The sequence below is a fragment of the Papaver somniferum genome, chromosome 1 (genome assembly GCF_003573695.1).
Source record: "Papaver somniferum cultivar HN1 chromosome 1, ASM357369v1, whole genome shotgun sequence".
Lineage (NCBI taxonomy): Eukaryota > Viridiplantae > Streptophyta > Magnoliopsida > Ranunculales > Papaveraceae > Papaver > Papaver somniferum.
Genome location: NC_039358.1, coordinates 137,954,417 through 138,098,595, shown reverse-complemented (window position 1 = coordinate 138,098,595; position 144,179 = coordinate 137,954,417).

Sequence of the window (144,179 nt, the reverse complement as noted above, 5' to 3'; positions counted from 1 at the left end):
CTACAACATCATCAAAAACATTATCATTTTGGCGCCGCCGACGCGGATTTGTGCTTAGGTAGAATTTTTAGGTTTTTATTACTTTTTATTATTCCATTTGTTCTTTTTACGTCTCTTTGGTTGTGTCTTTGTATTATAGGTTTGAAATTGGATACTAAAGACCTTGGAATCAAAGCTTAAAGCTAAAAGAGAAGGAAAAAAGACAAAGCAAAAAAATTAAGAAAAAAGAGAGAAAAAGAAAGAGAGAATTATTTTTTTATTTTTGTTTAAGAGACTTTCCATTTTTATTTTTATTTTGTAATTATTATTATTTTTATATTTCTTTTCATTGGACTGGACTTTTGACAATTTATTTTAATTTTAAACCCTACGGAAGGGTTATATAAAAAAAAAGTTAAATATAAACTGTTTGCAGGGAAGGACGACGATTACAATATCGTCTCGGCCCCTCGGGTTCGCACACTGACACCGGAGTCAGTGGCCCGAGTCGACTACATCGATTCTTCGCCCGTCTGATACGGGAGGTAAACTTCTAAACACCCGCGAATCTCCTGTCAGCGGGTTTACTGTCTGCCTTAAGGTGATTATATGTTGAGGACTGAACCGGCTGCTTTAATTTCCTAGTAAAGGGCAAGAACTGGCCATATAAGATAAGGGTTCGGATTTCATCACCGTTCCCTTCTTGCCCGCCTTAGGTAAACGAAACCTAACGCGAACCCAAGCTTAAAATTTGATTAGAACGAGACCGATAAGGTAACGAGCTTGGTAGGAAAATCTTTCGAAAAATATTGGTTACTCTTTTAAGCATACTTCAAAGTTCTTGATGGTTTCTGTAAGTTGAATGCGTGACTGCGCCGCCTTGTAATACCGGTGAGGCTTTGGGTATCAAAGCTCCACTGAGCTTCCCTCGCCTCGATTTAACTTACGTTAGCTCGGATTGATTCCAGAGGGGTGTGCTCAAATTGTAACGAATTCCTTTTCGAAGGAATAGAAGCTGGTCCAGAAAACAATCTAAGTGGAGCCATCATGCTTTTTGTTTGCTAGATTCTATAGGTTTGATTTGGTCGAGTCAGCCTTGTTTGTGATTGTGTAGAATTCCATTGCAATTAAGAATGTCGAACTGGTATGATAGAAGCCAATACGATGAGTATCGACCTGAATTTGAATATGGACATCATCCTTTTTATGACCATGTTGGGAATAGTGGTTGGGAACGCCATCCTTTGGAAGGATATGGGTCATACCCTGGTGATCCCAATTACTATCCACACATGCATCAGTCTTACGAGCAAGAAGATTATAGTACTAGTTCTTCGTCTCTACGGGATACAATCAAACTATTGAAAAGTAGTCCTTTTTATGATCCCTCTGTTCCTATTCCTCCTTTAGAAGAGTCCCTCAGGGAGTTAGCTGAGTCGACGCGTAAGTTAGCTGAGATGAATAGTGTAATTATAGACGAAAGAACTACAATAATGAGTGAACTTTCTATAGAGGAATCCCTCGAGCGGATAGCTGAGACGAACGAAAGAATTGCTCGAAATTACTTGAATTGCCAATATAGTGTATCCAATAATACCCTTGAGAATGAAGATAGTTATTTACATAATCAAGATAACAAGGTTAGAATTGGTAGCACTACTTGTTTTGATGAGGTTCAATCATCTTCGTACTATTATGATGAGGATAGTAGTAATGAAGAATCTGAAATGTGTAGGCATAGTGATCAGGAATCTATTAATCCAATTGAGCTTTATAATGATTCTATTATTTCTAGTTCAAATCCAAATAATTTTTATGATTATTCACTTATTCAAAGGGACGAGGATTTGATTAGGGATACCACCATTTTAGACGATGTAGTTTTTTCTTTTGATTACGAAGCCGATAATGCTTTAGAGGAACGGGTTTATTCCGAAAATGTTGTTTTAGAGTCTAGTGACTTAGAAACAATAGTCTTAGACGAAGAAAATGAACTCGTAGAGCTATTAAATATGAGTGAGGATGCGTTACTTGAGTATAACCTCGAAGAAGCAATTGACTATTTTCAGGATTCCAATGATCTATAAATTAAGGAAATTGTAGCTAGTCTATCTAGAGATACCCAAAAATCTAAGTTTGGGGGTGATTATCATTCTCCTTGTGCCATACCTTTAGCTCTTACAGAGATCCCTCATTTTAGACTTGATATCTCTGCCTCGACCATTTTACAAGATTACCTTCGTACTCGTTTTCCCGAACCTAATGATGTCCTCGAAGAAGTTCAGTCGTTAGAAACCCATCCTCTGGTTGATGTGGTTTTCCCAGGCTATGATACCCAGATTGACTTTGTTTTCCCACCAAATAGTTTTCTTCCAAATGTGGGAACGTTTATATTTCAAATGTGTCGAATATTAAGTTGTGAGACTAAACCTAAATGCTTTAGGAAATTAGAATCAACACATTTGCTTAAGAGTGACCAATACTCTCATTGTGGTCAATTTTGTAAGTCAAATCTTATTGACTTAGAGGATCCTCAGTTATTTAGGTTATTATTGTGCGTTTCTAAGATCATATTTTAGTTTTTCCAGACTCTAGTACCTAATGATTCGGATCCCACCTATGAAGAAACACAACCAATGAACATATTTTATTTAGACCCTTTCTTAGAACCTGAACCACAATTAGATATAAATATCTTAATCAGGAAACTAGATAAGGGCATGCTATCCTTGTTCATTTTCTTGGGTTATTGTAGTTTCCTTTGGTCAGCTCTTTTTGGTTTTGAAGACCCACAGTTATTTCGGCTGTTACTTTTTGATTCTATGAGGTGACTAATTCCTTCCGATGTCTGGCTGAAGACTTTAAACTTAGCACTTCTTGGGAGGTAACCCAATCTCACGCGACACGGTAATATCTTTCCTTAACTCTTTTGCTTCAAATGGTAACAATTTCTCCTTGTTCATATGCTTTTAATTTTATCTTTAGAACATTGAGGACAATGTTAGATTTAAGTTTGGGGGTATGGGAGAAACTTTTTAGTTGCACTTTTGAAACTTCTAGCGTCACATGGTATCCGGTTAGCTAAGTTTACATATTGTTTCTCACCGAAAAGATAGAAATTGGAATGCTAGAGATAACAACTTATTGAGACATTAGAGAAAAAGACATTGAGATCCTTGAAATTCAGGAGAGAAATTGTTCCTTTTAGAGGGTAACCGTGATGGACCTAACCATACATGATGGAAAGGCAAGTAGGTCAGGGAAATGCCAGAAAGACAAAGCAACCTCACAATGTAGTCTTAGTTACTGGATTGCGACTCTCTCTCAGTAGAAACTTATCATCATCAACAAGCGGAGCGACATCAAAATCTATGAAGAAAGTTGAAGACGTTTTAGGTTTAGAAGCAACAATAGAAGAGAATAATTCAAAAATCAAAGTTGAATTTATAAGAGCAAATGATATAAGTTGTTAGAATCCATGATACCAAGACATCACAAGTTGCGAAGATCCAAGTTTTGAAAGTCCTTCTCTCATGGCCATGTAAATTTTTGTCTTGTAATTTTTTGTTTTCAAAAAAAAAAAAATGAAAAATGAAAAAAAAAATGAAAAATGAAAAATGAAAAAAAAAGAAACATCATTACGTTCTTTTTGTTCAATAAGGCCATAGGGAAGAAGAAATTTATAAGTCAAGCAAGAAATCGAAGAGAAGAGTTAATTGTCAAGGTTCTATGAGGTTCGAGAGTTTATCATCAACAGTTGAAGACCGAAGAAGGCGTTGTTTCTACTGAGCACTGTGAGAGAGTCGAAGAAAGATGCATTTTGGTTGGTTTGTTAGTCTGCTTTCAATCTGGCACAAAATCTTTCTAGCACTGGTTTAACTCATCACACGTAATTAGTCCAGCTGTTTAGCAGATGTCCCTCTCATTTTTATCTCTCTCCTAATCTTATCCAGCTGTAAAGCAGCGGACGCATCTTACAATGTTTATCTAGCTGTGTGGCGGATATCTCTTTATCTAGTAGTGGTGTGGATGTGTCTCCCCTTTTCTTCAGCCAGCTTTAGAGCTGACACCTTTAATTTCTCTGGCATTATACTTACTTGGAGATAGGTTGAGAATATGTATGTCCTCATAGCTCTTTGGATACTTGTGACCAATTAGGAGTAAAGGTTTTGTGAGTACACCTCTGGTAAACCCTCCGGAGACAACACTCCGCCGCTAGGGCCACCTAGCGGTTTAACGGCCTGCTGCACGTGCTAAGTGTAGTCTTTTTATCTTTTCAAAAATAAATTTTGCTCGAGGACTAGCAAATAATAAGTTTGGGGGTATTTCATAGACACAATTTTGTGTTTAATTTGATCTCAATACTATATATTGTTGTCACTCGAGTTTGTACTAATTTTGGTGTTTTATGTGTTTGTAGGCACCTTTGGAAAATAAACATTTTTTGGAAAATTCGGCTCGAAAAGTCGGTAAAAGCCTTGGAAGACACGTGTTATTCGGACTCTCACCTTTGGATAAGGGGCACATTAATTACTAAGGGGCACCCCAGGTCACCCAAAAAGGCATCTTCTATTCGCACCCTAGTACAGGATTAGGGGGAGGTCATCTTCTCCATTTGAATTTTGTTTTTGGCGGGAAAATGGAGAACACTTCTGCAGATTTTTGATCGAATTGTTGAACGTGTTCTAGGGAGATTCAATAGCTGATTTTTGGTAGATAGTTGTGATATGGCCTATTAAACACACCGTGGGCGTTTGGTTCGACCAGAATTGGATAGAATCAACTAAACAATTCACGGGTTGAAAACAGGGCAGTTCGTGTATATCATGGGTTTCACGTGATTTGGAGAAGATTCAACGTGTTTTGTGCGTGCATGGAAGACCCTCACAGCCTGTTGGAGCGTGAAGGAGTTAAATATAGTAATTTGGAGGCTTGAAAACGCGTGAGAAGATGAAACAGGAAAGAAAATATTCCCAGAAATATTTTCTTTACTGCCGAGTTAAAGAGAATTATATGGAGTGAATGAGCGAGATTCGATGGGTCTGTTGGATATAAATAGGTTGCTGGGGTTGAGTAGAAAGGGTGTCGAGAGTTAGGGGTCGATAGGAGAGCTCAGGAGCGAGAAATCAAGAGTTGATGAAACTCTGTTTCTGCTGCTGCTGATGATGAAGAACACCAAGAACAGACTCGCAGGGACAGTCGTTTATCAATAGTGAAACAGACTCACAGGCGTGGGTCGTAGGTGGGGGTCTTAGAGCTACAGTAACAATAGCACTTCTTCTGTGTCGTTTATTATGGACGCTTTCTGTGGGTCGCACATTCACTGTTTTATTATTTCATCTCCATTTTCTTCCTTGTAAACACCCTTTGAGCAATAAAAATGAATTTTGAGCGTGTTTTCAATATGCGGAGCTAGAACCCATCACTGGGACGACAGGGGAAGCTGTTTTTCACCCATGTGGTAATTCTATTTAATTTCTTTATGACTATTTGCACTATTATAATTGATTTATGATTTTTCTTGATTATTTGTGATGTCGTTTGATGTCGCATGCTTAGTCTTAGGTACTTTGATGTGTCATGCTTGTGATTTACATATAATTCTTTATAAAATCTACCTTGGCAAAGATTTAGAGTCGATGTTTGTTATTTTATGAGCTTTAATTGTCCGGAATTAAATATTGAACTGCATGAATGGTGGAATCCCGAGTGCCAGTAACTCTCTTCATCTTGTTAATATTTTTCTATATATAATTTTATTAAATCTTTAAATTTAATCTTCACAAGTCCGAGAGTTTGAACCTCATTACTACAACATCATCAAAAACATTATCATTTTGGCGCCGCCGACGCGGATTTGTGCTTAGGTAGAATTTTTAGGTTTTTATTATTTTTATTATTCCATTTGTTCTTTTTACGTCTCTTTGGTTGTGTCTTTGTATTACAGGTTTGAAGTTGGATGCTAAAGACCTTGGAATCAAAGCTTAAAGCTAAAAGAGAAGGAAAAAAGACAAAACAAAAAAATAAAGAAAAAAGAGAGAAAAAAAGAGAGAAAATTATTTTTTATTTTTTTTTAAGAGACTTTCCATTTTTTTTTTGTAATTATTATTATTATTATTATTATTTTTGTATTTCTTTTCATTGCACTGGATTTTGGACAATTTATTTTAATTTTAAACCCTACGGAAGGGTTATATAAAAAAAAAAATATAAACTGTTTGCAGGGAAGGACGACGATTACAATATCGTCTCGGCCCCTCGGGTTCGCACACTGACACCGGAGTCAGTGGACCGAGTCGACTACAGCGGTTCTTTGCCCGTCTGGTACGGGAGGTAAACTTATAAACACCCGCGAATCTCCTGTTAGCGGGTTTACTGTCTGCCTTAAGGTGATTATATGTTGAGGACTGAACCGACTGCTTTAATTTCCTAGTAAAGGGCAAGAACTGGCCATATAAGATAAGGGTCCGGATTTCATCACCGTTCCCTTCTTGCCCGCCTTAGGTAAACGAAACCTAACGCGAACCCAAGCTTAAAATTTGATTAGAACGAGACCGATAGGGTAACGAGCTTGGTAGGAAAATCTTTCGAAAAATATTGGTTACTCTTTTAAGCATACTTCAAAGTTCTTGATGGTTTCTGTAAGTTGAATGCGTGACTGTGTCGCCTTGTAATACCGGTGAGGCTTTGGGTATCAAAGCTCCACTGAGCTTCCCTCGCCTCGATTTAACTTACGTTAGCTCGGATTGATTCCAGAGGGGTGTGCTCAAATTGTAACGAATTCCTTTTCGAAGGAATAGAAGCTGGTCCAGAAAACAATCTAAGTGGAGCCATCATGCTTTTTGTTTGCTAGATTCTATAGGTTTGATTTGGTCGAGTCAGCCTTGTTTGTGATTGTGTAGAATTCCATTGCAATTAAGAATGTCGAACTGGTATGATAGAAGCCAATACGATGAGTATCGACCTGAATTTGAATATGGACATCATCCTTTTTATGACCATGTTGGGAATAGTGGTTGGGAACGCCATCCTTTGGAAGGATATGGGTCATACCCTGGTGATCCCAATTACTATCCACACATGCATCAGTCTTACGAGCAAGAAGATTATAGTACTAGTTCTTCGTCTCTACGGGATACAATCAAACTATTGAAAAGTAGTCCTTTTTATGATCCCTATGTTCCTATTCCTCCTTTAGAAGAGTCCCTCGGGGAGTTAGCTGAGTCGACGCGTAAGTTAGCTGAGATGAATAGTGTAATTATAGACGAAAGAACTACAATAATGAGTGAACTTTATATAGAGGAATCCCTCGAGCGGATAGCTGAGACGAACGAAAGAATTGCTCGAAATTACTTGAATTGCCAATATAGTGTATCCAATAATACCCTTGAGAATGAAGATAGTTATTTACATAATCAAGATAACAAGGTTAGAATTGGTAGCACTACTTGTTTTGATGAGGTTCAATCATCTTCGTACTATTATGATGAGGATAGTAGTAATGAAGAATCTGAAATGTGTAGGCATAGTGATCAGGAATCTATTAATCCAATTGAGCTTTATAATGATTCTATTATTTCTAGTTCAAATCCAAATAATTTTTATGATTATTCACTTATTCAAAGGGACGAGGATTTGATTAGGGATACCACCATTTTAGACGATGTAGTTTTTTCTTTTGATTACGAAGCCGATAATGCTTTAGAGGAACGGGTTTATTCCGAAAATGTTGTTTTAGAGTCTAGCGACTTAGAAAAAATAGTCTTAGACGAAGAAAATGAACTCGTAGAGATATTAAATATGAGTGAGGATGCGTCACTTGAGTATAACCTCGAAGAAGCAATTGACTATTTTCAGGATTCCAATGATCTAGAAATTAAGGAAATTGTAGCTAGTCTATCTAGAGATACCCAAAAATCTAAGTTTGGTGGTGATTATCATTCTCCTTGTGCCATACCTTTAGCTCTTACAGAGATCCCTCATTTTAGACTTGATATCTCTGCCTCGACCATTTTACAAGATTACCTTCATACTCGTTTTCCCGAACCTAATGATGTCCAGGAAGAAGTTAAGTCGTTAGAAACCCATCCTCTGGTTGATGTGGTTTGCCCAGGCTATGATACCCAGATTGACTTTGTTTTCCAAACAAATAGTTTTCTTCCAAATGTGGGAACGTTTATATTTCAAATGTGTCGAATATTAAGTTGTGAGACTAAACCTAAATGCTTTAGGAAATTAGAATCGACACATTTGCTTAAGAGTGACCACTACTCTCATTATGGTCAATTTTGTAAGTTAAATCTTATTGACTTAGAGGATCCTCCGTTATTTAGGTTATTATTGTGCGCTTCTAAGATCATATTTGAGTTTTTCCAGACTCTAGGACCTAATGATTCGCATCCCACCTATGAAGAAACGCAACCAATGAAAATATTTTATTTAGACCCTTTCTTAGAAAATTTCTATTATTAGTCTAGCACATTAACAAATAATATTTTCCAGAGGATATGATTTAATTGTTGGTAATTAAAACATATATTATGAAAATCATAATTAAATTATTTTCAATTTTTCGGTGTGGGATCATCTTGATGATAAGCACGAAAGTGCGACGCATTTTCACCCATAACTACATTTGTTGGGACTCATTTTTACACTAATAAACTTGTTTTAAGTTTTCTCAAGGAATTAAGCTCTAGTGGAGAATATTGCTCGAAGAGTTGGTTTTGCACCCTAGAAATGTGTTATTTAAAAGCACCCCCCGAAGGACACCTGCGATTCGCACCCCTATTTTGGATAAGGGGCACCCTCTTTGCTATTTACCAACCGCTAAAGCACCCCAATTGATTGGATAAGGGCTGACCTTCTTCTTCCTCTTTTGAATTTCATTGTTGGCGGGAAAAATGGTTTGAAGCTGCAGATTTTATGGATTTGGTTTGGATATTTGTTGAGACTCAATCACAGGTTTAGCTTGGTTTGGGCATGTTACAATCAAACAGGACTGATAAGTTCTTCAGATTCGAAAAATGGGTTGAATACGTGGATTTTCTAGACAACAGAGCACGGGTTTAAAAAGGAAATATTCACGGGTTTCTGTGAGTAATGTTGGGAGATTTGGTTGGAGATTTTCAAGGGATTCAGACAAGTATTCTTTTACTTACCATGTACACACGTTGTTTACGTGTTTTGGAGAAGAAAAACTCTGTTATTTTGATGTTTGTTTTAGAACGGGGAAGAAAACAAATCTCAGGATTTATCTACTGTATTTTTGGAAGGTTGGAGTGTGGGAAGACCGAGTATTTCTCTAACTAAACGTGTACACAACATGTTTCGATAGAGTTCAGCTACAACCGACGCGTGAGAATGGAGAGAAGAAAAATAAAAGGTAATAATATCTAGGAAAATTGCAGAGAGTGAATGAGGAAGATTTTGGAGTCATTGTCGATATTTGGAGGCCCTGTTAAGTATATAAGGAGTGTTGGGGACTCATAGAAGCAGGATGGAGAGTTAGGGGAGGATACAGAGCGAGAAAATAGAGTTGCAGAGCAATTCTGCTATTGCTGCATGAAGTTGAACACGAAGAACAATAGACTATAAGAAACTGTTGTTTTATAACTGTCGTAAATTTCAAAAGTTCTGTAACATTCATTTAGCGACGCATATCTTTGGTTCACCACACTGCTTTGTAACAGCGAGTTTGTAACGTCCCTACATCGTTGCAAACTCGCTGCTTTTGTTATTTCTCTTCATTTTCACCATTATAAACATTTTACGAGCAATAAAATAATCTTTTGAGAGTGTCTACAACGTGAAGAGCTAGACCCCTACACTGGGTCGACGGACGAATCCGAATTTCATACATGGGTAAAATTGTTTTATTTTGTATTTGACTTTTTCACTATTAAAATAGAATTACGATATTGATTAATTAGTTGTCATTTCATTTGATGGGTCATGCTTGCTTAGATGTCTTGATGTCTCATACTTAGGATTTACAACTAATATCTTGAGAATCTACCTTGGAAAAAATAAGAGTCCATGTTTTTATTTATTGAGCTATAATTGCTGAAGAATAAATAATTGAACCTTATGATATGAATTCGGTGAAATCCTAGTCTTAGTAACTCTCGCTTTTATTTATTGTTTTCGTTAAATCTTTAAATTTAATCTTCACAAGTCTAAGAGTTCGAATCTTATTTACTACAACAATCAAAAATCATATCAAATTTTTAACGCCGTCGACGCGGATTTGTTTTTAGATTAATTTTTAGGTTTATTTTTATTTTGTACAGTAATTTCATTTTAGATTTTCTTTTTCCTTTTTATGCGTTTTTTGTTTTTGTTTTAGTATTTCTTTGCAGGGACTTTTTGAGGATGATGACTTCTTCTGAGACGACGTCACCTGAGATGACGCTTGGAGAATATATGCGTAGAAGTAAACATTCTCAGAAGTCGTCACCTGAAATGACACTTGGAGAGTATATGACTGCGTCACGGCATAGGGATGCTCCTGCTCCACATGTGGTAAGTGAAGAATCGCCTCTAATGATATATGAGAATGAAAAGATGAGGGTACCCAAATATACCTCAATCTAAAACTTTTCCACCTATAAGTCCTTTCTCCGAAAGTGATAGTCTATGGACTGAGTCGAGAAAATACAATAAATCGGTTCACGCTTCGTGTGATCGTCTATGGATATGAGATCAAGACAATACGACAACAAGATAACTTGCGTGATTGACTATGGATACAAGATCGAGACAATAAAACAACGAAGTATGATTACTTGATAATAGGTTCGGACTTAACCAAACACTATAGGATTGCTATCAGGTAATTAGGAATTAAAGTTTGTGTATTTTACTTCTAATTATAATAAATCAATTATAATTACGGAGATAAAAAGGTAAAAGACACATCAAGATTTTGTTAACGAGGAAACCGCAAATGCAGAAAAACCACGGGACCTTGTCCAGAATTGAATACTCTCGGAATTAAGCCGATATAAAAAATCTAAACCAACTTCGTATAGTTGAGACCAAGCAACTAAACCTATAGTTCACCTAGTTTCGTATGTATCCCTGCGCCTCCAACTTGCAGTAAGTCACGCACTTGGAACAATTCCTTTGGTTCGTATTCCAAACAGTAAAGGAACGACAAATCTGTTCGGTAACAACTCATTTCAACCAAGTGATATGAGTTCTACAAAAGGCTCTTCCGTTTATCCCAATAAACTCCTTTGTCAGGTCCTTAGATATATCCAATAACAACTACCAAAGTAATTGTCAAGATTTTGCAATAAATACTTTTAGTCACAAAGAAATGTATTGATGCCGATCTACTCAACTAATCAATCCAATCTATCACAAAGATAACCCGATTATAGTTGGATCCTCTTTACCCGAAACAAGTATTGTGCACACCAAAGATTATGAACCCAAATCAGAAATCTTCGTCGTCTTCAAATCTTCTTAGATCTTCAATAAACACCTGCACACAATCAACTTGAATCTCTTGTGATCAATCACACACATAACGGAGTTTGTTAACAATGGATTATCACAAGACGTCTTTAGAACTCCAAACAGTCTAAAGATCCCCGTTGAAACTTCGATCTAGTTTGAGTGAATCTTATATCAGAAGAGAAGATTCTCAAGCATAAACAAACTAGGTTCAATCAAAGTTCAACAACCGTTAGTCAATCAAAACAATCGAAAACAAAATATAAACTGCAATTATCTAGTTTCCCACCAACGGTACTAATAGAGCTTCTCAATCCCAAAGAAGTCTTTAAATCGAACGGCCATAAGAGATTTCGCCTAATTAGGTTACTTTCCTCTCCGAATATGCGGCTCCACCTGTAACAACACACTAGGTAGTTTTGCTGGCTCTGAGGATTAGTTTGCTCGAAATGCAAACTTCAATATTTATAGACCAAAGAAGTTTGGACACCAAGGAATTTCCAAAACCGAAAATATTCTCAAGATATGTAATATATTACCAAATTCAGTTTCCATAATTCCTGGAAATGCACTGTCCAAATATTGAACGAAATCTCTTAGAAAATCTCCAACTAGTAAATGCACATTACTAATTTTTATTTTCCAAATATAAAATTAAAAACCTTAATTAAAAGATTCTCAATTTATTTTCGATTCTGGATTCTCCTTTAGATATTAAGGAATATCTTTGAACAATAAAAGATAAGCGTTACTGCACATGTTCAAAGTATGTCGACATATTTACTTTGTAAGTCCTTTTTCATACTTACAATCTTGGAATCGAATACTCTCGGAATTAAGCCGATATACAAAATCTAAACCAACTTCGTATAGTTGAGACCAAGCATCTAAACATACAGTTCACCTAATTCTCTCAGTATCCCTGCGCCTCCAACTTATAATAAGCCACGCACTTGGAACAATTCCTTTGGTTCGTATTACAAACAGTAAAGGAACAAAAAATATGTTCGGTAACAACTCTTTTCAAACAACGTGATATGAGTTTGACAAAAGGCTCTTCCGTTCAACCAATAAACTCCTTTGTCGGGTTCTTAGATCAATCTATTCAACAACTACCAAAGTAATTGTTTAGACTATGCAATCAGTTCTATGAATCACAAAGAAATGCATTGATGCCGATCTACGCAACTAATCAGTCCAATCTATCAAAAGATAAACCGATTATAGTTGGATCCCCAGCCGATCAAGTTTTGTGCACACCAAAGATTATGAATTCAAATAAGAAATCTTTTTTGTCTCCAAATCTTCTTAGATCTTCAATAAACATGTGCACACAAACAACTTGAATATCTTATGATCAATCACACACATAACGGAGTCTGTTAATGGTGGATTATCATAAGACGTCTTTAGATCTACAAACAATATAAAGATCCCCGTCGATACTTCGATCTAGTTTGAGTGAATCTTATATCAGAAGAGAAGATTCTCAAGCATAAAAAAACTAGGTGCAATCAAAGTTTGAAAACCGTTAGTCAATCAAATAAATCGAAAACTAATAATAAACAACAATTATCTAGTTCCCACCAACGGTACTCGTAGAGCTTCTCAATCCCAAAGAAGTCTTTAAAACGAGCGGTCGTAAGAGATTTCAGATAATTAGGGTACATTCCTCCCCGAATAGGCGGCTCCACTAGTAACAACACAACTAGGTAGTTTCGGTGACTCTGAGGATTAGTTTGCTTGAAATACAAACTTCGATATTTGTAGACCAAGGAAGTTTGGACACCAAGGAAGTTTGGACACCAAGGAATTTCCAAAACCGAATATTTTCAAAGATATGCAATAAAGCCAAAATCGGTTTTCATAATTCCTAGAAATGCTCTGTCCAAATATTGACCGAAGTCTCAGTAGAAAATCTCCAATTAGTAAATGCACATTACCAATTTTTATTTTCTAAAGATATGCATTTAATTGCTGGAAATTAAAAGCATATAAAATTAAAAACCTTAATTAAAAGATTCTCAATTTATTTCGATCTGGGATTCTCCTTTAGTTATTAAGGAATATCTTGAAAAATAATAGATAAGAATTACTGCACATGTTAAAAGTATGTGGACATCTTTACTTTGTAAATCCTTTTTCATATTTACAATCTTGGAACCGATTTGCTACACTTCCGAACGAGTTTAGAATTGGTTCATCTGATTTCCAAGTACTATATGATTGATCAAAAACATTCAATCACCATTCATGGGTTTAACGGTTCTACCAAGCACAAAGTTCGGTTCTACTTCCAAGTGGCTACTAGAATTGGTTATACTAGTTTCCATAAAATGGCTAACTAAATACCAGGATCGGTTACAACTATTTATGGTACTTACTTGTGATCGGTTGCACAAGTTATAGGATCGGTTACACCAATTACTAAAATTTGTTACCTACTACAAGGATCGATTACACATCATGTGATTAGTCCCACCAAGTTCTAGGATCGGTTACCCAATGACTAGGAATGGTCACACCAATTACAAATAACGATCATACCATCTCAGGTGATTACTTAAGATTGGTTTCACTAATAGAAGTCATATTGATACATAAGTCAGGCATTGTGAATAGTTTTACCAATATACATAAACAAGTTATGAGCGGTTATACTAAACACACATATTGGTAATCCAACGATTTGCAATGAATAACAATACCAATAAGCCTAGTGATTTCCCTTTCGATTCAGAAAACAAGTTTATGAATTGTACTTCCTTTAAACGAATGTAAAACATTGTTTCCTATGACGAAATCTTCACCCATACCCTTACATAATCACAATAGCATTCATACAATTATGTCGATGTCTTATATACGAAGTTCAAAAACTTAGTATTATAATTCCTTAATGCTACGTCTAACTAGAGTATAATCATTTACAGCTTGGCAGTTATGTTTTCAATATAACACGACTTGAAAGATACGTTAGGAATGAAACAGTTCAAGTAAAAATATTACTAACCTCAAGAGGAAGGATGAAATCGTTGATGTAGCTCTTTATTTCTTCAAGTCTTCGAGTAATATTTGTAAGTCTCATATCCTAATAACTTTCTAGCTAACCTATACGAAGTTGACTCTAGTAAATAATCAAGCGACTCTTTAAATGAGTTTTGGTTCAATAAAATATGACAACCAAACTTGACATACCAACGCTTGGTAGGTTCAACCGAGCAATGCTCTAACAGAAAAGTATTACAAACACACACCACTTAGCTTGGAACAAAGATTGAGAATTTTGGAATGCCAAAATTTATATGATGATGATGATGATGATCAGTCTTGTAGTGACTCTCTGTTCCAGCGAGAATTTGTAGATGACCCTGTGGATGATTGTGTAGATGATTTGTCTAATTTCTTAGAAGAATCTATCTCGCAAGATCTTTCACCCGACTTAGAGGTTGTTTCTAGACCCCTAGACTTCCGAAAGTTACCTAATTTGAGGTTAGAGTTCTGTGCTTCTAAAATTTTGTTGGACTACTTTGCATCCAAATACCCAGAGGACGTCCCTGTTTCTGATACCGTGCATGAGCCAATTGACAATTTTCCAGTCCCAATAGTATCCCCATATTATGTTCTTTATGCACTTCTTTGTGAAGTAAAAATCAGGTTTTGGGGTAACTTTTTCTTTTTGATAATTTCACCTTCTTCAAGGTATCATAACATAAGTGCGAAGCTGTCATTTGTAAAGCTGCATTTTGGGTCGATCCCCAAATTTTCAGGTTATTATTGTGTGTGGATCATTTTTGTACATTCCGGTAGGTATATATATTTATTATTATTATTTTATTTTATTCGTTTACTTTATTCATATTATGAATTTCCCATCTTAATGTTTACGTTGGATGACTCAATTACATTGAGGACAATATAATGTTTAAGTGTGGGGGAGCGGTTAACTTTTTACTTTATTTTTTCAGGAATTTCCTTCAAATCATGATCAGCTGTTGAGCGGGTTTATTGTAGGTTTGTAGGTATATTATGACCAGCTGTTGAGCGGGACTGAAAAAATATATTATGATTGTTAGGGTTATGACTAGCTGTGTAGCAGGTCTTTTTCTTTTTTCTTGCATGTTATCACCAGCTGTTTAGCGGGTCTAAAAAAATATTATTATGTTTGTTAGGGTTATGACCAGCTGTGTAGCGGATCTTTTTAATTCTTTTTCGAATTTTCATTTTATGACCAGTTGTTGAGCGGGTCGGACAAAAATAATAATAATATTTTTTTATATGATCAGCTATGTAGCGGGTCTCTCTCTCTCTCTTATTATATGACCAGCTGTGTAGCGGGTCTTCTTTTGTGTTGCTCGAGGACTAGCAAAATGTAAGTGTGGGAAAATTAGATAAGCACGATAGTGGGACGTATTTTCACCCATAACTACATTTGTTGGGACTCATTTTTACACTAATAAACTTGTTTTAAGTCTTTTCAAGGAATTAAGCTCTAGTGAATGTTGCTCGATGAGTTGGTTTTGCACCCCAGAAATTTGTTAATTAAAAGCACCCCCGTAGGACACATGCTATTCGCACCCCTATTTTGGATAAAGGGGGACCCTCTTTACTATTTACAACCAACTGCTAAAGGCACCCCAACTGATTGGATAAGGGATGACCTTCTTCTTTCTCTTTTGAATTTCATTGTTGGGTTTGAAGTTGCAGATTTTCTGGATTTGGTTTAGAGAGTTTTTGTTGAGACTCAATCACAGATTTAGCTTGGTTTGGGAATCTGTATGGACTAACTCCAATATACTTCAAGAGAATCAATTAGACAGTCAGACTCAATTTTAAGAAAAGTATATCAAAGAGTTATATCTCAATTTCTCAATTCAATATCCACTCAAAAAAATAGGAATTTGCTAGCCCGATTGAGTATAAGAAATAACTTCCACAGTATCAAAAACTAATATCCAAGTGTCAATCAATTTAATCAACAACCAAAGGTTAGATTCACAACTGATTGAACTTACGCACAACCTGTGATATTTCAATTATATAAACAAATATAATGCATAAAAGAAATAACACAGACACCAGAAGTTTTGTTAACGAGGAAACCGCAAATGCAGAAAAATCCCGTGTCCTAGTCCAGATTTGAACACCGCGCTGTATTAAGCCGCTACAGACACTAGCCTACTCCAAGTTAACTTCAGACTGGATGTAGTTGAGTCATAACCAATCTCACATTGATCAAGGTACAGTTGCGCTCCTTACGTCTATGAATCCCAGTAGGACTCTACGCACTTAATTCCTTTAGCTGATCTCACCCACAACTAAGATTTGCTACGACCCAAAGTCGAAGACTTGATAAACCAATCTGTCTCACACAAAAACTTCAATTGAATAGATAAATCTGTCTCCCACAGATATACCTATGAGTTTTGTTCCGTCTTTTGATAATTCAAGGTGAATAGGAACTAATTGATATACCGGACTTATATTCCCGAAGAACAACCGAGAAATATCAATCACTTCACCATAATCTTAATCGTATGGAAACGAAACAAGATATTGTGGAATCACAAACGATGAGACGAAAATGTTTGTGACTACTTTTTATCTTGCCTATCGGAGATTATATATCGAGAAAATCTTAGAAAACAACAAGACCAGAACACGCAAATACAGAGAAAATAGTTGGGTCTAGCTTCACAATCCCAATGAAGTCTTCAAGAAGTTAACCTACAGGGTTTTGGAAAAACCTAAGGTTAAAGGAGAATCGACTCTAGTCGCAACTAGTATCACACAAGAGGGGTGGGGATTAGTTTTCCCAGTTGCTAGAGTTCTCCTTTATATAGTCTTCAAATCAGGGTTTGCAATCAATGTTACCTTGGTAAAAAAGCATTCAATATTCACCTTTAGATGAAAACCTAATTAGACTCAAGATAATATCTTTCAACCGTTAGATCGAACTTAGCTTGTTACGCACAAATGAAAAGTGACTTCATTTAGATATGAGTAACTGTACCTAAACGTGTACACCTTTGTTGGCTCAACAATAGTTAACCGAAGTTAGCCATATGAACATTTTCATATCAACCTTATTCATCTTAACCATAACTAGTTCAAATGACTCAAATAAAACTAGTTTTAGAGTTGTTCAATTGTTTATATTCTTATAGAAGTATACAAGACACAATTGAAGAAAAATCGATTTTGATTCACTCGAATCAAGTCATAAACATTATAGTCACGGTTTACAAAAGATTGCATTCCTTATTATATAAATGTATTAGTTTATGAACAACCCGATTTTAGAACATAACCCACTCAAGTATGCAAATGGGTACGCATACCTTAGTGGTCGGACTAAGTTTGGATTTGTCAGTATGCAAACGGGTACGCATATCACCAAACTCAGTAAAGTCCCGGAACTTGAATCTCACACCAGTACGCGTACCGGTATGCGTCCTTAGTTCCCGGACCTCTACTAAACCAACCAGTCAGCATACGGGCATGCATACCATGGTTCCCGGACTTAGATCACACATATGAAGGTACGTATACTAGGCTTATATCCAATTGTTCTAAACTCTCATTTCAACCATTAAAACATTCTTCGAAGACGACAATAGCTGTCTCACAAACTATTAGCTTCAAAGCAATTTTCAAGTGATCGAATGATCAATACGAAACATTCCGAGTCTACATCAAATGACTGTCTCATACAAGTCATGTAATATTTTACCAGGCGATTTTCACATGCTCATCTTTTGACTTTTGTCAAGAATATAAGATGAACTTGGTTAAAGCGAAAGATTACCAACACATATTTCGAGAAATATGTAAGCGAGTTAAACTCAGCTCGAAATATCAAATGTGCATAATTGAAGTCTATATAGCTATACGACTTTTGTCTCAAATAGGAGATAGAGTAAATAGACTTTTGAGTGATAGATGAGTTCAAGTCTCTACATACCTTTTGTTGATGAAGTTCCACAAGCTCCCGTTAGTAGTTCTTCATCTTTAATCGATGAACGCCGTGAAGTCTAATGCTCAACTACAGTTTCTATCCTAATCTAAGACTTAGCAATAAGTAGAGTAGAAATCAAGACTTATAGTTTTGGAAACTAAACTTGACAAAAAAGCTTTAGATAGTATTTTGGGGTAAAAACTGATTCTGCTAGAAACGGTAAATTTGGGTGTGCCGCCGAGAAACGAATCTAAACCCTAAACAAATGCACTGCATGGGAGTACTTCAGATTCTAGAGATCAATATGTACAATTCTGGCTAAACCAAGAAATTATCGTTCCAGCTTGCTTCGGTCACAAAGTGAAGGAGAAGGGTTGATCTTAGGGAGGGAAGCAAAGAAGGTGTTGAGATCAAAATATTGGATTTTGAAGGTGTGGTTGTTTTATAACTTGTATCAGAATTTGGATCTGGATTGCGGAATGTAAGCCATCAGTTCTTTTGTGTTTTTATGAATACTTATATTGATAACACTTGTGTCCCCCTTGTCGAAATAGGTCGAAAACCTATTTATACAAGTCATGATTGAGCACATCTGATCTTGTAGGAAGGGGAAACAGTTAAGTAGTGGAGTCGTGTAAAAAGTGGTGACCATCATGTTTCCATCACGAGGAAAGACTGGTCAGCCTTACACCCACTACTCACCTACTTCTCATTAACCGTCCGCCTTATCCTGACACTTTCTCGTAATGGGCGCGTTGCACGCCGCACGCTGTAAACCGCCAGGCCAATACCCCAGTTTGTGACATGTTTGATGTCTCGAGTATTTTCGTGGAAAATATGCAGCAGATTGTTGAGTGGGTCTCGTGTGCAAGACCTAGTTATTCTGACCAATCGCGCGCAAACTAGGCGGCGGGTGATCATGTGTGGCGAGCTAAGTCATGAGACTTACTACAAGAAATAACATGTGACGCTATTAAGTTAGTCTTGATTGGTCGCCTGAGATTTAATCTAGGTCCGTCAATTCGGCTGGCGAAGTTGGACGGCAGAGATTGTAATTTATGGAAGAGGGTGGCCGTTGATTATGGCCATATCTCGTTAGCGCCTGCCAGTAGCATAATGGAAAAATGGGGCGGCCACTATATAATTGGCATGTTGGTGTTAGATCCAAATATGACCCAACAATATTGCCTCTAGTTATCGTATCAGACTTAATGTCTTAGGTGGCACTATTTGGCATGGGACGACATAGCGGTCTTAACCAAATTAGGGTTTGGCATGTAAAAGGCCTAATTAATGTGTGCGGCTATGTTGACGCGACGATCACTAGGTGTTGGCACGGTTTGGCTTTATTTAATGTGTGTGGTGGGTTTAGAGTGACCTGATTGGTCGACGGAAAGGGGGTCTGCAAGCGGCATGGGGCCGGCCTCATTCTAAGTGCGTGTCACACATTTTGAGCGACCTGATTGGTCGATGGAAAGGGGGCCCGGCAAGCATCATGGGGACGGCCTCGTTCTAAGTGTGTGTGGCACATTTAGAGCGACCTGATTGGTCTATGGAAAGGGGGACGGAAAGCGGCATGGGGTCGGCCTCATTCTAAGTGCGTGTGGCGCATTTAAAGCGACCTAATTGGTCGATGGAAAGAGGGCCGGAAAGCAGCATGGGGCCGACCTCATTCTAAGTGCGTGTGCCACATTTAGAGTGACCTGATTGGTCGATATAAAAGGGGGCCGACAAGCAGCATAGGGCCGGCTTCATTCTAAATGCATGTGGCGCATTTAGAGCGACCTGATTGGTCGATGGAAAGGGGGCCAGCAAGAAGCATGGGGCCGGCCTCATTCTAAATGCATGTGGCGTATTTTGAGCGACATGATTGGTCGATGGGAAATGTGGGACGGAAAGGGAAACATGGAGCGTGGCCATCCGGCTACAGGTGGTGCTTGCTAGGGAGAACTGGCCAGCCATGTGGCGCGGCCACGCCTCCTCTTGTTGTTGCTCCTATTTGCTGCAGCTCCTCTTTTATTTCTTGCTTTCTGATTTTTGGTAGGATTTTGCTCTTACTAGTCCATGGAGGATTAATTTCCTAGCTTACCTAGGTTTGGTCTCGACCAATAGGGTTCGAGATATTGCGCAGGGCGCAAAAACCTAATTTTTTGCAAATTGATAAATTAGGTTAAAGAACTGAATTTTGCGGGTTGCCGGAAAATCAATAAATTTTGGGTGAATTTTGCATACTGATACAAAAAATCACTAATTTAATATCAAGGGGCAGCATAACTTTGCGTGCCTCCTATTGAGTACTTCCACACGCATCTTAATCCTAACACTTCGGGAGATTCATGCTACTCGTCTGGGAGCGAGCATTAGTCGTCATGTCATGTCAGTATTAAGAGTTCAACTGGGGAACATGGCATAGAATAAATACTCAGAAATTTATAGAATATTTGGGTTTGTTGCTACACGCACCATTATGAATAAATTTCATATAAATATGTTGAATTGCTCAATACATATGTAAGTAAAGAGGCTTGGGCACTCATCACTTTTAAATGGCTCAATCTTCTTTGCAGAATGACGGCGCATTACATACAGGGTTTTACAATTTTAGCCATGAACTAAAAAACACCATCAACAGATAGCAACACTTGCGAGTTCAACCGAGCAGTGCTCTAACAATCTCCCCCTTTGTCAATTTTAGTGACAAAACTATCAATACATATGGAATACAAAATAAATAAACTTTGTAGCTCTCAATCCAAATGCTTGATTTCCTTGGTTCTTCAACATTACTCAAAATCTTCGTCACTTCCAAGTACTCCAGTGATTCTGAATGTGTTCAAGTCAGCATCATAGTTGTTGAATATCCGTATCTATAACAATGAGAAAACAGTAGCTCTCAATCATTGTTATACAGTGTCATACTATTATTACACAACATCAAAGTCCAATTGTATCACAACTTTGACAACACTACTATGGTGATATGTATCACTCCCCTTAGTCAATACTTCATCTCATATGAAAACCACTCCCCCTTGCATAATGATCTGTAAACCATATGTATTTGTAGTGTGAACTATATATTAACTCTCCCCCTTTCTGTCAATATAAATTGGCAAAGGTACGAAAACTAGTGGGATCCTAATGAAATTTCCATAGAGATACTTCATGACCAAAAAAGAACATATCAACTTTATTTCGATGATTTCACATAGCCGAAACTAGTGTATTCATCTAGGAGTTTATAAAGATGCAAGAAAACTCCTACAATATTCCACAGCCGCACTCCCCACAAAGATTTGGCAATTAAGCACAGATTCAATTAAGAACTCTCCCCCAAAAAATGTCATTCCCGAAAGAACAACAAGAGACCTTACTTTCACAAGAAAAGAAGGATTTCTTTGCACATTGACAAATCACATGAAACATGAATTTCTATCCAAAATACTCAATTAAATTAACCACAAGAGAACCCATGATTAATTTAATCGGAAATGCTCAACATAGGAGAACTTATGGAGCCGCACAGTACTTGCACAAAGTTGTGGATCAGGGAAAGAACAATACTGCGGAATATTCAAAGATTGATTCTATTTTCCATCATTATTTGCATAGAGACATATAATAAACTTAATCTTTGTAAACAAAAGTTCATCCTATCTTCCATCAATATTTTCATAATGACATAATAGGTTAACTTTTGTTGTCAAAAGTTCATTCTATCTTTTATCAATATTTGCATAAAGACATATGATAGACTTAACTTTTGAGCATATATGGGACAGTCATAGTTGACGGACGCAAACACACATATCCCATAACAAGTTGCAATATATAAAACCATAAAGATTAATACTGCAAAATCGTCTTCCACATAAACTTCAGAATTTAAATAAATAAATCTAAAAACATTGCAAGATGGAAAACGTTGGAAATAGCTCTGTGTACTCACAATAATTGCTATTCCAAACCCTAGTTATCCTTCTTAAACACAAGAATAAATTCTCATAAGAAGTTTCCTAGACAAAAATAAGCATCAAGTTTCTTTGATAACATCATACCTTTGAAAGGGTCCATCATAAAAGGTATCACTGATATCCTTAATTCTTTTGACCGTAGAGACTCCATGTTCATGAGTTAGAACATTAACTTTATGATCATCAATGCGGGCAAGATGCCTAGCTTTGACACAGTCCATGATGAGTTTCTTATGATTTTGGTTTAACCATCAATAAGTTGATTTATTTGCATTTGAAGATTTGCAAATTCGACCTTAGAGTCATTCTGAAAAAGAATTAAATCCTTGACAGATTCTCCAACCCATGAGTTATACTCTTTCCTTTCAATCATCTTTTTCAAGACAGGTTCTTGAACAAAATCTCATCCTTTAATGTCTTTTTCCATCTCAAGATTCACCACTTCTTAAGGTCTTGAGGAGTTCTCCATTACCTTTTTTTTTATATTAATAGGGAAGGCAAAAAAAATATATAAATATGTTTACAAACAAGAGAAGGACACCCTTGTTGTGGAAACCCTAAAACTCCCAAGAAAGACACGGACGTTCGTGGACTAGATGAGAAAGGTAAGTGGATCAGAAAAGATCCAAGAAAAAGGAAATACTCTCTGTTTTTAAATATCTATCACCATCATGGTTCAATAAATAAAATATTTAATTAGAGCATAAGGAAGAGATATACTAGTTACAATAAGTCAAGAAATGACTCAACCTTCACATAACAGAAAAACAACAAAATCAAACACAAGAGAAATGGTAATCAACAGTAGACTTGAGCATCTCGCAAATGTCATCCTTGCAACTCTCAAGTTAGATACAAGGATGAAATTACCTAGAGCTAGGTAGCAAAGTGAGATGTAATCCCACCAAGAGTATTGAGAGATGAATTGTGAATACCATATGAGAGTTTGAACCTAGTATTTCTTACCTTCCTTCGGTTATTTCTTATTCCATAAGAATTTAACATAACCTTTTTAGAAAATCCATCGGAGGGATTTTTCTGAGTATTAAGTCTAGGACTTCTAGAAATTGGTTCCATAGGATTAGAAGAGAGAGGTTTCCACCTTCTGGACTTAGATCTACCATACTTGTTCTCATAAACACTAGGAATGTGTATTTTAGTGGTGTAAGAATTTGCACCATGAGGAGAAACACGATCCCTGTAGAGATTTCGAGATGAGTGACTGTTAAAGTCCCTTTTATGAGATTTCTGATTTTCTACAGGAATAAAATCCATTGTAGACGTCGTCAGAGAATTTACTCCGTAGACTGTAAAAAGAAGTAGAGTTTGAAGATCATAAATATGTTTCTTTCTAGCAAAACAATTTTGAACACAATGATTCTTTTTCCCACAGAAAGAACAGGTTCGTGGAAGAGAAACATTGGAATGAACCTGTTTTAAATTCATAGCCCTATTAGAAGACTGGAAGTTATGTAAACACTTCCTAGCAGGAACTTCCTTTGGAGAACTTTTCTTCATGTACTGTAATTTTGTTTGAGAACTAGTGATAGACACAAAAGATTTTATCATTAAAACAGAGTTTTCCTCTTTCAAGGATTTGCACTGTTTTTGGGCTAGAAGAAGGGAAGTATCCAATTTCTCTTTTTCAACACGAAGGTTGTCCAGATCTGATGAATGAGTCTCGATCAAACGTTTTTCTCTAATTGAATCTTCTTTAACAATATCCTCAAGAGTACTAATCTTTTCACGTTGTAGAGTAGTTTCTTGAACAAGTTTTTCGATATTGTTAGAGAAGGACTCAATGAAGCTATAGATTTCCCGTTCTCGACCAAGAGACTTCTCAAGTTCATCAATAAGCTGATCATGTTTTTCTTCAAGAGATTTTATCTTAGCATCTTGAAAAACAATAAACTCAGCTGTAATTTTTTTATTTCTAGTGAGTTCCATTTCAGTTTTATACATGGAGCTAAATGTCTTATCAAAGGAATTCTTATCAGAATCTGATAACAAAACATTCCTACCTCGGGATTCAGAGAGTTATTCTTGAAGGTAAGCCCAAGAAATATGGCATAATTAAAACTTTTATGACTTATTTCTATGCATGCGAGTTTGAGATACACAACTATACAAATCATATAGCCACAAACACAAACTTATAAGATCTTAAACGTGTTTGCCTGCTCTGATACCAATTGAAAAAGCGGGGGTCTAACAACCACACCCAATATTTCGCTTAGCAATCTGTATGGACTAACTCTAAAATACTTTAAGGAGAATCAACTAGACAGTCAGAATCAATATTAAGAAAAGTATATCAAAGAGTTATATCTCAATTTCTCAATTCAATCTGCAATCAAACAAATAGGAATTTGCGAGCCCCGTTGAATATAAGAAATAACTTGGACGGTATCAAAAACCAATATACAAGTGTCAATCAATTTAATCAACAACCAAAGGTTGGATTTACAATTGATTGAACTTACGCACAACCTGTGATAGTTCAATTATATAAACAAATATAATGCGAAAAAGAAATAACACAGACACCAGAAGTTTTGTTAACGAGAAAAGCGCAAATGCAGAAAACCCCCGGGACCTAGTCCATATTTGAACTCCACACTGTATTAAGCCTCTACAGACACTAGCCTACTCCAAGTTAACTTCGTACTGGAATGTAGTTGAGCCATAACCAATCTCACACAGATCAAGGTACAGTTGCGCTCCTTATGTCTCTGAATCCCAGCAAGACTCTACGCACTTGATTCCCTTAGCTGATCTCACCCACAACTAAGAGTTGCTACGACCCAAAGTCGAAGACTTGATAAACCAATCTGTCTCACACAGAAAAGTCTACTGAATAGATAAATTTGTCTCCCACATACATACCTATGAGTTTTGTTTCGTCTTTTGATAAATCAAGGTGAACAGGAACCAATTCATATACCGGACTTATATTCCCGAAGAACAACCTAGAAATATCAACCACCTCACAATAGTCTTAATCGTATGGAAACGAAAAAACATATTATGGAATCACAAACGATGAGACGAAGATGTTTGTGACTACTTTTTATCTTGCCTATCGGAGATTAAATCTCGAGCAAATCTTAGAGAAGATAGTACTCAATCACAATAGAAAACAACAAGATCAGAACACGTAATTACTGAGAAAATAGTTGGGTCTGGATTCACAATCCCAATGAAGTCTTCAAGTCGTTAACCTACAGGGTTTTGGAAAAACCTAAGGTTAAAAAGGAGAATCAACTCTAGTCGCAACTAGTATCACACAGGAGGTGTGGGGATTAGGTTTCCCAGTTGTTAGAGTTCTCCTTTATATAGCCTTCAAATCAGGGTTTGCAATCAATGTTACCTTGGTAACAAAGCATTCAATATTCATCGTTAGATGAAAACCTGATTAGACTCAAGATAATATCTTTCAACCGTTAGATCAAACTTAGCTCGTTACACACAAATGAAAAGTGACTTCATTTAGATATGAGTAACCGTACCTAAACGTGTACACTTTGTTGGCTCAACAATAGGTAACTGAAGTTAGCCATATGAACACTTTCATATCAACCTTATTCATCTTAACCATAACTAGTTCAAATGACTCAAATGAAACTAGTTCTAGAGTGGTTCAATTGTTTATATTCTTATAGAAGTATACAATACATAATTGAAGCAAAATCGATTTTGATTCACTCGAATCAAGTCATGAACATTATAGCCACGGTTCACAAAAGATTGCATTCCTTGTTATATAAATGTATTAGTTCATGAACAAACCAATTTTAGAACATAACCCACTCAAGTATGCAAACGGGTACGCATACCTTAGTGGTCGGACTAAGTTTGGGCTTGCCAGTATGCGAACGGGTACGCAAACCACCAAACTCAGTAAAGTCCCGGAACTTGAACCTCACGCCAGTACGCGTACCGGTATGCGTACTTAGTTCTCGGACCTCTACTAAACCAATCAGTACGCATACGTGTATGCATACCATGGTTCCCGGACTTGGATCACACATATGCAAGTACGCATACTATGCTTATATCCAATTGTTCTAAACTCTCATTTCAACCATTGAAACATTCTCGGAAGACGACAATAGCTGTCTCACACAAACTATTAGCTTCAAAGCAATTTTCAAGTGATTAAATGAACAATACGAAACATTCTGAATCTACACCAAATGACTGTCTCACACAGATCATGTAAGATGTTACCAAGCGATTTTCACATGATCATCTTTTGACTTTCGTCAAGAATATAAGATAAACTTGGTTAAAGCGAAAGCTTACCAACACATATTTCGAGAAATATGTAAGCGAGGTAAACTCAGCTCGAAATATTAAATGTGCATAATTGAAGTCTATATAGCTATACGACTTTTGTCTCAAATAGGAGATATAGTAGATAGACTTTTGAGTGATAGATGAGTTCAAGTCTCCACATACCTTTTGTTGAAGAAGTTCCACAAGCTCCCTTTAGTAGTTCTTCGTCTTCAATCGATGAACGCCGTGAAGTCTAATTCTCAACTACACTTTCTATCCTAATCCGAGACTTAGCTATAAGTAGACTAGAAATCAAGACTTATAGTTTTGGCAACTAAACTTGACAAACAAGCTTGAGATAACAACGCTTGAGAGTTTGACCGAGCAGTTCTCTAACAGATTTGGTTGGAGATTTTCAAGGGATTTGGATAAGTATTCTTTTACTTACCATGTACATACGATGTTTATGTGTTTTGGAGAAGAAAAACTATGTTATTTTGGTGTTTGTTTTAAAACAGGGAAGAAAACAAATCTCGGGATTTATCTACTGTATTTTTAGAAGGTTGGAGTGTGGGAAGACCGAGTATTTATCTAACTAAACGTGTACACAACGTGTTTCGATAGAGTTCAGCTACATCTGACGCGTGAGAATGGAGAGAAGAAAAATAAAAGGGAATAATATCTCGGAAAAATTGCAGAAAGTGAATGAGGAAGATTCTGGAGTTATTGTCGATATTTGGAGGACATGTAGAGTATATAAGGAGTGTTGGGGACTCATACAAGGAGGATGGAGAGTTAGAGGAGGATACAAAGCGAGAAAATAGAGTTACAGAGCAATTCTGCTGCTACTGCATGAAGATAAACACGAAGAACAATAGACTGTAAGAAAATGTCGTTTTATAACTGTCGTAAATTTCAAAAGTTCTGTAACAGTCCTTTAGTAACGCATATCTTTGGTTCACCACACTGCTTTGTAATAGTGAGTTTGCAACGTCCCTATATCGTTGCAAACTCGTTGCGTTTGTTATTTCTCTTCATTTTAACCATTGTAAACACTTTCCGAGCAATAAAATAACATTTTGGGAGTGTCTACAACATGAGGATTTACCCCTCCACTGGGTCGACGGAGGAATTTGAATTTCATACATGGGTAAAATTATTTTATTCTATATTTGACTTTTGCACTAATTGAAATAGAATTAATTGATTAATTAGTTGTCATTTCATTTGATGGGTCATGCTTGCTTAGATGTTTTGATGTCTCATACTTGGGATTTACAAATAATATTTTGAGAATCTACCTTGGAAAAAATAAGAGTCCATGTTTTTATTTATTGAGCTATAATTGTTGAAGAATAAATAATTGAACCTTATGATATGAATTCGGTGAAATCCTAGTCCCAGTAACTCTCGCTTTTATTTATTTTTTTCGTTAAATCTTTAAATTTAATCATCACAAGTCTTAGAGTTCGAATCTTATTTACTACAACAATCAAAAATCATATCAAATTTTTAGAACAACCGTGAAGGCGAGACGGAAAAACAAAGATCGAAGGTATGAAGAAAGAAAGACAATTCAGTGACAAGGATTTTAATCTTTTCTTCTCCTTTCATGTAATCATTTTATTTGGGTTTTTAAGAAATCCATAACCATGTTTTGCTAGATTCATATAACTAGGGTTTGATAGTTGAAATCACTTTTGAGCATTAGGCCACTTTGATTTGAAACATATATGGTTTTGAGGCTATTTTGATTTGAATAAATTAATTCCATGATTATATATATTGATTTAATAATGAAATTAGTTGTTGCTTCACCGGTTATGTACAATGCAGTAACCTATGTGCTTAATTTATAGGATTGCAAATTTATTTGTATACTTATCTGATATTTCATGTTTGGGTTTAATCCTTTGATGGGGTATGCTTAGAATAGCCAAGTATTATTTGTGAACCTATTTTTAGTTTCATATGACTTTCTCGCTAACGCAATTTGATGATGCATGTTTTGGTTTAATCTTTTGATGTGCCATGCTTAGGGTGTCCCAGTGATATTTGCGACTCTAATACATATAATAGGTGATGTCAATAGAACGGACAACAAATAATTCATGAATTACGTTTCATTTCAGTAATTAAGTAGAAATAGTGGTGGATACTATAAACTCTGGTTAGCGACTCTGCCATTGGATTCATTTTTATTATTTCATTTTCAATTCTAAAAATCCAAAAATATTGTTTTGTGTTAGTTTTATTAGAGATATTAATTACCGATATTTCCACCGCTCCATGTGGGTTCGACCCGTACTTGCCTCTATCTACTAGTTAGACACCATGCGATTGAGGATTTTATAAATAGGCATTCCCAAAATCCTATCACTTGAGTATTAAGGAATATCTTTGAAAAAATAATGATAAGAGTTATATACATGTTCAAATAATGTCGATATCTAGAAGTTTCTCAGAAAACCCTAATTCCAAGTTTCACACAAAACATAAAGAAATATGTGAATATTGGAAACTCCGTTTTGCTCCTTGTGATTGGTTCTACCATGACTCACAATGTAAGTTGTGATCGGTTATACCATGCTTCCCAAACTAGGTTGTGACTAGTTACACCTTGTTTCCCATAGGTGGCTTGTGATCGGTTACACCTTACTTCCCGATTTAGCTTGTGCATGGTTACACCTTGGTTCCCAAAGTAACTTGTGACCGATTACAACTAACTTCCCAAATTATCTTGTGATCGGTCACACCTTGCTTCCAAAAGGTAGCTTGTGACCGATTACAACTAACTTCCCAATGTAGCTTGTGACCGTTTTCATCATGCTTCACAAAGTATCTTGTGACCGATTACAACATGCTACACAGTATAGGCTATAGCCAGTTATACCTCAAATCTCAACAAGTTAAGATATGTTGTACCTTGTCATATTGTATTGGTCATTCAATATATGTTCAATAAAGAACCTGACCAATCATGATTTCTTTTCGTTTAGGAAACAAGTTCATACATGTACTTCCTTTAAACAAATGTTATAAAACATTGTTTCTTAGGGTGAAATTATACCTAATCAAGTAACTAAATACAAATATTATGTTGATGTCGTATTTACGAAGTTCCAAAAGATAAGCGTTTATACTTCGTAATTAGGTAAGTTCTTTGACACTTTGATCATAATGATATGATCAAGTCTAACCACTAGAGTATTATATATACAGCTTCGCATGTTATGTTTTCAATATAATCCGACTTGAAAGATACGTTAGGAATGAAAATAAGATCAAGTCAATATGACTAACCTCAAGTGGAAGGATGATGTCCTCGCCATTGTTTGCGGGTAAAAACGACCTGCGGGAGTTTTCGCTAAAAAGTGGTGGAGGAGGCAAGTGCTCGAAGTTGCAAATCGCCTGAACCTTTAAACAAATGTACTGCACGGGAGTACTTTTGAGTTCGGGAGACTAATCTGTTGGACCCTGGCCTAAACCAAGACAATGGCCGTTCCAGGTTCAATTCGGTCACAAGAGGAGGATAACGGTCTGTCTGTAGGGACGGAAGCTGAGATTGCATGGAGATCAATGGAGATTGATCTGTTGGTGATGTGATTGATGTGTTGAACTGTTTTGAAGGTGATTCTCTATGCAGACGTGAGAAACTTTCTAAAAGTGTTTGATAACTGACAATGATGAGTTTGCTCGTGTGTCATAATTAAGCGCGGTTAATCATTCTTTTCAAATCATAGGTTTTAGAAACCTATTTATAGTAGCACAACGATCTCCTGTAAGTGGTGACAATTGAAGGTAGTGGAAGAATGGGGAAGTAGATTAGTGGAAGATCGTGCAGGAACCACTTCCACGTTGCAGACACCAGAAATTTTGTTAACGAGAAAACTGCAAATGCAGAAAACCCCCGGTACCTAGTCCAAATTTGAACACCATATTGTATTAAGCCGCTACAGAATCTAGCCTACTACAAGCTAACTTCGAACTGGAAAGTTGTTGAGCCCTAACCAAGTCTCACACCGATTAAGGTACCGCCGCCTTCCTTACGCCTCTTGAATCCCAGCAGGACTCTGCGCACTTGATTCCCTTAGCTGATCTCACCCACAACTAAGAGTTGCTACGACCCAAAGTCGAAGACTTATAGACAAATCTGTCTCCCACAAATATATCTATTCTGGTTTTGTTTCCGTCTTTAGATAAATCAAGGTGAATAGGAAACTCAACTAATAATCCGATCTTATACTCCCGAAGAGCAGCCTAGAAATATTAGTCACCTCACAATAACCTAACTGATTAACAAAAGAAGTTATTGCGGAATCACAAGAGTCTGAGACGAAGAACTGTTGTGATCACTTTTTATATCTTACCTATCGGAGATGAATCTCGAGTAAATCTTAGAGAAGATAAAACTCAATACCGTAGGACAAGTAAGATCAAAATACGCAACTACATAGAAAATAGTTGGATATGGTTTCACGAATCCCAAATGAAGTCTTCAAGTCGTTAACCTAATAATGGTTTTGGAAAACCTAGGTTAAAGGAGAATCGACTCTAGTTTGCAACTAGAACACACGAGCGAGTCGGGATTAGATTTCCCATATGCTAGAGTTCTCCCTTATATAGTCTTTCAAATCAGGGTTACTTACAATCAAAGCTAAGAAATCTTAGTAACAAAGCAATTGATATTCACCATTAGATAAACTCCTGATTTAATATTCAAGCTAAGTCTGCTTAGAAATTAAGTAATGAATCTCCACCATTAGATGGTATTAGCTTGATACACACGAATGAAATATACCTATATTCAGATATGGATGAACCGTACCCAAACGTGTATATCTTGTTGGCTCAATAAGAATTAACCGAAGTTAGCCGCATGAACACTTATAGTTTAGCCACATTCATCTAACACTTCTAGATCAAATATGATGATCAATCAATCATGATAGATAATCAAATGATCTAAATGTGTTTCAAGAGAGTTGTTCAAATGTTCACTATCTCGTAGAAATGTATATGAACCATTTGAAACAAAATCTGTTTGGTTTGTAATTGTACAAAGTACTTATACAAGAACCAATTCATGAACATAATACCACGCTTTTCAAAACAAGTTCGCTTACCTTATTTCATTAAAGTTCCATGGACTTTAGTTCGCAAACAAACCTGAGTTCATGAGTATGAATTTGATACTTACCGATTTTAGAACCTACCACTGTGTTCGCAAACAGAATACGCGAACCACAGTTTCAGACTTTGGCCTTGACGTGACGTTCGCAAACAGAGTACGCGAACAACAGTTCCAGACTCAGCCTTGTCTAGCCGTTCGCAAACAGAGTACGCGAGTAACAGCTCCGGACCTTTTTACAGGTAAACCCGTTGGCAAACAGAGTTCGCAAACAAGAGTTACATACCTGAACTAGAACTTCACAGTGCACATATAATGTATACATACTGTGTTATATCCAGTTATTAATAGTCATTCTAAACTCTCATTTATTCATTGTGTTAGAGCATAGCTCGGTTGAACCCACCAAGCGTTGGTATGTCAAGTTTCGTTGTCATATTTTAGTGAATCAAAACTCATTTAAAGAGTCGCTTGATTATATACTAGAGTCAACTTTGTATAGGTTAGCTTGAAAGTATTAGGATGTGGGACATTACAAGTATTACGAGAAGACTTGAAGAATGTGAAGAAGTAGGGAGATACAACGAAGACATCATCCTTCCACTTGAGGTTAGTAATGTTTGACTTGAACTGTTTCATTCCCAAACGTATCTTTCAAGTCGTTCATATTGAAACATAACTGCGAAGATGTGAATGATTATACTCTAGTTAGACATAGTATTAAGGAATACAATACGAAGTATAACACTTATCTTTTGAACTTCGTATATAAGACATCGACATAATCGTGTGAATTCTATTGTGATTATGTATGGGTATGGGTGAAGATTTTGTCCTAGGAAACACTGTTTTACATTCATTTAAAGGAAGTACAATTCATAAACTTGTTTTATGAATCGAAAGGGAAATCGCTAGGCTTATTGGTATTGTTATTCATTGCAAATCTTTTGAATTACCCATATGTGTGCTTAGTATAACCGCCCATGACTTGCTTATGTTCTTGGTAAAATTATTCACAAGGCCTGACTTTTGTATTGGTATGACTTTTATTATTGAAACTGATCTTAAGTAATCACCTGAGATGGTATGATCGATTTGTTATAATTGGTATGACCAACTCTAGGCAAAGGGGAACAGTTCCTTGTAAGAGGTGCAACCGATCACAAAAGGGGAATCGATCCTTGTAAGAGGTGCAACAAGTTTCTAGTTATTGGGAACCGATCCTATGAACATGTGCAACACATTTTTAGACACTGGGAACCGATCCTATGGACATGTGCACCAAATACAAGTTAGATACCAGATATATGTGGGAACCGAACCTAGTACCTAGTCAACCAAGTTTTGGTAACTAGTGTGACTAATTCTAGTACCCACATGGAGGTAGAACCGAAACTTGTTTTGGTAGAACCGTGAAACCCATGTTTGGTGATTTGATAGGATACACAACACGTAGTTCTTGGAAGTCAGATGAACCAACTCTAAACTTGTTTGGAAGTGTGGCAAATCGATTCCAAGATTGTAAGTATGAAAAAGGACTTACAAAGTAAATATGTCGACATACTTTGAACATGTGCAGTAACGCTTATCTTTTATTGTTCAAAGATATTCCTTAATATCTAAAGGAGAATCCAGAATCGAAAATAAATTGAGAATCTTTTAATTAAGGTTTTTAATTTTATATTTGGAAAAATAAAAATTTGTAATGTGCATTTACTAGTTGGAGATTTTCTAAGAGATTTCGGTCAATATTTGGACAGTGCATTTCCAGGAATTATGGAAACTGAATTTGGTAATATATTACATATCTTGAGAATATTTTCGGTTTTGGAAATTCCTTGGTGTCCAAACTTCTTTGGTCTATAAATATTGAAGTTTGCATTTCGAGCAAACTAATCCTCAGAGCCAGCAAAACTACCTAGTGTGTTGTTACAGGTGGAGCCGCATATTCGGAGAGGAAAGTAACCTAATTAGGCGAAATCTCTTATGGCCGTTCGATTTAAAGACTTCTTTGGGATTGAGAATCTCTATTAGTACCGTTGGTGGGAAACTAGATAATTGCAGTTTATATTTTGTTTTCGATTGTTTTGATTGACTAACGGTTGTTGAAATTTGATTGAACCTAGTTTGTTCATGCTTGAGAATCTTCTCTTCTGATATAAGATTCACTCAAACTAGATCGAAGTTTCAACGGGGATCTTTAGACTGTTTGGAGTTCTAAAGACGTCTTGTGATAATCCATTGTTAACAGACTCCGTTATGTGTGTGATTGATCACAAGAGATTCAAGTTGATTGTGTGCAGGTGTTTATTGAAGATCAAAGAAGATTTGAAGACGAAGAAGATTTCTGATTTGGGTTCATAATCTTTGGTGTGCACAATACTTGTTTCGGGTAAAGAGGATACAACTATAATCGGTTTATCTTTGTGATAGATTGGATTGATTAGTTGAGTAGATCGACATCAATACATTTCTTTGTGACTAAAAGTATTGATTGCAAAATCTTGACAATTACTTTGGTAATTGTTATTGGATATATCTAAGGACCTGACAAAGGAGTTTATTGGGATAAACGGAAGAGCCTTTTGTAGAACTCATATCACTTGGTTGAAATGAGTTGTTACCGAACAGATTTTTCGTTCCTTTACTGTTTGGAATACGAACCAAAGGAATTGTTCCAAGTGCGTGACTTACTGAAAGTTGGAGGTGCATGGATACATACGAAACTAGGTGAACTATAGGTTTATTTGCTTGGTCTCAACTATACGAAGTTGGTTTGATTTTGTATAGCGGCTTAATCCTGAGAGTATTCAATTCTGGACAAGGTCCCGGGGTTTTTCTGCATTTGCGGTTTCCTTGTTAACAAAATCTTGTTGTGCCATTTACTTTTAATTTCCGCATTATAATTGTTTTATTATAATTAAAGTAAATTGCACTTTGTACGTTAACAAGGCACTTGATATTGATCCCATTGGTTTCGGTTAATTCCATATCTTTTATCAAGTGATCACTTTGTTGTTGTATTGTCTCGATTTCATATCCATAGACAATCACACAAAGTGTATTGGTTTTCTCCACTTCCCTTTGATATTTAACTCACGAGTTAGGACAGTTCAGACTAACCCTATATCAAGTGGACACTGTGTTGAAATATTCTTTGAGTGATTGTATCTCCAAGAGGTTTATACACAGTGGGTCTTGTATAGGTTGTGATCAAAATAAAAGATTGAGGCATATTTGGGTACCCTCGTCTTTTCAATTGGTATCAGAGCAGGCAAACACGAAAAGATCTAAGAATCTGTGTTTGGTGCGATCCAACCTATAAGATATGAGTCAAAATAAGAAAAGCAAAGATAAACTTATGAAGAACTCGGTTAACGTATGTCAAGATAATGAGAATAATATCTCAGAGAAGGTCAATGGAAATTGGTCTCGTATGTCTTTTCGAAAATCAAAGAAAAAGTCTATGACTAATAACTTGATTACGAATCAGGTTCCTGATCAGAAAAGAATGAATCCGAAACTCAAACATGTTTTGGATCCGACTCCAATCTCTAGTGAAAAATCGTCTGAAAAGAGATTAGATTCACTAGCCTTCCCAAGTTCTGGTTTTCGTAAAATGTTGGAAAGATTCTTCAACCATGTTAAAAGCTATTCAGAAAAGGAAAAAACCATTGACAGTCTAGACGATGTCCTAGAGATTATTGTTCAATTGAATGTAAGAATTTGCGAAGGAAAGCGAGAATCACTCGGTCTTCAAAATAATATGGCAGATTATATGGAACAAAAATTGGCTCTATGCAACGAAGTTCATCAGCAGACTACAGAGTGTGAAATTCTTACACAATCGCTGGAGCATTCACAAATAAGGAATAAGATCCTTATTGAAGATCTTCTGACATGTCGAAAGGTATATCTAGATAAGTGTTTAGAAAAACATTTCCGACAAGGAATGGATACCTTAAGAGGACATATAGAATGTCTTGAACAAAAGACATCATCACTTTTTCAGATGTTAGATCTAGATCACATGGGTTCAAGTTCAAGGAACATACCATCCTGGGCACAAGATGTAATCAAGGATATAGCATCTCGCAATATTCCTAATGAAGAGGATGGGTTCAAAACCCACACAAGGGATCATTATAATGTCCCTAAAAGAAAGGAGGAAGAAATTACTCAAAAGGAATTCAGTGAGGGGAATCCTCACCTCAACGCTTAATTGCGTTGGAATGTGCATCCATACAATGCCCAATCTTCTGATGTAAGGAAGCACATATATCTGGGGCAATATGTATCCTGTCAATAATCTCTTATTCAACATAGAGAGTTTTACACAATCTACCTGAAGATGTTTAATTCTGTCTCCATGTGTAGAAAAGTTTTCTTGCAAACAACTTGTGTAAAACATGATAAGTTTCATACTTATAAGTATCTCTTGATACTAATATAGAAGATAATTTCTTTTCGAAGAAATTTGTGAATCAGTAACACATAAGATGCGAAAATCTTTTCAAATCCTGTCAGAATTATTTATTTAAGGTTGATATCTATCTTTGGCATGTGTTAAAGGTATCTCAAGTATATGTACTCAACGTGTCTGAGAACTTATGCTAAAGGATATATTATCAAACCAGATCTCAAGCAAAACTTCTGAAAGCCTTGAGTGGAATGACTTCTAAGGAAACTGTCCATCTTGATGATACCTTCAAGAAATCTGGTTGTGAAGATATAGAAAATGAAAAGGAAGATATGACTCATCTCCTTGTCCAAAACAGTCTGGATGCTAAGATTGATATTATCAATCTACGACAAGTCCTCCTCAGCACTATTGAAACTCATCATAGACAGGCAATACTACTAAGAACTGTTATCCGTAACCAAAGAAAGCTGATTAAACTTGGAATCGGTAATAGGGAGTCTGCTCGAAATATTAATCGAAAGTTTAATGCTTTAGCATGTGAACATAATCAAGGTACTGTGTGCAGATTCCGAGATATCATTCGAGATGTTGTTGATGAAGATCCTGAAAAATTCGAGGACATTGAAGATGATCTTTAATAATCTGTTTAAAGATCTGTCGGGAAAAATAGACATTAGTTTTTGATTATTTCAATAAGGTATATTTTGAATAGAACTATCTTATTTTTGAATAAAATTATTAGTTTATAATTCTTGTGATGCTTGAATGCTTTATTTTATTGGTATGTATGTTTATGGGATGTTTGATTTCGGTTTTCATAACCTTGATATTCGATCTCATATTGTGTGAACCCTTATGGTTTGGGTGAATTTTTGATTTAGCAGGATTAAGTTCTAGCCCATGTTGGTAGGATTTATCAAAGGATCATGAGGGGTTCTGATTGAAACAATATGTGAAAAATTCATAATATGTTGAATCGTTAGGTTTAGCATAAAAGCATATGTGTTTCGGGGTTTTCAACTTTTGCTATGCATAAGTTAAAACCGGTTTTCAACCTTTCTCTGGTAAAGGTTGGTTGTTGTTGTTCTTTTTTCTTGCAAGAGGATGACAAAATTGTGATATTTCGGTATCAATTCTCCCTGGGAAGATGCAAACATTATTGGACAAGAGGATGCGAAATTTAAGGTAACGACTTTGTTAGTTAATCGTTTTTAAGAAAAGCTTGATTTTATTGCATATATTTATTGCTTTTGCTTAACAAAACTTCGGCGCAATTGATGTTTTATTCCATTTTTTGTGTATGGATGTGTGTGTGATTCAATTGTTTCTGGTTAAGAAAAACTATTGTTATCTTGCTTTATTGTTTGGTATCAATTGTGTAGGCTTACAAAATTTCGGTGCAATTGCGGTACTTTAATGTCTATATTGTTTCAATTGCTTCCGGTTGAGGTAAATAATTATGAAAATTGATTTACTTGGTTTGTACGAATTGTTTATGGCTTAACAAAAGAGTTTTCGGGATGAATTGTTTAGTCCAATTCGATTCCGGATAAGAGAAACTAAGTTAATTCTGATCTTAGTTAGACTTATCAAAGTGGAGGTTTCGGTTATTCAAGTCTAATTCCTTAACACGAAATGCTAGTTAACTAACCTAGTACGTGTCTTGTTTAAAAATGAAAGGTCTATGTTATTAATGAGAATAACTAGAGCCTGATAAGAAAAATAGAGTTAATTCTGATCTTCATTTTGGTCTTATCGAACAAGCGGTTGTATTTGTACAATCGGTTTAGAAAAGGAACTAAGGTGCTTAGTTGATTTTTGGTTTGCTAAACTATTAGGGAAAATTGCTTCGGGTAATTGTTTCCTTGGTAACATATCAAAACAAAATTACTTTGTAGTTTCGGTTTTGATATTGGTTATCAAAAATGGTGTGTGGAACCCTCGTGCTTAACTCTTATAGGTTTTGCAAGTCTTGTGAGATTTGTAAGATCCTTTCGGTTTGCTTTTTATTTGCTCGTACCTTTGTCATTTTGTGACAAAAAGGGGGAGAAATATGTGGAGTAAACAAGTGATACTTATATTGATTTTTATTGATTTGGTATCACTAAGGTAAAGGACAATGGTGCTTAAACGTTATATCTAACGAAAGAGTAAAGCATAGACTAAGGGGGAGTAACATATCATATAAAGACGTGCGGATTGAAAATATACCTATCTTACCTTTAGGGAGAGTATTAGCTTTGTTATTATAATGTCAACAACGAAATTTAAAGGATTGAATGTATACAGATTATTGTGTTGTTGAATTTGGGAATCAAGCGTACGTGTAATGAATTCTTGTAATTTGTTTATCCATATGATGTAAGAGTTTTGTCAATAAAATTGACAAAGGGGGAGATTGTTAGAGCATAGCTCGGTTGAACCCACCAAGCGTTGGTATGTCAAGTTTGGTTGTTATGTTTTAGTGAATCAAAACTTATTTAAAGAGTCACTTGATTATATACTAGAGTCAACTTCGTATAGGTTAGCTTGAAAGTATTAGGATATGAGACATTACAAGTATGATGAGAAGACTTGAAGAATGTGAAGAAGTAAGGAGCTACAACGATGACATCATCCTTCCACTTAAGGTTAGTAATATTTGACTTGAACTGTTTCATTCCTTAACTTATCTTTCAAGTCGTGCATATTGAAAACATAAGTGCGAAGATGTGAATGATTATACTCTAGTTAGACATAGTATTAAGGAATACAATATGAAGTATAACGCTTATCTTTTGAACTTCGTATATAAGACATCGACATAATCGTATGAATGTTATTGTGATTATGTATGGGTATGGGTGAATATTTTGTCCTAGGAAACAATGTTTTTACATTCGTTTAAAGGAAGTACAATTCATAAACTTGTTTTATGAATCGAAAGGGAAATCACTAGGCTTATTGGTATTGTTATTCATTACAAATCTTTTGAATTACCAATATGTGTTTTTAGTATTGAAAAAGCGGGGGTCTAACAACCATACCCAATATTTCGCTTAGCAATCTATATAGACTAACTCCAATATACTTTTAAGAGAATCAACTAGTCAGTCAGACTCAATCTTAATAAAAATATATCAAAGAGTTATATCTCACTTTCTCGATTCAATACTTACTCAAGCAAATAGAAATCTGCGAGTCTAATTGAATATAAGAGAAATCACTTGAACGGTACCAAAGACCAATGTTCAAGGATCAATCAATTTCAATCAACAACCAAACGTTGGATTTCCCAATTGATCGATTCAACGCACAACCTGTGATATTTTAATTATATAACAAAATATAATGCGGAAAAGAAATAACACAGACACCAGAAGTTTTGTTAACGAGGAAACCGCAAATGCAGAAAAACCCCTGGACCTAGTCCAGATTGAACACACATTGTATTAAGCCGCTACAGACACTAGTAGCCTACTACAAAATAACTTCGGTCTGGACTGTAGTTGAACCCCAATTAGTCTCACACTGATCCAAGGTACAGTTGCGCTCCTTACGTCTCTGATCTCAGCAGGATACTACGCACTTGATTCCCTTAGCTTATCTCACTCACAACTAAGAGTTGCTACGATCCAAAGTCGAAGATTTTAATAAACAAATCTGTATTACACAGAAAAGTCTACGGTAATAGATAAATCTGTCTCCCAAAAAAACACCTACGAGTTTTTGTTCCGTCTTTTGATAAATCAAGGTGAACAGGAACCAATTGATAACCTGGACTTATATTCCCGAATAACAGCCTAGAATTATCAATCACCTCACAATAATCTTAATCGACTAGCGAAAGAAGATATTGTGGAATCACAAACAATGAGACGAAGGTGTTTGTGACTTCTTTTATATCTTTCCTATCGGAGAAATCAATATCAGGCCAACCTTACGATTGTACTCAAATACGATAGAAACAGCAAGGTCAGATCACGCAACTACAAAGAAAATAGTTGGGTCTGGCTTCACAATCCCAATGAAGTCTTCAAGTCGTTAACATACAGGGTCTCGAGAAGAAATCTAAGGTTAAAGGAGAATCGACTCTAGCTAATACGACTAGTATCACCCATGAGGTGTGGGGATTAGGTTTCTCAGTTGCTAGAGTTCTCCTTTATATAGACTTTCAAATCAGGGTTTGCAATCTATGTTATCTTAGTAACAAAGCATTCAATATTCAACGTTAGATGAAAACCTGATTAGATTCAAGCTAATATCTTTCAGCCGTTAGATGGAACTTAGATTGTTACACACAAATGAAATGCATGTTTATTTAGGTTTGTGTAACCGTACCCAAACATGTACACTTAGTTGGTTTAACGGTTGTTAACCAAATGGTTAGCCATATGAGCACTTCCATATCAACCATATTCTTCTTTACCATAAACAGTTCAAATGACCCAAATGAACTAGTTAGAGAGTTTTTCAATTACTTAGATCTTATAACAGTATACAAGACACAATCGAAGAAAAAACGATTTGATTCACTCGGACCAATTCATGAAATTTATACCCACGGTTTGCAAATATGCATTCCTTAGTTTATATAAGTTTTAAGTTCACGAATAACCGTTTTTAGAAAATAACCAACTTAAGTACGCATACTGGTACGCAGACTTAAGTACCCGGAATAAGTTTGTTTTCAGTTCACAAACTCCAGCAGAAATTCTCGGGACGTGAACTTCCGACAGCGCGCGTACTGGTACGCGGACTTTAGTTCCGGTTTTCCTAAGCAGCAAAGTACACATACTTTGGTTCAAGGAATAAGGACTTACACACATATGTGTTACCACACAATGTTTATATCCTTCCAAGGTTATATATTCTAAACTCTCATTTCAATCATTAAAACATTCTTAGAGGACATTATATAGTTGTTGTTCACAAACCATTTTTCGTCAAAGCGATTTTCAAGTAATTGAAACTTAATATGAATTTTGTCACTAGTAAAGATGAACTTGGCCAAAGCAAAAGCTTACCAACACATATTTCGATAAATATATAAGAGAGATAAACTCGGCTCGAAATAGCAAATGTGTATAATCAATGTCTATATAGCAATATGACTTTTGTCTCAAGATAGGAGATAGAGTAGATAGACTTGTGAGTGATAGATAAGTTCAAGTCCCCACATACCTTTTAGTTGATGAAGTTCCACAAGTTCCCTGAGTAGTTCTGCGTCTTTGTATGATGATCGCCATGGAGTCTTGAGCTCAACTACACTTTCTATCCTAGTCCGAGACTTAGCTAATAGTAGACTAGAAATCAAGACTTATAGTTTTGATCACTAACATTGACAAACATGCTTGAGATAGCAACGTATGCGAGTTCGACCGAGCAGTGCTCTAACAAGTATAACCGCTCATGACTTGCTTATGTTCTTGGTAAAACTATTCACAAGGCCTGACTTTTGTATTGGTATGATTTTTATTAGTGGAACCCATCTTAAGTAATCACCTGAGATGGTATGATCGATTTGTTGTAATTGGTATGACCAACTCTAGGAAAAGAGGAACCGATCCTAGTAAAAGTTGCAAACGATCACAAAAGGGGAATCGATCCTTGTAAGAGGTGCAACAAGTTTCAAGTTATTGGGAACCGATCCTATGAACATGTGCAACACGTTTTTAGACATTGGGAACCGATCTTATAGACATGTGCGCCAAATACAAGTTAGATACCATATATGTGGGAACCGATCCTAGTACCTAGTCAACCAAGTTTTGGTAACTAATGTGACTAATTCTAGTACCCACATGGAGGTAGAAAAGAAACTTGTTTTGTTAGAACCGTGAAACCCATGTTTGGTGATTTGATAGGATAATCAATCACGTAGTTCATGGAAATCAGGTGAACCAATTCTAAACTTGTTTGAAAGTGTGGAAAATCGATTCCAAGATTGTAAGTACTTACAAAGTAAAGATGTCGACATACTTTGAACATGTGCACTAACGCTTATCTTTTATTGTTCAAAGATATTCCTTAATAGATAAAGGAGAATTCCGGATCGAAAATAAATTGAGAATCTTTTAAATAAGGTTTTTAATTTTATATTTGAAAAATAAAAATTAGTAATGTGAATTTACTAGTTGGAGATTTTCTAAGAGATTTTGGTCAATATTTGGACAGCACATTTCCAAGAGTTATGGAAACCGAATTTGGTAATGTATTGCATATCTTGTGAATATTTCTGGTTTTGGAAATTCCTTGGTGTCCAAACTTCTTTTGTCTATAAATATTGAAGTTTGCATTTCGAGCAAACTAATCCTTGGAGTCAGAAAAAACTACCTAGTTGTGTTGTTACTGGTGGAGCCGCCTATTCGGAGAGGAAAGTAACCTAATTAGGCGAAATCTCTTACGACCGCTCGGTTTAAATACTTCTTTGGGATTGAGAAGCTCTATTAGTACCGTTGGTGGGAAACTAGATAATTGCAGTTTATCTTTTGTTTTTGATTGATTTGATTGACTAACGGTTGTTGAACTTTGATTGCACCTAGTTTGTTTATGCTTGAGAATCTTCTCTTTTGATATAAGATTCACTCAAACTAGATCGAGGTTTCGACGGGGATCTTTAGACTCGTTGTAGTTCTAAAGACGTCTTGTTAACAGACTCCGTTCTATGTGTGATTGATCACAAGAGATTCAAGTTGATCGTGTGCAGGTGTTTATTGAAGATCTAAGAAGATTTGAAGACGAAGAAGATTTCTGATTTGGGTTCATAATCTTTGGTGTGCACAATACTTGTTTCGGGTAAAGAGGATCCAACTATAATCGGTTTATCTTTGTTATAAATTGGATTGATTAGTTGAGTAGATCGGAATCAATATGTTTCTTTGTGATTAAAAGTATTGATTGCAAAATCTTGACAATTACCTTGGTAATTGTTATTGAATCGATCTAAGGACCTGACAAAGGAGTTTATTGGGATAAACGGAAGAGCCTTTTGTCGAACTCATACACTTGGTTGAAAAAGTTTGTTACCGAAAATTTTTGTCATTCCTTTACTGTTTGGAATACGAACCAAAGGAATTGTTCCAAGTGCGTGACTTACTGCAAGTTGGAGGCGCAGGGATACAGACATAACTAGGTGAACTATAGGTTTAGTTGCCTGGTCTCAACTATACGAAGTTGGTTTGATTTTGTATAGCGAGAGTATTCAATTCTGGACAAGGTCCCGGGGTTTTTCTGCATTTGTTGTTTCCTCGTTAACAAAATTTTGCTGTGCCATTTACTTTTAATTTCCGCATCATAATTGTTGTATTATAATTAAAGTAAATTGCACTTTGTACGTTAACATGGCACTTGATATTGATCCCATTGGTTTCGGTTATTTCCGTACCTTTTATCAAGTGATCACTTTGTTGGTGTATTGTCTCGATTTCATATCCATATACAATCACACAAAGTGTTTTGGTTTTCTCCTCTTTCCTTTGATATTTAATTCACTAGTTAGGCCAGTTCGGACTAACCCTATATCAAGTGGGGACTGTGTTGAAATATTCCTTGAGTGATTGTATCTCCAAGAGGTTTATACACAGTGGGTCTTGTATAGGTTGTGATCAAAATAAAATATTGAGGCATATTTGGGTACCCTCGTATTTTTACATTGAAACATCCTTAGAAGACGACAATGGTAATCTTACATATACCACTAGCTTCAAGTAATTTTCAAGTGATTAATCAATCAATACGAAATTTCCAAGTTCACATCAAATGATTGTCTCACACAAATCATGTAAGATGTTCAAGGTCATTTTCACATGATCATCTTGACTTAATATTTAGTTTCCTAAAAATGAATTGTCTACAACTAAACTCGTTAAGTAGATGACGAACTTTAGCTAAAGCAAAAAGCTTCAAACACGTATTTTGAGAAATATATAAATGAGATAAACTCGGCTCGAAACTTCAATTGTGTATAATGTAAAAGTCTATATATAGCTATACGACTTCGTCTCTTTAGAAATAGAATAGAATAAACTTCTGAGTGATATATAAGTTTTAGTCTCCACATACCTTTTTTTGATGAAGTTCCTCCAAGCTTCTCAGTAGATCTTCTTCTTCAATTTGTGAACGCCATGAAGGCTAAAGCTTAACTATACACCTCTATCATAATGCGAGACATAGCTATAAGTAGACTAGAAATAAAGTATATAGTTTCAATCAACTAAACTTGACAAACAAACTTGAGATAACAACGCTTGCGAGTTCTACCAAACATTGCTTTAACACTATCCGGACGAACTACCAAGTAATAACGCACTCAAGGTGTAATACAATTGAAAGATTTAAGTTATATGAACTTAAGTTGATTCTAGCAGTTAGATTATTAGCGCAAGGTCCACCTAATAGTGTTGTATTTTCACACGATTTCTCCACACATCCCCTTCGCGAGTTATCACATTCTCTACTTGTGTAAGGGATGCTCGATTATTACGGATCGCTCAACTCTCTACTAGCATTAGAATGATCAATAAATTAATCTAGTGTGCACTCCAGAAGATCTAATAAATCAATTATACACCCTAGATATTGTGAAAACAAACGATGATGCTAATAACTCCAAACAAACTTGTATAACTAATAAAGTTTCACAGTTAGAACATTAAATTCATCCTTAATCAACAAAAGTTTAGCTATTCATAATTACAAGGAAGAATGGGTTCCCCCTAAAAGGGTAAACCCTAGGCTTGATGTAGAATTATAGTATGAGAGGTAGAGATGTGTTTCCTAGCTTTCGAGTTGTGTAAGTTGTCTTCTTAATGTCTTAGGGGTCTTCTTATATAGTGCTCATGTTGTCTAGGTTTTGAATCATTCTGGGCTCGCGTTTTCCTTGATTTAGAAGCCAAAATTTGTGCCAAACACCCTAGTTATGACTTGACTTCAAACGAGCGGTAACTCTAACAAGAAATTGTGTCAGAATTCCTAGAGTTACGGTTGGATTCAACTCCCTTGAATCTCGTCGTAATTCCTCATGTAACTTTTTGTATTTCGCCATTTTGTCTGTAACTTCTTCATCTGATGTTCGATTGACCTCATCCTTTTTGGGTTGGATTCGTAACGTCGTCCTCTACAATATGGAAATGCCAAAATATTCATATATATAATCTTAATTCACGGTTAATTGGAGCTAAGTAACTCTTCATGAAACTTTCATTGGAAATTTAACTTATTTTACGGTTGGCTTTTGGATAGCTTTTCCAACCGTAAATTCTCATGTAACTTGTGTCCAAGATTTTTCTTCGCACCTTCCAACTTGTTATTTTCATGCCGGAAAGAACTCATTTTCTCATCTTAGCTCCTTGTAACACCATTTTCTTTGATGTCAGATGATTCACCTAAAAAAACAAATAAAATATATAAGAAGAGTAGTACAAGGTAAAATTGAATAATCGTAGAAACTATTAGTATGTATTTGTCACTCCAAACATATAAGTTAATCACCTATCAAATTCCCCCACACTTATCTTTTGCTAGTCCCCGAGGAAACTACCTAACCCAAATTAAATTACAACAACTCATTGTCGTGGATGTAACGGTTGGACTTAGCATGTGCAACAAGCCTTTAAACCCGTAGGTGTCCCTAGTGGATGAATTATAATATCGTGAGGGTTTACAAGAGGTATACCCACAAAATCTATTTTCCAAATCCTAGCTACTTGTAAAGAATCTAGGAACGACACTAACAAATCTCTATAGTTGACCACTTATTCTTAGGCTATGGGAGGAATTACCATGTATGAATCCAATTTATGTACATGTTAGAGCACTGCTCGGTCGAACTCGTAAGTATTGATATCTCAAGCTTGTTTGTCAATTTTAGTTGCCAAAACTATAAGTCTTGATTTCTAGTATACTTAGAGCTATGTCACAGATCAGGATAAAACGTGTAGTTGAGATTTAGACTTCACGACGTTCATCGATTGAAGACGAAGAACTACTAAGAGGAGCTTGTGGAACTTCATCAACAAAACGTATGTGGAGACTTGAACTCATTTATCACTCAGAAGTCTATTTCTATTCTATCTCCTATCGATACAAAAGTCATATAACTAAAGACTTTACTTCATTTGATATTTCGAGCTGAGTTTAACTCGCTTACATATTTCTCGAAGTATGTGTTGGTAAGCTTTCGCTTTAGCCAAGTTCATCTTTTATTTTTGACGAAAGCCAAAAGATGATCATGTGAAAATCACCTGGTAACATCTTACATGATTTGTGTGAGACAGTCATTTGATGCAGACTCGGAATGTTTCGTATTGATCTATTGATCACTTGAAAAATTCTTTGAAGCTAATAGTTTGTGTGAGACAGCTATTCCCGTCTTCTAAGAATGTTTCAATGATTAAAATGGAGTTTAGAACAATTAACTATTTATTCGATATAGCACAGTATGCGTACTTGTATGCTAACTGTTGCAAGTTACTCCAAGTCCGGGAACCATAGTATGCATACCCTTATGCATACTGGTTTAATAATTGAAGTCCGAGAACTTAGAATGCATACGCGTATGCGTACTGGCTTAACAGTTCACGTCCGGGAATTTAGTATGTGTACCCGTTTGCATACTAATTCAACTGAGTTCGGTCGTGAACGACAGTATGCCTACCCGTTCACATACTGGCGGACAGACCAAGTCCGGAACTCTAAGTATGCGTACATGTTTGCATGCTTGAGTGAGTTATGTTCTAAAATCGGTTTATTCGTGAACAAATACATTTATATAATAAGGAATGCAATCTTTGCAAATTGTGGCTATAATGTTCATGAATTGATTTGAGTGAATCAAAATCGGTTTTGCTTCAATTGTGTCTTGTATACTTCTATGATAATATAAACAATTGAACAACTCTATAACTAGTTTCATTTGAGTAATTTGAACTAGTTGTGATTAAGATGAACAAGGTTGATATGAAAGTGTTCATATGGATAACTTCGGTTAACTATTGTTTAGCCAACCAAGTGTACACGTTTAGGTACGGTTACCCATATCTAAATGAGGCACATTTCATTTTTGTATAACAAGCTCAGTTCAATATAACTGTTGGAAGATATTAGCTTGAATCTAATCAGGTTTTCATCTAACGGTGAATATCGAATGCTTTGTTACCAAGGTAGCATTGATTGCAAGACCTGATTTGAAGACTACATAAGGGAGAACTCTAGCAACTGGGAAACCTAATCCTCACACCTCCTGTGTGATACTAGTTGGGACTAGAGACGATTCTACTTTAACTTAGGTTTTTCTAAAACCATTATAGGTTAACGACTTAAAGACTTCATTGGGATTCTGAAGCCAAACCAACTATTTTCTCTGTAGTTACATGTTCTGATCTTACTTTGTTATATTGTATTGAGTACTGAATTCTCTAAGATTTTCTCGAGATTCAATCTCCAATAGATAAGATAAAAAGTAGTCACAAACATCTTCGTCTCATTGTTTGTGATTCCACAATATCTTGTTCCGCTACCATACGGTTAAGATCATTGTGAGGTGATTGATATTATTAGTCTGTTCTTCGGGAATGTAAGTACGGTGTATCAATTAGTTCCTGTTCACCTTGATTTATCAAAAGAGAATAAAAATTCTTAGGTATTTCTGTGGGAGAAAGATTTATCTATTCAATAGACTTTTTTGTGTGAGACAGATTTGTTTATCAAGTCTTCGACCTTTGGTTGTAGCAACTCTTAGTTGTGGATGAGATCAGCTAAGGGAATCAAGTGCGTAGAGTCTTGCTGGGATTCAGAGGCGTAAGGAAACGGTTGTACCTTAATCAGTGTGAGATTGGTTAAGGCCCAACTACATTTCAGTCCAAAGTTAACTTGTAGTAGGCTCTTTAGCGGCTTAATACATTGTGATGTTCAGATATGGACTAGGTCCCGGGGTTTTTCTGCATTTTCAGTTTCCTCGTTAACAAAATTTCTGGTGTCTGTGTTATTTCTTTTTCGCGTTATATTTTCTATATAATTGAAAAATCACAGGTTGTGCGTAGCTCAATCAATTGGTGAATCAAACCTTTGGTTGTTGATTGAAATTGATTGACGCTTGGATATTGGTCTTTGGTACCATCCAAGTTATTTATCATATTAATCTGGATTGCAGATTGATTTGAAATTGAGACATAACTCTTGGATATATTTTCCTTGATTGAGTCTGACTGTCTGGTTGATTCTCTTGGAATTATATTGGAGTTAGTCCATACAGATTGCCTAAACGAAATATTGGGTGTGGTTGTGAGACCCCTGCTTTTTCAATTGGTATCAGAGCCAAACACGTTTAAGACCTCATAAGTCTGTGTTTGTAGCAATCTGACTCTATGGACAGTAGTGCTATCTCTGACAAACGCATCACCAGAGACAAAAATTCTGTTTCTATGAAATCTATTAAAGAGAAAGACTTTTCTATCTCACATATAGATGAACATTTGGTTCCTACGAAACAAACATGTATTGATATGTGTTACCCTGATTATCTTACTGACGAATCTGATTCTGAAGTAGAAAGGGAAGCAGCCCGAGAGAGTACAGCGATTCTAAAACTTGTTAGAATCCAGGCAGTTGAAATCAATAGGTTGAAACACAAGGTCAATACAATGGTTGGTATGGTAAAAGATCTTGATTCCAAACTTAGGGTTCCTCGTGGGGAAAATGTTGTAGTTTGTTCATCCCGAACCTTACTCGAGGCTAAACTCAAGGAAGATTCCCATGAAATTGAACGACTATTGAGTAATCTCTCTAAAACGTGACTAATACTAATCATGTTTCTCTAATGAAAACAGCTTCAGAAGATAAACTGCAAACCCTTCCTATTGCTAAAGAAGTGCTTGGTTCTTCCACTGATCATGGATTTACCTCGTCTCATGGAAGAAAGAAATCTTCTAAGGATGGTTCTAATGCTACATACTCAAATTACTCCGGTGATCATAAAGTATGTCTTTTTTGTGATTCAAAAGGACATGTTCAACGGAAGAGCAAACTGAAGCTGAATGACAATTACTTTGGTCGACTTCAGCACACCTTAGATTTAATACTCAAAGGTGCAACTGACATTCGGATGTCTAAACCTATTGGTTTTAGTACTCTCCCTGTGAATTCTTCCAGGAAAGTCAGTTCAATATGCTCATCAAACGTTTGAACCAATTGTAGCATTAATACAAATCGTTCAAGGATATTTCAGAAAGGTTCTTCTCAACCAAATGCGAAGAATGATGTTCAAGATGTGAAAAAGGTACCAGTAGGTGGAAGCAACAGTGGTGATATGAAGGACAACCTTAATCTGATAATTGAAGGATACAAGTATCTTATCAATAGGCTGTCAAAATCCTCCATACAAACTTCTTCTGGTAAGAATTCGAACTTAGCCTCATACTTTGACGACAGTAAGTTTTAGGATATTTTATCACATCACAAAGGGTTTCCTCCAAAAATTAGAAGGAAAAAGAGGATCAACCGTGGAAAATATTCATTCGATGAGTGTAAAGCTCATACTTGTGTTAATTAATCACAAGGGTTGAATTCTTACTCACAAAAATCATGTTGAGTAAGATTTACTAATAATCAGGTATATGGTTGACATAAACTTCTGTCCACATTAATCAGATTGCTACAAACACAGACTTATTAGGTCCTACCGTGTTTTCCTGCTCTGATAAAAATTGAAAATGCGGGGGTATAACAACCACAGCCAATATTTCGTTCGACAATCTGTATGGACTAAACTCCAATATAATTCCGAAAGCACCAACTTAAATGTGAGACTCAATCAAGAAAGATATCAAAGAGCTTTATCTCTTTCTCAATACAATTAGTAAATCAATTAGATAGAAATCCATGAGACTAATTGTTATGAGAATAACTCGGATGGTACAAAAGACCAATGCCCGAGTGTTAATCAAGTCATATCCAACAAACAAGGTCGGATTTATCAACTATGATTGAAATATGCACAACCTGTGATATTTCAATTATATAAACAAATATAACGCGAGAAAGAAATAATACAGACACAAGAAATTTTGTTAACGAGGAAACCACAAATGCAGAAAAACCCCGGGACCTAGTCCAGCTTTGAACACCACATTGTATTAAGCCGTTACAAACTCTAGCCTACTACAAGTTAACTTCGTACTGGAATGTAGTTCAGCCCTAACCAAGTCTCACACCAATTAAGGTACAGTCGCTTTCCTTATGCCTCCTGAATCCCAACAGGAATCTGCGCACTTGATTCCCTTAGTTGATCTCACTTACAACTAAGAGTTGCTACACCCAAAGTCGAAGACTTATAAACAAATCTGTCTCCCACAGATAAGTCTATTCTGGTTGTTGTTTACGTCTTTAGATACAGTCAAGGTGTACATGTGTAGATGGTGGATTTTCGACAAATGCTAAAATGGTAAACCCATAATTATATGAACTTCTGCAGCAATCAGAAGCGAGTATAGAGACACGGGTCTCTCATCGAATCTCTGACTAAGAATACATTCTCTCAAAGTACATGCGGATATGTAGTCTCTCGACTGGACAACGACATATCTCAATGAATACTGAACACTTCAGTAATTATTTCTATATAGATCACGAGATTGACGGCTCCTAGACAGCTTGCTCTGCTAGTATAGAGCGATAACGTCTTCAGGATACAAACAACAAGTTTTCCCTGACTATATAAAGGATATGAAGCTCCAGCAAGCTCATGTCAGAATAATTAATGCTCCTAGACAGCTTGCTCTGCTAGTATAGAGCCATAAGTTAATTATTCCTAAATTCTTGGATTCATCCACTGAATTTCCGAAAATATTCAAATATTTTCACAGTATTTCATTACTTCAATCTATGGTTCTTCCCAGCAGAATTCCATGGGTTAGTAATAAATATTCAACGCATGGGCATCTGAGCTACCTCTGAGTAAGCCCCGGCTCGAAAGGTGCAAGTGTACTCAACGATGATACACTAACAATCACCGCACGAACGAGTATTTCAAAATACGACGAAACGATGAACCTATGCAAAATAGGAAAGAAAATAATAAATAATTAAAATATTGACCAAGGCGCCAGGGGATTGGGCTCATCGACCGGCAGGCCGTGTCGTGGCCAATCCCACGCCAGTTTATATTTTATCATATTTTTTGTTATTTTCCTTGATCTTATGAAAATCTTTTCATTTGAACAAATATCCTTCGTTTTAAGGAAACTCCTCAGTTTCATGGTGCTTCCTTCGCACGAAGGAAATAATATAAAATTGGGAAAAATATTATGGGGCCGTGATTGTTGGTCAACCGTCCATGCCTTTATCCCGGCCGGGCCCATACCTCATGGTTCCTCATTATTTTATTATTATTTCCCTAATCTCATGAAAACTCCTTGATCTCATGGTATTTTCACAAAACCATGAAAATATAATATAAAATTAGGGAAACTCGTGGGACCGGGCCTCAGCCGGCCGGCCATGCCTCAGCTGGTCCCACACGCCCCTTATTTTATTATTATTATTTTAAGGTTTCCTTGATCCCATGAAATTACTTGATTTCATGGTATTTCTTTCAAATTATGAAAATTCCTTCAAATCATGGAAAATAATACACAAAAATTACATAAAATTAGGGAAACTCGTGGGACCGGGCCCAAGCCGGCCGGCCATGCCCTAGCCGGTCCCACACGCCCTTATTTTTATTATTTTTAATACTATTTGCTTCCTTGATCCCATGGAAACTCCTTCACTTAAAGGAAACTCCTTAATTTCAAAAAATTCCTTTATTTCATGATATTTTCATAAATTCATGAAAAATAATATAAAATTAGGAAAAGCACCACGGGACCGTGGTCACTGGCCGGCCGGCCATGCCTTGGCCACAGCAGTACCACGCTTCATCATTCCTTCATTTTATAATTATTTTCCTTCATCTCATGAAGTTTCCTCAGTTTCAGCAAAACCCTGATTTTATCATATTTTCTCAAATGGATGCTCAAACGCACGCCAGAAAATATCAAAATTCTCAGGACTGAGACTCGAACATGTTGACGACGCGAGCATGTTACCTTGACCGACCAAGGTTGGATCTTTGGCTCACAATGAGCCAGTCGCGCATATTTTCATGATTTGACCTAATTTGCGCAATTAAACATATTAGGTCCAAAACTCTTCCAAATATTTTTTGGAATTTCATGGAGTGATCGTCATTCGATCCCACGACCATCCAAGGCTGGTTTCATGACCCCTTGGTCGGTCCCTCACCTCTTCATAATTAATTAGGTTTTATCACCTAAGGCTCAGACGAGCATTTTTCGAATAAATGATTAAACCAGCATTTAATCATTCTTTCATCGACAAATCACCAACTCTTCAAGAGACCTTGGTATTTGCTCGCGTTAGAATATAGACGCTACATAATCAACCCACGGTCTCATGTAGCCGGTCCTCCTTCATTCCATGGTTAATTCTCAAATAAACCATCAATTGGTCATCAATTGATCAAATTAGGGTTTCTGAGTCCAAGGATCATAATTCTCGACTCGAACACTAATAACTTTACGACGATCTCATGATCAGTATTATTTATTATGCTTGGTTCAACTACCAGTATACTAATTAATTTCGGTCACGCTACCAATAATTCAACATATGAGCAACACTTGCTCAGATGAGCAATATTTGCTCAAACCAAGGAATATTGGTTCAACTATCAATATTCAAAAATTCATCGAATAAGAAATACTTGCTCACCTCAACGTGAGAATTACACCTATGTCTCAACGGACACGTTCAATTCATGAGTTTCGGAACATTTTGCAAAATCATGTTCAACTCAGCAAATACATGGACTCATCGTCCCATAAAGTCATGAAGTCAACAACTGACTAATTAGCCACAAGATGTCAATCATGTCACATGGGGGATATTAACTAGGGTTTTGGTCTTGCGATATACGACACGTGTGTTCATAAACACGATGGAATGTGAGCAAGTCGTGCAATCAGTCGAAGGAGTGAACAAAGTAGTGGATGGAAAATCGACCAAGTCTCCGCACGATGAGAAACTGGTTTCAAACACGATTTCCATTTCCCCACTCTTTGATTCCATCAACTGTCAAATTTCATGGGATCATGGTGTCTACAATTCCAGCAATATAAATAAGTATCTGGAATCATGATTGGATATACAACGATCTCACGTCTCACAGACAACACGAGATTAACTCAACATCTGAGTAATTACTCTCAACAGAGATTCAATCATTCAGAACTTATCTTATTCAGAATTCACAACACACCCATAATCTTTGATCCATTGATTCCACACATTTCTCAGCTTCCCTCCTACAGATCAACCCATCCTCTCTTGTGACCGAATTTACTCTGGAACGCCCATTGTCTTGGTTTAGGTGGGAGTATTACAGATTGATCTCTCGAATTCAAAGCACTCCCTTCTTTCAGTGCATCTGTGTGAGGTTGAACATTTCGCTCAGTTCAAGGAGCCTCCTCCGTACGGTTGTCTCCTCAATCCCGTGAAAATCAGCAAATCGTTTTGCCCCATTTTTAGATTTGGTGGCCACAGTGGGAGATTAATCTCTCGGTTCCAATCTCAATTCTCACAAAGATCGTCGGTCTTAGGTCTTCATCAGAAACTCCAGATCCTAACCAGAGTATTTCAAATGGCGACACTCCTCATGCTCGATCGAACGACTCTGGTAATATTCGTCACTCCTACTTTACTAATCATTTTCCATCTATTGATGCGTCCGACGGAGAAATCCCATCATTAAATGAATTGGCACGGAGGCAAGAAATTCTGATTAGGAGCATCAATCGATTGAAGGAGGCAATCGATGAACTATTCAACTGTATGGTAGAGTTGACAAGCCTTTTGAGAGCAAAAGTGGTAGATCATCCCGGCTCTACTGCCATCAATACCCCTCAAACCAACAGCTTCACTACTTACGAAAAGTCGGTGGACCAAGAAGTTGCACATCTGATCGAAAGTTTATGTGAGCTTCTAGACTTCTCCAGAGATCAACGTACGAGTAAATTCGTTGCACTCAACCAGCTGAGGAAACACCCGTGATGTCTGACCATTCAATCAACAACATCACTTTTGGAGAAGAAGACCGCATGGCATACAAAGGACACAATCGAGCCCTGTACGTGACTGTCTTCATCAGAGACTACGAATTCAAGAGATCCCTCGTTGATACAGGTGCTTCTACAAATATTATCACTATGAAGATTCTCAAGACAGCCAGATTCCCACAGCACAAGATTGTCCGGCACCCTATCCTGATGATAGGCTTTGAAGGAAGTCAGATCCATACATATTGGTATGCATACATCGATTTGAAGGTAGGGCCTATTCAGTCAAAAGTCAAGTTCCATGTGATCGAACAAGAGCCCGACTATCACATGATACTTTGGCGCCCATGGATCCATGATAACAAGGTGGTCCCTTCCATGTACCATCAATGCATGAAGGCACTACTCAACAACAAGATCGTTCGCATCCCAACTTTGTCATCTCCTTATTCTCTTGTCTACGATGCTGAGTTCCTTGAATCTCAAAAGAGCATCCCGGAGCCTCCAAGCAAGGTTTGCAGCATCTCACTTCCACGTTGGAAGGCTATTGAAAAGGTCGCTGAAAATCCATCATCCTCATATGCTAAGGCGATTAAGTCATCTACTACACCGGTTAAACGCCGTAATGATCAGGTTTCAACTCCATGATCAAACTTCATAACCAGCCGTGATGCGGAGGGGAGGATCGTTTATCACCAACGGGAAGATTAGCAATTAATCGGGGAGAACGATGAAAAGTCTCCCCACCCTGAAGAATCATGTCAGAACGAACCGTCACTCGAAGAAGAGGTTCAAGACGCCCCACGATAATTACAAGACGGCACTGACTCTACCACTGATGATCTCGAGACAATCAATATTGGGACTGAGGATGATCCAAGGCCGATCCTGATTAGTTCAGCACTGTCATCAGAGGAACGGGCAGAGTTGATAAAGTTGTTGAAAGAATATCAAGATGTTTTCGCCTGGACGTATGAGGAAATGCCCGGTCTAGACGACAAACTGGTTACCCACCACCTGTACATTGTTCCTGGATCCAAAGCTGTCAAACAACCACCTAGGAAATTTAGACACGAAGTCGAGGAGAAAATCAAAGTCGAGATCCGGAAACTACTAGCAGCAGGATTCATCAAGCCTATTCAACATCCAACGTGACTGGCAAATGTTTTTCTTGTCAAGAAGAAAAATGGTCAAATCAGATGTTGCGTCGATTTCAGGAACCTGAATAAATATTGTCCAAAGGATGATTTTCCTCTACCCAACATTGATATGCTCGTCGACGCAACTAGTGTCCACGGTATGTTCTCATTCATGGATGGTTACAATGAATACAACCAGATCAAGATGTATGAGCATGACGCCAACAAGACTGCATTCCGTACTCCCATTGGGAACTTTCACTACACTGTGATGCCCTTTGGATTAAAGAATGCAGGTGCCACTTATCAACGAGCCATGACTGCCATATTCCACGACATGATGCACAAACAAGTGGACGACTACGTCGATGATGTGGTGGTAAAATCGAAGACTCGAACGTCTCACCTCGAAGTATTGAGACAAGTATTCGAGAGATGCAGAGAATAAAAATTAAAGATGAATCCTTTGAAGTGCATTTTGGTGTTTCCTCTGGAAAGTTTTTAGGATTCCTAGTCACAGCCGAAGGAATCAAAGTCGATCCGGACAAGACGAAAGCTATCACCACCATGCCTCCTCCATGCACCGTGAAGGAACTACAGAGTTTTATGGGCAAGGTAAATTATATTCGACGTTTTTTCCTGGATTGGCTCAACTCATTGCCTCATTCACCTTTCTACTGAAGAAAGGAGCAAGTTTCACCTGGACAGCCGTTCAACAAGAAGCCTTCCATAAGATACAACAGATACTATTGTCACCTGCTGTCATGAAGTCTCCAGTACAGGGACGACCCCTGATTCTTTACACAGCCTCCAGTGACGTTGCTATCGGAGCACTCCTTGCTCAGGAAGACGACGAAGGCATCGAACGACCAATCTACTACTTCAACCGCACAATGAGAGACGCTCAAATCCGATATCCAAAGGCTGAAAGGGCATGTCTAGCATTAGTACATGCAATCCAGAAGTTCAGGCACTATTTACTGTCCAACAGGGTCGTACTCGTCTCCAAAGCTGATCCTATAAAGTTTCTTCTATCAAAGCCATCCTTGATAGGGAGACCAGCGAAGTGGCTACTCCAGATGTCAGAATTTGACATAGTTTGCATGTCGCCTAAAGCGATCAAAGTCCAAGCAGTTGCAGACTTGCTCGCTGCTTTTCCATGAGAAGATACGCCAGCATTACACGAGGATGTACCCGGTGAATTTCCAGATATCTTAGTTATCAAAGAATAAACATGGCTTATATACTTCGATGGATCCGCCATCCCTAGAAATGACATCGGAGGAGCGGGCATAGTGCTGGTGTCCCCATATGGTGAAGTTTTCTCACATTCGTTCAAGTTGGATTTCCACTGCACCAACAATTCAGCAGAATATGAAGCCTTCTTATTAGGATTGTCCCTGGCCAAGCAAGCAGGAGTGACACACCTTGAAATAAGAGGAGATTCAAAGTTACTGGTCAATCAGATGAATGGAGCATACTCTCTCAAGGAAATCACGCTCGCTCCATTCCGAACTGAAGCTCAACGACTATTAACTCATTTTGCTGATGCCACGATCGTCCATACTGGACGGACCAACAACAGGCATGCCGACTGCCTAGCAACTCTCGCTTCTAAGCTGCAGTTCGAAGGGGAGAAAACAATCACTGTACAGAGGCGTACTGTGTCGTCTACCTGGATCACTCAAGTCGAAGACATTTCAACAGACGATTGGCGAGCACCTATCATTCATGAATTGAGCAGCTCTATTTCATAAGGAAAAATCAGCCTCAAAGAATTGAAGAATTATTTCTTGCTTCACGGGGCGCTGTATTACCGAACCCTGATGGATCCCTATCACGGTGCCTTGGAAACGACGCTAGCAACAACAACAACAACGACAATGAGGATATCCCGGAAACAATTCCGGCCTCTAACACTGGCGGTGATGATATTACTCCTCCTCATGCTAACACGGAAGGTCATCCTCTGTTCGGTCGACACCCTGAGGAAATCAAAGGAAACCCACCACCTACCATTTCTGATCTCATCAAAGTGCAAGAGACCCTTGCACAAAATCAAACCGATATGGATACTACACAGAAAGAGCTATTCAATTATCTCAAGACTCTCACTGACAAGATGTCAGAGAAGACTCAAGAAAAATAAAAAGAGAAGGAAAAATCCTCAGACGCTGATCCTGAGGTAATTCCGATTCATACAGTAGATGATGATGAAGTCCGCAAAGCTGCAGACAATCCATAGACGAAGGATTCATCAAACTTCATCATTCGGGAGGATTTGGAACGCCTTCTGGAAAACCATGGAAAGGACAAGACCCCACATGTCCATCATCACTAGCCTCCATACCCTGCTGCTACGCAGAGGATTCCTCTTCCAAAAGGTTATATCTCTCCAACCTTTACTTTGTACGATGGAACCGGCAATGCTCGGGAACATGTTTCTCGGTTCCTGGAAGCTTTGGGTGAACATGAGCATAACCATGTTGTTCGCCTCAAAGAATTTTCAATATCCTTGAAAGGCAGAGCATACACTTGGTACAACAACATCGCACCAGGAATTATCAACGGTTGGGGAGAAATATTTAATGCTTTATATAGGAAGTATTTTTTTCGTTTCAGAGCAAATTACCCTCTCTGATCTCGGAAGGATGTTTCAAAGGAACAACGAACATCCTAACGATTATGTGAAAAGGTTCAGAGTTCAAGCGTTGGATTGCCATGATCCGAATGTCACGGAGCAGCAACTGGTAGACTTGTGTATCAACGGCATGATCCCGATCTACAGAGCTTTATTAGAAAATATATGTTTCCATACCTTCTCAGAGCTTCATGAAGCGGCCAAGAGAACGGCAACTACTGCACCCGCTTTACTGGAAAGAACAAAAGCTACAAAGGTTGAAGAACCGCGAGACACTCGAGGTAGCAGACGTCTGATCAAGAAGCAGTAAAACCTCCAGCCTTCCACAAACACTGTTGCATAAGGGAGCAAACGGAAATCCAAACCGCCGCGCAAGCATATCTCAGCTCCTTCAAAAGCACAAAGGAAGGATAAGCAAGATGCACAAGCCTATGACCAACGCACAAGAGTTCCTGATCAAGAATCACCTGACTTTCCTTTTTCCATTAAAAAGGTGATCGAACTCCTGGATGTCTGGGTCCAATATGGTGTAATCAAGTTTCCATATGTCAAGAAAGAACCAACTGAAGAAGACATGGAAAGTCCTCGTTACTGCCGCTTCCACAGGTTCGTCAATCATCCCACAAGCGACTGCGGAGTTTTGAAGCACATTTTCAGAGAGAAGGTTGATCCACAATAGCTTCAACTGGGGACTGAAGGAGTACACAAGAATCCTCTCCCAGTCAAAACCTTACACTCTCTGAACAACCTATCAAAGATGCAGTTCAATCCTTGGTCGAACATGAATTGCGTTATCTGTCGAAGATACAAAGGAGAAACATGTTCAAAGTAATGAACCACATCGTGTCAAGAAGTCTATTACGAAAATACTTCTTGAGCCTCCAGCCACAGACCAAGATATGTACGACTGGGGACTGCTTACCACAGTCAATATCAGAAGAAACGAATTTAGAAGAACATTGATCGATGCTGACACCTCTATCAACAACATTCCACTGAAAACCATCGGATCCACATGCATCACTCGACAAGGAGATACTCATGCTCCATCTCAATCAGAGACCTTGAAGGAGCGCTCGGAAATACTTATGTCACATCATTCTCAAAGTGAACATAAGTTCAACCTGGACAGAAACCAAGTTTCACATAATCAATCAAGAAGATCCAGGATATGACATGTCCTTCAGACGAGCGTGGATCCATGCTGAAAATATGAGTACTTACAAAGCGCCTTTGGTTACACATCTCTCCAACGAAGAAAGTTCTAATCCAGAAGATTTGACGGACATTCCATCATCAGAGTACTTTGAGTAATTTCGACGAGGTTGAAGCAAGAACCTGCAAAATATGCATAGACATTCATCAAGAGGTTGCACGCTCAGGCAAGTCTCATTCCATTTGTATGTCATTTATTTCCCCACATGATATCCTAGCATGGGGACTTAATTATGCTAGCAACTCTACAAGACGTTATGAATGTGTGAGTGGGGAAAAACGATTTGCTGGCTTTTACGGAATTGAAGAGTCGACCGTGTGGAGACTCCTTGAACCGAGAGAAATGTTGAACCTTACACAGATGCACTGAAAGAAGGGAGTGTTTTAAGTTCGAGAGATCAATCTGTAAGACCCCGACCTAAACCAAGAACAATGGCCGTTCCAGAGTCAATTCGATCACAAGAGAGGATGGGTTGATCTGTAGGAGGGAAGCTGAGAAATACGTGAGATCAATGGTGATCTGAGATTGTAGGTGTGTTGTGAATTCAGCGTGAAAATGCTCTGAATGATTGAATTTTGCTCAATTGAGAGTAATTTCTGTGAGTTCGTGTAGACGAAAGATTGTCTGTATGAACTTTGATGAGAAATTGTTCATCTTGGCGAATGTTGTTCGAGTGTTCAAAAACTTCTGTCTTTTCAATCAGGATTCAGGGACATTTTATAATGCCGGAGTTTAAAACACCATGATTCCAAGAAGTGTGATAGTTGCTGGAATCAGAGAATGGGAAATGAGGAAATCATGTTAAAACCAATTACTCATCGTGCGGAGACTTGGTTAACTTTCCACCCACTACTTTGCTGACTCTTCCAACTGATTGCACGACTTGATCACATTCTCATCGTGGGTGAACACACGTGTCGTAGACCGCCAGACCAAAATTCTAGTTAATATCCCCCCATGTGACACGATTGAAATCTCGTGATGTAGTTGCAGGAAATCCTACACTACACCCCTCATATGATTTTATTGTTGATCAGATCATTTTTAGGTTTACACTCTTAATTTTATTGATTAATTTCCGAATGTTCTTACAAGAAAGATAAAGAAGTCGAGAATGATCTCTGCTCTGAAATTTCTCTCTCCTATTTACTTGTTTCTTACTCAAAAAAGATCTCTCCTTCTTTACAACTCGGATGACTATTTATAAGGAAATACATAGTGGATGACAGCTAATCTGTCCTTTATTTTCGGATATGGTTTGCGACATTCTCGCAACCTTACAAATGTTAATTTCTCAAGCTCTCTAATTTTCGCAGGACTATCACATTTTTCTCATGATCCTTGCTGACGTCGTTTCTGAAATTGTTCTGCGACGCTATTGTGCTATACCATTGATAATCTCGCTGAGACATAATTGTTGTGAGATTCTGATCCTACATCTTGCCTCTTCTCATATCTTCTCTACAAAGTAGAGAATGATGTGAGAAATGCCGCAGCTGTTCTCTTCTTTATATTCTGCATTTATCACACGTATTCTTTCTTTCGTTTATTTCTCGACACGTCTTTTGTAACCGTTGCCTTTTAACCGCTTATATCTTTCCGTATTAATCATGTTGATTTTCTCAAGGAGAAATTCCCTCTATATATATTCCTTCTCACTCTCTTCTTTCTTCTTTTTATTTTCTCTGCAACTTCATCGTTCTCCTGCAAACTCCATTATTGCAACTTTTCTTCTTTCTTCTTCAACCTTCTTAAGCTCTTCTTTATCTTCATACTAGATCTTCATAGTTCGTAATTTTCTTCGAGACAATCTCCCTGCTATTATTTCTCATGCATTCATCAAGGTTAGTCTTCTCTTTTCTTCTTTATAAGTTTTGCTGAATTGATATATTTGAAATTGATCTTGTTTATTGCCTTATTTGATGTTGTCTATGTGATTCCCATACTCTTGTTATTTCAGCAAAAGCGGCTCCAACACTAAATTTTCAATTCAGAACCCTAACAATCCCAAATCACAGCATAAGGTTGTCGCACATAAAAGAAAGTCTGCGAATGAGAAGGTAATAAGAAACACTATCTTTTTCTAATAACAATATTGTTGCCTCTGTTTCTTATCTAGATTGTAATTCGCAGGGTGAGAAAGATCTTCATAAACCTCACAAGAAATCTCGCCACCTCAAGACTGTTCCAACTTCTGTTCCCTTCCACCTACTCGTTTCTTCCAAATCTCCTGCGACATCTTCGCAAGATAAACCTTTATCTCCAACTCGCGAAAATGCTGCCTTTGATTTCATTTCTCCAGTTGATCTTTCTATGATTGAAGTTCCCCTTGTGGATCCTTCTGCGAATGAAACCTCTTCTCTTCCCATTGAGAATGTTTCTCAACCTTCTATCTCTACTAGTTCTCTACCCAAGTCTCTTCCTCTATCGAAAGAAATCGTGGAAGGGATAGATATTGCTTTCAAGGTTTTATCTGAGATTCTGGATGATGGCAAGAAGTCTTCTACTGATCCCATCAAGTCTAATGTTTGCGAAATTCTGAGCAAGCATTTGGGTTCTGACAAAGCTGCTTCGCTGACAGCTTTAGAAAAAGAATGTAATGCTCTTCGTCTTGAAAATCAGAAGCTTCAGAATGTTTTGCTGGATCGTGACAATCTTCGCAAGAAGAATGATGAATTAAGAGGTATGATTTTCTTATCTATGTCTTTAATTTTCCTTTTCGATGGTTTTATCCTTCCCATGTTTAATTATCCTTTAAATCCCTCTTTCGCATGTTAAGCATTAAATCAGAAACGAATAATGGAGAGATATCAATTTGAATCTGCTGTTGAAGAAGCCCGTGTTGATAAAGAAATCTTGATGGATCAATATAACCAATTAGATAACCTCTATTCATATTCTCTTGATCAGATAAATAATCTTACCAATGAAAATACCCAATTAGTTCAAAGACAAGATCTATTAAGTAATGAAGTATCTCGTCTTTCTTATTCTTTAACTAAAGCTAATTTAGGGATGGAAACTTTATCAGATGAGAATAAAACCTTATCTCAAGAGAAGCGAACTTATTTAAACAAGATGGCGATATCTTCGCAACAACTTAGTATTCTCCAAAAAGTATGTGCTGACCAAGAGCAATCTCTTCGCTCTTTGAGAAATGAACTTAAAGAAGTAAAATCATCTATCGCTGAAAGAGATACACTCATTCAAGGTAGAATAGCTTTAAGTGTGAAGGCAAATCAGCTTAAAGAACAATATTCCAAATTAGAAGAATCTTATTCTTCTCTTGCGAAGAAAAATGCCTTTCTTATTTCTAAAGAGAAAAATCTTCAGTCTCGACTTAAAGGTTTAGTTGGAGATAAATTTGATGACGCAATGGACCATTGGGAGAATAGTTGTCTATCCTTGATTCAACACCTTATTTCGCAAAAGGAAGGTAGTCATAATAGTTTGACTGCCTTAATTATCTTTTCTTTGTCATATCTCTCTGAATTCCTTATCTTAATAAAATTTTGTATTCTATTTTTCGCAGAGTCTGAGAAGAATCTTCATTCTTCTATTTCTGATTTGGAGGCTAAATATGCTAAAATTCGCAAAGAAAATGCATTGCTCGTCTCTACCCTTACTGGTTCTCGCGACCGAGCAGAAAGAAGACTTGATTATCTTGCTTATTTTAAGGATATTCAAGATAGGAATCATCAAAGAGCACTTCTTCGCCAAGTTCATCTCCGGGATGAAGTCCTTGTAAATGACATTTTATTGTCCAACTCTCTTCCTCCTACATCAATTGATCCTTAGAAGTAGATGATGATGAAGTTCCTCGTCCTGCTGATAGTGATTATGATTACGAAAGCGGTGCAGAGGATAATTTCTTGGAAGATGAAGAAGAGGTTCCTTCTAAAGAAGTATCTGCGTGTTAATCAGAATGAGAAAGAAATTTCTCCTGAAGAAGTAATTGCTGGCGATAATCAAGATGCTAGTCATGGCGAAGATCAAACCGAAATGAAGGAGAAGCTTGCGAGAATATTGGCGAAGAATTTCTGTCATCTCCTGCTACTGACATTAATATTGAAGCTTGAGCTTCTTATCTAGCTTTGTTTTCTTGAACTGTCTTATTTTTATCACTTTTGAGAGTTACATTTTTCAAAACTTTGGAGTCAACTTTTTTTTAATATTTGTTGATGATAAGAAAGATAATGCTTCTTGTGTATCGATTCCCATACTTGCCTCTCATTATCTTTCTTGCAAAAAATAATCTGTTGAATGCTTATAAATTTGTTTTATCATATGGTCTTATTTTGCCTTCCTAATTAAAGGTCTTATTATGCCATCTCTTGTCATTGCGACAAAATCGCAGGACGTCCTTGCACTTTCATACAAAAACCCATTGATCTTGTCTTAACTTTTTCTTTTGTATTATGGCCTCTTCAGGAATGTTGCGACAATATGACAGGCCTAAATATTCTTGCGAAAATAAAGCCCCATGACATTGCCGTCTTGCGACGAAATCGCAGGACGTCTTCGCACTTTCATGCGAAAACCCATTGATCTCGTCTTATCTTTTCTTTTGTATTATTGCCTCTTCAGGATTGTTGCACAAATATGACAAGCCTTAATATCCTTGCGAATAAAAAGCCTCATGACATTTGCGTCTTAAGACACTTATCAGCTCCCTAATGGAGGGTGCCGCCCTTATCTCCCCCTGGTTGCCCCTTCAAGGAGGCGTACTTCTACCATACAAGGTTAGCTCCTCCCATCCAGTCTTAACAACAACCAGTTGTTTTCGCAGCCTCTTATCCCTTTTACCTATAGGGCTTATGGTTACGAGACTGCACCCTAAGTGGGGTTTTCTTCAGGCCGAGTGCAGTATGAGCCAAGACTTGTCAAGAATGGCAAGGACGCTTCAAACGCCCCCGGCACTCTTGACTCAACCGTGTACCTCGGCGCCTTGATCAGATTCTGCACTCCTTGGGAGAGTCCTTATTACCTTAGTCGCCCAACCTAAGTCATATGCTTAAGTTGAGAATCCAAGGTGCCTCTCCCGGATGGGCTTTATTGACCCCAAATCTCCATGACTCAGGTTCCGGTGGCGGTGTAGCCTTTCCCTGAGCCATGCAATAGGTACCCCCTAATATGACGTACTTTAGGTCTTACATTTGCCTCTTGCGAAATTTTATTCGCGAACTAGGGTGTACGCCATAAAGGTTCCCTTTCTTTTATGTCATTGTTCTGTGATTATCTCTGCGAAAATTTCGCACATCATGATCTTGTTTTGATATGAGTAATCTGCAATTATTCTTTCAGAATTCATAACTTCTCAAAGCTTCTTACTGATAATATCTTTTTAATACAACCTGTTCCATGGTCTGTCTAATCTATGACCAACATCTCTTCCTTCTGGATCCATTAATCTATAAGCTCCTGTTCCAACTATCTCCTTAATGATGTAAGGTCCATCCCATTTTTTCGCTAATTTTCCACCATTTTCTCGCTGATATATTGGTGTTTCTCGCAGAACTAAATCTCCTGGTTGAAATTCGCGTATTTTGACACGTTTATTATATTCTCGAGCTAATCTTCGCTGATAATTCTCCATATGTTGTAAAGCTTTTTCTTCTTTCTTCTAATTCATCAAGTTTGTTTAAAATTAAGCCCGCACTAAGATTTTTCTCCCAAGCTTCTCTTTTTGTTGTCGGAATAACAACTTCTGTTGGTAACACCGCTTCAACTCCGTATGTTAAACAAAAAGGTGACATTCCAGTAGCTTCTCTTCTAGTTGTATTATAAGCCCATACTGCATTATGTACTTGTTCGCACCATGCTCTGTGATGTCCTTCCAATTTCTTCTTTAATATATCTGCAATTGTTTTATTTGTTGCTTCTACTTGCCCATTAGCTTGTGGATACAAAGGAGTGACTTTCCACATTTTATCTTGAATGCATTAAGTAACATTTCTATATTCTGCCCCTCAAACTGTTTTCCCATTATCAATACCAACTGTGCAGGGAATTCCAAATCTGCAAATGATATTTTCGAATATGAATGTAAAGATATCTTTGTCGCGAATATGTTGTACTGCCTTCACTTCTGTCCATTTTGTGAAATAATCTGTTGCGACTATTAAGTATCTTCTTTGTCCAGTTCCTGGTAAAAATGGCCCCACAATGTCTAAGCCCCATTTTCCAAAGGGCCACACACTGGTTGAAGATGACAATGGTGCTCCTGGTGCATGTATTTTCTTTCCATGCCGCTGACAATCTTCGCAACGTCTTGATATTTGTTTTGCATCTTCATGCATGTATGGCCAGTAATAACCTTGCATTTTTGCTCTATGTGCCAAAGATCTTCCTCCACTATGATTGCCAGCATCTCCACTATGTAACATTTTCAGCACCTTTTCTCCTTCCTCTCGTGTCAAACATCTGAGTGATGGTCCACTAAAGGATTTTCGGTATAGCAACCCATCTCTTAATTCATAATTCGTTGCTCGGCTTTTTAACTTGTGTGTTTCCAATCTATTTCTTGGTGTTTCTCCTTTCGCCAAATATGCATGAAGTTCCATTCTCCAGTCTGCGACATTGTTTATTTGTTCTTCTTTTTCATTATCTATTATCATCATCCACATCTTCCTCTTCTTTATTTATTGATGGTGACAGAAGTGTTTGTATTTTTATGCATCTCGCAGTTGGATCTGTCATCATGCTTGAGATGAAAGCAAAAGCGTCTGCGAGTCTATTATCCTTTCTTGAAATGTGCCTCCATTTTATTTTGGGATTTTCGCTGATAATTCTTCAACCAGCTTCTTGTATTTCTTCAAGGATGGTTCATTTGTAGTATACTCTCCTTTTATTTGGCGAATAACTAGCTGCGAATCACTAGTGATCCTGGCATTTTCTAGTTTCATTTCTATTGCGAATTTTAAGGCATGTATCACAGCTTCATATTCTGTTTCATTATTAGTGGATGCAAATTCCAATCTGAATGAAAAAGCCATCTTTATTCCTTCTGGCGAAATTAAAACAATTCCAACTCCATTTCCTTCTCCATTTGATGATCCATCTACCAATATTTCCCATCTATTTGGTTCTGTTAATAAATCTTTTGGATCTCCATGTTCTTCTTCTACATCCATCATTTCTTCTACTGCTTCATCTTCTTCTAAAGGAAATTCTGCCAAGAAATCCGCAACAACTTGTGATTTTGGTGAAGACAAAATTTCATATTTAATATCAAAGTGGCCTACTTGTGCATTCCATCTCTCCACCCTTCCTGATCTTTTAGAATTCTTCATCACTGATTCAATTGGTACTTTTGTTAATACCTTTATCTTGTGTGCTTGAAAGTATATGCGGAGCTTAAATGATGCATAAACTAATGCTAAGATTAACTTTTCAATCTTTGAGTAATTCTTCTCAGCGTATTAAAAGTTTTGCTAATGTAATAAATGGGTTTCTCCACTCCTGCGTCTACTCGCAATAACACAACACTTAATGCATGCGACGTTGTCGCAAGGTAAGTCAATAATTCTTCTCCTGGTTCCGCCTTTTGTAAAATAGTTGTATTTCATAAGATGTTCTTTGATTCCTTGAAAAGCCTTTTCACATTCATCACTCCATTTAAATTTTGCACCCTTCTTGAGTATATCGAAAAAATATTTGCATTTGTCTGATGATCGCGAAATGAATCTCCCCAGCGAAGCTAGAAGCCCATTCAACTTCTGTATATCTTTTATTGTTGCTGGTGTTGGCATGTCACGAACTGCTTGCACTTTTTCTGGATCAACCTGTATTCCTTCCTTTGATACAATGTAGCCTAAAATTTTTACTGATGCAACTCCAATAGTACACTTCTCAGGATTCAATTTAATGTTATACTGCCGCATTTGTTCAAAAATCTCCCTCAAGTCTTGTACATGGTCTTTAGCTTCTTTACTCTTTACTAACATGTCGTCCACGTATACTTCTAATGTTTTATGTATCCATTTTGCGAACACCTTCTCTACCATTCTTTGATATGTCGCTCCCACATTTCACAAACCAAATGGCATTTTCGTGTAACAATATAAACCTCTAGGGGAAAAGAAAGCAGTATGTTCTTGATCTTCTTCAGCGAGAGGAATTTGGTTATACCCTTTGTACCCATCTAAAGATGATACCCTATCATTTCCCGCTGCGGATTCCACCATTTGAGGAATATATGGTAACGGAAAACTACCTTTGGGGCAAGCTTTGTTTAAATCAGTGAAATCTATGCAAATCCTGATTCCCTTGTTTTTCTTTGGGAAAATGACCATATTCGCTATCCATTCTGGGTATTTAGCTTCTCTTATAATTCATGCCTCAAGCATTTTCTGTAATTCTTCTTCTATTTGGGAATGGTAAGTTGTTGCAATTTTTCTTATTCTCTGTTTAAATGGTCTCACATTTTTGTTAATCTCCAATTTGTGGCATGAAATTGATGGATCTATTCCTGGTATCTCATCCATGTTTCCTGCGAAAATATCTTTATTTTCTCGCAACAAGTTAACAGTTCTTCCTTCTTCTTCTATATCCATTTTGGTTCCAATTCTCAACATTAGAGGCTCCTCTATAGTCCTAACGTTTATTTCTTTTGTTGGTTCTGCGGCAGTGTAACTGGGTTTGGGTTCTCCCATTGGTGTTGGTTCTTTTATTGCTTTTATGGGTCTTTCCCCCTCTTCCAAAATTTCGCTGGGTATTCCTTTGCCTTCTTTTGCCCTTATCATATATACTCTAAATTCTTTTTCCTTCTTTGCTTCCTTTGCCAATTTTCTGCGAAATTGTTTCCTTTTTGCTTGTTCTTCATAATGTTTTACTTCAATTTGATGACATAATTTCGCATTGTCAACATCTCCTCTAATTTCACCTATTCCATTTGGAGTGGGGAATTTAATACATTGATGCAACGTTGATACCACAACTTTTATCACTTGTATCCATGATCTTCCTAATAACATATTATATGGCGATTCCATATCCACCACGCACAATGTTACATATGTTTCGATTTCTCCAAGTGGAATTCGTACCACTATTTCTCCTTTAGGTTTTGTTGTGGATTTTCCAAAGCCGTGAACAAAATATGTTGAACTGGACATTTCTTCATCTTTAAATCCCATTCCCCGGAATGCATGATAAAATATTATATCAACTGAACTTCCTCTATCGATTAAAGTTCTGTTCAACATCCATTCTCCTGTGGATTTAATTGTTGTATCCTTCTCTTTTCGTGTAATAAGCACTGTGATGACCAACGGAGATGTATGGTTCAAATTTTCTTTTGGTATTTCATCCGCCATGAATGCAATTTTTTGCTTTTCCCAATCTTTCAAGGGTGATGTTTTTTCTACCGCCATAACTTTCTTTCCTTCAAAATTTCGTTTATGTATTCTTCCTTTGATGTTTTCATGGAATTCATTGATCAAGCTTTTTGTTATCATATTACACTCCAATATTTTTCCATTTTCATTAATTCTACTCATCTTTCTTCTAACTGATTCACTGATTTATTTAATCACTTTCTTGATTTGAATATTCTCAATCAACAATCTTCAACTTTCGATCTTCAATGTCCCTGTTTCTAGCGACATTATGTAGTTGCAGGAAATCCTACACTACACCCCTCATATGATTTTATTGTTGATCAGATCATTTTTAGGTTTACCCTCTTAATTTTATTGATTAATTTCTGAATGTTCTCAAAAGAAAGATAAAGAAGTCAAGAATGATCTCTGCTCTGAACTTTCTCTCTCCTATTAACTTGTTTCTTACGCAAAAAAGATCTGTCCTTCTTTACAACTCGAATGACTATTTATAAGGAAATACATAGTGGATGACAGCTAATCTGTCCTTTATTTTCGGATATGGTTTGCGACATTCTCGCAACCCTACAAATTTTAATTTCGCAAGCTCTTTAATTTTCGAAGGACTATCACATTTTTCTCATGATCCTTGCTGACGTCGTTTCTGAAATTGTTCTGCGACGCTATTGTGCTATACCATTCATAATTTCGGTGAGACATAATTGTTGCGAGATTCTGATCCTACACGTGATTTTGGAGTCAGTTGCTGGCTTTATGGGACGATGAGTCCATGTAGCGCTGAGTTGAACATGTGTGAGTAAATGTTTCGAAACTCATGAATTTAACGTGTCTGCTGAGACGAGGTATCATCATAACCTAAGACGAGCAAAACTGTGTTGCTAAATTGTTGAATATTGATAGTTGAACCAATATACTTTGATCTGATCGAATATTGCTAGTTGAGTAAATACTGCAAGTTCGAGCGAATATTGACAGTTCGAGCAAATATTGTTAGTTTGAACAAATATTGTTCTTTTGATGAATTGTTGGTAGCTGGACCAAATAAAATATTAATTTAAGTTACTGACTGCTGAGTCGAGCAAAATAAATATGAATGTTAATCATGGAATCAACATAAAATTATCAGAGTGCTCGAATCTGCTCAGAATCACGTTTCTACAGAGTTCTGGATTCAAAACCCTAATTTTTACCGAGATGATGATTTACTGCAAATCACATAGGACCGGCTACATGGGATGACGGATTCACCATATAACGCCCAAATGCTCGAATGAGCAAAAATACCAAAGTCTCTTGAGGACCAGTTGGTGAAAGAATGATTAAATGTTGATTTAATCATTTACTGAAATAATGCTCGTGTGAGCAACAAATCATAAAACCTGATGTAGAAAATATGAGGGACCAACCAAGAGGACATGAGACCGGCTCTTGGTGGTCGTGGGACCAGTAGATGGTCGTTTGAGTGAACTTCCAATTGTTTGGAAAGAGTTCGAACCTAATATGAGCAACTGAGCAAATTAGGTTAAAATAATTAAAACATGCGGGACCAGCTGCTTGCAAGCCTCAGGGTCACCCTTGGTCGGTCAAGGGGATGTTCCCGTGTCACCATGATGTTCGTGCTTCAGTCCTGAGAATTTTGATATTTTCTGGTGCACGTTTGAGCAACATTTGGAGAAAATATGAAAAATCCATGGTTTTGCTGAAACTGGGAAAAATACATGAGATGATGAAAATAATAAATAAACAAGGAATCGCAAGGTGTGGGACCGGCCACGGCTAGGGCATGCCCGGACGGCTGACATGCGGTCCCACATGCTTTTCCCAGTTTTATGTGATTTTATGTATTTTTCTCTGATTTATGGGAAATTCCATAAAACTGGAGAGTTTGGCGAAATTAGGGAACTTCCATGAGATGAGAGACATAAATTAAAATATAAAATAGGGAATGGGAGTGCGGGACCGGCAATGGCCGTGGCATGACCGGTCGGCCAATGGGCGCGGGTCCCAAGGCACTCTTCCCAATTTTATGTAATTTTGATGATTTTAGATAATTTTCATAAAATCAAAGGGATTTGTTGAAAACTAAGATATTTTGTTGAAATTAGGGAGTTTACATGAAATCAGAAAACAAAACATCAAATAATAATAAAATAATGGGCGTGTGGGACCAGCTAGGGCATGGCCGGCCGGCTAGAGCCCGGTCCCACAAGTTTTCCTAATTTTTTAATATTTTCCATGATATTAGAGAAAATACATGAAATTAGGTAATTTTAGGGAAAATTCATAAAATCAAGGTGTAGATGGGGAAAAACGATTTGCTGCTTTTTAAGGAATTGAGGAGACGACCGTATGGAGGAGACTCCTCGAACCGAGCGAAATGTTAAACCTCACACAGATGCACCGCTGCAAAGGGGGTGCTTTAGATTCGAGAGATCAATCTGTAGTACTCCGGCCTAAATCAAGACAATGACCATTCCAGAGTAAATTCGGTCACAAGAGAGGATGGGTTGATCTGTAGGAGGGAAGCTGAGAAATGTGTGGAATCAATGGTAATCAAAGATTCTGGGTGTGTGAATTCTGAATACGATAAGCTCTGAGTGATTGAAATTGCTCAATTGAGAGTAGTTGCTCAATTGATGAGTTGATGATCTCGTGTTGTCAGTTTGACGTGAGATTGATGATGATGATTCAATCATGATTCAGAGACTTATTTATATTGCTGGAATTGTAGACACCATGATTCCATGAAGTGTGACAGTTGATGGAATCAAGGAGTGGGGAAGTGGAGATCGTGTTTGAAACCAGTTGCTCAACGTGTGGAGACTTGGTCGATTTTCCACCCACTACCTCGTGAATTCCTTCAACTGATTGCACGACTTTCTCACATTTCATCGTGTGTTTGAACATATGTGTCGTAGACAGCCAGACCAAAACCCTAAGTGATATCCCCCCAAGTGACACGATTGACGTCTCGTGGTTTGTTAGTTAATTGATGACTTCGTGGTTTGATGGGACTATGAGTCCATGTAGTCTTTGAGTTGAACATGATGTTCTGAAACTCGTGAATTGAACATGTCATGAGACAAAGGTATAGTTATTACGATGAAGTGAGCAAGTATTGCTCATTCGATGGATCGTTGAATATTGATTGTTGAACCAATATTCCTTGGTTTGAACAAATATTTATCATCTGAGCAAGTGTTGCTCATGTGATGAATTGTTTAATATTTGGTCGTCTGAGCATGTGTTGATCGTCTGATGAATTATTGGCAGCGTACCAAAAATATCAATTAGAATACTGGTCGTTGAACCGAGCATAATTAATAAAATTAATGAACATGAGGTCGTCATAAATTATTAAGGTTAGAATCTGGAATGATGATCCTTGGATTCAGAAACCCTAATTTGATCAATTGATGATCAATTCATGGTTCGTCAGAATTTCAACCATGGGACGAAGGAGGGAGCGATTACATGGGACCGTGGATCAACCATGTAGTTTCCATATGCTCACGTGAGCAAATACGAAGAACTCCTGAAGAGTTGACGATTTGTTGGTGAAAGAATGATTAAATGATGGTTTAATCATTTATTCGAAAATGCTCGTCTGAGCCTTAGGTGAGAAAACCTAATTAATTATGACAAGGCGAGGGACCGACCATGGAGTCATAAAACCGGCCCTGGGTTGTCCCATAACCGCCTGACGATCACTTCATGAAAATCCAAAGTGTTTGGGAGAGTTTTGGACCTAATACGAGCAATTGTGCAAATTAGGTCAAAACTGTGAAAATTGATGGGACCGGCTTCCGTGAGCCAAAGAGCCAATCTTGGTCTGTCAAGATAGTGTGCTCGTGTCCCCAAGGCGTCCGCGTATCAGTCCTGAGAATTTCGATATTTTCTGGCGTGCAATTGAGCATCCATTCGAGAAAATATGCCAAAATTAGGGTTTCGACGAAACTGAGAAAAACACCATGAGATGATGAAAAATAATTATAAAATAAGGAATTAGGAGGCGTGGGACCGCAGTGGTCAAGGAATGGTCGTCCGGTCGTGACCACGGTCCCGTGGTGCCTTTTCCTTAATTTTATAATATTTTGATGATTTTATGAAAAAATTCATGAATTTTGAGAAATTTGATGAATTTAGGGAGTTTCCATGAATTGAAGGAGTTTTCATGAGTTCAAGGAGGCAAAAAATATTAAAATAATAAAAACAAGGGCGTGTGGGACCGTGGAAGGCATGGCCGCCGGCTAGGGCCCGGTCCCACGAGTTTCCCTATTTTTTAATATTTTTAAGTACTTTGATGATTTGAGAGACTTTTTCCTAATTTGAGAGAAATACCATGAAATCAAAGAATTTGATGAATTCAAGGAAAACTAATAATAATAAAATAAGAAAGCAAAGGGGCGTGTGGGACCGGCTAGGGCATGGCCTGCCAGCCAAGGCACGGTCCCACAAGTTTTTATAATTTATTTTATTTTATTATTATTTGATGATTTGTGCGAAAATACCATGAAATCAAGGAATTTTTTCATGAAATTAGAGAAATAATAATAATAATAATAATAATAATAATATTATTAAAATAATAATAATAAGGAACCGTGGGTGTGGGGACGGTTGGGACCAAGGCATGGCCGGTCGGCCAATGGTCACGCCCCACACTCCTTTCCTTAATTTTATATTATTTTTTATGGATTTATGGAAGTACCATGAAACCGAGGAGTTTCCTCGAGACGAAGGAAATTTGATAAAATGAGAGAATTTTCATCAAATCATGAAAAATAATAAAAATGCATTAAAAATATAAAACTGGCGTGGGATTGACCACGACACGGTCGGTTGGTCGTGTGTCCGTGCTCCCAGCACCCTGGTCAATATTTTTAATTATTTATTATTTTCTTCTTTATTTTGCATAGGTTCATCGTTTCGTTATATTTTTGAAATACTCGTTCGTGTGGTGACTGTTAGTGTATCGTCGTTGGATACACCTTCACCATTTGAATCGGGGCTTACTTAGAGGTAGCTCAGACTCCCGGTTGTTGATTATTTATTACTAATTATGGAATCCAGTGGAGAACAATTCACAAAACTGAGTAATAAAATGTTTATTATTAATTCATAGGATCAGCTGAGGATTCGACTACGAATTCAGAATAATAAAGTGAGCATTATCATTCCATGGGATCGTAGATTCGACCATAGAATCAGAGTAATTAAGATTTATCTATTACCATTTATGAGACCAGTTGTGGATTCGATCATGAAATCGGTGTAATGAGATAGTATAGTTATTGATATTCTATGAGATCAAGTCGTGGATTCGATCATAGAATCAGAACAATTGTTATTTCCATTCCATGGGACCAGTCGTGGATTCGACCATGGAATAGGAGCAATTGTAATTAGGAATAATTAACTTTGTGGCTCTATACTAGCAGCGCAAGCTGTGTAGGAGCATTAATTATCTCGATACGAGCTTGTCGGTAGGTCATATCCTTTATATAGTCAGGGTAAACTTGTTGTTTGTTCCTGAAGATGTTATCGGTCTATACTAGCAGAGCAAGCTGTCTAGGAGCCGTCCATCACGTGATTCTATATAGAAATAATCACTGAAAGTATTCAGTATTCATGAGATATGCCGTTGTCCAGTTGTGAGACTACATATCCACATGTACTCTGAGAGAAGGTACTCTCCGTTGAGAATTCGATGAGAGACCCGTGTCTCGATACTCACGTCTGATTGCTGAATCAGAGCTTCGTATAATTATGAGTTTACGAATTTAGCCTTTGTCGAAAATCCACCATCTACATTAAGTCCCCTGCTTACTGAGGAAAACTGTGTTCCTCAGTCAGCATTAAATGGTGATTTTCCGGCCTGTAGTTGCAGGAAATCCTACACTACACCCCTCATATGATTTCATTATTAATCAACTCATTTTTAGGTTTACACTCTTAATTTTATTGATCAATATTTGAATGTTCTTACAAAAAAAGATAAAGAAATAAAGAATGACCTCTACTCTAGACTTTGTCTCTCCTATTTACTTGTTTGTTACTCAAAAAAAGATCTCTCTCTCTCTCTTTGCAACTCGAACGACTATTTATAAGGAAATACATAGTGGATGACAGCTAATCTGTCCTTTATTTCGGGTATGGTCTGCGACATTCTCGCAACCTTACAAATGTTAATTTCGCAAACTCTCTAATTTTCGCAGGACTATCATATCTTTCTAGTGATCTTAGCTGACGTCATTTATTTTATCATTTCTGAAATTGTTCTGCGACGCTGTTGTGCTGTGTCATTGATAATTTCGCTAAAATTGTCATTGCGAGATTCTGATCCTACATCTTTCCTATTCTAATATCTTCTCTGCACAGTAGAGAATTATGTGAGAAATGCCGCAGCTGTTCATCGTTTCATATTCTGGATTTATCACACGTATTCTTTCTTCCATTTGTTTCTTGACACGTCTTCTGTAACCGCTACTTTTCAACCGCTCACGTCTCTTCGTCTTAATGGTGTTTATTTCTTCGAGTAAAAAAAAATCTCCTTTATATACTCTTCTTACTCTTCTTTCCACTTTTCTTTATACTTTCTCTTCTATTTTTATTCTCTCATCTCTGCAACTCTGCTATTCTTCTGCAAGTTCTGCTGCTGTAATTTTTTCCTCCTTCAATCCTCTTACTTTTTATTCATTCCCATACTCTATATTCAAACATGGCTCCAAGTGGTCATAGATATGAGAAGAATTTACAAGATGTCCAAAAAGATCTTGCTGATAAAGGTTTCACACTCTCCACCATTCCTGGTGAAAATGCCAAATCAATTCTTTCTGTCAAACTTTTCTCTGATCAGTATTGTGATGATCAATCAATCATAATTTCGCTAGGTCAGATTCTCGCAGGTCTCCCTATTCCTCTTTATAACCCAGATCTTCCTTTATTTTATGAAATTCTCGCTCACTCGGGATTTTCGCGAGCTATCTTCCAACTGAGTGGGGACTGCATCCGTCTGATGCTAGAGTTCGCTAATCGTGGTGCTGGTAGAGGATCTCTGTACTCCAAAGAACTTAGGGATCCTAAATTCGCAAACCTAGAGATAGTTGCTGAGAAATACACAGTAGCGAATTTCTTTGAGAACTATGAACTTATCTCCATGAAGAAAGAGAATACTCGCTAGGGTATTCGCTTAAAAAGGAAAGATAATATTGACGAAGCCAAAATTCTCATGCAAGATATTGACTGGCATTCTGGTAAGAACACAACTCCTCGCCAATCCAAAGATGATAAATGGTGTGTTTTTCCTTTAATGCTAAAAGGACCCTACATTGCTGGGTCAAATGTTCTTCCTGCGAATCTCGCTGCTTATCAACCTTGGGTTTTCTCTTGGCCTGAAAAGAAGAAAGAGGTATGTTTCTTCCCATTTAACTCACTTTATATTTCTTTATTGATTTTTATTATTCTGTTCGCTAACTCTTGCGACATTCCGTAGATCCAAAAACTGAAAGATAGTTATAACAGGACTGGGAAATCTAGTACTCTGTTAGCTCTTCGCTCATACACAGATGAGTTAAGAAATTTTCTCTTATGATTTTAAATTTTCTTCAATTTTCTCTTACGATTTTAAACAGTATACTGTTACTTCCATGCTTCCATTTCTTATTCTATATGTGTGGGAAGATTATTGCTGAAGTAGAAGAATCTGCCGATGTTGCGAAGATTGGTGATAAAGGTAAAGGTGCTCTTCGCAGGGAAAAATCAACTGGTCCTCCTCCAAAGAAAAGGAAAGTTCGTTCTTCTTCTCCTTCAAATATTCCTCCTCACGAAAATTCCGAAAGTGACAAGGGTGATGAGGACAACGATGATCTTGCTGCAAGTGAAGATTCTCCACCTGAATCTTCTATGGCTAAGCTTTCTGGCCTCTTTTATGATTCTCTACAAGGAATGGGAGATAGACAATTCGCAAATACCTGCACAGCTCTCGCTACCCTTTGCGATGTCCCTTTATTGGATGGTGATAGCTCTCTTCGTGGAGTTTCTAGATCAGTGACTCCCGACTTCTTGCATTCTCTCAATAGTATGGTAAACTTTTATTCTTTTACTTCTTCATTGTTATAACTCAAAATTTCTTTCTATATTAATATTTTTTATATTTTTTCGCAGGCTGGAAAAGCTTCTTTTACTGTTGTCTCAGATCTAGAGAGAAGACGCGAAAATCTTGAAAAGAAGAATCTTCAATTTCGCAAAAAGAATGAAGAATTGGAAGTTGAAGTTAAAGGTCTTCGCGAGAAAAATAGACAATTAGAAATTGATTCTTCTTCGTATAAGAACAAAATCTCTAGTCTTCAGCAAGCTAATAATCAGCTTTACGGTATGTTACTTTCCTCTTTTCCGTTTATTCATTCATCCTGTTGTTTTATCTTATTTAAATGGTCCTTTTTGCAGACATTTATGGTCTTTCTGATGAAGCTACCCTTCTTCGTTCATTTCCTAATGCCTTGGATAATGATACCCTTCTTGGGCGTCTTAACAATTCCTTATATAGCTTCTCAAATGATAGAATTTCATCTCTTTCTCTAAATGAGCTTAGATATAAATTTTGCCTCTTAGAAATTGATCATAGATCTAGTTTAGGCTTAACCAACCGATTTAAGCGTCTCTTTCTTGATTCTAAAGAGAAAACCAATGAGTTAAGAACCAAAATTAGCGGTCTCATAGATGATAAGGATCGCATCTCTGATCAAGGTGCCAAGGCTTTGGAGAAATTCCAAGAGGCTCTTCTTGAAGTTCAACTTGAACGAGATGAAGCTAACCGCACGAATATGGAACTCTGCGAAAGGGAAAATCAAATTCGTTCTCGTCTTCTTATAAGTAGTGAGGATGAATTTGTCTGGGCTGCGAAAATCTTAGATGATGCTAGAAAAGATTTAGGTGTAAATGTTAGTCTCTAAGTTGAGCATATAGCCTTGATTAGAGATATGATTTCTGACAGAGAAGGTTACTAACTGCTCTTCTTTACTAATCTTTTGCTTCTTATGAATTCTCATCAAGTTAATAATTTATTGTCTTTTGTTCGCAGATTCTGAAAATAGATATCGTGAAAAGATTGAAGAACTTGAAGATGAAAAGGAGGAACTCGCAAAGAATCTTTATTCTCGCAACGACAAGTATTCTAGATTAAAGAATCAAATCAAGATCACTGTTGTGAATTTTAAGAATGATGCTATGCATTTTCGCAATCAAACTATCCAAATGGTTTGTGACGATCATAATATCCCACATTCTGATTATCCTTGTCTCTTGGAATAAATCCCACAGAATACTCCCAGTTTGATTATCTCTGATAGCGAAGCTGACGATGAAGAATCTGATAGTGATGGAAATTCTGATGGTGATGAAGATTCTGACGCAGACGAAGAAGGGAACAAGTTTGATGAAGATAATGAAGGATTAACTAAGAAGTAGTCTTTATTTCTTTCTTTGATTCTTTGTTATACTTGTACATTTATTTATTCTTTCTGTATATTTGTGTTTCTTTCATTTTGACCTGTATTAATTAAAACAATTCTTCTTTGCAATACAGTTAATCAATATAATCATTAATTCTTCAATCTTGAATCTTTGAGTAAATCTCTCATATGGAGACAAATAAAATTTTCTAATTTCATACATTCCCATACTTGCCTCTGTTATTTGAATCCAAATGAGAGATTTCATAAAAAAATTCTTATTGTATAACTTCGCAATCTTATGCGAAGTGAATTTTGTTTCTTTTCAAAATCTCACTCCCGTGTGGTCTTATTTTGCCTTCCTAATTAAAGGTCTTATTATGCCACCTCTTGTCATTGCGACAAAATCGCAGGACGTCCTTGCACTTTCATGCAAAAACCCATTGATCTTGCCTTAACTTTTTCTTTTGTATTATGGCCTCTTCAGGAATGTTGCGACAATATGACAGGCCTAAATATTCTTGCGAAAATGAAGCCCCATGACATTGTCGTCTTGCAACGAAATCGCAGGACGTATTCGCACTTTCATGTGAAAACCCATTGATCTCGTCTTATCCTTTTCTTTTGTATTATTGTCTCTTCAGGATTGTTGCACAAATATGACAAGCCTTAATATCCTTGCGAATAAAAAGCCTCATGACATTTGCGTCTTAAGACACTTATCAGCTCTCTAATGGAGGGTGCCTCCCTTATCTCCCCCCTGGTTGCCTCTTCAAGGAGGCGTACTTCTACCATACAAGGTTAGCTCCTCCCATCCATTCTTAACAACAACCAGTTGTTTTCGCAGCCTCTTATACCTTTTACCTATAGGGCTTATGGTTACGAGACTGCACCCTAAGTGGGGTTTTCTTCAGGCCGAGTGCAGTATAAGGCAAGACTTGTCAAGAATGGCAAAGTACGCTTCAAACGTCTCTGGAACTCTTGACTCAACCGTGTACCTCGGCGCCTTGATCAGATCTCCACTCCTTGGGAGAGTCCTTATTACCTTAGTCGCCCAACCTAAGTCATATGCTTAAGCTGAGAATCCAAGGTGCCTCTCCCGTATGGGCTTTATTGACCCCAAATCTCCATGACTCAGGTTCCGGTGGCGGTGTAGCCTTTCCCTGAGTCATGCAATAGGTACCCCATTATATGACGTACTTTAGGTCTTACATTTGCCTCTTGCGAAATTGTATTCGCGAACTAGGGTGTACGCCATAAAGGTTCGCCTCTTTCTCTTTTGTCATTTTTCTCTAACTACTTTCTGTAAAATTCATTATCTCTGCGAGAGTCTCGCAAATCATCATATTGAATCTGAATTTCGCAATCTCAATTTTGCCATTCAACCAAATGTATTTTTGAGAATTTTGCTTATTGCGAGAGTATCGCAACAACTTAATCATTCATACATTTCTTGTTTTTATTACCTTTGTCATCCTCTGCTTCTTTATTATTTTCTTCTACTGCTTCCTTAGTGGTGGTATGTTCATTATTTTTATCCTGAGCTAGCATTAGTTTCGCAACATCTCTTCTCCTTTCCTTTCGATTGTATCCACCGTCAACCTCTCACTTCTTTGTGTATCTTTGATTTTGTGTCGCAAATTCTCCTTCTTGTTTGCTCTTCCTTCGCAAGATTCTATCTCAGTTTCGTAACACCTCTTTCCTTCAACCCAATCTCCCTTTATGATTCCTACACCACTGTGGTGAGGGAATTTGATGCACTGGTGAAAAGTTGAAGCTACACCTAGAATCCCATGTAGCTAAGGTCGACCAATTAATGCATTGTAGGGTGATTCTACATCAACGACACAGAATAAGATTTCAGAAGATATTCCTTTCAATGGAGTTCGCATAGTAACCTCCCTTTTAGGCTTGTTAGCAGTACCATTAAAACCATATATCTTATATGTTGATGGTATAAGATCATCATCTCTTCCACCCATGGTTTTATAAGTATGATCAAATAAGATGTTCACAGAGCTTCCAGTATCGATTAGAATTCTATTGATTGCCCATGAATCTTCAGCTTCATCATCCTCATCTTATTTCGGTTTTGGATTAATTTCTAATTTTACTACCAATGGATTGTCATGCACCTCTTCTCCTTCGGGAATTTCTTCTTCGCGATATTCTTCATTAGGATTTGATATTTCTTCTTGAATATTGTTTCCAGCATTGATTGTGGGTGAGTTTCGCCTCATTTCTCTTCTAATCGATCTCGAATATGATTTTGTAATACTTCTCGATCTTCTATTCTGTAGTCTTATATTCTCCATCCTTAATTCGTGATTTTGCCTTGTTAAATTTGAACGTTCTTCTGCCTCAGCTCTTCTTTCTTCATGTTTTCTTCGTCTCAACGTTTCTAACGCTCCAATTTCCTCATCTCCATGAATTATTCCTTCATCTTCTTCTTGATTTCTCTCTTCCTGTCTACAATTTCTGTTTTGTTGCTCTTCTTCTATTTCTTCTGCCGAATTTGATTGCCAAGTGTGTATGCTCACCCTATCATAATTTGTATTCCTCCCTGGAACTAGTGTTTTTTGAATTGGTGGTTGAATTTGATTTTCTCTATTACTTCTCATTCTAGTAGATTCTCCCATTTCACTTCTTTCTCTTCCAGCAATTCTTTTGCTTCTTCTAACAGTAGTCGGTTGTTCGGATGTATTTCTTCTTCTAGCCATTTCTTCAATGTTAACAATATTGCAAGAAATTATGTAAAATTCTTAATCAATCACTCTAAATTTTCACAAATCTCAATATCAATCTTCAGCTTTTTCTAAAATAATCTTCAACACTTCCCTGTTTCTAGCACCATTATGTGGTTGCAGGAAATCCTACACTACACCCCTCATATGATTTCATTATTAATCAACTCATTTTTAGGTTTACACTCTTAATTTTATTGATCAATCTTTGAATGTTCTTACAAGAAAAAATCAAGAAATCAAGAATGACCTCTGCTCTAGACTTTCTCTCTCCTATTTACTTGTTTCTTACTCAAAAAAGATCTCTCTCTCTCTCTCTCTATTTGCAACTCGAACGACTATTTATAAGGAAATACATAGTGGATGGCAGCTAATCTGTCCTTTATTTTCGGGTATGGTCTGCGATATTCTCGCAACCTTACAAATGTTAATTTTGCAAACTCTCTAATTTTCGCAGGACTATCATATCTTTCTCGTGATCTTAGCTGTCGTCATTTATTTTATCATTTCTGAAATTGTTTTGCGACGCTGTTGTGCTGTGTCATTGATAATTTCGCTAAAACATTGTCATAAGACGTGTCAAGAAACAAATGGAAGAAAGAATATGTGTGATAAATGCAGAATATGAAACGATGAACAGCTGCGACATTTCTCACATCATTCTCTACTTTGCAGAGAAGATATGAGAAGAGGCAAGATGTAGGATCAGAATCTCGCAATGACAATGTTTTAGCGAAATTATCAATGACACAGCACAACAGCGTCGCAGAAAAATTTCAGAAATGATAAAATAAATGACGTCAGCTAAGATCACGAGAAAGATATGATAGTCCTGCGAAAATTAGAGAGTTTGCGAAATTAACATTTGTAAGGTTGCGAGAATGTCGCAGACCATACCCGAAAATAAAGGACAGATTAGCTGTCATCTACTATGTATTTCCTTATAAATATTCGTTGGAGTTGCAAAGAGAGAGAGATCTTTTTTGAGTAAGAAACAAGTAAATAGGAGAGAGAAAGTCTAGAGCAGAGGTCATTCTTGATTTCTTTATCTTTTCTTGTAAGAACATTCAAAGATTGATCAATAAAATTAAGAGTGTAAACCTAAAAATGAGTTGATTAATAATGAAATCATATGAGGGGTGTAGTGTAGGATTTCCTGCAACTACACGGCCATAAATAATAATACCAGTAATTGAACTTAGTCGTAAGTTGAGACGTTACCGGATTTAAAGAGCATGAGCAAACCACGACTTGATGAAGGCTTCAATGTCATGATTGGAGCGTCTTTTGATGAACATAAATTGGTGTTGAACCGCTGGTTTGGACGAAGAGTCCGTGGTCGGTTAGGATTCGCGGGTCGGGCCCAATAAGGAAATCCTTAGAAAATTAGGTTTTGGAAATAAAATTGATATAAAAGGAATTAATCCTTTTCTTTTTTTTATTTTCCCACAACCGACCAGTGCTTCATCACCTCTCCACCACCTTTAGGCTAGCAGCATGGGGAAGAAAAAAAATTCTCCGGCGCTCCACCGTCTGCCGCCGTCCGATCACCGACCGACCAGATTCCGGCCGACGCCGACCAGGTAAGCGCCGAATTTTTTTTTTTTGTTTTTTTTCAGATGTTATGACCTTCATGAGTGGTTCATGTTTTGATCATGATGAAGTTATATACATGTGTGTATATTAGTGTGAGTTTTATGAAAAACCCTTGTTTTCGAAAACGTATGTTCGTTCGATCGTTAGTTTTGTAAACTAACTATAATCCCTGATTTAGGAGATATTTTTTTTAGTATATAACCTAGGTTCAGTGATAAAACTTAGTTTATGAGCTTTCATGTGTACCAAGGTTCTATCTTAAAAGAAGTGAATTTTCATGAAATCGGAATAATCCTTCGTTTTAAAGACAAATAACGATGACACGAAGGAAAATATGTATGATGAACTTGTGTCCAGTGATAAAATTTTGCTTATGAGCTTTCATGTAAATACAAAACTTTATCATATGTATGAGATGTGAGCTTTCACAATATTTTTTGAAATAAACCTTCGTTTTAAAGACAAATAACGACGATACGAAGGAAAATAAAGTTTTTTTTTTTATATATATGCAGCCGTGACATATATTGTGTAAAATATGATGGTATATTTTATTTGCATGAATTTTTTTCATTAGATAAAATTCTTGAGAATTTATGTATACAAGTTGCATTAATTGCTGCTTTTTTCGAAAAATCAAAGCGTGGGTTTTGAGGAACCTTCGAAGATAGACAATATATTTATGATAAATTTTTTATTGTTGTAAACTTCATAGGTCAGTTGTGTGAATGTTCACATTATGAAAATTGTGTCCGTGATTTCATGAAAAATCAGTTTCGGAAATTAAATAAAGTTTCGTTCGTTTTTGCAGTTTTTGAAGAGACGAACGATTTTGGGGTGTTAACTCTAGCATTACTATCACTATTGTTAGTGGAAGTATAAAAGGTAAGAGTTAAGAGTTACCATTTTTGCTTGTACTTTCTTGATTTATATCTGGACGGCATACTGAAGTAGAATGTAGTGTGAACCTTTTCATCTACTTAGCAAAGATTTCCAATTCCCAAGCTGACGACGCCTCGAGGGAAGAGATGTGCATTGATGATGGTATCTCCAGAGATGATACATGCATGGATGAAACTTCCGTTGGGGGAGACGAAGACGAAATCCCTGGAATTAAGAATGTCCCGAACATAGATGATGCATTCTTTGAAAAAGATATCCCAGGAGCTGAGAAACATTTGAAATCCCCAGTGTATCGTCTTTTGATAAATCCCAGAACTGTTACTCAGAAGAAATTGGTGACTCCTAAGACAGTGATTCGATTTTGTCTTGAACGAGGGGTCTTCGCCATATCAATCATAGAGTTTAAGCTTTCTTGACGACCTTTGGAGAAATTTGCCGGCTGGGCGAGGCATATGTTGGGTTTTCCTCATGTGAGGACTATGCTCGACCAGGCGCAGGTGACGAGAGTTATTCAAGCTTCTGGAGAGTTACATACCGAAGACGTTGTCGCTCTATACTAGCAGACATGCTGTCTAGAAGCCGCCCAATCTTTCGATTCTATAAAGTATGAGATGTGTCGTGGCCTCAGCTGAGAGACTACACATCTACATCTTCTCTGAGAGACTTTCTCCATCAGAGGTGGCATGAGCTTTCATGCACAGAGACATGAGTCTCGATATTCATCCGATTGCCGGATCCGGAGTAATTACTGAAATTGCTCAGTATTCATGAGATGTGTCATGGCCTCAGCTGAGAGACTACACATCTACATGTACTCTGAGAGACAACCTTCTCAGTCAGAGATTTTATGGCATGAGCTTTCATGCTTTGATAAGAGACATGAGCCTCAATACTCATCCGGTTGCCGAATCTGGAGTATAGTTTTACAATTCTACCCTTTGTCGAAAATCCACCATCTACATTAAGTCCCCTGCTTACTGAGGAATAGTCATGCTCCTCAGTCAGCATTGAATGGTGATTTTCCAGGTACATACAAGAATAAGTAATTGAACTTAGTCATAAGATAAGATATTACCGGATTTCGACTGAATGAGCAAACCATGGTTTGAGCGGAAACCTCTGTGGCATAATAGAACATCATCCAGTGAACATGCAGAACCGCTGACTCGATGGTGGAACCTTGGTTGGTTTAGGATTCATGGGCCGGGCCCAGAAGGAAATCCTTATGGAATTAGGTTTTGGAAATAAAATTAGGTATAAAAGGGAATTAATCCCTTTTTTTTTAATCTGTACCACACGTCCACCACCTTCTTCATCTCCTTCACGTCCGAGCTCAGCAGGAGCGAGAAAAAAATTCCGCCGGAAATCGACGCCGTCCGATCATCGCCAGTCAATTTCCGGCCGGCGCCGTCAGGTGCGTTAATTTTTTTTTTTCAAAGTTTGCTGATTTCATGAGGTGTTCATGTTAAAATTCTATACATGTGTATATGTTGATGTGAGTTTTGTAGAAAAACCCTTGTTTTATCAAACGTATGTTCGTTCGATCTTTAGTTTTGAAAACTAATAAAAATCCCTGATTTATGAGAGATTTCTTTATATATGTGGACTTAGGTCCAGTGATAAAACTTAGTGTATGAGCTTTCATGTGAACCAAGATTTTACCTTAATAGATGTGAGCATTCACAAAACCGAAATAAACTCCGTTTTAAAGGATAATGCTCGTTCGAGGAAAATAGACATATATATTTTTATGGATGTAAATTTATGTCGAGTGATAAAACTTTATTTATGAGCTTTCATGAGAATTAGTATTTTATCACAATAGGTGTGAGCTTTCACAAAACTAGCATAAACCTTCGTTTTTTAATAAAACGCTAATACGAAGGAAAATAGATTTTTTTTTTTTTAATATATATGTAGCCGTGACATATTTTATGTGAAACATGATGACATATTTTATTCACATGGATTTGTTCTTATTAGATAAATTATGAAAATTTATATGAACAAATTGCATTAATTATTGATTTGTAAAATCAAGACATGGGTTTTGAGTAACCTTCTAACTAGACAACTTATTTATGATGAAGTCATGTCTTATTGTAAATTTCATAGTTCAGTTGTGTGAATGTTCACGTTATGAAAATTATGATTTTATGAGAAAATCAATTTTGAAGGTTAATAAAGTTTTGTTCATTACTGCAGGTTTCAAGGAACGAACTAATTTCGTGTGTTAACTCTTGTATTGCAATCACTATTGTTAGTGAAATTGAAAGAAGTAAGAGTTCAAGATTTACCATTTGTAGACATCGGCGTTTTAATTTGCATGATTCCATCATCTTATTGAATTCGCGGATGACTGAAACATTGTGTGGATTTTACAGTAGCTTTGTGAGGATGTCTGATTCTCCAGCCAATGATGCTTCCAGAGATGAAAGGTGTGCAGATGATGATATCTCCATAGAGGAAACATGCATGGATGAGACTTCCGTTGGTGAGGAAGACGAAACACCTGGATTTAAGAATGTCCCAAACATTGATGATGCATTCTTTGAAGTTCCGGAGCCCGAAAATCGTCTTAAGTCCCCGGTATATCGCCTTATGATCAATCCCAGGACGGTCACTCAAAATAAATTGGTGACTCCTCGTGCTGCTTTTCGGTTCTGTCTTGAACGAGGACTACTCCAGGCTTCAATGATTGAATTCAAGCTTTCTCGACGCCCCTTAGAGAAGTTCTCGGGATGGTCTAGACACATGCTAGGATTTCCTCGTGTTAGAGCTATGCTGGATAGAGCACAAATTACCAGGGTCGTTCAAACATCTGGAGATTTGTATATCTTTCATGACGCACGAGGTATTGTAGCTCTTCTTGCTCGCTGGTGCATCCCAACTCACACGTTTATATGCAGCTAGGGAGAGTTCACTATTACCTTAGAAGATGTAGTTGCTTTATTGCATCTTCCAAATACAGGTAACTTTCCTGAAGAACTTTGGACAGCGGAAGAGAAAGCAGTTTCCAAAACCTTAACAGATGAGATGAAGAGAATCAACAAGGTTTTTGGTAAAGGTTGTTACGCTCATTGGTTGACACATTGGTGGCCACGAGACGTCCCTCTTGATGAACCCGACGATATGTTGTCTATTGCTACTTTCTTGTGCTTATGGTTGTCTAGGGATGTGTTTGAAGATGCTGGTACCTTGTTGAAGCCGTTTGTAATTCCTTTCGCTATTAAGCTGGATCAAGGTGAACAACTTCCACTAGGTAGCTTATTCTTGGGCTCTTTATATTCTAACATGGACTCTTTAGTCGTAGACTCCAGTGTTTCGAACGGCTTCATGAAGATTGAATGCTACGCCAACACGATGTTTCTCCAAGATCTGATGTGGGAGCGTTTCGGAAACTATGCACCCATTCCCCGTAGTGTCTTACAAAGTCTGAACTCTGCTGATGCTCGATGTATCTTCCATGAGAAAGACAACGCTAGGATTATGCGCTGGTCTATGAAGCAAATTCAGTCCAAGACACGCTTCATTGACGTATTAGATGACGAGTCTGATTTCAACTTCCGTCCTTGGGTGGTGGTTCCTCCTCACGTTTCTCAATTGACGACTTTCAATGCTGGAGAAAGTAAGTATTTGAAATCTGGTGCTGATTTGAGCGATGGCGAAAGATCTTTCATGCTGAGTTGCATTCCCGGTCATCTAATATCAACAACGCATAGAGATTTTTCGGTGGAGGAGTATAACATTGACAGAGCCGCCCGTCATATGGGTATGGACCAATGTGTTCCAACCTTCAGAAGGAGAAGACCATCAGTGGAACAACTTAAGACTTGCTTAGATCACAGACATGATGAAGGGAGCTCTTATTGGTTCCCTTGTGCTGATAGAACTACGTATGTGACTCCATGCTACATGGAATTCTGGGATCAGCAGCTTGAGCGTCTTAATGATTATGTGACGTCCGTCCAACCTTTAGTGAAAGATCCTCCTTCTTTTGAGATGAGTGCCTCTCGTCCCAGACTAAGGAATATTTCTGGTGGTGACAAGCGAAAGACATCTCCAGGAGGTTCAACGGTATGTATTCTTTTGCATATTCCTCATACAACTCGTATAATCGTCTTTAATTATCACATCAATTTCTTTTGCAGGAGAGTCGTGCTGTGAGACCTCGAATTGAAGTGAATATTTAAGAGGCGTAGCCAATTGCCCACGGTGGAGAAGGCAGGATCAAGAATTGCAAGTTTTTTCCCAACACCATAAAGTCCCCAGTCGCCTTTTTGGTGAGTCGTTGATATTTTTCCGTTGTGACTTCTTCCATCCGCATTATCAGGATCTCAAAACCAATATTTGTTATTTGGTCACGGGACTTTGCTCCCTCTAGTATTGACGGTCTTCGATTCTCTGTTTGGGCAGACGACTTCTGATTTGAACGTTGAAGAAGAAGTCGCCGTGAGTAATTTCCTTTACCATCAGACATAAATGTTTCATGTGAAAATGCTAAATACTTGATAATATGTCCAGGAGGATGTCGTCATGGAGGAGGAAAGTTCTGATGTTCGATCTTCCTCTGATAATATAGACGAAGGCACTTCCAAAGATTCAGATCCAAATAGAAGTAATGAGCCCCTTGTCGTTAATACGAATAATCATAATTCCTTGAGTACTTCGGAGATCCCCAAAGTGAGTATCTACCATGCATATTCTTAATAGAAGTATGAAAGTGCTGATTTGTGAATGAATGAATGAGAATCCATGTGTATATACGAAAAACTTGGTCGAACTTCGTCTTCAGAAAATTCAAAACCCAGTTTTTTACCAAAAACGCCGTAAAATCTTTATCTGGAGTCGGATTTTCATGAACTGCATATGCATATTCAAGCCCGGAAATTTTCCAAGCTTTATCAAAGAAGATTTTTAAGTTTTGAGCACGTTGAGGGCCTGAAAAAGACGAAATAGTAAACTTCCAGGAGACTTTCAGAACCTTTTCAGATTGTATATTGCCCGATGTTTTGATCACACCTCCTAGATAGTTCGCCCAATTGCCATGAAATTTTGAAATGTTGTATAGGACTTCCATACGAAGAGAATGGTATATAACCCAAATCTAGACTCCACGCCAATTTCTCCAAGTTCGTCATTGAACACAGGGCAGTGTAAAATTTCTTCAGCTGAGTTTCTTTGAAAACGTGTCTCATGACTTTGATGCTACTTGTACACATATTAGATGTATGATAAGGAACTTAGATGATGTTAGTTCACTTACTATCTTAATTTTATGATTGTATTGGATTTCTCCCCTTGAATCATTCTAATCCCATGTAATCTTCGCATTAGGTGCCTAACAACGAAGTTGGGAATCATGAATCCAGTAATGATGGTTTGGGCAATCTAGGAGTTGTTGATGACAATACTTCCATATATGTGCCTCAAGATGATGAAGTGCTGGTCGTTGATGTCGTGGAGGTAGAAGAAACTCCAATTGTGCCTCAGACGGTGGAACCCGAACTTGAAATAGCAGAAGCTACTTCCTCTGAAATCGTCTCTATGATTATCGATGCTGCTCTAGTAGCTGAGAACCAGATGATAGTGCACGAGTATACTACTGCAGAGATTTCCTTTGATCCTCAATTTGGTGAGTTACTCCCATATCACCAGCTTGTTGGAGGATTTAGCGTTCCCATCGGATATGCTGCTATGTACAAGGAACTGTGGGAAATGTATGGACACATTGTTGTTACTCAGGATCCAGGACGCAGTTATTTTTTGACGAGACAAGTAGAAGTCATCTTGCGTGTTATAAATGATATCCGGATTACATCCAGAAATGTTGTTACCCAGGACGTACTCTTTGATTGGGAGTACAACTTGAAGAATGTTGAAGATCTTGGCTTCAATCTGAAATGGCTCCGTCAAAGACTTGAAGTTATCAGGAAAGCAATAAAGGGTGATGTTCCCTTCCCTACCAGTGATGCCGTGTTGAAGAAGATGAATGAAGTTGCGGAACTAACCAGGAAGCTGGAGGCGGAAAAGGCAGCCTTGAAAGTCTTGGAGGAGGCAGAAGAGTAGAAATCTTTCTTTGGTAGCTTTCTTTAGTTTCCTTTCCATAATATCAAGAACATTGAACTCTGTGAGAGATGTGAGATTTTATTTGGGTTTTGATTCTTTGATACGTGTCGAGTCTGTGACTGAGAATTTTCTTTGATTTTGGATTTGATAGAGATTTTATTTAAGTAAAGTGAATTAAATTTCTAATAAATTGCTGAATTCAAATACTGATTGCAAGTATTGCAAACGTTTTGGAGGGATTGAAATACAATGAAAGAAAATCCTAAATGCCAAATCTAGACGTCATGAGTGTTCAAACGCCCAGTACCTCAAATGCCTAGTAATTTCAGATAAACGCCGCCTTCAAACCAAATCCCCTTCCTTGAATTTGTTTGGTTTAGTAGTTCGCGCCTTGAATATCTTTTGCTGATTCCATGGTTGTGGCACGTATGGACATTCATGTAGAGGAGAGTACCCAGCATATTGTCTGTCGTGCTTAGCCAGGTCCTCAACAATAAACCTCTTGATAGAATGACCGACTTGAAGAAGCTCTGAACCCAACCATTGGGTATAACATTGGCGAGGTGAAGTTATCCATTCATAACTTTTGGTAATTGCTAAATCGTTTGTAGGGAGATGTCCTTGAATCAAAGTATCATATTTGAACATTGGTAATATTGGAGCATAAAGAGGAATAAGACTTTCCTGAGCTCGAAACCTTTTAACAAAGGTATGTGGATTTTCCCCAGGTTCTTGCGTAAGTCCCATCAAGGTTTTTACTTCCTACAGATGCTCAAACGGTGGGGCGTCCTCTACTTCTTCTTCTGACTTGGAGTCTTTGTCGGCGACAGAGTGTGTTGAAATATTTGAAGTTACCCTTCCAGCATGAATCCAAGTTCTTCCAAGGATCATGTCATATCTAGGATCTTCTCGAATTATGTAAAACTTGGTCTCAGTGCAGACCAAATTCTCCGTGATTTTGAGAATGATGAAGCTGTATGCATCTCTGGAGATTTCTTCGTGGTCTCTGATTGCTATGGGAGCATAAGTAGCCTCTTGTCGAGTAATTCCAGTAGCTCTGAGAGTTTTCAAAGGGATGATGTTGACGGCGGTGCCGACATCAACAAATTCTCTTTTGAATTCATTTCCTTTAATATGCACGGTGGTGAGCAGTCCCCAGTCATACGTTTCTTTGTCGGTGGCTGATGGTTCAGGAGGTACTTCTGGAATCAGTAGGCGTTTCCCAGACACTATGTGGTTCAAAGCTGTGAACATGTCTCCTCTTTGTGCTTTTGATAGATAGAGCAATTCGCAAACATGCTCTATCAATGACTGAACTGCTTCCTTGACTGGTGCTTCAGAAATAGGGAAAGTCCTGACAGGAAGAGGATCTTTGTGTACTCCTTCGGCTCCAAGGTTAAGTTCTCCTGACTCAACCTTTTCTCTGAATATGTGTTTAAAAACTTCACAGCTACTTGTGGGGTGATTGACGAACCTGTGGAATCGACAGTAACGAGGATTTTCCATGTCTTCCTCAGTTGGGTCTCTCCTGACGTATGGCAATTTGATTGCACCATCTTGGATCCAGGCGTTTAACAGTTCGAGCACTTCTCCAATGGGGAGAGGAAAATCGGGTGCATCATCCGGAGCATCTGTGCGTTGGCCAGGAGCCTGTGTCTCTGGTTTTTCCTTCTTTTGCGTCTTTGGAGGAGCTGCAGCATGCTTGTTCGGGGATTCAGCCTTGCGCTTGCTCCCTTCTGCAACAACGTCTGTAGAGGATTCCAGGTTGTACTGCTTGTTGATCAGGCGTCTGCTTCCTCGAGTGTCACGTGATTCCTCAGTCTTTGTGGACTTTTCTCTTTCTAACAGAGCAGGTGCAGTGGTTGCTGATCTCTTCGCGGCTTCGTGAAGTTCTGAGAAAGTATGGAATCGAAGATTCACCAGCAGAGCTCTATAGACCGGGAGCACGCCGTTGATACACAAATATACCAGCTGCTGTTCTGTGACATTTGGGTCATGACATTCCAGGGCGTGGACTCTGAATATTTTCACGTAATCATTGGGATTCTCACTGACCCTCTGGAACATTCTTCCAAGATCAGAGAGAGTGACTTTCTCTGACACTAAAAAGTACTTCCTGTAGAAGGCGTTGATCATTTCTCCCCAATTATTGATAGTCCCCGGTGCGATGTTGTTGTACCAGGTGTATGCTCTTTTGGAAGGGGAATCCTCTGCGTAGCGGCAGGATAAGGAGGTTGGTGATGATGGACATGTGATGTCTTGTCTTTTCCACGGTTCTCCAGAAGGCGCTCCATGTCTTCCCGAGTAATGAAATTTGATGGTTTCTTTGCTGATGAATCTGCAGCTTTGCCAGTTTCATCATCATCCACTGTATGGATTGGGATTACTTCAAGATCAGCAACATCTGAGGATTTCTCCTTCTCTTTTCCCTTTTCTTGAGTCTTCTCTGTCATCTTATCAGTAAGAGTTTTGAGATAATTACACAACTCCTTCTGTGTAGCAGCCATGTCAGTCTGATTCTTTGCGAGAGTCTCCTGCACTTTGATAAGATCAGCAATGGTAGGTGGTGGATTTCCTATGACTTCTTCAGGGTGTCGACCGAATAGGGGATGTCCTTCAGCGTGAGGAGGAGTAATGTCACCACTGTCAGTGTTGGAGGCCGGAATCATTTCCGGGATATTCTGATTCTCATTGTTGTTGTTGCTAGTACTAGCGTCGTTTGTGTTGGAACCTGTAACTAACCCAGACCTAAGACCATCCATCTTGTGAAATCGTGAGATTGCAACCGAGAGACTAATCTCCCACTGTGGTCACCAATCTGTGAGTGGGAAAAAACGATTTGCTGGCTTTTACGGAATTGAAGAGTCGACCGTGTGGAGACTCCTTGAACCGAGCGAAATGTTGAACCTTACACAGATGCACTGCAAGAAGGGAGTGCTTTAAGTTCGAGAGATCAATCTGTAATACCCCGGCCTAAACCAAGAACAATGGCCATTCCAGAGTCAATTCGGTCACAAGAGAGGATGGGTTGATCTGTAGGAGGGAAGCTGAGAAATACGTGAGATCAATGGTGATCTGAGATTGTAGGTGTGTTGTGAATTCAGCGTGAAAATGCTATGAATGATTGAATTTTGCTCAATTGAGATTAATTTCTGTGAGTTCGTGTAGACGAAAGATTGTCTGTATGAACTTTGATGAGAAATTGCTCATCTTGGCGAATGTTGTTCGAGTGTTCGAAAACTTCTGTCTTTTCAATCAGGATTCAGAGACATGTTATAATGCCGGTGTTGAAAACACCATGATCCCATGAAGTGTGACAGTTGCTGGAATCAGAAAATGGGAAATGGGGAAATCATGTTAAAACCAATTACTCATCGTGCGGAGACTTTGTTAACTTTCCACCCACTACTTTACTGACTCTTCCAACTGATTGCACGACTTGATCACATTCTCATCGTGGGTGAACACACGTGTCGTAGACCGCCAGACCAAAATCCTAGTTAATATTCCCCCATGTGACACGATTGAAATCTCGTGATTTTGGAGTCAGTTGGTGACTTTATGAGTCCATGTAGCGCTGAGTTGAACATGTGTGAGTAAATGTTTCGAAACTCATGAATTTAACGTGTCTGCTGAGACGAGGTATCATCATAACCTAAGACGAGCAAAACTGTGTTGCTAAATTGTTGAATATTTATAGTTGAACCAATATTCTTTTATCCGAGTGAATATTGAGTAAATACTGCCGGTTCGAGCGAATATTGCCAGTTCGAGCAAATATTGCTAGTTTGAACAAATATTGTTCTTTTCATGAATTGTTGGTAGCTGGACCAAATAAAATATTAATTTAAGTTACTGACTGCTGAGTCGAGCAAAATAAATACAAATGTTAATCATGGAATCAACATAAAATTATCAGAGTGTTCGAATCTGCTCAGAATCACGTTTCTGCAGAGTTCTGGATTCAAAACCCTAATTTTACCGAGATGATGATTTACTGCAAATCACATAGGACCAGCTACATGGGATGACGGATTCACCATATAACGCCCAAATGCTCGAATGAAAAAAAATACCAAAGTCTCTTGAGGACCAGTTGGTGAAAGAATGATTAAATGTTGATTTAATCATTTACTGAAACAATGCTCGTGTGCGCGACAAATCATAAAACCTGATGTAAAAAATATGAGGGACCGACCAAGAGGTCATGAGACTGGCTCTTGGTGGTCGTGGGACCAGTAGATGGTCGTTTGAGTGAACTTCCAATTGTTTGGAAAGAGTTCAAACCTAATATGAGCAACTGAGCAAATTAGGTTAAAATCATTAAAACATGCGGGACCAGCTGTTTGCAAGCCTCAGGGTCACCCTTGGTCGGTCAAGGGGATGTGCCCGTGTCACCATGATGTTCGTGCTTCAGTCCTGAGAATTTTGATATTTTCTGGTGCACGTTTGAGCAACATTTAGAGAAAATATGAAAAATCCATGGTTTTGCTGAAACTGGGAAAAATACATGAGATGATGAAAATAATAAATAAACAAGGAATCACAAGGTGTGGGACCGGCCACGGCCAGGGCATGGTCGGCCGGATGACACGCGGTCTCACATGCTTTTCCCAGTTTTATGTGATTTTATGTATTTTTCTCTGATTTAAGGGAAATTCCATGAAACTGGAGAGTTTGGCGAAATTAGGGAACTTCCATGAGATGAGAGACATAAATTAAAATATAAAATAGTAAATGGGATTGTGGGACCGGCAATGGCCGTGGCATGACCGGCCGGCCAATGGGCGCGGGTCCCAAGACACTCTTCCCAATTTTATGTAATTTTTATGATTTTAGATAATTTTCATAAAATCAAAGGGATTTTTTGAAAACCAAGATATTTTGTTGAAATCAGGGAGTTTACATGAAATCAGGAAACAAAACACAAAATAATAATAAAATAATGGGCGTGTGGGACCGGCTAGGGCATGGCCGGCCGGCTAGTGCCCGATCCCACAAGTTTTCCTAATTTTTTAATATTTTCCATGATTTTAGAGAAAATATATGAAATTAAGTAATTTTAGGGAAAATTCATAAAATCAAGGAATTTTCATAATTTGAGATGGAATAATAAAATAATGGGACGTGAGGTGTGGGACCGGTAACGACCAAGACATGGTCGGCTGGTGCTCGGTCCCGCGACACCTTTCCCTAATTTTATTATTTTTGATAAAATCATGTGATTTAGATAATTTCTTTGAAATAAAGGAAATTTGCTCGAACAAGAGGATTATCATGAGATCGTGAAGATAGATAAAATATAAAGTTGGGCGCGGGACTAGTCACGGCATGACTGGCTGGCTGGTGAGCCTAGTCCCCTGGCGCTTTTGCTTAATATTTTTTTATTATTATTTTCCCTTCCTATTTTGCATAGGTTCCTCGTTCGTTCGTATTTTTGAAATGCTCGTTCGTGCATTCAAAATGCTGGTCTGTGCATTATCCGCTAATTACACTTGCACCATTTTTGTCAGGGCTTATTCGATGCTCAGATACCTATTTCGTTGAATATTTATTACTAACCTGTGGAATTCTGCTGGGAAGAACCACAAATTGAAGTAACGAAATATAACGAGGAACCGTAGAATATTGCTGGATATTCAGGCGATTGATTGACGACTCGTAGAATATTGCTGGATATTCAGGCGATGGCTCGTAGAATATTGCTGGATATTCAGACGATTTAAGATAATTAATCGCTGGCTCTATACTAGAAGGGATTCCTGTCTAGGAGCATTGATTATCTGAGGTTTGAGAAATATGAACTTGCTGGAGTGTCATATTCCTCTTGCATAGTCAGGGAAAACTTGGCTACATCCGAAGACGTTGTCGGTCTATACTAGCAGACATGCTGTCTAGGAGCCGCCCAATATTTCGATTCTATACAGTATGAGATGTGTCGTGGCCTCAGCTGAGAGACTACACATCTACATCTTCTCTGAGAGACTTTCTCCATCAGAGGTGGCATGAGATTTCATGCATAGAGACATGAGTCTCGATACTCATCCGATTGCCGGATCCAGAGTAATTACTGAAATTGTTCAGTATTCATGAGATGTGTCGTGGCCTCAGCTGAGAGACTACACATCTACATGTACTCTGAGAGACAGCCTTCTCAGTCAGAGATTTTATGGCATGAGCTTTCATGCTTTGATGAGAGACATGAGCCTGAATACTCATCCGGTTGCCGAATCTGAAGTATAGTTTCACAATTCTACCCTTTGTCGAAAATCCACCATCTACAGAATGGTAGCTTCACCGAATTAGTATTTTACCAAGTGGTTCAATCTGACATTTCTCCGAATCAAGCACCGAAACATTCATTATTGAGATGATGTCCAAACATGGAAAAGAACACTTTGGGCGTTTCTCCTGCAAGTCCATGTGTTCCACAAAATCAGAAAGCTCTGATGTCTGCACAAGTGTCGAATCCCACTACCGCAACGAAAGGGATGCTGAATCAACAGGGGACACTCCAGGGCCGAGATGATTAAACCCCTAAGACATTCGATGCTTAAGGAATATACGCTTCAACGCTCAAGCATTTGAGAAGACATCAAATTGTACTCCCAATCAAAGAGTACAGCACAAATATCTCGATGATGACACATGGATTCAACACCAGCACGATCAAAGTGTAACTAAACTACAATCGATAAGTCTTCATTATCTCATGATAATACTTCTGAAGCAGATGCAACGTCATTTATACATGGATGGCACTAACTCCTTCAACATACACTGGGCAACCTGAGGTGATTCCGTGAAACTCCATCAACGGGATTTCTATACATCACAAGCCCCTGCATGATTGAGGAACTTCCTCTCTTCACCAATCACATACAGTATGAAAATTGCTGATGTTATCTACCACAACAACGTCGACTCACCGACAAAGCCAGTTCATGGTAAAGTTACGCTTTCAGGAGCATTTAGATTGAACTCTCAGTACACCTTCATCTTAGGGACACTCAACTCATCAACTAGTTCGTGAATGTAAAAGGCTCACTGGATGGAGGAGCAAAGATTATATCTATAATCACGGTTCTAGCCTTTTTCGGTCTTTGGAGCAACTCCAACCATGGTATCAACATCAACAATAATCTCTAGAGGAACACCATCCATGATCTCAGCATCGACAAGGATCTCAAGAGCGTTATCATTCATGGTCTCAGCACCAACAACGGTCTCAGGAACAACATCCTCAGGGCTTTATCAACTAATCATTCTCTCAAGTATTGCTCGATGAAGCGGACTTCTCCAAGCACTAATGATTCATATCAAGGCGTGTAGACATGAAATATGTTCACATGAAAGTCTTTCTGAAGCTTGCACGACGGACGGGTACAAATCAAAGTCTTCTACAAGATGTTCTCATCGCCTCTACAAATGAGATACGACATGCTCCGGGCCATGGGTTTACAAAAACGTACCAATGGGTGAGGAATGGGACAATACTTCCTCAATAAAATATGTTTGTCTATGCTCCTTCTACAACATATCAAAAGGGCGCATCAATCGGACATACGATCTGAAAGATATGGCCTTTACGGTCAGGTCTACGGAGTCTGAAAAATTTGTACGGGATTACAAATTACAAATGTGCACGCTTCGTTCGCTAACCTCTACAACTCTAAATTGAGTGATTCTTTTCTCATTAGATAACTCAGCCTCTTAGCTTCAAAATTTGGGGTCAAGCATCGAATTCCGACCTTGTATGAGGTCCCTACAGCTTCCAGAGCGTACAACATGCAAGCAGCAATTCTTAGGCGGGATTCATGACTTCACAGTCGATCGGTGTCCACCAGGTCTTTCCACTAAGTACTTCATCAAGGTACCTCCAACTTCGACCACCTAGGTCTTTACATCAATTTTTCTACCTGGGTCCTCTATCCAAGTCTTGCCAGAAGAAGAGAAAAGGAAAAGGAGAGATTTAACAAAATACTAGGGACTGACGGTCCACTGATCATGACGATCAGTTTCACAGTCCAAGACTCATGGAACCAGACTCTCATGTGTTAATCATTCATCATAAAAGTAATGCTACCAGCGGGACATGAAATCATGGTCATTACATCATCCCCTCTCGAGAGAAACCTCAGCTATGATCCCGTGACCAGGGTTTCAGAAGTGATGTTTCTACGACTGACAGAAACAAGATGGCACTACAAGCACCATGCTCATGTATCAATCAAAGGGTCCTGATATCGAATGAATAAATGACATTAAAATCCTTCACCAACCGTTCAAGATATAAGTGAATGGTCTAAGAACACAACATGGGTGTTTTACAGCAAGCTCGTCTGAGATGATTTTACACTGTCCTGTACAAACCGACGAGCTGAGAGCAATTGGTGAAGAATATAGGGATGTGTCATATATCATTCTCTTCGTATAAATTTCCTCTACAACGTATCCAAAATTCAAAGCAATTGAAGAAACAATCCAGGAGATGCGGCCGAAACATTGGACAACATACAATCTGAAAAAGTTCTGAAACTCTCCTGGAAGTTTACTGTTTCGCCTTTTTCAGGCCCTAAACATGATCAAAACTCATAAATCTTCTGTGTAAAAGCTGGGAAATTTTCTGGGCTTGAAGATACATATGCAGATCGCGAAAATCCGACTTCGAACGAAGATTCTACGGTGTTTTTTCTAAAATGATGAAGTCTGAAATTTTCTGGTGGCGTATTTCAGCAAAATTACTCGTATACTCGCATGGATACTCATTCATTCATTCACAAATCATCAATTCCATACTTCTATGAAGAGATTACATGAGATATACTTACTAGGGGAGTCTCTAAATCATTTGAAGGTTCGGCAATCTCCATTGGCAACGCTGCTATCTCCATTCGGTTTGGGATTTCGGGAATTCTCCATATTCCCATATCCCAAAGAAGAGCACGCTTCATCAACACGATGCTTATATACAATGACTTCTTTCTGGATTCATCAACAACAATTATTATTATTTTATTCAAGGAGATGCCACGACCACCTGCACGAAAAAGGATACTTAAATCGACTTCTTCATCAGTGCTGGATTCATGAATTGTTTGCCCGGGAACAAGTTGAAGACCGTCAATCGATGGAGCAAAAGTCTGAAAAGAAATAACAAACCTTGGTCTCATGATCCTAATTGCACGGGCAAAGTCATGACACAAGAAGCGTTAACAACTCACCAAAGAAGCGGCTGGGGACTACACGTCATTTGCTAACATCCTGTAGTCCTTACTTCTGGGTTCTCCTCTCCCGTAGACTTTCTTCCATTTCCGTGGAGTCTACATTGATCCAGGATCTCACTACACGACCATCCTATGGTAAAGCTAATGAAATAACCACGAGTACAACTCAGTGTGAAGGATCTCTCACCATCACCCTGAGGTTCCAAAAGTATCATTTCTTAAAGTTTCGTCCGTAGAGATGTTATCTCTGGAAACACCATCTTTGGAAGAATCATCATGGGAGTCAGTCATTCTCTCAAAGTGGCTACTTCAGCACATCGTTCATACAAAGCGCAGGCTTTGACAGAACAATGAAACATGGAATAAATATGCTCACAACAGAGTCTACAAAAATGGTAACCTTCTAACTCTTACCTATTTACAAATTCACTAGATGTAGTGATTACAATCTCGAGAATTCGTTCGCTCCTTCAAACCTGCAAACAAGAACAAAATTCATTATTCAAAATCATGACTTGATTTTTATAAAACCGTGAACAACCCACGTAAATTTTTTACTATGTGAACAATCACTGGTTTTCAAAAATTGGACAGACGTCCATTCTACAATTGTGAAAACTCACATACAGACATTATTTCACCATGTATGATTGTCTACCTTCAACAGTTGTTCAAAATCAAAACATTAATTTTAAAAAATATATATATTTAACGTAAAACTCACGTAAATTTAAAAAATATATCTATATATTTTTTTGCTCTCTCGCACGAGCATCTGTCTTTGAAGCGGGAGTATATTTTCAAAGATTTTCGAAAGCTCGAAGATAAAAAATTTCATGAAAGCTCATAAACAAAATTTTATTACTAACAGACGCACGTCTGTTCAAAAAAAAAAATCTCTCGTACGAGCATCCACCTTTGAAACGAGATTTTATTCTACTTTGTGAAATCTCACGTATTTAAAAAATAAAATTTTGTTTTTCGTGAAAGCTCATAGACAAAATTTTTATCATTAGACTCAGGTCTATTTTGTTTGTTCCTTAAACTAACGAACGGACGAGCGTCTATTCCTAAAATAAGGATTTCTTTTCGGGCCCGGCCCATGAATCCTAGACCGACCAAGGTCCCGTCATCAAAATCAGCGGTTCAACACCAATTTATGCTCATTAGACAATTCTTTATCATGTCACTGGGATCTCCATTCAAGTCGTGGTTTGCTCGTACTATCAAAAATCCGGTAACGTCTTAACTTACGACTTAAGTTCAATTGCTTATATTGTTTATGACCGGAAAATCACCATTCAATGCTGACTGAGGAACACGACTGTTCCTCACTAAGCAGGAGACTTAATGTAGATGGTGGATTTTCGACAAAGGATAAAATCGTAAACCCATAATTATACGAACTTATGATCCAACAATCAGACGCGAGTATTGAGACACGAGTCTCTCATCGAATCTCTGACTGAGAATACTTTCTCTCAGAGTACATGCGGATATGTAGTCTCTCGGATGGACAACGGCATATCTCAATGAATACTGAACACTTCAGTAATTATTTCTATATAGAATCACGATATTGACGGATCCTAGACAGCTTTCTCTGCTAGTATAGAGTGATAACGTCTTCAGGATACAAACAACAATTTTTCCCTGACTATATAAAGGATATGAAGCTCCAGCAAGCTCATGTCAGAATAATTAATGCTCCTAGACATCTTGCTCTGCTAGTATAGGGCCATAAGTTAATTATTCATAAATTCTTGGATTCATCCACTGAATTTCCGAAAATATTCAAATATTTTCACAGTATTTCGTTACTTCAATCTATGGTTCTTCCTAGCAGAATTCCATGGGTTAGTAATAAATATTCAACACACGGGCATCTGAGCTACCTCTGAGTAAGCCCCGGCTCGAAAGGTGCAAGTGTACTCAACGATGATACACTAACAATCACCGCACGAACGAGTATTTCAAAATACGACGAAACGATGAACCTATGTAAAATAGGAAAGAAAATAATAAATAATTAAAATATTGACCAAGGCGCCAGGGGATTGGGCTCATCAACCGGTCGGCCGTGCCGTGGCCAATCCCATGCCAGTTTTATATTTTATCATATTTTTTGTTATTTTCCTTGATCTTATGAAAATCCTTTCATTTGAACAAATATCCTTCGTTTTGAGGAAACTCCTCAGTTTCATGGTGCTTTCTTCGCACGAAGGAAATAATATAAAATTGGGGAAAATATTGTGGGGTCGTGATTGTTGGCCAACCGGCCATGCCTTAATCCCGGCCGGCCCCACACCTCATGGTTCCTCATTATTTTATTGTTATTTCCCTAATCTCATGAAAACTCCTTGATCTCATGGTATTTTCACAAAACCATGAAAATATAATATAAAATTAGGGAAACTTATGGGAACGGGCCCCAGCCGGCCCGACATGCCCCTTATTTTATTATTATTATTTGAAGGTTTCCTTGATTCCATGAAATTCCTTGATTTCATGGTATTTCTTTCAAATTATGAAAATTCCTTCAAATCATGGAAAATAATACACAAAAATTACATAAAATTAGGGAAACTCGTGGGACCGGGCCCAAGCCGGTCGGCCATGCCCTAGCCGGTCCCACACGCCCTTATTTTTATTATTTTAATATTATTTGCTTACTTGATCCCATGGAAACTCCTTCACTTCAAGGAAACTCCTTAATTTCAACAAATTCTTTTATTTCATGATATTTTCATAAATTCATGAAAAATAATATAAAATTAGGAAAAGCACCACGGGACCGTGGTCACTGGACGGCTGCCCATACCTTGGCCTCAGCAGTACCACGCTTCATCATTCCATCATTTTATAATTATTTTCCTTCATCTCATGAAGTTTCCTCAGTTTCAGCAAAACCCTGATTTTGTCATATTTTCTCAAATGGATGCTCAAACGCACGCCAGAAAATATCAAAATTCTCAGGACTGAGACAAGGACGTGTTGACGACGCGAGGATGTTACCTTGAACGACCAAGGTTGGCTCTTTGGCTCACAATGAGCCAGTCCCGCATATTTTCATGATTTGACATAATTTGCGCAATCGCACATATTAGGTCCAAAACTCTTCCAAATATTTTTTGGAATTTCATGGAGTGATTGTCATTCGATCCCACGAACATCCAGGGATGGTTTCATGACCCTTTCGTCGGTCCCTCACCTCTTCATAATTAATTAGGTTTTATCACCTAAGGCTCAGACGAGCATTTTTCGAATAAATGATTAAACCAGCATTTAATCATTCTTTCATCGACAAATCACCAACTCTTCAAGAGACCTTGGTATTTGCTCACGTGAGCATATGGACGCTACATAATCGACCCACGGTCTCATGTAGCCGGTCCTCCTTCATTCCATGTTAATTCTCAAATAAACTATCAGTTGGTCATCAATTGATCAAATTAGGGTTTCTGAGTCCAAGGATCATAATTCTCGACTCGAACACTAATAAATTTACGACGATCTCATGATCAGTATTATTATTTATTATGCTCGGTTCAACTACCAATATACTAATTAATTTCGGTCACGCTACCAATAATTCATCAGATGAGCAATATTTGCTCAAACCAAGGAATATTGGTTCAACTATCAATATTCAACAATTCATCGAATGAGCAATACTTGCTCACCTCAACGTGAGAATTACACCTCTGTCTCAACGGACACGTTCAATTCATGAGTTTCAGAACATTTTGAAAAATCATGTTCAACTCAGCAAATACATGGACTCATCGTCCCATAAAGTCATGAAGTCAACAACTGACTAATTAGCCACGAGACGTCAATCATGTCACATGGAGAATATTAACTAGGGTTTTGGTCTGGCGGTCTATGGCACGTGTGTTCATACACACGATGGAATGTGAGCAAGTCGTGCAATCAGTTGAAGGAGTTAACAAAGTAGTGGATGGAAAATCGACCAAGTCTTCGCACGATGAGCAACTGGTTTCAAACACGATTTCTATTTCCCCACTATTTGATTCCATCAACTGTCACATTTCATGGGATCATGGTGTCTACAATTCCAGCAATATAAATAAGTCTCTGAAATCATGATTGGATATACAACGATCTCACGTCTCACAGACAACATGAGATTAACTCAACATCTGAGTAATTACTCTCAACAGAGGTTCAATCATTCAGAACTTATCTTACCACACCCACAATCTTTGATTACCATTGATTCCACACATTTCTCAGCTTCCCTCCTACAGATCAACCCATCCTCTCTTGTGAACGAATTTACTCTGGAACGGCCATTGTCTTGGTTTAGGCCGGAGTACTACAGATTGATCTCTCGAATTCAAAGCACTCCCTTCTTGCAGTGCATCTGTGTGAGGTTGAACGTTTCGCTCGGTTCAAGGAGTCTCCTCCGTACGGTTGTCTCCTCAATCCCGTGAAAATCAACAAATCGTTTTGCCCCATCCACAACAGGAAACTCAACTAATAATCCGGCCTTATACTCCCGAAGAGCAGCTTAAAAATATTAGTCATCTCACATTAACCTAAATGATTAACAGAAGAAGTTATTCCGGAATCACAAGAGTTTGAGACGAAGAACTATTGTGATTACTTTTTATATCTTACCTATCAGATATAAATCTCGAAAATATCTTAGAGAAGATTAAATTCAACATGATAGAAAAAGTAAGATCGGAATACACAACTACAAAGAAAATAGTTGGATTTGGCTTCACGAATCCCAAATGAAGTTTTCATGTCGTTAACCTAAGAATGGTTTTGGAAAACCTAGGTTAATGGAGAATCGACTATAGTTTGCAACTAGGACACACGTGAGTGTCGGGATTAGGTTCCCCAGATGCTAGAGTTCTTCCTTATATAGTCTTTCAAATAAGGGTTGCTTACAATCAAAGCTAAGATGGCTTAGGAACAAAGCAATTGATATTCACCGTTAGATAAACTCCTGATTTAAGATTCAAACTAAGTCTGCTTAGAAAATAAGAAATCAATCTCCATCGTTAGATGGTATTAGCTTGATACACACAAATGAAATATATTTATATTTAGATATGGATGAACCGTACCTATATGTGTATAACCGTTGGCTCAATAATAGTTAACCGAAGTTAGCCGCATGAACACTTATAGTTTAGCCATATTCATCTAACACTTATAGATCAAATATGATGATCAATCAATCATGATAGATAATCAAATGAATCTAAAGGTGTTTTAAGAGAGTTGTTCAAATGTTCATCATCTCATAGACATATATATATAAACTATTTGAAACATATTTAATTTGGTTTGTAATTGTACAAAGTACTTATACAAGAACTAATTCATGAACATAATGCAACGGTTTGCAAAACAAGTTCGCATACCTTATTTCATTAAAGTTCCAGGGACTTAAGTTCGCAAACTGAGTTCGAAAATGAACTTGAGTTCATCATGATGAATTGTCATACTTACCGATTTTAGAACCTAATTATTGTGTTCGCAAACAGAGTACGCGAACCACAGTTCCAGACTTATCTAGTCTTAGCCATTCACAAACAGAGTACGCGAACCACAGTTCTGGACTTAGCCTAGTCTGGTCGTTCGTAAATAGAGTACGCGAACCACAGCTCCGGACCTTTGGCAGTTAAACCCGTTCGCAAACACAGATTGCAAACAAGAGTTCCAGACCTGGACTAGCATTCACAAGTCGCATACTAGGTACGCATATTGTATTATATTCAGACGTTGGTAGTAGTCCTAAAACTATCATTTAATCATTGAAACATCCTTAGAAGACAACAACGGTAATCCTACACATACCACTAGCTTCAAGTAATTTTCAAGTGATTAACCGATCAATACGAAACTTCCCAAGTTAACATCAAATGATTGTCTCATAGAAATCATGTAAGATGTTCAAGGTAATTTTCACATGATCATCTTGACTCAATATTAAGTTTCCAACAAATAAATTGTATACAACCAAACTCGTTAAGTAGATGATGAAGTTTAGCTAAATCTAAAAATCTTCCAACACGTATATAAACGAGATAAACTTGGCTCGAAATTTCAAATGTATATACTGTAAAAGTCTATATAGCTATACGACTTAGTCATTTTGAAGATAAAATAGAATAAACTTCTGACTGATAGATAAGTTTTAGTCTCCACATACCTTTTGTTGATGAAGTTCATCCAAGCTCTTCAGTAGATATTCTTCTTAAATTGGTGAATGTCGTGAAGTCTAATGCTCAACTATGTACACACTTATATCCTAATCCGAGACATAGTTGTAAGTAGACTAGAAATCAAGTATATAGTTTTGATCAACTAAACTTGACAAACATGCTTGAGAAAGCAACACTTGCGAGTTTGACCAAGCAGTGCTCTAACAAAGTTGATCATTAGGAAATTTCCTAAAAAGTAATGCATATTGTCTATGGGTATTGGAAGTGTTTCAAATTCAATTATGAGAGATACATAACTGCTTTGTGCAAAGTACACATACTTGTGAGTCTGAATTCCGCGAACTGTGGAGCTTTACAAACCTAGTTTGTGGGACCTTTATATCTGAGTTAGGGAATAGAAGAAAGGTTTGCAAACCCCGATGACCTGAATTAACGAATTGGAAGAGGTTTGCAAACCTATTTGCATATCCCTTAAGCCTGAATTCGTGAACTGCTAGTGGTTTCCAAACTTCATAGATACTTATAAGATAACTTTATTCACAAAATCACTTTGGGATTGTGGGTCATTGTTTAGTCTTGAGTGTTATTGATCACTGTTAGATCGTGTCAGTTGAAATACTTACTTAGCCATTATGGACTATCAGTGTGTACGGTTCCATAACCCTGGACCATAGTGCATATTATTTTGTGCAACTTCAAGGCGGACTTCTCACATACTTACAAGAATTCCTAACTAGGAATTTCATCTAAAATGATAAAATGTTTGCGCTAATCTCAAGCAACCTTAGATTGAGATTAACGTAACATGAAGCTATATGTAAACTTAAAAATCTGTAAAATAAGAGAATCTTGCAGTAAGATTTCTTAATCCCTGTCATTCTTCTGTCCTAGTTGCAAATCTATATTAGTCCTCTATAACCTAGGTTTGTTTACAAAACTGTTTATAGGTTACGACTTCAAAGACTTCACTTAGGGGTTTGTGAAGACCGGTCAGACTATATTTTACTTGATAGTTTTTGTATGCAGATCTTGTTCTACTGGTTATTGAAGTTCAGGAACTTTACATCGGGAACAAGAGAGATAGAAATCACAAAGTTCTCTTCATCTCAGACTTTCTGATTCCTCACAATAGATATCTAAACTCTTTTTTGATTTATTTGGATTGTTCTTGAGAGTTGGTTAGTGATCTAGGCCGGTTTCACTTTGATAAGAGTGTAGTTATTCCGGATCCGTGAAGTTTGCTGGACTTTGTCTATTGCAAATAGATTTCCAAACCTGTATTGGAAAGACATATCAAAATGGAAATCAAATAGGCTTATCTGTTAGAGGCAGATAGGTATCAAAATTATTCACCGATGTTGTGAAAAGGAAAGGCTACTAAGTACATCACCAAATTTTTTGTTCGGAATCCTTTATGGACAAAACCTAATACAATCACAAGTAGGTGAAAGCAAAAACCCTTGAAGATCATTGTATATAGAACTTTTCACTTTCTCTTCCACAATCAATATATAGACATAAGGTTCTTGTACCTGTGTAGAAGAGTTCTTTGAGAATCTCAAAAATCGATATCCAAGATCAACCTAGTCGTATTGAATTCTAACAAGTATAAAATTTGTAATTTATCTTGTAAGATATGAATTCAACAAGAACGAGTCTTGTTTTCAATCTCAAATAATAAGGACTTAAACTATCTCGATTGACTCACGTACTACTTGTGTTATTTCTATTATAAAGATAAACAATATAATGTGGAAAAGGAAAAACACAAGACACCCAAAATTTTGTTAACGGGGAAAATTATATGATATTAGTTCCAGTTTAGCCGAAGGTCACAAACTATTATATATAAATATGTTCGCTTTTGCTATAACTCTCATAGACACTTCTAAGACAAATTTATTCACGTAATCACTTTGGGATTGTGGATTATTATTTAGTTCTGAGTGTTACTGAATACTTTTATGTGCTTGTAAGTTCATAGGCATACTTTCTGCCATAGATTATCATTGTGCACGCTTCCAGAATCCTAGAGTATAGTGCATATTCTTCCGTGTAATTTCAAGGTGGATGCTTACCTGAATTCCTAACTAGTGATTTCATTTTAAAGGACGTCATCTAAGGGAATCAAATGCGTGAAACCTTGCGAGGTTCAAAGATATAAGGAACACGACTACATTTGAATTAATTGGAGGGCTGTTTCGGTTTCAACTACATTCTCAAAGTATGATAGTAGGCTTGTGTCTGTATCATTTTAATACAGTGTGGTGCCCAAAGCTAGACGAGGTCCATGGGTTTTTCTGCCAGTGCAATTTTCCTCGTTAATAAAATTATGCAGGAACAAATAACCACATAAGCCATACATTTCATGAATGATAAAATTACTAATGCCTCGATAAGCAAAATACTGACAGAAGATATGATAATGACATGTTCGTGATGTTTGTAAACACAAAAAAAAACCCGCATAAATATGCGTTATTAGATCCTACCAAGATTGTACATAACTAGTTGACTGATTTAGCAAAGTATATGGATTTGCAAGTACTTAAATTATGGTTGTTATACTAGTAGAGTATCTCAAGTATTAATTTTGGAAAATATTATTGATGATATATTTTGGAAACAATATTTTGTATTTATTACAAATGATATATGTAACTATTATCATATAACATCAAGATATATGCTAAAAGCAGAAATGACATTAATTAAATATATTTTGATTTTAGATTTTAGAATATCTTTTTACCAAATCAAGCCTTCATCATAACACTATAAGCAGTGAAGCTTCATATTCTTGCAAACTCATTTCGGAACACACTTGAGACAAGTGTGAGGTTATTGTCAGTAGCAAGTAGTCTGATTCAATTTGAAAAAAAGCACAGCTAGTTTAAAACCTTTTTTCCGGGGATCAAAGAGCACTAGTTGTACCATTGAAGGGAAACAAGATTGTTATTTAGTTTCATTGTTTATTATTTGTTATTGATTTATCACATAGTTATCTTGTAGATAAGTTATTGTTTATTCCATGGTCCTTCTTATCTAATATGACGTCACTCGAGAACTTTGAATATTAGACTATAACAACCTCAAGTGATTCATAGTCTGTTGATGGAATTATTGGTTTGTCAAAATTAACTGACTCCGTTATGTGAGACAAATCATATAGTTGAATCAAGTGCGGGTTGTTACTTTTGAAGATTAAGAAGATTTAAAACTTTGAAAACTGGAAGTTCTTTTGTGTTTTTGTTTTTTTGAGAATCTTGGTGTAGTTATGGCGAGGTGTCGAACTCGCAAAAATAAATTACTTACTTCTCTTTAAACTAACTAGTAGTATACGGACAAGCAGGTTCGTTCCCAAGGGAGAGTTGAGTCAAAATTGTCGATTCAATTTCTGAATATTAATGCAAATATGAGGATGAGAATGATCAAGGACTCTTTCTTAGTCACGAAACCTGAATCTTATCAATATAGCTATGTTTCTGCAAGGTTTTCCCTATTTCCCACCCCCATTTATCTTATTTCCCATCTCCCTAACAATTTTTAAAATTAATCTACTTTTCAATTTTGTTTTTTCCTATTTACCACCTACACAAGTCAAATTAAGTATAACCGTAACTATTTGTCTTCTTCTTCCTTACGATCACAAAAAAAAAAAAATCATAAAAAATCAATGTTAGAAACCCTAGATTAGAATTTTCTTTCAATTATTATGGCACATCTATACGTGTTAATCGATTAATCGGTAAATCGTTATTATTGAAGTTTCCATTATAAAAAATCTAAGAAAAAATATCAAAACCCTATTAATCTGTACATCCAAGAAAAGTTGCAGCAATGGGAATGGGACAACCAATTGTTCCCCCTCCAGTTACACTGTAATGGTAATATGATACAGTGGGGCTGACGTTGATTAATTCATGAACCATTCATACTTCTAAAGTTCTAAACGAATGTACATGAGTAGGATTAAATCGTTAAGGATGATCAAGAACAAACCGATTCATGAATGATAATTATTATCTTCTTTGATTTGATTATACATGCACCTTTTTGATCATTTATGTGACGTAAGAAGACCTTAAAATAAATATACCAGCCATTAATATTCATAGCACAAGACCTAGTTTAATTGGGGCCCCGAAAAATAATTAGGGGCCTCTCATTAGAGGACAAAAAAGGTCATTAAAACTCAAATTGAGACACCCCTTAATCAAAATATTTTTAAATGGCTAAACTGCCCCTGAATGATTAGTATTAAAATTTAATTAAGTTAAGTTAATTAGTGTGGTTAGATTATGTTAGATTAAACTCAGATTTTAGAATCAATTTTTTTTTTTTTTTGTTATTTGAGTTGAGAAGAAGAAGAGGAGGTTTTAGAGGAAAATTTAGGGTTTTTAGAAGTGAGTAATTCAAGTAGGGGAAATGATGTTGGGGAAGGTTCAAGCAACAAAGATGATTGTGTTGATGGTAAGATTATCTTAAATTCTCCCATGCATTGGATGTATGTCAAAACACAGAGAAAGAGTCGTCAATGTCGAGGGATGTATACCCCAACGACTCTAGAAAGTCGTCAATGTATTGACACCAAAAATGACAACTCAAACCTGCAACTTTTCCAGGTTATGAAAAATCGTCAGGGTATTAAAAATTTTCATTGACGACCCTCAACAGTCGTTAATGTTTAGACTGTTTAAGTGACGACTCTAAACTGTCGAAGATTCATTAATGGCGGAAATGTACGACATTTTTGGGTCGTCATAAAAATGATCAATTGCCTGACGACCCTTTGGATGGGTCGTTATTGTTTTGGTTACGCATTTGACGACTTAAACAGTCGTTAATGTTTTAGAAATGTCGTTATACATTGTCGTTAATCTGTAAAAAGAGTCGTTAGTGTATGACAGTTTAGAGTCGTTATTGTTTTGATCACGATGTATATGACGACCCTAAACTGTCGTTAATATCGGTGAAGGGTCGTTACTTGAAAAAAAAATTAATCAAGGGTAAAATAGCATATTCATCTTCCGATTTCCCTGAAAAATTTGGGGGGCAAACAAAATTCCATGGCCCTCAATTAAACTAGGATGATTAACCCTATAATGATTGTGTATCCTCTCTACAGATCTATGAACCCAAGTGTCTTAAATAAACTCTTGTGTATACCAGCACCGTGCTTAATTTGGTTACCATCAAATATTATGGCATGCTACCATTGTTGGATCACTGTCGATATAGGCTGTGGAGGTGGGGAAGAAGATTTAGTGGCCGGTGGTGGATATGGTAAGTTGTCCTTCAATCGGGTTTTTTCTTTAGTTGTTGGGTGATTTCATTGTTGGGTGTAAATAAAAAGTCAAGAGATGGTATTTAGGATACATTAAAATTTATATGGGTGGTACATAGGATTATTGGGGATAGGATTTTATGTGGATGGGAAATAGAACAATTGGGGATGGGAAATAGGGAAAACCTTCTGCAATATACACATTATTAATAACCCTAGAATATTTAGTACGTTCAAAGATCCCGCAATCTCAAGAATTCACCGGACACGAAAGCGCTCGACTACCAGATTCTACTTATCAAGTTTCCTAGAATTACACTCTCTAGGTGTGACTTAAACAAATTCTTTAAGTTCCGTGAGATAGGCTATTCCTAGTGACAAATACAAAAGCTAGACTCATCTACTAGTGTCATTCAATACATACGAATATTTAACAAAATCCCGTCATCAATATTCATATAGCGTTACTTGTATTAAGAATCTCTAGACAATTACGGGTCGAAGAGATCTTAACTAGCAATCAAATTATCAATCAACCATTCAATTTGCAACTTAAACGACTGAAAATTAAATTCATAAACACTTTTAGCATAGTAGTGAGTGAGCAATAACGAATAAATTGCTAGACATCAAAGCAATTTAAATATCAATTGGAGTTCATGTTTCGGACATCAAATCGTCCCTAATCAAGATGCAATTAGCTACTGGAGTTTATGGTATACATAGCAAACAGAAAATATAACTTCGAAACCAAATAAGCAAACCAAACTAGCAAACCAACACAGCAACGGGTGGAGTGAATGATGTATGGCCAGGTAATGACGTCGTAAGATGTGAATTGCGGAGTTGTTATTGCTGCTGGTATTGGTTTCAACCTCAGGCTTGTGCAGTGCTCCGGTGGCGGCTGTATAGCTGCAGATGGCTTGATAATGGAGCTTGCGATGGAACTGGTGTTGTTTACAGTGAACTCCACTTGCTGCGAACTGGTGGAGTGATGGTGGTATATGGGTGCAAGGGATGGTACTGGCGGTGAACTGGATATGTAGGTGGATATGAAAACTGATGGAGATGCAGGTGGAATGGTAGTTGTTCAGCAGCTAGTGTTGGTGGTGGGATATATGCAGCTGATGGAAAAGATTATGCTGGTGGAGATAGATATGCAGGTGGCGATGTATGCAGTTGGAGAGGAGAAAATCTCCTCTCTGTTGGAGGTGGGTCGTGAAGGGGTATGAGATCTCTGTAGCTTTAGGTTAACCCTTTTTATAGCTCTACCTTGTCCTGCAATTTCGAATATGAAGTAATCAGACAGACTTCTAAAATCACTTCTTCATCTCCTCCGTTCATCACATAAAACTGACGGCAACAGCTTCCATACATGGTTATCTTCTCGGCCAGAAACTCTTTCTAAAATTGCAACAACTTGATACCAAATCTTCTTTTCCTGTCGGCGTTGAAACATCACTTAGCCAGTGCTGAAAACTCCTAAACATATCCATCGAACCAATGCCAGGAGCTCCACAGAACTTGACCAAGTCTCCATGATACTAAACCAGACCCTCATACTCAACAAAACCATGGCTAACCTGGCGGACTTCTTGCTTGAAAACTTTACTCAGAACCTTCGAAAATGACCCACAAGGTTCATGGCAAACCTGGTGGTCTAAGCTGGCAGTAGTTCAGCTCTTCAGTGGTTTGTTGGCTCATAAACTCTCTTCACGGCCTAACTTCTCGGCATCCATATTCAAATATGACTGAACCCGAGTCTTTTGTATTTCTATATTTAGCTGCGAAAACATCTCATACTATTGAAAACAACAAATGCACCCATGGTTTAGCCACAGCAAGACCTGACAGTGAGAACTGGCCGTTCAGGCATTCTATCAAACATTGTGTACACGACCTGCAATGTTGAAATGGATAGAACTCTCCTGAATTTATAACCTTTCACAGCTCCTTCCTTGCAAAATTCATACAATTTAAAACAAACACATTCATTCAAATCTCTAATTTCAGTTCGATTCACAGCATATGAGCCATATTTCTTTCTTCCCTGCATTTCCAGTCTTGAGCTTAAGTTCTTGTCTCCACTTTTGAATCTGAGACCAACCCATCTCTAGTTCTCTACTAAACCTACACGGACTCTAATTCATTCGAAAATACTAAACAATCTTCACATTTCTGCATGCCTTAAACAGCAGCAGATTTCCATTCTTCTTTACAGTTAACGGCAGCAGCTTGTGTTTCTTCTAACCTGCTTCTTTCCCTGTTTTTGCTGTCTAATACCTCCTAACTCAAACACGTCGAACCGGTGATGTCTTTCCTATCTCGACTTCTGCTGCTTCGTACATTGTTGTGGCTCGATGGCAGCATGAATAAAATCCATGGTAGTTGGAATGTAAGCCTATAGATGTTGTTGTACTCGACCCATCTATCTTAGGTTTATAGATAAAAGGGGGAAGTGGCACTGAGTGAAATATTCGTCTCCCTGCAGTAGTCTTCAAGTGATATCATCTGGCTGCCCTGAACGAACAACAACGGTGCTCCAGTAATTTGTTGTTTTTGAGACTCAGAAGCCACAATGCTTCCATACTTCAACTCCGTCAACGCCTAATGTCTCCGAGCAATGAATTAAGCTCGTATTTGGCTTCTTTTATGTTACAAGACTCCAAAATACCTATAAAAGCAAAGAAAAGCGTAATATACAAAAATACAAGAGAAATAGTCAAGAAAAGCATAAGAAATTGACATTCAAAAGATGTATTTAAGGCACTTATCAAATTCCCCACACTTAATTTTTGCTAGTCCTCGAGTAAACAAAATAAAACAAAAATACAACAAATCTGTTTCGTCGAGGCTACAGTTACTCTTAGCATAAATAACAAGCCTTTAAACCCATAGGTGTCCCTAGTGGACGAGTTATAATCTCGTGAAGGTTTACAAGAGGTGTACCTACAAAACCTTTTACTCCAAATTTCAACTACTTGTGTAGAATCTATGAACAAATCCAAAATGATTAAAGGAGGAAGTACCCAGATGCAAATCCAATTCATATATAAGTAAACAAAGCTCTATTCAGAAAGTCGAACAAACCACAATACTCGGAATCTAATGAACCTCAATCACACATGAATAGATTAAGAAGATGGATATATAAATAGATGTTTGTGAATGTTGACTAAAGTGAACGGTGTTTCCCATATCTGTCTGAAAGTCACCGCCAAGATGAACCTATGACCTAATGGATTGAGATACCGGTCTGAATTTTAATATCAACTCAGCTGGCATATACACGGAACCAGCGGTCGATATTCCTAATTCTAGATCAACTCGACTGGCAAATACAAGGGAACCAACGGTTGGTTTATTAATTGAACAATAATAAAAATAACTTTATTTTTCGTTTTTCACTTTTTTTCCCTCGAATTGACAACATGATTAGATCCTTTGGATCCAAGCGCATACTTCTTGTCAGCAGATTACATGGTAATTCCCGTGGATCCTGCGTTCCACGCTTGTTTAGGCGACGGAGACAGGGAGAACATACACATATTGCTATCCAAGTGTCATTTTCATTTATTTTATTTTTTCAATTTTTTTTCCTTAAATATATACTCCGATTGGCCTAATTGGTCTGGTCTTTTTTTTTTTTTTAGTAACTCAATCACTCTATTTCATCATAGCAGTAATAACAATTCGATGTTAGTGACCAACCAAATCACTTAGAGAAACAAAAAGTTTGCAAAAATAAAAACAGAAAGTGACATGGTGACGATTCCGAGATATGGTAACAACTATCATATTATTTCTAATACCTGAGCTTCGTCCTTTTAGTTACTGGGTTCCTCAACTCCTGCAACCAAGATGGTTTCATCCACTTATGTAGTCTAGTGTCATCCTGAAGGCACAAGTTTCTAGATTTTGAAGTTTATCATGCAAAATTTTTTTTAACTAAAGGCATCAAACTCTACAAATTATATACAAATTACATAAATTGATACTCCAACTCATAGTTATTTCTGAACAATAGAGGATAAACACTAAACAAGCTATTTAGTTGGCATTTAATCCCAACTCAGTCAATATATACCTCATCGTCAAGAAAAAATTCCATCTACTTAGAAAGGCTAGTGTTTATTCTAAATTGTTTAAAAATCTCTAAAAGTTGGGAGTTTTTTGCTTTATCACAAATTTGTATTAATTGAATGGCCAAGTTACAAAAGTTTTACAACTCAAATGACAATGAACTAAAGAAAAAAATTACAAAATCAAATTAACAGAATCTGTAGTAAACTACATTAGGCATTTCAATTCTTTTTAAGAAGGAAGGTCTTCCTGAGTAAATGACTCTTTCACCAGCTTGTAGAATTGTACCTTTTTTAGCCAAATCATCTGCAGAAAAGTTGGTTTCTCTATAACCATGTTGAAAAACTATGCAGCCAAGTCTGTTTTTTGCATTTATCCATCTTGTTCTGAACATCCAGGGAGTGATGTCATTGCAAAAATCATGTATAACAGTTTTTGAGTATGACCTTATGATGACTTTGAAAGCCTTCAAGACAAAAGCCCACTCCAGTGCACAGATCACTGCCAATATTTCAGCAATAATTTTTTGCAGATCCAACCCCTTCTGACATTGCTCCAACAACTTCACACTTTGAATCCCTGGCAATAATACCAAATCCAGCTGCACCTGGATTGCCAAATGATGAACCATCACAGCAGAATAGAATGAAATCTTGATCTGGATCTTCCCAATAACACTCTTTTATGCAATTGTACCTGATGCTTCTTACACCCAATTGAAATATGTCAATGATTCTTTGATCATACATTTGTCCCCACTTAGTGCCCTTCATTCTTAAACCACCTTCATGCACTGTGATCCATACTTTTCTTTTAAAATCATTGATTTGAGGAGCTTTTTCTTCAAATAACTTCTTATTTCTTTGAAACCACAGCTCTTTCATAATTGAACATGCAGCAGTCATCCAAACTTCCTTCACTAAGGGGCTTTTCTGTTGAGCTACTTTGCAAATGTCATTAAAGGATTTTGGTTTTACAAAACCAAAGACTGAACAAATCCAAGTCCATATTTGTATACTGAAATCACATTTCCATAATGTATGATTTATATTGTCTTGTTCTTTTGTGCAGATGCAACATCTGGACACCATATCATACCCATTCTTCCTCATCACATCATCATCTATGTAAATTTGGTGCTGCAACTTCCAGATATTGCTTGCAATGGATGGATGCAGAAATGATTTCCAAATATACTTTGTCCAACTTACCTTAGGCTCTCTTAATCTTATTTTTTCCACAGCTGCAGATGTTGGGAATTTCCCTTTTAGATCAGCACTCCATACTAATGTATCTTTTCCACCATTGACTTCAGGCAATCTTATTGCAGTAAAATATTCTTCCATCTCAGGTATGTTCCATTTTGTTCCATCCAGAAGCTCTTTAACCTTCATATCTATATTGTTTTTGACTAAATCATTAAAACCAATATCATGAATAATAGGTTTATCCCCTAACCAGGTATCAAACCATACAGATACTTTTGAGCCATCACCAATACACCATTTAACATCATTTTGCATAGCATACCAGGCCCATTTCAGTCCAGACCAAACTGAGGATTGTTTCCAATTTGTATTCTATTGGCCATTTTTATCTGTATATTTAGCAACAAAGAATTGTGCCCATTCTGCATCTGAATTAAGAATCTGCCACATAATTTTGATCAGCAAAGCTTTATTCACTATTTCCATTCTTCTTATTCCCAGACCACCTTCACTAAATGGAGTACAAACCTTCCTCCATGATAATGTTTTAAATTTTCTTACTTCACTATCTCCAGACCACAAGAAATTCCTGATTATTTTTTCACAAATCTTAATGACTGATGAAGGCCATTTATAGATAGACATATTATATGATGGCACATTACATAGTAATGATTTTATCAACACCAGTCTGTCTTGAAAAGATAGCATTTTTCCTTTCCATTTAGCCAGTTTTTCCTGCAACATTTCTACAATTGGCCATACCATTGATACTGTAACTCTACCAAGAGCAAGAATAACTCCAAGGTATTTATCTAGGAATTTAGCTATTTCCATTTGCAGTCTGGCACTTATTATCTGCTTTTGTGCAGGGCTGACTCCATCTATAAAACACTTACTATTGACTCTGTTGATACATTGCCCAGAGCTATTCTGATATTGCTCAAGTAATTTCATGAGGTTTTGCAAACTCTTCTTAGCACCATTACAAAATATAAAAACATCATCAGCAAAGAATAGGTGTGTGGGATGCATACCTTTTCTAACTACCATAGGAATGATTTTCTATTCTTGAACCAATTTGGATATATTCCTGCTAAGCACATCCTCCATTAGAATAAACAACAAAGGAGATAATGGATCTCCTTGTGTTAATCCCCTTCCCACAAGAAAAAAACCACATGGTCCACCATTGACCATAACTGAAATCCTTGCATATTGAAGAATAGTTAGCAGCCATTCACACCAAGAAGAAGAAAAGCCATACTTCATCAATACTTGCATACGAAATTTCCAGCTAACTGCATCATATGCTTGAATATTTCTCCCTTTGATATAAGCAGTCTGTTGAGGAGATACAAGCTTATTCATTAAAGTGCTTATTCTTAAAGTAATTAGCTTTGTTATAATCTTGAAGCTTACATTGCTTAATCCAATTGGTCTGAACTGTGAAGCAGTTTTTGCACCTTGACGTTTTGGAAGAAGAGTTAAAAAACTGGAATTTATCCCCTTAGGAATAAACTTTATGTTCCAACAATGTTGAATGGCTTTTATTAGGTCTTGCTGAATTATTTCCCAACATGTTCTATAGAAGATTCCTGAGAATCCATCTGGACCAGGAGAACTATTTGCATCAATTGAGAAAACAGTTGTTTTGATTTCTTCAGCTGTTGGAGTGGAGTCTAACATAGCTTGATCTTCAGGGCTGATTAGATTAGGAACCACATCCTATAAAGACTCTTCAATGTTAACTTCTTTGTATTTGAATCTTTTCTCAAAATAATTGACTAGTTCAGCTGCAATTTTTCCTTGGTCCATAATGATATTACCATTTTCATCTTCTAACTCACTGATTTGATTAATAGATTGCCTGATCTTCATATTTGTATGGAAAAAAATTGTATTTGCAGCTCCCTCCTTGACCCATTTAACTCTTGATTTTTGCTTTAAAAGAACACTTTTCTGCACTTCTTTACTTGATAATTCATTTTAAGCTTCCACTAAGTTATTTAGAGAGTTATCATTGAATGGATCTTCATCTGATTCTTCCATTGCTTTTTTAACTCTAGCTTCAGCTTCTTGAATCTTAGTATCAACATTACCAAATACTTCCCAGATCCATTCATTAAGAGTTTGCTTAAGATTCTTTAACTTTTTCATAAAAACAAAAGCAGCATCACCATTCACTTCTTGAGCCCAACTATCTGCCACTACTTGTAAGAAATTTGACGATGAATCCACATCTGTTGAAACTTTTTATGTGCATTTTTTGGTTTTGGTACACTTGCACCCCCACCCCCCATTAAAGGTGCATGATCAGATACCATCCTTAAACCAACTTTGTAACCCCAATCTCCATATATTTGTAACCACTTCTGATTAAAGACTACTTTGTCTAGATTGCACAAAATTCTTCTTGCTCCTTGCTGACAATTAGACCATGAATAATCCAGTCCTGTTTTAGGAGCTTGAATAAGTTCACAAGTGTTTAGACAATTTGTGAAATCCAACATTGTAGTTTTATTAGGAGCCCTACCACCAACTTTCTCTGCAGCTGAAGTTAAAGCATTAAAATCACCAAGAACTATCCAAGGATTTTGCATCTCACTAATCATTTCCATTTCAGACCACAGAAATCTCCTTTGTGTAATACCAACATGTGCATGAAATCCAGAAACCAACACATCTCCAACACCCACTGTGATCATCTGACATGAAATTGAAACTACTTGGGGAGTTATAAGACTTTTGTTCCAAAATAACCAAATGTTACCCTTGAGATGAGTAGAATTATGTATTGCCATACTCTGTATTCCAGGCAGATTTAATTTGTTACAGAAAGAAGCACTACACTTTATTTTTGGTTCAGCTATCCATACAAGAGAAGGACTAAATTGTGTAACATAAGACCATAACTTATCTTGGGCCCTTGATCTTCCCAGGCCCCTTAAATTCCAATATAAAATCTTCATTGATTGGATTGGGAGATTTTAACACTCCCTTTTCCAGTATTTTTCCTAAAATTGTATTTGACTGGCACAGGCTTAACCACTTTTTGTTGTTATGGAGATTTTCTTTTAGAAGTACTTGCACCCCCATTTTTGCCTGCTGTTTATGTAACTGCACCTATTGTACTTACCATTTCCTTCTCTACTATTTTGGCCCAAGATGTTACAGGAATAGGTTCTTCCATCACCTTTCCATTACTTCCATTAACAAATTTGATTACAGAATTCTCCAAAGTATTTTGCTCTGGTATTTCCATTACTTTTTCCACCTCCATAGTAACATTGTCTTCTTTTGCTTTAGATTGTTCATTAGCATTTTGCTCTTCTACTTCCATTACTTTCTCCACCTCCATAATTACATTGTCTTCTCTTGTTTCAGATTGTTCATTAGCAATAGACCCAAATCTTCCAGAATTAATGGATATTGTTTCCTTTTGTGGAGTTAAAAAATTATTCTCATTAATTGACCTTATCACAGAATCCTCTTCTTCTCTAGCATTAGTGTCACAATTATCAAAAGGAATAGCATTAAATAAATTATTACCCTGTAAGGATAATTTAGTACCTTGAGGATTATTACCATTTGAGACTGAATTAATATCTTGAGCATTATTATCTTGTGAAGAAGCCTTAAAACCTTGAGGAGTTGCTTTATGAGCATGGACATTAGCAGCCTTTGCATTTGCATTATTGTTTTTATTCCTTTCTACATAGCATTCAGTAACTAGATGTCCTACTATTTTGCAGGTGGAACAGAATTTTGGACATTCATGAATCATAACATCTTGAAAGAAACCTCCAAATTTTGTGTTAATCCAAATCTTACTGGGAATTGGTTGAGCAAAATCTACCTCAACCAAAACATTTGCATAGAATCCTAACTCACATTTTGCAGTAGCTACATCAATCTTAATTGGATTGCCTATTTCCTTACAGATTTCAAATAATATCATCTCCTTCCAGAACTCAAGACCCAAACCAGGAAATCTAACCCACACTTGAGCTTTAGATGTTCTCACATTAGCAGGTCAAAAATTTGATACCCAATTTCTTAATCTAAGAACTTGATAATTCACAGTCCATTCTCCTGCTTTAATATAGCTTCGATCAATTTCATTATCTAGTTTGATGGTAAATAAACCTTTTCCAATTGGAATCAACTTGCACTCCCCCACTAACTTCCATTGTTTCCTTAAAATGGTAGCCGCATCTGTAAACTTAGTATTCTGTAAATTTAGACGATCGATCAACGAAAACTTCCACGGATTTATTGTTTCTTCAAAAACTTCCACATCTGTAAACTTAGTATTCTGTAAAGTTGGGAGTTTTTTATACGTCAATTTTTGTTCTTATTATACCCTACCCCCACACTTAAATCAAACATTGTCCTCAATGTTTCAAACCATTGCAAAAAGAATAAAAGGAATACTTGAAAAAGACAAGGAAGTAAGAATTGAAATTGTTCACCTGATTAACGCATACGAGAAACATTCAAAATAGACTCCCCATATATCAACAATTTGAAAATTTGAGGATCCACACAATCTGCATATATAGCAAAAGCCTCGAAAGAATATTAGCAAATGGTGGGGAAAATGAAACTATCATCCCACGAGAATCACCCCCACACTTAGTCCTTTCTACACTTGGAAGTGTATACAAAACATAAGTGGAAGGCACTTCTATTGGTTTTTCTTCGCAAACCCGCATGGTATTAGACTCAAACACATATGGTGGATACTTGGAAGCAAGAAATTCATAAAGAACTTTTGAAGCACATAATTCCATCCCCAAATGAGGTATTTTCCTGAAAGATGGATTACCAACTCTATGAGAAACTACTTCAAGTTTGGGAGGATCATCATTAGATGGAGATTCATGTAAAGGGTTACACAAACCTCGCATAATCTCACGCATTACGGGATCCTCAGTACTTCTGAAAAAGTCTATTGATTCTCCTACATCACAAGTATCACAATTCTCATTCAAACTCTTTACGAGCCATTCTTCATCAGTTTCTTCTATATCCAAGTCCTCCTCATCGGAAAAGAAATCAGAATCTTCCATAAGAAAATTATGGTAATCCTTTTGTGCTTCGTCACAAGTTAACTTCTCATTCAATGTATCCACTATATCTGAATTTGGGGTAGGGTGCACAAAGAAGTCATAATCATCATCGCTCTGACAACATAAGTCTTACCATCAATAATTGTAGTGTTTCTAGACTCGACTTCTTCCTTTTGAATAGGAGAATGATCATTATGATCATGAGTTGATCTAGTAGCACCATCATTATCAACATTTTCCAAAGGTTCGTCATCCTTGGAATCTTCTTTTTAGGGCTCTTGTCCATTATCAACACGGTGGTTAACCTCCATATGTATATCCCTAGAAATTGCTTGAAGAATCTCTTCTGTTGCTCCCTCTTCTTCAAACTGCTTGTATTGTTTAAAGAGGTTCTTTATGTTAACACGTTTTCGCTAATACTCACAATAGGTTCTTTAGACCCCGTCTCTTCCCGTTGAATGGGTGAAAGATCATAAGTACGATCCGGAGTAGATCTAAATACACTATCATATGTTTCACTTAGTACGAAACTCTGCACATCGGGAGTTGAGTTAATCTGGCTCCATGTACGACGCAAATCCTTGAAATCTTCAAACATTTGCATGAAACTAATTGAAACGTATGAGAAGTATAACTATCCCCCCATCCTTGTAATTGTCCTCTTACATAACTACCATAACGTTGCTGCGATGCATGAGAATAATCACAAGGTCTTGTAGGATAGTCATCATAACCAAAAGATTGGTTTTGATTGTATCCCACATATGGTTGGAAGCTATTGTAAGGGTGAGACTGAAAATCACAATTATTACCATAATGTGCATGGTCTTGTGAACCATATATATTGTTCCCAAAATAATACATCTTGAAAAATTATGCACGCAACTTGTTTAGAGACTTACCTCTTGTTACCAATTGTAAACACACCAAAGAATTGATTAATGGTACCAGTTAGAGCACTGGTCGGTCGAACTCGCATGCGTTGCTATCTCAAGCATGTTTGTCAATATTTGTGATCAAAACTATAAATTTTGATTTCTTGTCTACTATTATCTAAGTATCAGACTAGGATAGAAAGTGTAGTTGAGCTCTAGACTCCATGGCGATCATCATACAAAGACGAAGAACTACTCAAGGAACTGGTGGAACATCATCGACTAATGTGGAGACTTGAACTTATTTATCACTCAAAAGTCTATCTACTCTATCTCCTATCTTGATACAAAATTTGTATTGTTATATACACTATGATTATACACATTTGTTATTTCGAGCCGAGTTTATCTCGCTTATCTATTTCTCGAATATGTGTTGGTAAGCTTTCGCTTTGGCCAAGTTCATCTTTACTAGTGACGAAAGTCATATTAGTTTCAATTACTTGAAAATCGCTTTGACGAAAAATAGCTTATGAACAACAATTATATAACGTCCTCTAAGAATGTTTCAATGATTGAAATGAGAGTTTAGAATATAACCTTGAAATGATATAAACATTGTGTGATAAATCATACGTGTGTAAGTCATTATTCCTTGAACCAAATTATGCGTACTTTGTTGCTCAGGAAAACCGGAACTAAAGTCTGCGTACCAGTACGCGCACTATCGGAAGTTCACATCCCGTGAATTTCTGCTGGAGTTTGTGAACTGAAAACAAACTTATTTTGGGTACTTAAGTCCGCGCACTAGTATGCGTACTTAAGTGGGTTAGTTTCTAAAAACGATTATTCGTGAACTTAAACTTATATAAACTAAGGAATGCATACTTGCAAACCGTGGCTATAAAGTCCAGGAATTGATTCGAGTGAATCAAATCGTTTTTGCTTCGATTGTGTCTTATATACTTCTGTGAGATCTAAGAAATTGAACAATTTTCTAACTAGTTTTCTTGCGTCATTTCAACTAGTTATGGTTAAGATGAATATGGTTGATATGAAAGTGCTCATATGGGTAACCATTTGGTTAACTACTGTTGAACCAACTAAATGTACATGTTTGAGTATGGTTACACAAACCTAGATAAACGTGCATTTAATTTTTGTGTAACAAGCTAAGTTCGATCTAACGGTTGAAAGATATTAGCTTGAATCTAATCAGGTTTTCATCTAACGGTGAATATTGAATGCTTTGTTGCTAAGCTAACATTGATTACAAACCCTGATTTGAAAGATTATATAAAGGAGAACTCTAGCAACTGGGAAACCTAATCCCCACACCTCTTGTGTGATACTAGTTGTATTAAATAGAGTTGATTCTCCTTTAACCTTAGGTTTCTATCGAGACCCTCTAGGTCAACGACTTGAAGACTTCATTGGGATTGTGAAGCCAGACCCAAATATTTTCTCTTTAGTTGTGTGATCTGATCTTGTTGTTTCTATCGTATTTGAGTACAATCGTAAGATTGTCTTGAGATTAATTTCTCTGATGGGCAAGATAGAAGAGTAGTCACAAACACCTTCGTCTCATCGTTTGTAATTCCACAATATCTTCTTTCGCTAGTCTATTAAGATTATTGTGAGATGATTGATAATTCTAGGTTGTTCTTCGGGAATATAAGTCCGGGTTATCAATTGGTTCTTGTTCACCTTGATTTATCAAAAGACGGAACAAAAACTCGTAGGTATTTCTGTGGGAGACAGATTTATCTATTACCGTAGACTTTTCTGTGTGATACAGATTTGTTTATTAAATTCTTCGACTTTGGGTCGTAGCTACTCTTAGTTGTGGGTGAGATCAGCTAAGCGAATCAAGTGCGTAGTATCCTGCTGGGATCAGAGACGTAAGGAGCGCAACTGTACCTTGGATCATTGTGAGATTGATTGGAGTTCAACTACAGTCCAGACCGAAGTTAGTTTGTAGTAGTCTAGTGTCCGTAGCGGCTTAATACAGTGTGTGTTCAATCTGGACTAGGTCCCGGGGTTTTTCTGCATTTGCGGTTTCCTCGTTAACAAAACTTCTGGTGTCTGTGTTATTTCTTTTCTGCATTATATTTTGTTATTATATAATTAAAAGATCATAGGTTGTACGTTGAATCGATCAATTGGGAAATCCAACATTTGGTTGTTGATTGAAATTGATTGATCCTTGAACATTGGTCTTTGGTACTGTTCAAGTGATTTCTCTTATATTCAATTAGACTCGCAGATTCCTATTTGCTTGAGTAAGTATTGAATCGAGAAAGTGAGATATAACTCTTTGATATACTTTTAATAAGATTGAGTCTGACTATCTAGTTGATTCTCTTAAAAGTATATTGGAGTTTGTCCATACAGATTGCTAAGCGAAATATTGGGTATGGTTGTTAGACCCCCGATTTTTCAATTGGTATCGGAGCAAGCAAATACTATAAACCTAATAAGTTTGTGTTTGACTGTTTCCTAAAGACTGTCCCTATGGGAAATTACTTTAGGAATCTTGCTCTTGGCATCTGTAACGCAGCCAGAACTCTGTAAAGATTGCTCAAAGATTATTGACTAGACCTTTGGTCTCCCGTGATAATCCTTCTTCATCCAAGACATTGGAAAGCTTAGATGATGATGAACAATCTAAAGGAAAAATTAAAAGCTCGTCTAAGAAGAGTCTGTTGAAAAAACGCAGTCGACGCTCAAAGATATGGAATCTCACTAGATTAACTCTTAATCTTTATGAGGAATACTATCATGATGGATCAATTGACAAAGATCTATTTAGAGCATTTGAAAGCGTTTTTAGATTCTTAGAGAAACTTAATTGCGTTAAATCTAAGAATCATTTCGATAAAAGTTCGGTACATGTAATATCATGCAACCATGGTGTACGAACTAAACCTGCTGTCAAAACAAGTAGATCCAATAAAACGGGTTCTCGTGTTGTTGACACAGTTTCAAGTTGTCGGAAAAATCTTCTTTCTGGTCAAATGAAAAGGAGGCTAGAAAGCTCTAGTAACCCTAATTATCATCATTACTATGATTATATCACTGGGACTGCTCACAAATATCAACCGGGAATAGTGCATGAAAGTCTCTCTGCACATAGTGCCCCTTGGTAACAAATCGGGCTCTACCCCATGTATATATATCTTGAGATGGGGCAAGAAATAGTTCGATTTTTGTACAGTTGGGTTTAAAATGTTATTTTGTCCTTCTAGGATTTTCGAATAAGCTTTCTACTGCATCCGTCTCCTCTCAAAAATTGTGTTGTCACGGGTTGCACAACCTTGATGTGCGAACATCAAAGAAAATCTCACATTCCTTTGGTGGGTCGCGGTTCATAAACGAGTCCAAGCCCATTAGTGAGGTATATAAAGAAGAAGTACGCGTACCTTCTTCTTCATCCCATCAGTCCGCGTACGTGAACTTTATGGGGTTCATGAAATTCCTCCATTAAATTCCTTGGAGGAAAACAAGACAAAGGGGTGTTCAAGGTTCATTCAAAGTAAGTGATTTACTCTTGTTTTTCTTTTCAATTTCTAGACCCCATGATGAATTTTAAGGTTTCAAAAAGATTTTCAAAAAGTTTGGGTTCTTCTAGCATGAATCTTCCTTTAGACCAAAATTCTCTTAGGATTAGGTTTGTCAATGATTCTTGTGCTAATGTTTTTGAAAGGATTTCATCTAAGGGTTTTATTTTAGAAAAGAAATTGGATTCTTCAAGTGGATATAAAGAGGATTTAGTTTGCTTTGAAATATTCAATCTTGGAAACATCTTTGATGGTCTTGGTCAAGGATTTGATACTCTCACAAGAATTTTCTACGCCAACATTCATGATGTTGATCTCGAAAAAATGGAATTCAAAACCATGATAAATAGAGAAAGGTTTCTTGTTAATAGAGAGTTTATTTCGAAGATTACCGAAATTTCGTTGGGTAATTTTCGTCTACCTAGGCCAAGTGATGACGACCATCGTATGAAGACACCTCTCTTGGTCTTTGTGGTAAGAAGGTTGCTTGGAATGAAAGAAAGTTTTCTACTAAAGTTGTTAGTGTTGCCTTGATGGCTTTCGGAAAACTTGGTATCTCTAATCTTTGTCCCTCCACAATTGAGAATTCTCGGTGGAGTCGTGAGTTTGCGAAATTGGTCTATTTCCTTGAATTGGGTACTCCAAGTCTCGATATTTGTGGTTTCATCATTTTTCAAATGACTTCGATGACTTCATCCAACAAGATGTTAGGCTTCCCTTGCTTGATTGGTCAAATTTTCCGTGAACGTGGTTTTGATCCAATTGGCAATTCTCTTGGAACTCCCAAACCTGTTCGTCCTCGTACTTTCAAACGTATAGGGGAGAATGTATGCAAAAGACAAAGAGATGATTCCCTTGACGGTTCTTGTGATCCTACCACCTTGAGTCTTCTTTAAAAAATTCACAAGGGTGTGCGTAAGGTCAATTCAAGGGTGAAGTGCATGCAAGAACAATTGTTATTGGTTACAACTAAGTTTCCCGAGATCAAGGAAGATTTGAATATAATTCAAGCATCTTGGATTGTTTCCGATAATGAAGATGATAAGTAAATTTTTTAGCTTGTTGATTTTATTTTGTGTAGTAAATCTTCTTATGAGAATTTTATTCTTGTGTTTTTAGGAATAATAACTAGAGTTTGGAATGGCCATTATTGTGATTACACATAGCTATGTCCAACGTTTTCATCTTCATTGTTTTTAGGTTTATTTATTTAAATTCTAAAATTGTTTGGAAGATGATTTTTGCAGTATTAATCTTTATGGTTTTATATATTGCAATTTTTTATGGGATATGTGTGTCTGCATCCGTGAACTATGATTGTCCCATACTTTGTCAAAAGTTAAGTCTTTCACATGTCGATATGCAAGTATTGATAAAAGAATGAATGAACTTTTGACATTACAAAAGTTAAGCCTATTGTATGTCATTATGCAAATATTGATGGAAGATAGGATGAACTTTTGTTTACGAGGATTATGTCTATTGTATGTCATTGTGCAAATAGTGATGGAAAATAGAATGAATCCTTGTCTATTCCGCAGTATTGATCTTCCCTGATCCATATTTTTATGTATATACTGTGCGGCTCCATAAATTCTCTTATGTTGAGCATTTACGATTAAATTAATCATGGGTTTTTCTTGTGGTTAATTTAATTGAGTATTTGGGATTCAAATTCATATTCGTATGTGATTTTTTATGTCCAAAGAAATCTTTCTTTTCTTGTGAAAGTAAGGTCGCTCTTGTTGTTCTTTCAGGAATGACATTTTATGGGGGAGAGTTCTTAATTGAACTTGTGCTTAATTGCCAAATCTTTGTGGGGAGTGCGGCTGTGGAATATTATAGGGGTTATCTTGTATCTTTATAAACTCCTTGATGAATGCATTTAGCTTCGGCTATATGATGGCATCTAAAAAAGTTGATATGTGCTTTATTTTGGTCATGAAATGTCTCTATGGAAATTTCATTAGGATCCCACTAGTTTTCGTACCTTTGTCAATTTTATTAACAAAAAGGGGGAGAATTAATGTGTATTTCACACTAAAAATACATATGGTTTTCGGATCATTATGTAAGGAGGAGTGGTTTCCATGTGATATGGAGTATTGACTAAGGGGGAGTGATACATATCACCATGTAACATGCCGCAAACGCTAATTAGGGTTTTGGATCGGTCGTGTGTACACGACTTCAACCTAACGGTTTGGCAAGCTATGCTCCTCCTTTGGGGAGGTCGACCATGTGGGACCCACATTGATCCGGTGGTAAGCATGTGTGTACTTGTCCCACGGTCATAGGCTTGATTTAAGCCATACAAACATGCCGGTGAAGTTGGATAGTTCTGATCAATTTAAGACACTAGTGGACTTTCTTGTGACCCTTAAAACATCACGTCGGCCGAACTTCGAGCAAGCGTTTTCTCCTCACTGGCTAGGTCATGAGAAGGTCGGTCAAGTAAGTAGAAAGGGGGCCCGCCGGTGTGCAGGACAACGCTTTTCCAACCGGTCATGGGACGATCTATGTCGTCCAACCATGCGGGCGAAGTTGGACGGCCGCGATCTGTTTTGAAACCGACATTGGCAGCCTTGTGCGTACAAGCTTTTCCAAGCTGCTCCACACCAGCCCAACCATCCTACTTTAGGCTGGCGTTCGGTGGTTGTTTAGGAGGCGTGGTATGTATTCGACCGACCAGGGCAAAAACGGGCCCGCTAGTGGTCATCAAGGTGGTAGTATGCTCCTGCTGAGGATCGTCTAGGCTGGTTAAATCATGCGGCCAACTTTCGTGGTCGTGATTGTTTCTGAAACTGACATGGACAACCCAAATGCTCAATCGGGCTAGTATAACACACCGAGAGTTGTGGCTTATACGGGTATTTTGTGCATGCCTCATTATTGACAGTTGGAGATTCGTGTTACTCTGTTGAGAGCAACACTCAGTCGTCATGCCGCACCAATAATGAGAGTTCTGCGGGAACAACACAGGAAATACAAGGCTAGTCGCACATTAATTAATAATGCTATAAATTCAAAGAATATCGGGATTGTTGCTACATGCTCCGTTCTGGGTGTATTTAATTCACAGAATACTGGAATTGTTGCCACATGCTCCATTCTAGGTGAATTAGTAAAGTGAAGAAGTATTCATCACTCGGATAGCTTTATCCTCTGCAGGATGTCAGCGTATTAAGTTAGGATTTTACAATTTTAGCCTTGAACAAAAATCCACCATCAACATTAAGTCCCCTGCCTAGCACACAATGGTTACATCATTGTGGGGTAGGTATGAGATGGTGACAGTATGCGCATAAGAAGACAAGATAAAGGAAGTTTACTTGGAGGGACTCTGGCCGTCCATGTTGGCAATCATCCGTGTGAGTATGCCAGGTGTGACCACGACCTTGGTGGGACCAGTTTCCTCCTTCGGGTATTTGAGCCAAGAAGGGAATAGAACTTGTATGCTCCTCTTCCCATAGAAAACCGTGTGTGTAACCCTGGACGAATATGGACCCCACCATGTATATGCTTCGACCAAACGTCACCCTGTTGCACCTGTTTGATAGGCATGTGGGCCCGCCTACTTCGCTAAACCGTGGGACTCATCATGCGCCTGCTTGATCGAACGTGGGCTTGTTGTGCCTGCTTCGGTTAAACGTGGGTCCACTGCGTGCCTGCTTTGCTCAAAAATGAACCTTGTGTGCTCAAATGTGAATGTGGGTCCTGCAAAGAGCGTTGAAGCAGCTTCTGGAGCGAGCAGGTCCCGGAGAGCGTTGAAGCAGCTTCTGGAGCGAGCAGGTCCCGAAGAGCGTTGAAGCAACTTCTGGAGCGAAGGAGCGTTGAAGCGGCTTCTGCTGGAGAGAGTGTTGAAGCGGCCTCTTCTTCAGTTTGTTTCCCCCTTGCGAATTACATGCTTCTTTATTGACCATCTCTCTTGTGTTGAAGAAGTTCTTGACTGACGGCGAAGGAATTTCATGCTGAGCCTCAGTCCCCAAGCGTGGTCTACGTGGCTCCATCTTGAATGCCCGATGGGTCTTTTTGTAGATGGTGGATTTTCAACAAGGGATAAAATCGTAAACTCGTGATTATACGAGCCTCTGATCCAGCAATCAGACGTGAGTATCGAGGCACGGGTCTCTCATGAATTCTCAACGGAGAGTACTTTCTCTCAGAGTACATGTAGATATGTAGTCTCACGACTGGACAATGACATATCTCATGAATACTGAACACTTTCAGTGATTATTTCTATATAGTATCACGATATGGACGGCTCCTAGACAGCTTGCTCTGCTAGTATAGAGCGATAACGTCTTCAGGAACAAACAACGAGTTTACCCTGACTATATAAAGGATACGACTTACCGACAAGCTCATATCAGGATAATTAATGATCCTAGACAACTTGCTCTGCTAGTATAGATCCACAAAGTTAATTATTCCTAATTAAGATTAATTTTGCCGTGACATTCACTATTGAATTCCCAGAATAATCTATTATTGCTCCTATTCCATGGTCGAATCCATGACTGGTCCCATGGAATGGAAATAGCAATTGCTCCTATTCCATGGTCGAATCCACGACTGGTCCCATGGAATGGCAATAAACAATTGTTCTGATTCTATGATCGATCCCCGGCTTGATCTCATAGAATAGCAATAACTATATTATCTCATTACTCCGATTTCATGATCGAATCCACAACTGGTCTCATAAATGGTAATAGATAAAACTTAATTACTGTGATTCTATGGTCGAATCTACGATCTCATGGAATGGTAATGCTCACTTTATTATTCTGAATTCGTAGTCGAATCCTCAGCTAGTCCTATGAATTAATAATAAACATCTTATTACTCAGTTTTGTGAATTATTCTCCACTGAATTCCACAATTAGTAATAAATAATCAACAACCAGGCGTCTGAGCTACCTCTAAGTAAGCCCCGATTTATATGGTGAAAGTGTATTCAACGACAATGCACTAACAGTCACCGCAGAAACGAGTATTTCAAAATACGACGAAACGACTAACCTATTGCAAAATAGGAAGAAAATAATAAATAATCAAAATACTGACCAAGGCGCCAAGGGATTGGATTCATTGACTGGTCGACCGTGCCACGACCAATCCCACGCCAGTTTTATATTTTATCATATTTTTATTATTTTCCTTCATCTGATGAAAATCCTTTCATTTGAACAAATCTCCTTCGTCTCGAGGAAACTCCTCGACTTCATCGTGTTTTTATAAACCCATGAAAATAATATAAAATTAAGAAAAAATAGTGTGGGGCGTGACCATTGGCCAACCGGCCCCACACCTTATGGTTCCTCATTATTTTATTATTATTATTATTATTATTATTTCTCTGATTTCATGAAAAAACTCCTTGATTTCATGGTATTTTGCAAAAATTAGGAAATAAATAATATAAAATTATGAAAAACTTGTGGGACCGGGCCCTAGTCGGTCCTACACGCCCTTTTATTTTATTATTATTTATTTTATCTTCCTTGAATTTATCAAATTCATTGATTTCATGGTATTTCTCTCAAATTAGGAAATTTCCCTCAAATCATGAAAAATACATTAAAAAAATATATAAAATTCTGAAAACTTGTGGGACCGGGCCCTAGCCGGCCGGCCATGCCTCCCACGTCCCCACACGCCCTTGTTTTATTATTTTAATATTTTTGCTTCCTTGAACTCATGAAACTCCTTCACTTCAGGGAAACTCCCTAAATTCATCAAAACTCTTTAAATCCATGATATTTTTCATAAAATCATCAAAATATTATAAAATTAAGGAAAAGGCACCACGGAACCGTGGCCACAACCGGCCGACCATGCCTTGGCCTCGGCGGTCCCACGCCTCCTTATTCCTTATTTATAATTATTTTCTATCATCTCATGGTGTTTTCCTCCTCAGTTCGTCGAAACCCTAATTTGGCCTTTTTCTTGAATGGATCCCAATTGCACGCCAGAAAATATCAAATTCTCAGGACTGAACGCGGACGCCTTGGGGCACGAGCGCGCTATCTTGACCGACCAAGATTGGTTTTTTGGCTTACAGAAGCCGGTCCCATCCAGTTTCACAGTTTTGACATAATTTGCACAATTGCACGTATAAGGTCCAAGACTCTTCCAAACACTTTTGGATTTCATGAAGTGATTATCATGCGGTCACGTGACTCCCAGGCCGTTTTCATGACTCCATGGTCGGTCCCTCACTCCGTCATAATTAATTAGGTTTTCTCACCTAAGGCTCAGACGAGCATTTTCGAATAAATGATTAAACCAGCATTTGATCATCTTTCACCAACAAATCGTCAACTCTTCAGGAGTTCTTTGTATTTGCTCACATGGGCATCTGGACACTACATGGTTGATCCACGGTCCCATGTAGTCGCTCCCTCCTTCGTCCCATGGTTAAAATTCTGACGAACCATGAATTGATCATCAATTGATCAAATGGTTTCTGAATCCAAGGATCATCATTCCAGATTCCAACCTTAATAATTTACAACGACCTCATGATCATTATTTTATTAATTATGCTCGGTTCAACGACCAGTATTCTAATTATATTTTGGTACGCTGCCAATAATCCATCAGATGAGCACACATGCTCAACGATCAAATATTCAAAATTCATCACATGAGCAACACTTGCTCAGATGATAATATTTTCTCAAACCAAGGAATATTGGTTCAACAATCAATATTCAACGACCCATCGAATGAGCATACTTGCTCACTTCATCGTAAGAACTATACCTCTGTCTCATGACATGTTCAACTCATGAGTCTCAGAACATTTTATGTTCAACTCATCACTACATGGACTCATCGTCCCATCAAACCACGAAGTCATCAATTGACTAACATACCACGAGACGTCAATCGTGTCACTTTGGGGGGATATCACTTAGGGTTTTTGTTTGGCGGTCTACGGCACGTGTGTTCAAACACACGATGAAATGTGAGCAAGTCGTGCAATCAGTTGAAGGAATTCACTAGGTAGTGGGTGGAAAATCGACCAAGTCTCCACACGTTGAGCAACTGGTTTCAAACACGATCTCCACTTCCCCACTCCTTGATTCCATCAACTGTCACACTTCATGGGGTCATGGTGTCTAAAATTCCAGCAATATAAATAAGTCTCTGAATAATGATTGAATCATCAGCATCAACAGTATCATCAATCCCACGTCTCATCGACAACACGAGATCATCAACTCATCAATTGAGCAACTACTCTCAATTGAGCAATTTCAATCATTCAAAGCTTATCAGATTCAGAATTCATACACCCACAATCTTTGATTACCATTGATTCCACACATTTCCCAGCTTCCCTCCTACAGATCAACCCATCCTCTCTTGTGACCGAATTTACTTTGGAACGGTCATTGTCTTGATTTAGGCCGGAGTAATACAGATTGATCTCTCGAATCTAAAGCACCCCCTTTGCAGCGGTGCATCTGTGTGAGGTTTAACATTTCGCTCGGTTCGAGGAGTCTCCTCCGTACGGTCGTCTCCTTAATTCCTTAAAAGCTAACAAATCGTTTTTCCCCATATACAGATTGGCGACCACAGTGGGAGATCATTTTATCGGTTGCAATCTCACAATTTCACAAGATGGTTGATCTCAGGTCAGGTTCAGTTATGAATCCTAACACAAACCGTGCTAGCACTAGCAACAACAACAATCAGAATATCCTGGAGACAATTCTGACCTCCAACACTGATGGTGGTGACATTACTCCTCCTCACGTCGAAGGTCATCCACTGTCCGGATGACACCCTGAAGAAGTCAGAGGAGATTCACCACCTACCATTGCTGATCTTATCAAAGCGCATGAGACCCTTACAAAGAATCAGACTGACATGGCTGCTGCACAGAAGGAGCTATGTAATTATCTTAAAACTCTTACTGACAAGATGTCAGAAAAAACTCAATAGAATGGAAAGGAGAAGGATAAATCCCCAGACGACGATCCTGAAGTAATTCCAATCCATACAGTAGAAGACGACGAAGTCCGCAAAACTGCTGCAGACAACTCATCAGCGAAGGGATCATCGAACTTCATTACTCGCGAGGATCTGGAGCACCTATTAGAGAACCGTGGAAAAGACAAGACATCGCGTGACCATCGTCATCAACCTCCTTATCCTGCCGCTACGCAGAGTATTCCACTTCCCAAAGGTTACGTTTCTCCAACTTTCATCTTGTATGATGGAACTGGAAATTCTCGGGAACATGTCTCTCGTTTTCTCGAAGCCCTGGGAGAACATGAATGATTAAGGTTTTTGAGAGTCGTTGTTGTAAATAGGATTCGTTTCAGACTTGTGAAGGAAATGGAATTTTAGATTTAATAAAATTATATATACAAAAATATTAACAATGGGTGAGAGGAACTAGGACTAATGATTCGGCCAATCTTCATAAAATAGGGCTCAATGAATTATTCTCGACAATAATCGCTCAAAACATAAGTTATATGGACTCTTATTTTGCCAAAGTAGATTCTCAAAAAATTGATTGTAAATGTTAAGCATGGAACATCAAAACACCTAAGCTAAGCATGACCCATCTAATCAAATAACACCCAATTTAATCAAATCATATTTCAATTAATTTTTAATGCAAAAGTCTTAAAAAGAATTAATTAAATTACCCATGTATGAAGATCGGCCTCCTCCGTCGTCCCAGTGTTAGGGTTTAACTCATCATAGTAAAAATGCTCTCAAAATAATTATTTATGGCTCAAAAATGGTTCACAGTGATGAAATAAAGAGAAAATGATGAAAATCGGGTGTTTGCAACGTTTATAATTGTTGCAAACACCGTTACAAAGAACGATAAAAGAATACTGTTGTTGTCTGCGTAGCTGACTACGACCCACAGGAACTGGTCGTTGTCACTGTTGAAGAACGACGATTTTTGGCTGTCTGTTCTTCGTGTTCTTCATCTTCATCAATGGAAGCAGCAGCAACAGAGAAAAATGGTGGATTCTTCCTCTGCAGCGGTCTCCTCTCTACTCCAAACTCTCCACCCCTTTCCTAATCGACCCAACAGACCTTTTTATACTCGACAGGCATTGAAATATTTCGAGTTAACTCCATATAATATCTCTTCAAAACTGGCAGATACGAGAATATTTTCTTTCTCTTCTTTGCGTCTTCTAAGCTATCTTTCCCTTTTTATCCTGATTTGATAGGGACGAATTTTGTTGAGTAAAGAAGAAAATCTTGTCCCATGCAATACGCATCGAATCAAATATTCGATGAAATATTTCTTCTTTACTGCAGTTCCCTGTTGAGCTCCGTTTCACTCGATCCAGCCCAATTCAATTGATCAAATTGATTAAACTAACGCTGTTTTGCTCTACCAAGTCCAGCCCAATGAAAACTAGCCCTTGAATCTCCTTATATCACGTCCAAAATTTGCTTCAACAATTACGCAGGTGAAGAACTATTTTTCCCGCCAAAACTCGGTTCAAATGGGGAAGAAACTGGTAGCCCCCTATCCAGAGTAGGGATGCGAATAGCAGCTTCCTTGGGTGTGACCTAGGGGTGCCCCTTAGTAATTAGGTTACCCCTTATCCAAAAGCGAGAGTTCGAATAACACTTGTCCTCCGGGTGCCAAAATCAACTTTTCGAGCCGAATTTTCCAAAAATGTTTATTTCCTAAAAATACATAAAAACACAATATTAGTACAAAAATAGAGTTCCAACAATACGGACATTGAGGACAAATTAGACACAAAAATGTGTCTATCAAATACCCCCAAACTTATTATTTGCTAGTCCTCGAGCAAAACTAATAAAAAATAAATAAAACCGAGTTAATCTCGGGAGGGTTTACCAGAGGTGTGCCCACAAAACCATTACTCCAGACCCTAGCTTATCTATGCAGAACCTTGGAAGGCACTAAAGAATCTCCTTGGTTGGCATACTTATTGACTATAAGAGGAAGTACCCTGATGCGAAATTCCAATTGTTGTACACGAGTTTGCACTCAAGCATACTAAAATTCATATAAAGTGACAAAGCTCTACTCAGATAGTTGCACTATGGACATCATATTCGGAGTCAAACTAATCATATGGATAGAAAAAGGAGATGGAAATAGAAAAATGTAGATGGTTTTGATGTTAACCAAATGATCGATGTTTCACATATCTGTCTGAAGGCCACTGCCAGAATGAACCTATCCTAATGGACTGAGATACCGGTCTGACTAATATCAACACAACTGGCATATACAAGGGAACCAGTGGTCAATAACTTAAATCTAGATCAACAAACTGGCAAATACAAGGGAACCAGCAGTTGACTACACAGAACAATAACAATTTTTTTTTTAACTTAACGGCATGAATAGATCTTTTTGATCCAAGCGCATGCTTCTTGTCAGTAGATTACACGATAATTCCCACGGGTCCTGCATTCCACGCTTGCTTAGGCGACGGAAACAGGGAGAACACACGCATATTGCTATCCAAGTGTTAATACTTATTCCGATTGGTCTAACTGGTCCGGTCTTTTTTTTTTTAGTAACTCAGTCACTCTAATTCACCCTAGCAGTGGTAACAACTTGAATCGTGTGCCCCACCTAATCACTTAGAGAAACATAGTTTAAAAAGAAAAAATAAAAAAAAAATGAAAAGGACTCAACGAGATATGGTGAAACTATCATGTTATTACTAACACCTGAGCTTTGTGCTTTTATGAATAGACTCTTTCGATGTTTCCATCTAATCAGATTGGTTCCTCAACTCCTATAACCAAGATGTTCCCATCCACTTAGATTGGTTAGTGCAAACCTTAATAGGCATAAATTTCTAGGCTCTGGAGTTTACTAATTGCAACTAAAAAGTTTCTCCCATACCCCTAAACTTAAATCTAACATTGTCCTCAATGTTCTAAAGATGAAACTAAAAGCATGAACAAGGAGAAACTGTTACCATTTGAAGCGAAAAAGTTAAGGAAAGATATTACCGTGTTGCATGAGCATGGGATACCTCCCAAGAAGTGCTAAGTTTAAAGTCTTCAACCAGATTTAGGAAAGGATTAGTCAACTCAAACCATAAAGTAACATTCGAAATAACTGTGGGTCTTCAAAACTAAATAGAGCTGACAAATGAAGCTGCAACTGACCAAAAAGATGTCGAACATACCCTTGTTTAAGACAACTACATATAGTTTTGGCTCAGGTTCAGGATCTATAACTGGGTCTAGATAAAAAAAATTCATTGGCTGCGTTTCTTCATAGGTGGGATCCGAATCATTAGGTCCTAGAGTCTGGAAAAACTCAAATATGATCTTAGAAGCGCACAATAATAACCTAAATAACTGAGGATCCTCTAAGTCAATAAGATTTGACTTACATAATTGACCACAATGAGAGTAGTGGTCATTCTTAAGCAAATGTGTCGATTCTAATTTCCTAAAGCATTTAGGTTTAGTCTCACAACTTAATATTTTACACATTTGGAATATAAACATTCCCACAGTTGGAAGAAAACTATTTGGTGGGAAAACAAAGTCAATCTGGGGATCATAGCCTGGGCAAACCACATCAACCAGAGGATAGGTTTCTAACGACTGAACTTCTTCCTGGACATCATTAGGTTCGGGAAAACGAGTATGAAGGTAATCTTGTAAAATTGTTGAGGCAGAGATATCAAGTCCTAAGTGAAGGGACTTTCTGAGAGTTAAAGGTAAGGCACTAGGAAGGTGATAATCACCCCCAAACTTAGAGTTTTGGGTATCTCTAGATAGACTAGCTACAATTTCCCTAATTTCTAGGTCATCAAATTCCTGGAAATGGTCAATTGTTCTTCTAAGTCAGGTTCATCCTCACTCATCTCTACGAGTTCATCTTCTTCGTCTAAGACTATTGTTTCTAAATCGCTAGACTCTAAAAAATTATTCTCAGAATAAACTCGTTCCTCTAAATCATTATCGGATTTGTAAACAGGAAATACTACATCATTTAAAACGAGGGTATCTCTAGTCAAATCCTCGTCCTTTTGAATAGGTGAATAATTATTAAAATTATTTGGATTTGAACTAGAAATAATATTATCATTGTAAATCTCAATTGGAGTAACCATTTCCTGATCACTATTCCTACATAAGTATGATTCTCCATCAACACTATCCTTATCATAATAACATGAAAAAGATCGAACCTCATCAAAACAAGTAGTGCTACCAATTCTAACCTTGTCATCTTGATTATGAAAATAACTATCCTCATTTTAAGGGTATTATTGGAAACACTATATTGGAAAGTAAGATTATTTCGAGCAAGTCTTTCGTTCGTCTCAGCCATCAGCTTGAGGGATTCCTCTATAGAAAGTTCACTCATTATTGTAGTTCTTTCGTCTAGAATTACATTATTCATCTCAGCTAACTTACGCGTCGACTCAGCTAACTCCCTGAGGGACTCTTCTAAAGGAGGAATAGGAACAAACGGATCATAAAAAGGACTACTTTTCAATAGTTTGATTGTATCCTCTAGAGACGAAGAACTAGTACTATAATCTTCTTGCTCGTAAGACTGATGCATGTGTGGATAGTAATTGGGCTCACCAGGGTATGACCCATATCCTTCCAAATGATGGCGTTCCCAACCACTATTCCCAACATGGTCATAGAAAGGATGATGTCCATATTCAAATTCAGGTCGATAATCATTGTATTGGCTTCTATCATACCAGTTCGACATTCTTAATTGCAAGGGAATTCTACACAATCACAAACAAGGCTGACTCGACCAAATCAAACCTATAAAATCTAGCAAACAACAAGCATGATGGCTCCACTTAGATTGTTTCTAGACCAGCTTCTAATCCTTCGAAAGGGAATTCGTTACAATTTAAGCAAACCCCTCTGGGATCAATCCGATTCAAAGTAAGTTGAATTGAGGCGAGGGAAGCTCAGTGGAGCTTTGATACCCAAGGCCTCACCGCTATCACAAGGCGGCGCAATCACGCATTCAACTCACAGAAACCATCATGAACTTCGAAGTATGCTAAAAGAGTAACCAATATTTTTCAAACGACTTTTTTACTAAGCTCGTTACCCTATAAGTCTCGTTCTAGTCAAAATTTTAAGCTTAGGTTCGCGTTTGGTTTCGTTTTCCTAAAGCGGGCAAGAAGGAAACGGTGATGAAATCCGAGTCCTTATCTTAATTTGGCCATGCCTTTCCCTTTATTAGGAATTTATAAACAGTCCAAATTCGTCCTCAATCAATGAATCACCTTAAGGAATACAGTAACTCGCTTACAGAAGATTCACGAGTGTTTCGATGGACTTACCTCCCGTACAAGACGGGGGATGAACCGTTGAAGTCGACTCGGGCCACGACTCCTATGTCATGTACGAACCCGAGGGGCCGAGACGATATAGTAATCGTCGTCCTTCCCTGCAAACAGTTTATATTTAAGGGTACCCTTCCGTAGGGTTTAAAAAAAAATAATGTCCCGATTGTCCAGTCCAAAGAAAAGAAAAAAAAAATAATAATAATTACAAAAAATAAAATAAAATGGAAAGTCTCTTAAAAAAATAAAATAAATTAAAATAAATCTCTCTTTTTTTTCTCTCTTTTTTCTTTATTTTTTTGCTTTGTCTTTTTTCCTTCTCTTTTAGCTTTAAGCTTTGATTCCAAGGTCTTTAGTATCCAACTTCAAACCTGTAATACAAAGACACAACCAAAGAGACGTAAAAAGAACAAATGGAATAATAAAAAAATAATAAAAACCTAAAAATTCTACCTAAGCACAAATCCGCGCTGGGGGCGCCAAAATGATTAAGGTTTTTGAGAGTCGTTGTTGTAAATATGATTCGTTTCAGACTTGTGAAGGTAATGTAATTTTAGATTTAATAAAATTATATATACAAAAATATTAACAATGGGTGAGAGGAACTGGGACTAATGATTCGGCCAATCTTCATAAAATAGGGCTCAATGAATTATTCTCGACAATAATCGCTCAAAACATAAGTTATATGAACTCTTATTTTGCCAAAGTAGATTCTCAAAAAATTGATTGTAAATGTTAAGCATGGAACATCAAATCACCTAAGCTAAGCATGACCCATCTAATCAAATAACACCCAATTTAATCAAATCATATATCAATTAATTTTTAATGCAAAAGTCTTAAAAAGAATTAATTAAATTACCCATGTATGAAGCTCGGCCTCCTCCGTCGTCCCAGTGTTGGGGTTTAACTCATCATAGTAAAAATGCTCTCAAAATAATTATTTATAGCTCAAAAATGGTTCACAGTGATGAAATAAAGAGAAAATGATGAAAATCGGGTGTTTGCAACGTTTATAATTGTTGCAAACACCGTTACAAATAACGATAAAAGAATATTGTTGTTGTCTGCGTAGCTGACTACGACCCACAGGAACTGTTCGTTGTCACTGTTGAAGAACGACGGTTTTTGGCTGTCTGTTCTTCGTGTTCTTCATCTTCATCAATGGCAGCAGCAACAACAGAGAAAAATGGTGGATTCTTCCTCTGCAGCGCTCTCCTCTCTACTCCCAACTCTCCACCCCTTTCCTAATCAACCCAACAGGCCTTTTTATACTCGACAGGCATTGAAATATTTCGAGTTAACTCCATATAATATCTCTTCAAAACTGGCAGATACGAGAATATTTTCTTTCTCTTCTTTGCGTCTTCTAAGCTATCTTTCCTTTTTTATCCTGATTTGATAGGGACGAATTTTGTTGAGTAAAGAAGAAAATCTTGTCCCATGCAATACGCATCGAATCAAATATTCGATGAAATATTTCTTCTTTACTGCAGTTCCCTGTTGAGCTTCGTTTCACTCGATCCATCCCAATTCAGTTGATCCAATTGATTAAACTAACGTTGTTTTGCTCTACCAAGTCCAGACCAATGAAAACTAGCCCTTGAATCTCCTTATATTACGTCCAAAATTTGCTTCAACAATTACGCAGGTGAAGAACTATTTTTCCCGCCAAAACTCGGTTCAAATGGGGAAGAAACTGGTAGCCCCCTATCCAGAGTAGGGGTGTGAATAGCAGATGCCTTGGGGGTGACCTGGGGAAGCCCCTTAGTAATTAGGTTACCCTTTATCCAAAAGCGAGAGTCCGAATAACACTTGTCCTCCGGGTGCCAAAGTCAACTTTTCGAGCCGAATTTTCCAAAAATGTTTATTTCCTAAAAATACATAAAAACACAATATTAGTACAAAAATAGAGTTCCAACAATACGGACATTGAGGACAAATTAGACACAAAAATGTGTCTATCAATGAACATAATCATGTTGTTCGTCTCAAGGAATTCTCAAAATCTCTAAAAGGCAGGGCATACACCTGGTATAACAACATCACACCAGGGACCATCAACAATTGGGGAGAAATTGTTAACGCATTCTACAGAAAATACTTCTTCGTGTCAGAACAAGTCACCCTCTTCAACCTTGGAAGAATGTTTCAGAGGGTCAGTGAAAATCCCAATGATTATGTGAAAAGGTTCAGAGTGTCCAAGCCCTGGATTGTCACGACCCAAACGTCACGGAGCAACAATTGGTGGACTTGTGCATCAATGGCATGCTCCCAGCCTACAGGGCCTTGCTGGAGAATCTTCGATTCCAGACTTTCTCAGAGCTTCACGAAGCTGCGAAGAGGTCGGCAACCAATGCACCCACTCTTTTGGAAAGAACAAAGTCTACAAAGACTGAGGATTCAAAAGACACTCGAGGAAGCAGGCGTTTGATCAACAAGAAGTACAACCTGCAACCTTCAACAAATGCAGTCACAGAAGGGAGTAAGCGAAAAGCAGAACCACAGCACAAGCAGACTTCCTCCACCCCTTCAAAGGCACACAAGAAGGAGAATTCGAAAGTCCCTCCTCAGCATACGGAAGATCCGGAAGCACCCGATTTTCCCTGTTCAATGGAAGAAGTTAATGAACTACTCGATGCCTGGATCCAAGATGGTGAAATCAAATTTCCTTATATCAAGAAGGAACCAACTGAAGAAGCCATGGAAAATCCTCGGTATTGCCACTTCCATAGATACGTCAGCCATCCCACAAGTGATTACAAAATTTTGAAGCGCATATTCAAAGAAAATGTCGAATCAGGAGAGCTCAACCTGGGGACTGAGGGAGTACACAAAAAAAAAACCTCCCAGTCCGAACTTTTACCATCTCTGAACCTCCTATCAGGGAAGCGGTCCAATCTCTGATCGAAAATGTCTGCGAGTTGTTGTATCTTTCGAAAGCTCAAAGGAAATACATGTTTGCTGCACTGAACCACATCGTGTCCGGAAAACGCCTGCTGATCCAAAAGACCACCACCGAACCTTCAGCTATCGACAAAAAAATGTATGACTGGGGACTGCTCACCACAGTGCACATTAAAGGAAACGAGTTCAAGAGGGCGTTCATCGATGTCGGTACCGCTGTCAACATCATCCCTTTGAAAACTCTCAGAGCTGCTGGTATTACTCGATAGGAAGTCACCCACGCTCCCATAGCAATCAGGGACCACGAAGGAATCTCCAGAGACGCATACGGCTTCATCACTCTCAAAGTTACGGAAAGATTGATCTGCACTGAGACCAAATTTTTCATAATCCAGGAAGACCCTGGATACGACATGGTCCTTGGAAGAACTTGGATTCATGCTGGAAGGATAACGATTCCTTCAACACATCCTGTCATCGACAAGGATTCCGAGTCAGAAGACGAAGCATAGGACGCACCCCGTTTGAGCATATGGAAGAAGTAAAAACTCTGATGGGACTTACGCATGAACTTGGAGATAATCCGCACACCTTTTTCAGAAGGTTTCGAGCTCAGGCAAGTCTTATTCCTCCTCATGATCCAATATTACCAATATTCAGATATGCTACTATGGTCCAGAGACTTCTCCCCATGAAAAATTTAGCAGTCATCAAAAGCTACGAGTGGGTAACTTCACCGCAGCAATATTACACCCAATGGTTGGGTTCAGAACTTCCTCAAATCGGTCACTCCATCGAGAGGTTTTTGAAGACCTGGCTAAGCATGATCAACACTATGCTGGATACTCTCTTCCGCGCGAATGTCCATATGTGCCACAATCGTGGAATTCCGTCAAATAGGGAATTCCAAATCAGCGGAAGATATTCAAGGCACGATCAACCAAGCCTAACAAGTTTCATGAAGGAGACCTGGTTCTCAAAGCAGTTCAGCGCGGTCTTCATTCTACAAGGAACTCCAATTGGGAAGGACCATTCATGGTCGCTAAGTACGTGCCCGGAGGATACTACAAATTTATCAACACAGATGACATAACCCTGCCAGTAATTCACGAAAATTGGATCAAGGCGTTTATCTGAAATTATTGGACATTTGAGGTATTGGGTGTTCGAAGCATTCATGGCGTTTGGATTTAACATTTTGGGATTTTCTTTCATTTGTATTTCAATTCCTCCAAAACGTTTGCAATACTTGCAATTAGTATTTGAATTCAGCAACTTATCAAAATTCAGTTCATATTTCGTAAAAGAAAATCTCTATTAAATCTACAAGAAAATCCTTAACCATCAGTCAATCCAAAACCATCTAAATATCAAAACCCGAGTATAAACCTCACATCTCTCAGAAGTTCAAGAGATAATCAAAGGAAATCATCAAGAAAAGGATTTCGCTCATCAGCATCCTTCAAGATTTGCAAAGCCGCCCTCTCCTTGTTCAACTCCTCGGTCAGCTCGGAAATCTTGTCCTCCTTCTCCTTCACAACATCATTGGGAAAGGGTATGTTCTTCTCACATGAATCCTTGATAACGTTTATTTTCTTGCGAAGCCATTTCACGTTGAGGCCAAGTCTCTCTGAATTCTCCAAGTTAAACTCCCAATCAAAGAGTATATCTAGAGTCACAGTATTCCTAGGTCTGGCACGCATATCACTCACGACACGCAAGATAACACCTACTTTCATGGTTAAAGCATAAGCACGCCCAGGATTCCTGTCAACGATCATGTGGCCAAACTTCTTCCATATAGTCTCGTACAAAGCGTGCATATCCAATGGAAACGTTGAATCCACCGATCAGTTCATGATATGGGAGTGAAGTGTCAAATGGAGGATCAAAAGAAACTCCTTCAGTTTTATATTCATACACTATTATACGGTTCTCAGTCACTGGAGCGGCTTCCACAACCAAAGCAATAATTCCTTCGGTATTCTCCGCTGCTGTCTCGGTTTCTCCTATCACTGAGGCAACAACCATCTGGGTTTCCATAACATCAGTAGAGACATTCTCATGGCCTTGAAGTGCAGGGATGGTTGTCTCTTCATCAATAACTCCAGAATGGTTAGAGTTATCATCGTTGGCTCCAGTATCCTCAACTTCGGTATTTAGCACCTAATACGAAGATTACATGAGGTTAGAGTCACGAATCCAAAGGAGATTATGGAACACAGTATACCAGAAAGGCAACATCATCAAGGTTCATCATAATACATTAAATGCACGATCAAATAACATAAAAGTCATGAAAACACGTTTTACGATGAGCCCGTCTGAAGAAACTGAACTCTGCTCTGTACTAAGAGACGAACTGGGAGAAATTTTCAAGGAATTTGAATATGGGTCATATATCATTCTCTTCATATGGATGTCCTCTATGACATGTCAAATTTTCATGACAATCCGATGAACGAGCAAGTAGATGTGGCCAAAATATCAAGTGATGCGCAATCTGAAAAAGTCCTGGAAGTCTCCTGGAAGTTTACTATTTCGCCTTTTTCAGGCCCTGAACGTGCTCAAAACTTAAAAATCTTCTTTCGATAAATCTTGGAAATTTTCCGGGCTTGAATTTGCACATGCAGATCATCAAAATTCGATTCCGGACGAAGATTCTACAGCATTTCTACTAAAAAGCTGGGTTCCGAATTTTCTGACGACGAAATTTGACTAAGTTTTCATATACGCACATGGATACACATCCATTCATTCAAAAATCAGCACTTTTATGCTCCTATGAAGAAGGTATAGAGTATATGCTTACTTTAGGGGTATCCAAATCATTCAAGGAGTTGGGATTGTCCGTGTCAACGATGGGAGGATCATTACTTCCATTCGGCTCCAAATCCTTAGCACCGCCTGTGTCTCTATTCTCAAGAGACGGTCGAGTGGCATCACTTTCCATCTCCATGACGACATCCTCCTGGACATATTCTCAAACAATTAGCATTTCATCAATAAAGCATC